Source organism: Eumetopias jubatus, unplaced genomic scaffold, assembly GCF_037043125.1.
Source record: "Eumetopias jubatus isolate StellerSeaLion01/CBP00866 unplaced genomic scaffold, mEumJub1_p1.0 scaffold_8, whole genome shotgun sequence".
NCBI classification, from domain to species: domain Eukaryota; kingdom Metazoa; phylum Chordata; class Mammalia; order Carnivora; family Otariidae; genus Eumetopias; species Eumetopias jubatus.
The window spans coordinates 21,269,376-21,408,317 of record NW_028274814.1 but is presented as its reverse complement, the minus strand read 5'-3'; the positions used below and the strand labels follow the sequence as shown (position 1 = coordinate 21,408,317).

The window sequence follows — 138,942 nt, the reverse complement described above, 5'->3', positions numbered from 1 at the left end:
GGAAGACGAGGCAGAGTGGGAGCGGTATAGACATCATAATCTTTAGAGCATTCTGCCAGTATACTATTGCCAGCGGCTTTGATTTGGTATAAGATGGTTTGTCTTAGAATAAAGGAGGGCTAAGCTGTCTATACCCAACAACAAATTCTGCAGCGAGACTGGGATCTGGAGAATCTGGTGTGTCTACCTCTGACAAGATTTGGAACTCCTGGCAGGGCAGGTCAAGGTAATATTCATATGCTTATCCACCCACTTATTTATCCTCTCTTCTTTCCACAACGGATACAGTATGACAGAGTAAAGAGAAATAGGGTTAGGGATAAAAGGTCAGAAAACGGCGAAGACGGGCAAGCACAGCCCACAGACGTGCACACGCTGTTGAAAGACGTGAGCCAGTTATCTGGCTTTTCTAGAGGAAGCCACAATCCCTTACTAGCCTTACGCATCCAAAAGACACAAATAGACCAGATTTTCAGGAGAAGTCAAATTTTCTGGATACTGAATCCCAAGAGAAATTGCTCCTGTGGCTGCTAATAAAGAAAACGGAAATGTAGTCAACAACATCAGCTACGATCTGCTTCCTCATCGCGTACTTGGGAATCTTTCTGCAATTCTAAGCTCTTCGGACTTGCTAAGTCCCTGATGTGTTCAGTCTCAAAGGCACTGAAAACTGCTACCAAGTGTATGTTAAATACCAAAAAATTCGTTACTGAGGTAGGTATAAGTCTGCTGGGAAATCACTACAGGATATATTTTTCTTCACTTATAAACTGTTGTCAATCTAAATTATGTTATAAATTTACTATATTCTATGCTATTCCTTCAGAATAATGGACATAAAATGTCACACGAGGAAATATACAAGGAGATAACATACGTTTTTTAAAAAGCGTATTGTGTGCAGCACAGACTGGGTGACTTACACAACAGAAATTTAATTGTCTCGGAGTTCTGGAAGCTGGAAGTCTGAGATCATATTGTATGATTCCACTTATATAAAATTATGGAAAGTGTGGGGCGCCTGGGTGGCTCAGTCGTTAAGCGTCTGCCTTCGGGTCAGGTCATGATCCCAGGGTCCTGGGATCGAGTCCCACATCGGGCTCCCTGCTCAGTGGGGAGTCTGCTTCTCCCTCTCCCACTCCCCCTGCTTGTGTTCCCTCTCTCACTGTGTCTCTCTCTGTCAAAGAAATAAATAAAAATTAAAAAAAAATTATGGAAAGTGGGAACTGATCCAAAGTGACAGAAAGCAAGTCAGTAGTTGGTTGGGGAAACAGGAAACGAGTTCATTAACTTGATTGTGGTGATGATTTCACAGGTATATGCATATGTCAAAACTTATCAACTTATAGGCTGTTGGGGCGGCTGGGTGGCTCAGCCGTTAACTTTATGCCGTCGGCTCAGGTTATGATCCCAGGGTCCTGGGATCAAGCCCCGCATCGGGCTCCCTGCTGGGCGGGAAGCCTGCTACTCCCTCTCCCACTCCCCCTGCTTGTGTTCCTGCTCTTGCTCTCTCTCTGTCAAATAAATAAATAAATAAAATCTTCAAAAAAAATTATAGGCTGTTAAGTATGTGCTAGTTATTGCATTTCAATTATCGCTCAATGGATTTGTTTTCAAAATGTTTGGAGAGGGTATGGGAGAATGTGGACAAAGTGAACAAGATTGGCAAGGATATCCCTTCTCTAGAGGAGTGAAGAAGACACTGCATGGCTAACTCACATAACAGAAGCTGGCTTTGAAAAATCAAAATGTATGTTTATTTTGCGTTAGTTTCATATACATCTCCATCACCAATATCTCTTCTTCACACCTCCTACCCTCAACCCTCTGATGGATTAAAGTGTTATTATTCAACTAAGAAAAACTAAAGTCTACCCAAAGTCCCAGAAAACGGTAAGTGTTCAATACATATTAGCTTTTATTATTATTTACTGGGCATCCACTAAGTGCCAGACCCTGTGCTTGAACTCAGATATACATAAAGGAATCAGCCTTGGCACAAGACCTACAGTCTGGCAGAAGTAGAAACTCGTGCAAATAAATGCAAGATGTTTTACAGTGCTTTATTGGAAGCCTGCTCAGAATGCAGTGTGGAGACCAAGAAGAAGAGCTCAATTCTGCAAGGAGAAAGAAAAACTTAGCAGAGAAGGTAAACTCAAGTTCAGCTTCTGGGCCCAGGAACAGCTGCCGTCCCAGGAATGAGCTTTTATTCAGTCTGCACACTGCAAATAGTTCCTTTTAACCAAAGCACTGCGATCAAAAGGAATGAAATAATAGGGACTTACCAGGGGGAGTCAAGGCTAAACCAGCTAAGGGACCAGACCACGAGGGCCTTACACACCAAGCCAAATAGTTCAAACGTTAACTTGAGTGACAGCAAGAAGCCTGGGTGGTTTGAAACAAAAGAGTGACAAGTGAGATCAGAACAGTGTTTCTCAATGTGTGGGCCCTGGAAGAGCATCACTAACAGTATTTGGGAACCTGTTAGAAATGCAAAATCTCTCCTGCAGCCCAGACTTACTAAATCAGAACTCTCCAGCAATCTGTTTTAACACACTCTCCAGGGGACTCTGATTGATGCTTAAGTTTGCAAGCCCCTGGATTGAAGTTTGAAAGAGCACTTAGGCAGTTCTGAGGCAGGACGTCTGGATAGGAAGCTGCCAGAATATTCCAAAAAATGTGATGGTGTGGATTCATTTATTCACTCAACAAATAGTCCCTGACCATCCACTATGTGCTGCACACTGTTCTAGACATTAAAGATACATCAGCGAGCAAAGCAGAGAAAAACCTATGTGGCAATGGAGTGTACATTCTAGTGGAAATCATGTCTATCATTTATACAGTTCTAGGTGCTCTCCTATATGGTTTCTATTTGTTATTTCATCCTCACAACTACCCCAACAGATAGGTACACTTTTTGTCTTTACAGTTAAGGAAAGTGAGGTTCAGTAATTTGCACGAAGTCATGTGACAACTAAGTAGTAGAAACCAGATCCAAATGCAAGGTCATGCTTTAGACGCGATGCTATACTGCTTCCTAGTGGCCATGGTGGCGAAAGATATTCATTCGAAATACATTGCTTTGGCACCTACTGTGTGCTAGGTACTGTTCTAGAAATTTGGTCAACAAAACCTGTCTTTATGGAAATTATGTTCTTGCAGAAGAGAAACAATAAAATTAAGAAGGAAGCTATTTAAGTAGTATAATAGGTGATGATAAGGGCTGTGGACAGAAAACACTAGAACGTAGTAAGGGGGATAGAGAGCATGATGCAGTAGCCAGAACGAAGGCCTCCATGTGGAAGCTGGGCCAGGAACAGCCAGGAGATCAGTGTGGCTGGAGCAGAGTGATCCAGGGCACCAGAGCAAGGGAAGAAGAATTGTATGCAACCCTTGTAAGGTTTTGTTGGTTTTTTACTCTGTAAGATGGGGAGCCATTGCAAGACTGTGAGCAGAGAAATGATACAGTCTAAGTTATGTTTTATTTTTTTGAAGATTTATTTATTTGAGAGAGAGAGAATGGGAGATAGCGCGAGAGGGAAGAGGGTCAGAGGGAGAAGCAGACTCCCCGCTAAGCAGGGAGCCCAATGTGGGACTCGATCCCGGGACTCCAGGATCATGACCTGAGCCGAAGGCAGTCGCCCAACCAACTGAGTCACCCAGGCGCCCCAGTCTAAGTTATGTTTTAAACGGATTGCACAGATTGTTGTGTTGAGAATAGACTAGGGGGGAACCAGAGAGACCTGTTGGGGATTATTGCAATAACCAGAGTGGGGTAAAATGATGGTGGCTTGACCTCGCTGGGAACAGAAAAGCCAACAGTGACGGATAAGGAGGGCAAGACAAAGAGTGGACTCTAGGAGCCATTTACTGACGGGGGAAGATTGTGGAAGGGGCAGGCTGGGGAGGGGACGTTTGGAAGGGGGTTGTTTGAGACAACTAGGTGGATGTTGAATATAGGTTGCATATACAAGTCTGGAATTCAGAGAGAGATCTGAGCTGAGGCAATAAATTTGGGAGTTATAAGTAAATCGATAGTATTTTAAATATACGGATAAAGGTAATGATAGAGAAAGGTCATTTAAGTTATGGAGGTTGTTTATTGTAGGTTCACTAATTGTCAGGCACTAAGCTCTAACCTGTGAATTGACCGGTTCATTTAATTTCAACAAAATGAGAAATGGGGTGGGACAGATAGGAGGTACCTTCTCCCAGGAACCAAAATCGCCAACGGAATTCTGTCTGGTACTGAAGAAGCAAATAACACATTCTGCCCGATTCCTCTGCTTAATGGTCAGCCCCTGCGAGCTTCCCATCCCGGCTTCGGCTTTGACGCTCCAAACTGGGCAGGCCGCCCAGCCCAGCCCTCGCACCTGCGCACAAGGGCCCGCTCGCAGGGGGCGGGGCCGGAGCTGGGCGCTCCGCGGCGCCGTGCGTTGCTAGGAGACGCGAGGGTCGCCGAGGCGCGACACTTGGCCTCTCGCTGCCCAGCCCACGGATTCCTGAGTGGAGAACTCGAGCACCGCCGCGCTCTCCTGCGAGCTCCCGGGCGGGGTGCCTCGGCCTCTCCAGATCGGCCATTGAGGGTAACCACGGAGAGCTGGACCGAGGCGGGGGCGGTGGGTGGACACGTCCCGAAGGGCCTTGAACGGTCGGTCCGCCCCCTCCCCTGAGCCTGCCCGGGCCGGCCCCGGAAGCCTCGGCTCCGCCCTTTCCGCTCCGGCATGCCTTTGTGATTTCTGAGATTTGATTTTTTCTTTTTTTTTTTTTAAGATTTTATTTATTTGAGAGAGAGAGAATGAGAGATAGCATGAGAGCAGGGAGGGTCAGAGGGAGAAGCAGACTCCCTGCTGAGCAGGGAGCCCGATGTGGGACTCGATCCCGGGACTCCAGGATCATGACCTGAGCCGAAGGCAGTCGCTTAACCAACTGAGCCACCCAGGCGCCCGATTTGATTTTCTTGCTTATTTATTTTCTGGATTAGCTACGGTCTTTATTTGCTACCCCCTGAGTTTCAGAATCTGATTTTCCAGTAGCTTCCAGGCTGAGCCCCGCCCCCTGAGGCTTGATGTATTTTGGGGTCTCCTTTCAGAGTTCTCCTGCGGACCAGTCATTTGACCCCCAGTTTTCAAAATGCTTTCTCCGGCTCAGCCTTATGTGGCAGATTTTACCTCACATACAGAATTGGTGATTTCTGTAAGAAGAAAGGCTTGAGGGACTGGAGAAGGCATGGAGTGGCTTTACGCTGCACAGATGCAGATTAGCACACCCAGACCATGGACTACAAAGGCATATTTGGGAAACCAGTTTTGTTTTTCAGCTGACCCCCCAAAAACTTTGGGAAGGGAAGTGTGCGGACGAAAAAGACCTTATAATGAGACCTTTTCACTGCTCGGGAAACAAGCCCAGGGATGTTAACTGATTGGCTCCTTTGCCATATCCTGATGCGTCTAGGAACAGTAAAATAGGTACAGAAATGGAAGGAATACTAATGCTCTTGGGGTTTTAATACGACTAAAGGTACAAAGCACTTTTCAGAGCGAACAAGGAAGTGAAAAGGACCTTTGCATAGAAGGGAGTTTGAGATGACTGGTACATCAAAGGCTTCTACTGTCAGATTAAAACCTTAGATCGTCAAGGGTTTGATACTGCTGGGTTTAAAATACCTATATAAACCTAATACTGTTTAATAAAATTAGATTTTCACAAAACTAGAAAGTCAGGCCATTGCCATTTCCTGTTTCTGTAGCTATAACTTAGTATTATAAAAATCAGACGTGTTTTATAGTACTTATTTTTTGCCACAACTCTCAGCAAAGTAAACCACTAAATTTCAAAGTGCTGAATGTTACTAGCGGGATTAATATTGCCACCGAATTTCCCAGGATTACTGAAATATTTAATAGAAAAATTGTAAGTTGATCTTTCCCAATTTTAGTCTCATTCTGTTTTTAATAAGTAGAAAGTAAGTTAAAAGAGAGACAAAAAAGTTGGGGTGGGATTTGCACCACTGCTATATAGTGTAGTTACAGTAACCACAGGGCTTTCTATTATGATGAAAATGCATTTATGTTCCCTTTAGCTATTGTGGGAAAACAAAGTTTTGAAATGCGTAATATGTCTAGAGGATACATATTTCTACTGAGTAAAAAAATATTTTTTTCTCCAATAGTTTAACTCGTCTGTTGAACAGTTCTTCTGTTGAAAGCATTTTTAAATTTTTTTAAAAGATTTTATTTATTTGAGAGAGAGAGAGAGCACGAGGCAGGGAGGGACAAAGGGAGAGGGAGAGGCAGACTCCCCCCTTAGCGGGGAGCCCGACACAGGACTCAGTCCCAGGACCCATGAGATCATGACCTGAGCTGAAGGCAGATGCTTAACCAACTGAGCCTCCTAGGCACCCTTGTTGAAAGCATTTTTATATTTATAGTTGACATGATTGTTTTGTTTAAAAGTGGCAAAAGGTTACATAGACGACCTTCAGGAAAGTACTTTTTGAATGAATACGAGTATATAAAAGTATTCTGTTATGTATCAAAAAGCAAAAATGGGTAAAACAAAAAGTATGATTGTGCCACTACTTTTAGAAAATGTGCTTCATCTATAAAAGCAATATAATACAGCCAAAATTCATATAACAAGCATAACTAATTCTGAAAGTCTTTTTATACAGCAAATTTGCACCTTTTTTCCTCTCATGTTTCTTAGTGTCATTTTTCTATGAAAAAATAGGTTATATATAGTTGTATATGTTAATGGATTGTCAGGCTTTACCACATATGTCCAACTCACTGTTGGTCCTATCTAGTGTGCAGCAACAAAGCAGTGAACCTCCCATTGAAATGAATGGAAATGAAATAGAAACCAAAAGAATATAGAATAAATCAATAAAACTAGGAGCTCGTTCTTTGAAAGAATTAATAAGATCAATAAACCCCTGGCCAGACTTATCAAAAAGAAGAGAAAGGACCCAAATAAATGAAATCATGAATGAAAGAGGAGAGCTCACAACCAACTCCAAAGAAATACAAACAATTATAAGAACATACTATTAGCAACTATATGCCAACAAATTAGGCAATCTGGAAGAAATGGTTGCATTCCTAGAGATGCATAAACTACCAAAACTGAAACAGGAAGAAATAAAAAACTTGGAACAGACCCATAACCAGCAAGGAAATTGAATTAGTAATCAAAAGTCTCCCAACAAACAAGAGTCCAAGGCTGGATGGCTTCCCAGGGGAACTCTACCAAACGTTTAAAGAATTAATACCTCTTCCTCTGAAGCTGTTTCAAAAAATAGAAACGGAAGGAAAACTTCCAAACTCTTTCTATGAGGCCAGCATTACCTTGATCCTAAAACCAGACAAAGACTCCACCAAAAAGAATTACAGATGAATATCCCTGATGAACATGGATGCCAAAATTCTCATCAAGATACTAGCCAATAGGATCCAACAGTACATTAAAAGGATTATTCACCATGACCAAGTGGGATTTATTCCTGGGCTGTATGGGTGATTCAACATCCACAAATCAAGCAATGTGATACACTACATCAATAAAAGAAAGGACAAGAACCATATGATCCTCTCAACAGATGCAGAAAAAGCATTTGACAAACTACATTATCCTTTCTTGATTAAAACTCTTCACAGTGTAGGGAAACAGGGAACGTACCTCACTATCATAAGAGTCATATTCACAAAGCCCACAGGGAATATCATTCTCAATGGGGAAAAACTGAGAGCTTTTCCCCTGAGGTCAAGAACACAACAGGGATGTCCACTCTCACCACTGTTGTTCAACATAGTACTGCATGCAAGCCCTAGCCTCAGCAATCAGACATCAAAAAGAAAGAAAAGGCAAAGAAGTTGAATTGGCAAAGAAGTCAAACTCTCACTCTTTACAGATATTATACTCTATGTTGAAAACCCAAAAGAATCCACCCCAAATTGCTAGAACTCATACAGGAATTCAGCACCGTGGCAGATTATAAAATCAATGCACAGAAATCAGTTGCATTTCTATACACTAAGGAGACAGAAGAAAGAGAAATTAAGGAGTCAATCCTATTTACAATTGCACCCAAAATCATAAGACACCTAAGAATAAACCTAACCAAAGAGGCAAAGGATCTGTTCTCAGAAAACTATAGAACATTCATGAAAGAAATTGAGGACAACATAAAGAAATGGAAAAATGTTCCATGCTCATGGATTGGAAAAAAAAAATGTTGTTAAAACGTCTATGCTACCTAGAGCAATCTACACATTCAAAATATCATCAACTTTTTTCACAGAGCTGGAACAAATCATCCTAAAATTTGTATGGAACCAGAAAAGACCTTGAATAGCCAAAGGAATATTGAAAAAGAAAACCAAAGTTGATGGCATCACAATTCTGGACTTCAAGCTATATTACAAAGCTGTAATCATCAAGACAGTATGGTACTGGCACAAAAACAGACACATAGATCAATGGAACAGAATAGAGAACCCAGAAATGGACCCTCAACTCTATGGTCAACTAATCTTCGACAAAGCAGGAAAGCTATCTAATGGAAAAAAGCAAATGATGTTGGGAAAATTGGACAGCCAACATGCAGAAGAATGAAACTGGACCATTTTCTTACACCACACACAAAAATAGACTCAAAATGGTTGAAAGACCTAAACGTGAGACAGGAATCCATCAAAATCCTAGAGAGAACATAGGCAGCAATCTCTTCAACCTAGGCCACAGCAACTTCTTGCTAGACACATCTCGAAAGGCAATGGAAACAAAGGCAAAAATGAACTATTGGGACTTCATCAAGATAAAAAGTTTTGGGGGTGCCTGGGTGGCCCAGGGTCCTGGGATCGAGCCCCACATCGGGCTCCCCCCTCAGTGGGAAGCCTGCTTCTCCCTCTCCCACTCCCCCTGCTTGTGTTCCCTCTCTCGCTGTGTTTCTCTCTGTCAAATAAATAAATAAATAAGATCTTAAAAAAAAGGTAAAAAGTTTTTGCACAGCAAAGGAAACAGTTGACAAAACCAAAAGACAACCTACAGAATGGGAGAAGATATTTGTAAATGTCTTATCAGATAAAGGGCTAGTATCCAAAATCTATAAAGAATTTATCAAACTCAACACTCAAAGAACAAATAATCCAGTCAAGAAATGGGCAGAAGACATGAATAGACATTTTTCCAAAGAAGACATCCCAATGACCAACAGACACATGGAAAAATGCTCAACATCACTTGGCATCAGGGAAATACAAATTAAAACCACAATGAGATACCACCTCACATGGGTCAGAATGGCTAAAATTAACAAGTCAGGAAATGACAGATGTTGGCAAGGATGTAGAGAAAGGGAAGCCCTCCTACACTGTTGGTGGGAATGCAAGCTGGTGCAGCCACTCTGGAAAACAGTATGGAGGTTCCTCAAAAAGTTGAAAATAGGGGCGCCTGGGTGGCTCAGATGGTTAAGCATCTGCCTTTGGCTCAGGTCATGGTCCCAGGGTCCTGGGATCAAGCCCCACATCAGGCTCCCTGCTCCACGGGACGCCTGCTTCTCCCCCTCCCTCTGCCACTCCCCTTGCTTGTGTTTCCTCTCTCGCTGTGTCTCTGTCAAATAAATAAAATAAAATCTTTAAAAAAAAAAAAAGTTGAAAATAGAGCTACCCTATGACCCAGCAATTGCACTACTAGGGATTTACCCCAAAGATACAAATGTAGTGACCCAAGGGACACCCGCACCCCAATGTTTAGAGCAGCAATGTCTACAATAGCCAAACTATGGAAAGAACCCACGTGTTCATCAACAGATGAACAGATAAAGAAAATGTGGTGTGTGTATATACAATGGAATATTACTCAGCCATCTAAAAAAAAAGAAATCTTGCCATTTGCCATGACATGGATGGAACTAGAGGGTATAATGCCAAGTGAAATAAGTCAATCGGAGAAAGACAATTACCATATGATTTCATCATATGTGAAATTTATGAAACAAAACAAAGGATCATAGGGGAAGGGAGGGAAAAATAAAACAAGACGAAATCAGAGAGGGAGACAAACCACAAGAAACTCTTAATCATGGGAAACAAACTGAGGGGTGCTGGGAAGGAGTGTGGGGGAACGGGGTAGCTGGGTGACAGACATTAAGGAGTGTACATGATGTAATGAGCACTGGATGTTATATAAGACTGATGAATCACTGAACTCTACCTCTGAAACTAATTATACACTATATGTTAATTCATTGTATTTAAAACTAAAAAAAAGAAACCATAAATAAATAAATATTTTAAAATAACAAAAAATAAAAATAAATAAAATGAATGGAAATGAAGGGCAAGCGTTTCACTGAAATATGGCTCACTTATTGTTTTGTCGGGTAATCCAAATTTTACATAAATTCGTACAATAACATAACAACATATTGCCTTAAAATACAACATGAGTCTAAACCTAAATTAATAAATAAAGGTCAAAAGTTTTTAAAAAGTCAAATATTAACAATGCCTTAATTTTCTTTGGTCTAGTCAATATACATATTGGTATGCACGATGAAAAAAATGCAAACAATAGTAATGATATATCCATTTGGGTAGCTGCTACTTTCATCAGAGTGAACTGTGTAACTCAAATGGCTTCATTTTAATTCCTTTAAATCTGGAGCTAAACCCAAACAACTGTGAGAATTTTGGTTTCAGGACGGAATGTAAATACCACAACCTTTAGAATGTTAAGTAAGAATGTGACAAAAATATACAGGAGGTAGGGGGAAGCACAGAACCAATTCCCTTATTTTTCATAGAAGAGCCGATTGGTACTTGTACATGACTGATAACATAAAATTCAAACAAATGACTCTTAGCCTCCCAACAGTCTCCATTAATCTATTTTTATTAAGTATGAGGGAAATTTTAGGCCACATCTTTCACATTGAAGAAATATTTATCTGAAATTTAGCAATTCCATCAATTTTATTTCCATTTCCTACTTCCCACCCTGTTAAATCCAGGCTGAGATAAATTTGTTATACTCGTGAAAGCATTTATTGTAAGATTCCTTTTTATAAAACTTTTAAAGTCTGTCCTTCTAACTCATCTTATGTTTAGGATGATATTCACCTGATGTTAAGGATTGATACTTCTAATTGGTGTGATGATTATTTTGACTTTTCTTTTTTTGTACTTTAATGTATTTCTTGACCTTTTCGACACACATTAACTCCCCCTTATCCATGGGGGATACATTCCAAGACCCCCCCCACTGGATGCCTCAAACCACGGATAGTACCAAACCCTATATATTCTATGTTTTTTTCCTATATACATGTCTATGATAAAGTTTAAAACAATAATAAAATAGAACAATTATAACAATATATTTTGAAGTTATGTGAATGTGGCCTGTCCAAATATATTTTCCTGCACTATTTTTGTGATAATGTAGGATAAAATGCCTGTATGAGGAGATGAAGTGAGGTGAACGACATAGGCATTGTGATGTAGCGTTAGGCTACCACTGACCTTCTGAGAATAGGTCAGAATGAGGAACATCTGCTTCCAGACTGCAGCAGAGGTAGAAAGTGAAAGTGCAGGTAAGGGGGTGGTACTGTAATGAGTATTTGTCATTGTAATTGAAAAAAATTTAAAAACAAGAAATCATTTATAAGTCCTACTCATGAGCTCTGTATTTAATGTATTTCAGCCAATAGAAACATATTTTAAAAGAAGAATGGATGCAAGGGGGCACCTGGGTGGCTCAGTCGTTAAGCATCTGCCTTCAGCTCAGATCATGATCCCAGGGTCCTGGGATCAAGCCCCGCATCGGGCTCCCTGCTCCGCGGGAAGCCTGCTTCTCCCTCTCCCTCTGCCCCTGCTTGTGTTCCCTCTCTCGCTGTGTTTCTCTCTCTGTCAAATAAATAAATAAAAATCTTAAAAAAAAAAAAAAGAATGGATTCAAGGAATCATGGTGAAAATTCTGGGCGTGTTATTTCAGTTAACTGATATATATTTTGGTAATAAAATGACTCTGAGAAAACAACTGTAAGATATGTCTTTGAAAAACTGACTCTAGAAGTCTGGTGAATAGACAATTACGTGTACTTCAGTTGAATATTTGAACTTCGAAAGCTACTGGTGACTGCTTACATTGTTTTAAAATCAATGATCTCAGTGTCATACAGTCTTACAGCTTTCATGGACTTTGTGTTCGTCTGTCTTTTCACATGGGGCTGTCACAGGAGCAGGGTCCCAGTGACCTCCTGAGTGAATGAACTGCAGTGATTGGATGCCTCCAAGTAGTTAAGATATGGAAAGAGAGGAAACATTGCTCCTCAGCAAGAAGAATAAGAAGACAGTGAGAAGACTGATCTTACATTCCCTTTTTAGGAAAAAAAAAAGTGGGGGATGCAGTTTTGAATATAATCAAATGGAATGGTGGTGAGCTATTTTGACAATCTACCGAGTAGTTAAAAATAAGAGTGTGACTTCAGAAATGTGTATACTATTGCCTAGGACACCAGAATTAGGACATCACTCTCTGAATACAATTTTATTTGATGAAGAAATAAACAGTTCCCTATGTATCTTTCAGGTTTTATTTTATTTTATTTCCAAAGTAGAGCATGAATCCTTCTCAATCTTGAAATTGAATGTTTAAAATTTAATATACGTAACAGGATTCTCAACTCTCTAAGTTTTTAAAAATTCCACTTGTGTTCATTTTTAAAGGGACTTTCAAAATTGTCACTATTATGCTATCTATTAATGTTGTTTTAACATCTTTCAGAAATATTTGGCAATAAGACCTCTGTAGCCATGGCTAGTTCTGAGGTGAAACCAAAATCAATAAGTCGTGCCAAAAAATGGTCAGAAGAGATAGAAAATCTGTACAGATTTCAGCAAGCAGGATATCGGGATGAAATTGAATATAAACAAGTGAAACAAGTTGCTATGGTAAGATGTCTCTACAAACCTGAACTCAAAATATTCAGTGAAAAGTATCAAAATCAAACAAAGAACCAGAGAATAACTAAAAGGAAGCTCTACTCCAATTCTCTTATTTTACTGATGAGGAGACTGAGGCCCAGAGGAGTGGTTTTCAGGTAGACTGGAGGGAGAGGTGGTCCCTCAGCATGGAAAGGTTAAGAACTTTCTAGCTTTTATTGAACAACCATGCTCTGCCAGATAAAGCTTTGATGATAACCACAAAAGCAGAGTCTTTTTCCCTTACCCGGGTAATTCTATTGCCAGATATTCAGTTTATTGTGTAACTATTACTTCTTTCCAGTTTCTTTTTTTTTATCCCGAATTATCAAGGGGTTAGATTCTGTTTATTATGGAGATTATAAGTGACAGAAAACTATTAGAGAGCAACTCCTGACTTTATTTGTGCATTACACTCCCATGCCCAATAATGTGATTGAGATAAAATCAGATTTAAGAGAACACAAAGATCCTCCTTGAAGGGGAAGTCCCACAAAGTGAGAGGAGTGTGTGTGTGTGTGATGTAGGGAAGAACAAGCCTATTCACTGTATGACTTGGCAATTTTGAAGAGGTCTTGCATTTCACTTCAGTATAACTAACTGGATATAAACTGTTGGGAAGGAGAAAATTTCCCCTGTTCTTTTGGCTGGTCTAATAATGAAATTGACCCACGACAGATTAACAGGAGAAAAGACAAATTTCATCTAATTTCATATATACAGGTGCCCCAAAGATATGAGACCCAAGAAGTGACCAAAGCAGGCCATTTATATACCTTTTAGACAAAGAAATGATAAATGTATGAAGAACTGACAAGACAAAGTAACTTGGGCTTGAGTACTAATTAGTGGGGGCAAATGAAGCAGAATTTATTTACACAGTCCACTTGGCTCTGAATTCTCTGTCTGTGGTTATAAGGATGTCTGTCTACCTCCAGGTGCAGGGAGGGTGCCTTTCACATGGGAGAAAGGAGGGTCAGTGTCCTTCATGTAACGGTTTCTCAAGTAACTCTAACTTGAAACCATCAGTATGCCAAAATGGCGTATTCTGGGGCAGCATGCCCTCAACCCTGTCACTAACATATGCAAATTTCTGTGCCAAGTGCTTCAGGAGATAAAAATATGAGTACCTGACCTCAAGAAATTGATTGGGTCAGTAGGAAGAGAACCATATTTGGAATCTATCCAGGGTCTGCATCCTGGCTCCTCTCTCTCATTTTTTTTTTTTAAAGGGATGGTGAGAAGTGACACCCTCACCTTGTTCTTTTTTTTTTTTTAAGATTTATTTATTTATTTTGAGGGCAGGGAGGAGAGCGAGCAAGCAGGGGGCGGGACATAGGGAGAGAGGGAGAGAATCTTTTTTTTTTTTAATTAAGATTTTTTATTTTATTTATTTTTTAACAGAGAGAGAGACAGCAAGAGAGGGAACACAAGCAGGGAGCGTGGGAGAGGGAGAAGCAGGCTTCCCGCCGAGCAGGGAGCCCGATGTGGGACTCGATCCCAGGACCCTGGGATCATGACCTGAGCCGAAGGCAGATGCTTAATGACTGAGCCACCCAGGCTGAGTAATCCTGAACAGCGCTCTTAACTTGGCTGAGCTCAACAGTTGAATTGTGATGGCAGTGTCTGCTTTAGAAAATAGTTACAGGAATTAAATGAAATCACGTGTTTGAAGTGCCTGACATTGTAGTGCTTAATGATTTGTTGAGTGAATGAAAGATAAGTGTTTAATCATTGATAGCTTTTATTATTCTTATTATCTTGGAGTAGAAGATTAATAATGACATGAACAGTACAAATTTATGCAAGTCAAAATATGTGTGCCTTTAAAAAAGATGCAGGAATTTAGAGGAAGACAAAATCGCTTCCTTTGGGGGACAATCCTCCAAAAGGGCTTCATGCCCGCAGAGACATTTGCAGAGGGCCTTGAAGGTTGGCCAGGATGGTAACCGAATGCTTGCCTTGATTGGTATGTCTCTACCAGTGTACAGAGGTGGGGAGGGTTTGAGCAAACTTCTCTTTCCTCACCTGAAGCATATGTCCCTTTGGGACACATAAACTATTAGAACTTACTGACCTCACTAGTTGCTCTTAACAACCATACAACTCCACTCTGTTCTACTCAAAGGAGTGAAGCTTTCTTCCATCGACTGGGAGTCCTCAAGTGAAAGGCCAAGAAGAAAAAATTATAAAATACAAGGGATATTTAAAATGACTAAGGGTTGATGAGCACAGAACAAATACAGCTGCTTGGAGGCTCATCCCATATACAGAGGCTATTTCTTCACTGGATGAGATGCTTTTTAGGACCCTAGTAAATGAAAGAGAGCCTGCTCCTGGCCCCAAGAGGAAGAGAGTTATAATGGTGTCTTGAGAACACCCTCCTTTCTCTGCTGGGGGCAATGGAAGCTATGAAAGGCAAGCTTGACCTAAGTGATAGGAAGCATTGATTTTTTGCCTATACTGTAAATGTCAGAAAGCCTGCCAAGGTTCATCCAATATGTTGCTACCTATTTTCATTAATTCTTAAATAAAGGAGACAACACAAGAAAAAGAAAATGTGCTGTTAGAAAACAAAGGCCATGCATTCCTTTGTATTCATGATGTATTCCTATCCCAGTGGAAAGTTATGATTTATGGATGGTGCATATGAGAAGTGACAAGGTGCCTGGAGAGATGGTGGTGAAGAGCGTTCGATTATCTAGACCATGACACCTGAGTGATCAGGTTTTGACAATGATAGAGTAAATCTTAAAAAATCCAGAAGAAATATACCAAACAACAAGAGAAATGTATTGACCTGATCATGATCCAGAAAGTAGAACATGAATTTGGAGAGGACGGGGAGAAAAATGTCCAAACTAGGTCAAGCCAAATAATAGAGTAAGCAAACCAATATGACATATGAGAAAGAATAGTGGGGAGAAGGTAAGAAAAGATAGTGGAGGATTAAATTCATGACCTCAAATTTCTATTAAAAATTGGGTTTCAAGGGGCACCTGGCTGGCTCAGTTGGTGGATCATGAGGCTCTTGATCTCAGGGTTATAAGGTGCAGCTCCACACTGGGTGTGGAGATTTTTAAAAAAAAATAAAATAAAATCTTGGGGCGCCTAGGTGGCTCAGTCGTTAAGCGTCTGCCTTTGGCTCAGGTCATGATCCCAGGGTCCTGGGATCGAGCCCCGCATCGGGCTCCTTGTTCAGCAGGGAGCCTGCTTCTCACTCTCCCTCTGCCTGATGCTCCCCCTGCTTGTGCTCTCTCTTCCTCTCAAATATAAATAAATAAATAAATAAATAAATAAATAAATAAATAAAATCCTTTAAAAAATTGGTTTTTCAAGCTGAACTTGTGATATGGATTTGAGGAATGCATATGCACCTTTAGGTGTCTTGAGTCTAGCTGGTTCCATTTGTCACTGGTGTGACATCAACGTTCAGCAGCCAAGTGCTTTCAGAGTGGGGCCTGAGCCTAATTTCCTCCTCGGGCATTACTTTTAGAAATTAAGAAGTAATAATGTTTGAAATAATTTGTAAACGTAAAAAAAGTTTTGAGTGTTTTGAATGTTTCCCCTATCTTGGCCACTGAGTAGAAATTTAAATCTAGAAATTGGGATCTAGAGACAAGCACCAAATTAGCTATTTTGCAGTATAAGGATACAACTTAGGATGTGTTTGAGGTGTGTATAATACTCTCTTGAGAGCTCAAGTATTTTTAGATTTAATTTTATGCTTCAATTTTTGGATGTGAGATATACTGTTAACTATTTGTTAGTAAATTATTATATAAAAATAAAACCAGCATCATAGTATTCGTATTCTGGTTTCTGATGTGCAGGTAGATCGTTGGCCAGAGACGGGATACGTGAAGAAACTCCAGAGAAGGGACAATACTTTCTATTACTACAACAAACAGAGGGAGTGTGATGACAAGGAAGTCCACAAAGTAAAAATTTATGCTTACTAGCCTTTGTTCTTTGTGTTATTTGTCATTACTTAGGACTTCATTGCTTCATTCTACATCATGTAAATGTCATTTTACAAAATAATTCAAAATGCAGACTTCAGCTGAATGCTATGAAACACAAAAGCCATGAAACCATGAAACCATCCTGTTCTGTTCTAAAATATAATTGCAGAAGCATTAAATTGTATCCATCTTGGTCCTGTTCTTCTGATTATTTTAAATGAGGTAGACTAACCATGATGCACAGAAAGAGACAGCCCCATCTGAAACCATTCCAGTGGTGAGGCTAGTTATGTATAGGCTAGTGCTCCATACTCCCTACCCCCACCCCCAGACTTTACCACTTTCTAAGACCACCATTCTGAACTGTCAGATCTGCCTCTTGTGGCCTGAGGGCTTTCTCTTGTCTCTGGAGTCCTTTGCCTCTTGCTGGGTAGATTGGAAATGCCAAGGGCTTCTGGCCCTTGGGAGCAGCCCTCAACGAATAACTGATGGGGAGGAGGTGTTCAAAAGCTCCAGCTGCCCGGTACCTCAGAGGAATCCATCAGAGGTGTGTGCTTTACACTGGCACCCAGTTTCCCAGCAGAATGAAGCTTCAGTCCCCTGCAGCGGTGTCTGGCTGGATCACAGAGTCTATTGGCTGTCTCCCTCCATTGCCACTCCCCCCACTCCCTGCCAGGGATTCCCTTCATCCTGAATCGGCTCCTTGTATGTGGAGCCTTGTCCCAGGATTGGCTTCTGGGTTCCCAATCCAGACAATTCCTGTTCCAGTCCTGCTTGGAGTCACTGCAGAAACAGCCCGAGTGCTAATGAGCTAGGCAATAATTAACCTGTAAGACATAGGAGGTCCCCAAAATTCATAAGTCTTGAGTGCTTTGAGGTTAAATGATGAAAGACACCCTTTCTATTTTAACTATGTTTTCACTAGATTTTTTTGCCACCATTCGTAAGCCCTGACCTTTAAATAGATTTTTGGATATGGGGATCATAACCATCAATTCATCCAACCTCAGCTCCCGTTTTCCAGAACTATCTGTACCCGTGAAGCTCCATTAGTTTTCCTAAATCAATGTTGTGCTTCTTCAGCATTTTTTCTTTTTGAGCAAAAACATCACAGGAAGGAAAGATTGGCAAACTTTTTTTATGCCTTTCCCAGCGTTGCTTGAGATCATCTCACCACTTTGAAGCCATTTATCTGTACCCCTCTGCTCATGCTTTTTATCATCCTCTTTCAGGTTTGGCAAACGCCTCAGTACTGATCATAAGGGATCTTCTGAATCTGATAATGCTTTTTTTTTTTTTAACCTACTGTGATAGAAGACATCCCCTGACATCCGCATTGCCTCCAAATACACCCTTATCCCTGAAACCTGTGCATATGGTACCTTACACAGCAAAAGACAGTTTGCAGATGTGATTAAGTTAAAGATCTTGAGATGGGAAATTATCCTAGAATATCTGGGTGGGCCCAAAGTATCACTCGGGCCCTTAGGGCAGCAGGCTGGTCAGAGTTAGGGAAAGAGGTGTGACAATGGAAGCAGAGGTCTGAAAGGGATGCAAGGAAGGAACCAAAGTCCAATGAATGCAGAAAGCCTCTAGAAGCTGGAAAAAGCCAGTAAATGGCTAGTCTCCAGAAGAAACACAATCTTGCCAACACCTTGGTTTTTTTTTTTTAAGATTTTATTTATTTATTTGAGAGAGAGAGAATGAGAGATAGAGAGCACGAGAGGGAAGAGGGTCAGAGGGAGAAGCAGACTCCCCGCTGAGCAGGGAGCCCGATGTGGGACTCGATCCCGGGACTCCAGGATCATGACCTGAGCCGAAGGCAGTCACTTAACCAACTGAGCCACCCAGGCGCCCCAACACCTTGGTTTTACCAAATAAGACTTATTTCAGACTTCTGGCCTCCAAAACTGTAAGAAAATAAACTAGTATTGTTTTACCCCACTCCGTTTGTGGTAATTTTTACAGCAGCAAGAGGAAACATACCCCTACATAGAACGGATGAAGGAAATACCCATCCATAGCCATGGAGTCCACATGAGCTTCAATCATGGGCTGCCATTTTTGATGAGGGAGCACAGATAATGTTACAGATAATATCCATTCCAAGGAAGTTGGCCAGGGCCTTTTTGCCTGGAACCTTCTCAGTAATTAGCGCAAATGGTCTAAATGCCACTTTATCCTCCTGCAGCAAGACCCTCTTAAGATATATGGCCCTTGGGGAAATACAAATCCAAACCTCAATGGGATACCACCTCACACCTGTCAGAATGGCTAAAATTAACAAGTCAGGAAATGACAGATGTTGGCGAGGATGCGGAGAGAGGGGAACCCTTCTGCGTTGGTGGGAATGCAAGCTGGTGCAGCCACTCTGGAAAACAGTATGGAGGCTTCTCAAAAAAGTTAAAAATAGAGCTACCCTATGACCCATTAAGTGCACTACTGGGTATTTACCCAAAAGATACAGGAAGTGATTTCTTAAGTGGTTTTCAGAACACACGAAAGTCAACACGTTCTTAAGTTCAGAGAAGTGGGAACCAAATCTAGCCCTGCATTCTTCTCTCTCAGGAGAAATGGCTTCCCTCATTCCAATACTTATCAAGGCAGGAACACATTGAACTCATTTAGCAATTTCACAGACTATGGATTTTATATTCCGCAGGGATAATGGCTAGAAATCACTGGTTCTCTAATTTTATGGTTCAGGAATTAGGATTTCTGAACATATGTCATCAAGATAATGGGTGACGGAGAAGATCAAATCCTTCTATGATTTAAAATAGGCATCTAAGCATGACTGACCCCTTTCTTTACCATGATTAGTGTGCATATAGTAAGAAAGAGGGGGGCGCCTGGGTGGCTCAGTCAGTGAGCTGTACTTCTTGATTTCGGCTCAGGTCCTGGGATCAAGCCTCGAGTTGGGCTCCGCACTCAGCACAGAGTCTGCTTTAATTTCTCTCTCTCCCTCTCCCTCTGCCCCAACCCCCTTGCTCTCTCTCTCTCAAATAAATAAATACATCTTTAAAAAAAAAAGAGGGAGGGAGGGAGGGGGAAGAAGAGAAGGAGGAAGAAAAGTGGGAGAGAGAAGGAAAAGGGGAGGGGGAGGGGTAGATAGGAAAGGAGACAGAGACAGAGACCCAGGTATGATGGGACCCTAGGAAAAGCTGCTGGGGATGGGAGTCTGTTGGCTGTTGAGGAAGAACATAATGGCCTCTCCCTCTTAGGTAAGTCCATCAGAGGCAGATAGACACCCTTGGTCATAAGAAGAGTATAGACCTTTTATAACCCAAGGAAGGCTACCACTCCCAATAATCTTTAGCATGTAAAACTACTAGTTTTAGAGAAAGAGGTAGAGAAATTTCTATAGGATCCAAGGACCCTCCCAGGAGGAAAGAGAAGACTCCATCCTTTTTGAAGTTCAACAGTATTAGAACTTCTCTGATGGGCAAGAAAGGACACCAAGAAACCTCAAAAGGAAATATAGTGATGAGGGAAGGGAGAGTCTGTACTGGAGTCTACTGGTGGTGAAGCAAGATGAGCCATGGCGGAGTGTGCGGGGGCAGGAAGGAGCCTGTGGCCCTGCCATCTTGGTCCTGCAGGTGTGCTCCATGAGGGACTAATGAGTTAACCATCTTGGGAGCCCATGCTGGGCACCATTAAAATCATAGTGTGTCTCAGATTGTAGGGTCAGTTTTCCAAAGTGAAGCACTGAGAGTTGAAAAGCTGGGGTCATTCATTGAACTTCTCGAAGTAGGAGTCAAGTGGGAGCTGGGAGAGAATGCAGTGGGGGAGGGCCCTTCCAGGAATGTGGAGAAGCAAAACCAGAAAAGGAAGCTACAGACCAGAGAGGGGATGGCCTGTTGGAGCAGTGACGGTCCAAATCCTGGGAATGGTGCAAACACCACCGCCTTCTGCGTCCCAGTTCTTCTTCCCAGTCAAAAGCATCTCATACTTTCTTTTTGCCATACTGCATGGGGACCCTACGAGAAGGTATGGAGTAGAACTGACCCCATGGTGGGGAAAGGGGAGAAAGGCACTGAGCATACCATTTTCCAACGCGGAAAGTCAAAAAATCAAAATGTGTTGGACCTAAAACAAGCCTCAGAGGACCGGTGGCCCAACAGTTGAGGAAATCCAGGCCCACAGAGGGGTGAGGTATGCCCGAGGCTTCACTGTGGCTGAGATTCTAGGCTTAGCCCAGACCCCTTCTGCATACCACCTGTCTACGTGTAACAAGTCTGCTCGGGAACAAGGGCAGAGGAACCTCTCAAAAGGCCCTGGTCCAGAGAGTCATAACTGTACATTCAAGTCATGTTACTGTCCTTCTGTTTACTTATGGCTATAGCTCCTTCTTGTCAAATCCCCCAAGAATAATTGAGAGTGAGAGCTATACATTACTAGCTATCAATGGAACAGTTTGGGCAGGGCCTATACATGGCCCGAACTGATACCCTGATGACCTCTGAGACAACACACAACCTGTTTCCTCTGAGGCGTCCACAGGCCAGGGTGTGTCTGAGCAGGGCAAAGGGGTGGTATGGGAAATCCTACATCTTCCTTACTCCTTGGTCCGGATTCTCTGCATTTGGGGTGCATTCCACTTAGGTGGCCTCATCATTATAAGCACGGTTCCCCGTTCTGTGTGTTTGGCAGCAACTTTGGCCAAGAGCAAGGCTTCTGAGTGCTGTCTTCTGCACCACCAAGGCAATAAGCCAAAGGCCAGAAACACAGCCAGGATGGACCAGGAGAGGTTACGCCCCAGCCCTTGGGCCAGCTGCAGGCCCGTGGGAGTCACGGGCACCTCGAGTGGTGTTAGGGAGATGTCAGGAGAAAGGATGGGATGTGAGAGAATTCTCTGGGAGGGTAGGAAGAGGGAGTGATGGGGTGCAGGTCCTCGGAGCATTTGCCAATCATCCCAGGCCTCCGTAGCATTACCGCTCAACTCTTGTAAAAACTGTCGGCGCCTTGATTAAAGAATAGCAGCTTCCAGAAAAGCTGGAGTTTACAAAATCTCCCTAGAAAGGTATGTTTGGAGGTGACTTTTGAGACACCCATTCAACGCCCTCCTACCGCACTTATGTTTGTATTTGGTATCCAGTATTTTGGGGCAGCCCCCCCCCAAAAATGTGCCACTTTGCCATGTGGATTAATTTAAGCCAAAGGCACTTGAGACCCTGTGGGCTCACAAGAAACTTCTGCCCCTCCCTTAATCACACAGAAGAGTCTAGACCCAGGGTCTTTCCCAGAATAAGGGTTAGTAGCAGAGAGAAATTTTATCTGCGTGACCCATCTATAGGGTAGAGCAAACATCTGCTTACCAAACATCTGCTCCTCTTATCACCCTGGGAAGTGCATCCTCTCCTCTGAAGTCCAGACCCCCGCCTCTTTCTCCCTAGTTCAGAATGACACACACTTCATTTTGTGTGACTGTCTTTGGAATTCCCGTGTCTGTGTGGATTCCCCATACACACACCTCTTAAATTCCATTCTCTCCTGTTACTCTGTCTCATGTCAATCTGAGGCTTCGCCCAGCTGGAAGGACCTTTGAGGGGACAGGAGTTCTTGCCCCTGACACTGGCATGCGGGCGCGTGCTGCTGCCAAGGACCCCGTCCCATGGGGCCCACGTGCCTGCCCACCTACCTTCATGGCCTCCACATCCCCGTCGTCTCTGCAGCTTCTCTTTGCCTGCCTGCCATTTAAATATGAGTGATCTCGGGGCTTTGTCCTAGCCCACTTTCTTCTCCCCTTGAACTTGAAATCCACTGACTCTCAGTGAGTCCGTGTGTAGGCTTAGGGGAGAAGGCCCACAACCCCCATTAAAACAGCATTGGGTGCCAACATAACGAACAGTCATGGGCATGCTTCTAGAAAGAAGGGCCACAGTACATGTCCGATTCTGGTGGAGGCCCTGGGCCCCTACTCTGCCTCCATCCCAGGGAGAACGCTGCTCTCTGCTCTCCGCAAGGCCTTCTCGCTCCATCCTTTGGTTTCAACCACCCCACAACACAGACAACCCCCAACTACTCCCAGACACTCTCCTGAAACCCAGATCCCGATGGCCAAAGACCTGCTGGGAATCTCTGCTGGGAAGCCACACAGGTACCCCAAACCTAACAATCCAGAACTCAACACATCACCATTCCCCCCAATCCACTCCCCCTCTTGTGTTTTCTATTTCAGTGAAGGACACCACCCTTCACCCCACCCCATTGCCCCAGCCAGAAAGCCGGGAGTCATCCTGATTCCTGCCCCCCATGCTCCCCAGATCCGGTACATGGCCAACCCCAGCCCCTTCTCTTCAGCCCCTCACACAGTGGAGGGCTGCACGGGGGCCAGAGAGCTCAGCTTCTGGAGCCGCACTGCGTGTCTTTTTGTCATGACACGTTTAACTTCTCTGTGCCTTATTTTTTCATCTCCAAAATGCAGAGAGTAATAGCAATGTTTTCCTCGTTTTCGTGAACCATGCGCCCATAACTGAAAATGTGAAGACTCTCGATACATCTTAAAAGCTTAGAGCAATGCCCAGCCCTCAGTGGGCCAGCTCCCCACCCTCTCTCTCTCTCTCTCTCTCTCCTAGCTCAGCCTCCTAGCTTGCTCCGCCCCGACCCTGACCTCGTAGGCTGGGCCCTCATTCCAGAAGGCCATTCTGGTCAGCGTACCTCGCCACAGAGTCTTGTCATTTCTGAAGATCAAGTTCTAGATGCTTTCAACCGCTTGCTGACCAGGTCGCCCACGACCCATCTCCTACTTCCGTCGTTGCTTCCCCTCAGTACCTGCCGGCCCTGCTCCGCCCCCCAGCCATACAGGGCCTTTTCTTTTCTCCTTTGACCAGCACCACCCCTCCGCTGGGCCGTGGTGCAGTCTGCTCTCTCTGCCTGTCCTCGGGCCCCTGCACGCTCCATGCCCTTCTTTGCTCTGGCCTGCCCCTGGCTGAGCCAGGGAAGCTGAAGCGACCCTGTGCAGAAACAAAATGGTTTGGGGTTTTTGTTTGTTTTGTTGTTTTCTTTTCTGTCTCTTTTTCCTGCTTCTATTCTTTTTTTTTTTTTTAAGATTTTTATTTATTTATTTGACACAGAGAGAGAGCGCAAGCAGGGGGAGCATCAGAAAGAGGCAGGGGGAGAAGCAGACTCCCCGTTGAGCAGGGAGCCCGACGCGGGGCTCGATCCCAGGACCCTGGGATCATGACCTGAGCCCGAGGCAGACGCTTAACTGACTGAGCTACCCAGGCACTCCCTTGCTTCTGTTCTTGCTAGGACCTGTGCCCCTACCCTATGCATGCAATGAATGTCCTCCTTGTAAGGGACAAGGAGTTAATGATTTCTGTGGAGTCTTCCAGCTCAGCAGACAACAGCTAAGGAACGACCGGCTGAGGCCATCACGTGTGAATTCCAGACCGTCAGTGCTAGACGTCTTAACGCCGAGATCCCCGGCTCCAGGGAATAAATGACTTAGGATGGACACCTGGCCCCTGTCCTTGTTCTGACCAGTTGCCGGAAGCCTGAGAGGACACATGCACCACACCACAATCGTCAGTAAAAAACCCCAGACCCGGAGCAAAGACGAGACTGTCTCTCCTTTCCTTCCTCTGGGTCCTGGAACCCCACCCGTCTGCATCACGGCTCGTCATCCTTCAGCGATGTTTCCTCTGTGCCAGCCCCAGAGCCCGGCGAGTGAGTATTGGACCTGTGAAATTATTCCAAGATCATAAGAACGGTATCTTCTTAGGTACGTCTTGTATACACAGCACAGAGTTGGATTTTTTTTTAAATCCAATCTGACTAGTTTGCTGTCGCACTAGAGAATTAAGTCTATTAATATATAAAATACAATCACTGATATTTGGGGTTTACACTTGCCATCTTGCGTTGTCTCTTCAAATTATTTCCCCTGTTCCACGTTTCTTTGTGAGACAGGGAAACTTGAAGGACTCCATAAATGTTTCCTTTTGCTCCTTTTCCTGCCCCTTTCCTGTTCTTGCTCCGACCTGCACCCCCACTTTATGCATGCCTCGTAGTACAAATAACGTCTGCCCTCCTTCTAAGGAGGAATGAATGATTTCTCTAGAATAGATAGCATCTATGGCAGGACCAGGTGAGAATGACCGACAGAGCCATCATATGTATGTTCCAGACCACTGGCGCTAGACAGCTCAACGCCAAGACCCCCTGGCTCCAAGGAGTAACACCTGAGCCCTTGTCTTTGTTCTAGCCAGTTCCCGGATGCCTGAGAGGACACATACACCAGACACAATCCTCAATAAAAACCCCAGACCCAGAGCAAAGACGAGACTCCGTCCTTTCCTGACACTCGCCTGTACCTTCACTCTCTCTACACCTTCAGTAAATTCTGCTTTCACCTCCTGCTGACTCCTGTTTGATTTCCACCCTACTCTCTTGGCTGGTCCTGCCGGGCCCCCTCTGGGTCCTTGGACCCTGCCTCTGGAAAAGGGGGGGAGGTCCAAGGACTATATTTGTCTTTACTTTTTGCTTTGTGATTGACCAAGCATTCTTCTCTTCCCATTTGTTTGACTTATGGTGTGCTTCTGTTCTTTTAAGGACTTGCCTTACAAATTAGAACATGCATAATTATTAAAGTCTAAATTTAATCAAACCTCTAAGAGACTATAAGGACCTTCCTTTACTTGCTCCCAACTTACATGTTATTTTTGTCTGGTATTTTACTTCCATATATATTTTAAGGCCCACCGGATATTATAATTCCTATGTCATGCAATCGCTGTTCATTTGCCGACGTATTTTTCATCCTTTCTTGCATCTCAGGTCTTCCATCTGGGATCATTTGCTTTTGGCCCAAAGGATTTCCTTGAAGATTTCATCTAATGAGTCTCTTCCTGGTGACTAACTTAGTTTTGACTTATCTGAAAATGTCTTTATTTTGCCCTGTTTCTTAAAACCTGCCTTGAGGGGCACCTGGCTGGCTCAGTTGGTAGAGCATTTGACTCTTGATCTTGGGGTTGTGGGTTCAAGCCCCACCCTGGGCCTAGAGCTTTATTAAAAACTAAAAAAAAAAAAAAAAAAAAAAAAAAAAAAAAAAACCCAAAAAACAAAAAGATCTGCCTTGAGATTTCTAACCTGGCAGTGTTTTCTTTTGGCACTTGAAGAGATCGTTACACCCCCTCTGGCTTTCTTCAGTATGACTACTGTTCCCTCCAGGACAATAGTCCACACCCACTTCCTCACCTTCCTGGCTGCTCTTAATATTTGTCCTTTGTCTTTACTGCTTTGCAATTTCATTACAGTACATCTATATGTGGATTTCTCTTTCATTTATTCCACTTGGAATTTGCACTAGTGTGATACATCAGTTCTGGAAAACTCCAAACCATTACCTCTTGAATACTTCCTCTACCAAATTCTCTCTCTTTTCTCCTCTGGGACTCCAATCAGTTAGATGCCTCTAGTGGTTTCTTTCTTGAGGGTAGCGTCACTACCGTTCCTACCTGATGATAGTGTTGAGAAGTGACCCAGGACCTGGATCACGGGCCCTCAGCAAATGTCTGTTGAATAAATCTGAGCATTGGGTAAATGTTTAATCTTCCCACGTACCACAAGGTGTGCCAAGTCAAAAGAAATGACATCAAAAAGAAGAGTTTTACCTACTTCCCCGAGGAAGAGCCGGAGGAATTTAGCCTAATTTTTTTGAAGCTTTGTAGGTCTACCCCTGACGGCCGATTTCCCTTGCTAAAAGTTCCCATCCTTGCCTGCATTTTATATCATTATCTTCCACACACAGTCAGTGAGTTCCCAGTGAGTCATCCAGGGGGTTTCTCTGAGGGTGCGTGATGGCTCTGGACCATTATTAGTGAGACTTGGAGATACAAATGGCATCCCCGCCCTGGGTGAACTTTGTTCCTCTGTTTAAGCAAGTGGCTCTGTCCCTCCAGCAGCATCACATTCTGGACGGGGAATGGGGCGGGGGGCAGGCTGAGGGAGCAGCCTGGACTCCCAGGGACAGATATGAGATTCACAACTGAGTAAACCAGGGCCCTGATATGATTACTTCTTGGGATTCAAGTTGCTCCTAGAAAACAAGGGGATAAAAGCCTTTACAAATGACAGATCTTTGGAAGTTTGGGGGGTATTATTTTTCCTCTCTTTTCTGAATATTTGCAACATACAGAATTAGAAAGTTGGCACTGTACTGAGTCTTAGACTTCCTACCTCTTCAAGTTTTAAGAGAGAAGTTTATAAATATTTAGAAAACCAAGATATTTCTATTTTGAAAACAAATACCCATTCTTACCCCAATTTTCTAGTGGGTATTGAGTGTTCTCTGCTTTATTTGCCAGCAGGGTTGTTTAGGTGCTAGAGTTTAGACATGTTGCATCTTTGTCTTTCTGGAAATTAGCTGGAGGTTTGGTTAATGGAAGAACTTACTGGCAGTCAGAGAGGAACTGAGGCACAAACTCTTTACTCCTGGATTACATCAGTCATGTTGCTTCTAATTCTTTTCTTCTTTCTCTTCTTTTTCTTTTAAATAGGGCTTGGAGCAGTAAATATAGTCAACAGATTCAAAAAGAAATCTGGGGGCGCCTGGGTGGCTCAGGTCGGTTGACCAGCCAACCCTTGATTTCAGTTCAGGTCATGATCTCAAGTCCTGCGATGGGCTCCATGCTCTGTGCGGAGTCTCCTTGAGATTCTCTCTCTCTCTCTCTGTCTTGCCCTCTGCCCTCCCCATAAATAAATAAGTCTTAACGAAAAAAGCAGAAATCTGGTCTCTCTTTGTGCACAAGGCTGATCAGAGGTTTTACCTACAAAGAGGTGCTGAATTCGTCATTGGCCTACTGGTTGCTGAGCCCAGCAATTTTGTAGCATCTCGTCACAGCATGGAGAGGAGAGAAAAAACAAAGATGACCACCCCTCCATGGGCAACCTGGCTCTTCCTCCACCCCAGGTGCTCTATCACTCTGCCTTTGCAAGGTCCCCTTGTTAGACTGAAAGGGACTTGGCACAGAAGCCCCATTTGGTGGCCATTGCCCCTAGTGCAAGGTTTTACAAATGGAACTGACTTCTCACTATGTAAAATGGTATTGACTTGGTGGTGACTTTAAAATAAAATTGTAAATCCATGACTTGGCTCAAGTACTCATGTGGGTTAGGAGAGGTGAAAGCAAGGTTCAAGTTACCCACCCAAGTGGAGAAGAGGTTCTGTCCCCGGCACTCTGACCCAAAGCTTCCCAGATGTGTTTCCCACTTCCTGCAACTTCCTGGTCCACTTGTTCGTCGATGCTGAGAGTATGGGAAAAGGGTAAGTGGAGAAGTACTTGTAGGATTAATAGGATTTGTGTTCTAATTCTTGATTTGTCACTAACTGCTGGGTGACCTTGGGCAAGTGACTTAATGTCTGTCTCAGTTTCTTCAACAGTCAAATAATAATAAGCAACATTCATTTTATTTAGTGTGTGCCTAAAACCATCCTCAGCATGCTTGATACATTTAATCCAGGTATAGGGAAGACGTTCTTCTTATCCCCATTTTACAGATGAAGACATGGAGACTTTAGAGCAGTCGTTTGTGTGATGTCACATCCACAGGGGTATAGCCAGGAGTTGAACCCAGGTCTCTTTGTTACTTCTGCCTTAGTCACTAAGTTGTTAGAGTGGAAATTAAAATATTTCTCTGATCAATCTCAACTCTAAAGTTTTAGAATTCTATTATTTAACCCAAAAATGAAGAGGGAGGAGAGAAACAGAAGAAAAGTCCAGGTAGAAAGGTTCTACCTGGAGGATTGGCTGCCCTAGGCAAGGTCAGTTTTTATTGGTCTTTGATTCTGTCTCTAGGTGGAGAGAAGAGTTGGATGGATGGGTAGGCAGTCAAGAACCCAAGAATGAGAGCAGTTCTGCTAACCGCCCAGGCTCAGCAGCAATGGGCACCACATCCTCAGCCTCAACCTTCTCACGAGATCTTGGCCATGGGTTCGCTGTGCGCTGTAGGTGTCCCATCAGCATGGGTTCTGAGGACCCACTAAGACTGACATCACTCAAAATAAGCGCGAGGCAACTCCTACCCCCACTCCCTACCCAAGGGAAGATGGCTTTTACCTTGAAAATAATTATCAAAGGTCCTGCACCTAATTTTGTATTCATAAATTTGTATTCTTTTTCTTAAAGAACTCCCCAACACCTGCAAACTACATGGGCTTCAGGTACTGCAAAACTTGTACCCACTCTTATGCTAACACATTACTGTTAGAATGCAGATAATTTAAATGGATTGAAGTAGGGCTTTCTCACTTTAAAAATATGGAATTGCTTTAAAGAAATGTTGAATTCTGGTAATTTTTCTAACCCTTTAATGGCCAAAAAAAGAAAAAAATGATGTTCAGATAAGTCATTCATTTGCTGTGTAGTTTATACCAAACTGTGGTTTACTCTACTAAAGTTTCTTGCGCTCCTTAAAAGATGACAGTGGTGTTTTTCTACCAAGAAAATGGTAGATCTTCATGAAACTCTCATGTAAGGCTGATCCATGGTCAATGAATTTGTTGACAATGGGGTTCCTTAGTGGGAACATTCTTTCAGTACAAATATTCTTCAAAAGACAAATTAAAATTGGTCCTTTTGTTGTTAATTTTTAAATGAGCAATTATTAACATAAGTACCCAAATATAAGGCAAGGAGTTTTTCTTCAAAAATTTTCTTTCCCCCCAAAAGATCTTTTTATTTTAAAGATTTTATTTATTTATTTGAGAGAGATAGAATGAGAGATAGAGAGGACAAGAGGGAAGATGGTCAGAGGGAGAAGCAGACTCCCCGCTGAGCAGGGAGCCCGATGTGGGACTCGATCCCCGGACTCCAGGATCATGACCTGAGCCGAAGGCAGTCGCTTAACCAACTGAGCCCCCAGGCGCCCCCCCAAAAAGATCTTAACTTGTGCTTACATTCATATGAAGTCTTGCATATTATGAGTGTCCTCTCAATTATTTTATCATGAAAAACAAAGTCCTTTTTAGAGAATATGTTACCCTAAAAGGCTCTCAATCAGTGATAGTTTGGTTGGTTATAGAGATCTGTTGACAAAACTAACACCGAAAAAAAGCAAAAAAAGGGGCAAATAATCATGACTCTAGGGTTGATGACCTCACATTGGCAAAGACTATATGTCTTTGTAAACAACTTCATGATCAATTTGAAAACCTCATAGGAAGAGTTTAAATTGTGGAGAATACAAATCCAAATATAGAAGTTGAACTTTTTAAAAAAGAAATGATCCTCATACTCAGTGGATGGATATTAGAAGTGGAGGAGGGACCGTAAAGTATCTCCCAAACTGAGAAGGCACTTTGAGACCAAAAACCGAGGTAGCCCCCTCCATACAGTTTACACAGAATTGTATGCAAGGTAACTTGCTGACAGGGCATCAGCTGGGTGACAATCCATGGTAGCCGCACAGCTATTCTTTGCAAAATCCAGACCTTAGTCCAGCGATTTTTATAGAATGAGGAGATGTGCAGTAGGGCACTGTCATGAGATCAAAGGGTTCATATGCACTTCCAAGGGCTTGCACGCCCCTAATTGGCAGTAAACCTTTAATTAGCTCTTGGTCATCAACCGTGCATCAGGAAGGAGAAAGACTGTTACCTCTAACAGATTCCTGGCCAAAAGAAGCCTCCCCTAATCCCAGCCGTGGTGGGCATTTCTAAGGTATGTATCAGTCTCTAAGGGGCCTAGAACACACAGCCCTAAGAGAGGTCACTGAGCAAACATGAACACGATGGAGGGCCAAAGATGGAGTCGGTATTGTCTGCAAGCCTACAATGGATGCTTGGATATTGGGGGAAATTTTCCAATGACAACATTATATGCAAATGAAAAGCTGTATTTAAGACTCAGAAGGAGTGAAAACTGTGTGCTCTAGAAAACTTGCAAATGACGTCAACAGTGGCTCTAGTAATCATGAAGACACTGAGACAGAAGCTGCCGTAAACTATTGTTTGAAGATTTTATTTATTTGAGAGAGTGTGTGAGAGTGTGTGTGTGTGTATGTGAGAGTGTGTGCGTGTGTGTGTGTTTGTGTGTGTGTGTGGAGTTGGGGGGAGGAGCAGAGGGAGAGGGACAAGCCGACTCTGCACTGAGCACAGAGTCCAACATGGGACTTGATCCCATGACTCTGAGATCATAACTAGAGCCGAAATCAGGAGTCAGGTGCTCAACCGACTAAGCCACCCAGGTGCCCCCATAAACTGTTTAGATAAAAATATTCCCTGAATTGTGAAAAAGGTGATTTCTAAATTAACATTTATATCACTTTAAATGTGCCTATGATTTAAATGTACTTACTAAATGTTATAGATTATTTCATCTACGTCCCTAAAATTTTATATATTCAAATTGTCAAAATCAAGCCCATGAAAACCTTTTTTGGCCTTTCTTTTTGGAAAAATTGCCACTCACTTTACTTTTTTTTAAAGATTTTTATTTATTTACTTGATCCCAGGACCCTGGGACCATGACCTGAGCCGAAGGCAGATGCTTAACAACTGAGCCACCCAGGCATCCTGCCACTCACTTTATACTTGAACATATTTTCCATATAATTAATGAAGATTTCCATTAAAACATACTTAATTCAGGGGCGCCTGGGTGGCTCAGTTGGTTAAGCGACTGCCTTCAGCTCAGGTCATGACCCTGGAGTCCCGGGATTGAGTCCCACATCGGGCTCCCTGCTCAGCGGGGAGTCTGCTTCTCCCTCTGACCCTCACCCCTCTCATGCTCTCTGTCATTCTCTCTCTCTCAAAAATAAATAAAATTTTTTTAAAAAGTACTTACTTCAGTTCAGACAGGTTAATTGATTTATGTAATGTTAAATACATTTGAATTTTCTCCCTAGTAATGAAAAAGTTGTGAACTACTTATACCAGAACCCTGATGCAATTTTTATACTGATTTGTTTTCCCTGGGCTGCAGGTAGCTCCCTTTGTTTTACCAAATGGGGCCAAAAGAGTCATGATTTACTGGAAGGTATTCCAATAAAGTGCTTAGGAATTTTCATCACCATCTAAGTGATTTATAAGATCAAATGTCATGGGACACCTGGGTGGCTCAGTTGTGAAGCGTCTGCCTTCGGCTCAGGTCACGATCCCAGGGTCCTGGGATCGAGCCCCGCATCGGGCTCCCTGCTCGGCGGGAAGCCTGCTTCTCCCTCTCCCACTCCCCCTGCTTCTGTTTCCTCTCTCGCTGTGTCTCTCTCTGTCAAATAAATAAATAAAATCTTAAAAAAAAATACCAAATGTCATACGTGTACAGGAATCTGAAGCATGTAAAGAATTTCCTTACTGATAGATAATTAATAATAGGCATTCAAGATTGCTCAATAAGTGATTTTTATATTTCTAAAGTAAGAAATTCTGTTACCTTTCTTTTGTTATTTTCACTAGAGCTAGAAGGACTTTTCAGAAGTTGACATTCTAACCCCTCCACCACTTGTTTTTAATGTAATGGTTGATGTCCTTAAATTGAATCTGCCATCTTGCAATTGTTTCAGTTTGTCCCATCTGTGGTTTGTTCCATTTTGCCTGTTTTCTCCCTTTTGAATTAATAGACTATGTTAAAAAATATCCTGTGTATTGGGTGCCTGGGTGGCTCATTCGTTAAGCATCTGCCTTTGACTCAGGTCGTGATCCCAGGGTCCTGGGATCAAGTCCCACATCAGTCTCCCTCTTTGGGGGGAAGCCTGCTTCTCCCTCTCCCACTCCCGCTGCTTGTGTTCCCTCTCTCACTGTCTCTGTCAAATAAATAAAATCTTTAAAAAAAAAATCCTGTGTATCTCCACTATTGCCTTATTAGCCAAATGTGGGTTTTTTGTTTTGTTTTTAGAGAGGGAGGGGAGGGGCAGAGGGAGAGAGAGAATCTTAAGCAGGCTCCATGCCCAGCACAGAGCCCGATGTGGGGCTTGATCCCACAACCCTGAGATCATGACCTGAGCTGACATCAAGAGTCAGATGCTTAACTGACTGAGCCCCCCAGGCGCCCCCAGCCATATGTCTTTGTTTTATTGTTTTAGTGGATGCTTTAGAATTTACGATATGCATTTTTAACTTATTACAGTCTATCTTCAAATATTATTCTTGGTTAAGTTTATTCCTAAGCAATTTATTGTTTCTGATTCTATTGTAAATGGGTTTTTTTTTTTTTTAGTTTCTTTTTCAGATAGTATGTTGCTAGTATATAGAAACACAACTGATTTTTACATGTTGACTTTGTGTCCTGCAGCTTTTCTGAGTTCATATATTAGTTCCAACAGTTTTTTGGTGGAGTCTTTAGGGTTTTCTGTATATAAGATCATGTCATCTGAAAACAGAGACACTTTTACTTCCTCCTTTCCAATTTAAATGTCTTTTATCTCTTTTCCCTGCCTAGCAGCTCTGGCTAGGACCCTAGAACTATGCTGAATAGAGTTACAGGAGTGGGCATTCTTGTCTTGTTCGACCTTAGAGGAAAATCTTTCAGCTTTTCACCGTTAAGTATGATGTTAGCTGTGGGCTTGTCATATACAGCCTTTATTTTTTTTTAAGATTTTATTTATTTATTTGAGAGAGAGCATGAGAGTGGGGTGAGGCGCAAAGGGAGAGGAAGGAACAGACTTCCCGCTGAGCATGGAGCCCGATACGGGGCTCGATCCCAGGACTCCAGGATCATGACCCAAGCAGAAGACAGACGACCAACCGACTGAGCCACCCAGATGCCCATATATAGATTTTATTATGTTGAGATATGCTCCCTTCTATACCTAATATGTTCAGAGTCTTTATTATGAAAGGTGTCAAATGCTTTTTACGCATCTATTGAAACGATCACTTGATTTGTCCTTCATTCTGTTAATGTGGTATATCACACTGACTGATCTCCATACACTGGACCACCACTGTATCCCAGGGATAAATCCCCCTTGATCATACTATACAATCCTTTTAATGTGCTGTTCAATTCTAGGTAAAATTTAAGAACCTTACAGTAGCATACTTCCATTTCCTCCTTCCGACTTTTGCTACTGTCTCTTGTATACAGCATAGAGTTTCGTTTTGATTTGCACAGCAATCTAAAGATCTTTTTCTTTGAATGGGAGAATTAAGCCCATTTACATTTATTGTTAAGACAATATGTTTGGTCTCTGCTCGGTCATATTTATGACCTATATATAGAAGCAGACTTCTATGTCATATTTATCGTGCGTCTTTCACTATGTGGTAGAATCGTTTTCTCTCTTTAAATTTTTTACACTTTTTGTTATTTAAGAATATTTGTAATTTTGTTTGGTGGTAATATTTGTAATTTTGCAGTTACCTTCATACTTTATGTAATTTCCTCGGCCTTCTTATTCCTTCATTAGGCTTCTACTCTTTGCTTTGTCAAGTTTAATATCCTTAGACATACACCTATTATCTGTATGAAATCAATGAACTTAATTCTATTTTCCCTTTTCTTCCTTCTCCCATTTAAAAACAAGTTGTATTATTTCTACTTTATCAGAAATTCATTTAGATATCGATCTTCCACCCTCCCCCCTCCCTTTTTGTAGTCTTAGAACCACAATTAAAAATATTCTAAGCTCCCTACCAGTCTGCCAAATTTTCCCCAATCATCTCTTGATTGGATGAACTTCAGCTTCTAGGACAGGAACTGGAAACCTGTGAAGGGCCAGAAAGTAAATATTTGCAGTTTTGTGGGCCATACATCCTTGTAACAATTCAACTTTGCTGCTCTTGCACACACGCAGCCAGACACCACACATGCAAGCTGAGTATGGCTGTGTTCCAATAAAACCCGATTTACAAAAACAAGTGGCAGTGGTTTGACCAGTGGGCTACTGTTTGTTGGCTCCTGATTAATAAATTCCTTAGGCAAGGCTCATGATTACCGTATTTTGTCAGTTCTTGCCTCTGAAGGACTGCTTTGATACAGGAGATAAATTTTTGTTGTATCTGGGGCGCCTGGGTGGCTTGGTCCTTAAGCGTCTGCCTTTGGCTCAGGTCATGGTCCCAGGGTCCTGGGATCGAGCCCCGCATCGGGCTCCCTGCTCGGCGGGAAGCCTCCTTCTCCTCTCCCTCTCCCCCTGCTTGTGTTCCCTCTCTCATTGTCTCTCTCTGTCAAATAAATAAAATCTCTAAAAAAAAAAGTCTAATATCATGCTGATTTATTTTCCCAATCAGATGACTTGTTAATTTGTCTGCAGGTCCAGAGGGTTTAAAATATTTTTTAATCTTCAAATTCTAATAGTATGGGTCATATGATAGATTCTTTCGATAGTTTCGTATTTTATTTCAGTGAAATTTGCATAGATAATAATTTCAAGTCATAGTTCTTTTTGAGTGTTTTGTTTAGCTTTCTTGAAGGTCTCCATTTATCCTTGTGTTGGAGCGTTCTCTGCCTTTTACAATGATTATTTTCCTTGGGGGTCTTTTCCCTCTTTGTGTTCCTTTTCTTAGCTCTTGCATTCCTGTTCTTTCTATCCATTTAAATACTTTGTATTTATTATATCAGAGACAACTTTCTTTTAGTCGTTTTTGAAATAATTCTTGTCTTTTGATTCAATTTCTTTCCAGTATTCTGCCAGCTCTTTTTGCAACTGTCTATTCCTGTTCAGAATTTTACATTTGTGAGGTACAGTGTTCTTGCATTTCTAGAATTTGTTGGATTAAACTTAATTCGTGTTGGACTGTTATATTAAGTCACCTTCTGCTTTGTGAGTTTAAATAATATTTTCATTAGCTGAAAAGTTTGATTTATAGGGGCGCCTGGGTGGCTCAGTTGTTAAGCATCTGCCTTTGGCTCAGGTCATGATCCCAGGGTCCTGGGATCGAGCCCCGCTTCGGGCTCCCTGCTCGGCGGGAAGCCTGCTTCTCCCTCTGCCTGATGCTCCTCCTGCTTGTGCTCTCTCTCTGACCAAGAAATAAAATCTTTAAAAAAAGTTTGATTTATACTTTCTGTATTGTTATGTTTATTCCTGTTTATGATACAGTGTGTTGGCTTTTCCTGACCAGCAATAACAGATGCAGATCATCCTATCCAAACCAACGTGTTTAGTTGCTTACTCTGTTTCTTGGTTCAAGAGTGCCCTTTTCTGGGCAGTTTTCAAAAAAATGGCACTTTGTTTGAATGGCTGGGGATTCTGTATTCTTCTGCTTCTTTGCTATTACCATGTTGCTTATCTTCAGCCCCTTCCTTCTTATTTTTATCATCAGACTTCCAAGAGACCCTTCCCCTTTCCCAGGTGCCTTTCCCTCCCCTGGAAACACTGCCTTCCCAACATTAAAACTCTCTGTTCCCTCACATCTTCCAAGACCATTTCTTTTACTCACCAGCCATGACTCTGATACAAAAAAACAACAAAATCCATTAACTGGAAGAGAGCCCTGTTATTAATGTATATTTTTTAATTATTGAAAGTATTTTCGTATGAGGTTTTTCATCAACAGCTGATGGTTCAGTACAGACAATTAAAAGCTGCTCTTTTAAACACATTCTAAATAGGTAATATACACAAATGAATAAAAAATAATACCACAAACTTAACCACGCCCACTGGCCCCCTTAAAGAGTAAGATACTATAAGTGCAGTCTGCAGGTACTCCCTCTCCAATTGCATCTATTCTCTCCCTGCTTTTGGCCTCTTCAAATACTGACCTAAGCAAGATGCCGTATCATTTCACATATTTCTAACTTTATATATGTGTATCACATTGTAAACATTTCTCTAAAACTGGTTTTTCTCAATTTACTTTTTTGAGATTCATCATGTCGTTATATGTATCTCTACTTCATTGGTTTTTAACTCCTGTATAGTATTCCATCATGTGACTCTAACACAATTTATGTGTTATAGTTCTTCTTTTTATAGGCATTAAGGTCATTTTCATTGTTTGCTATTGTTAATAATGTCTCTATGAGCAGTCTTATATATGTCTTCTCACATATGTGTATAAGAAGGTCTATGTCTAGGAGTGGAACTTCTGGATGGTAGGGTGTGAATGTCTTCTACTATATAAAATATTGCCAAATTGTTCTCCAAAGGAATAGTAAGGATTTACACTGCCAAAGCAGTATATGAAAATTCTTACTGCTCTATATCTTTGACAATATTTTCAAATTTTTATGGTTTTTTTGCCAGTCTGCATGAAATTATTCTGATTTTATTTTTTTCTAGTTTTACTGAGATGTAATTGACATGCAACATTGTGTAAGTTTAAGGTGAACAATATAATGGTTTATGTATATGTGCAAAATGATTACACGTTTAGTTAACATCCATCACCTCACATAATTAAAATTTTTTTCTGTGACAATTTTTAAGATCTACTCTCTTAGCAACTTTCAAGTATACATAAAGTATTCTTAACTGTAGTCACCTTGCTTTACCTTACAGCCCCAGAAATTTATAGTAATCAAAACAGTATGGTATTGTCATAAAAACAGACACACAGGGACACCTGCGTGGCTCAGTCAGTTAAGCACCTGCCTTCAGCTCAGGTCATGATCCCAGGGTCCTGGGATGGAGTCACGCATCGCGTTCCTTGCTTGGTGGGGAGCCTGCTTCTCCCTCTGCCACTCCCCCTGCTTGTGTGCTCTCTCTCTCTGTGTCAAATAAATAAAATCTTTTTTTTTAAAAAAAGACATATAAAACAACAGAACATAATCAAGAGCCAGAAATAAGCCTGTGTATATGTGGTCAACTAATATTTGACAAGGGATCCAGAACACTCAATGGAGAAAAGACAGTCTCTTAAATGCTGCTGGGAAAATTGGATATCCATATGCAAAAGAATCAAAGTAGATCCCTATCTTACAGCACTCATAAAAATTAACTCAAAATAGATTGAAGAGTTAAATATAGGACCTGCAATCATAAATATCCTACAAGAAAAGAGAGAAAAAACTTCTTGACATTGGTCTTGGTGATGATTTTTTTTTTATATGACACCTAAAGCAAAGCACAAACAACAGAAGCAAAATAAAACAAACTTTGTTTGACTTCATCAAACAAAAAAGCTTCTGCCCAACAAAGGAAAAAAAATCAACAAAATGAAAAGGCAACCTACTGAACAGGATAAAATATTTGCAAACCACACATCCAATAGGGGTTAATATCCAAACTATATAAGGAACTCATACAACTAAATAGCAAAAAAGTAAAACAAAGAACATTAAAAAAATCCGATTTCAAAAAATAGGCAAAAGCAAAAACAAACAAAACCAATTTAAACTTGGGTGGAGGACCTAAAATGACATTTTTTCAAAGCAGACATCCAAATGCCCAAAAGACACATGGAAAGATGCTCAACATCACTCATCATCAAAGAAATACAAATCAAAACCACAATAAGATATCACTTTACATCTGTTGGAATGGTTATTCTCAAAAGACAAGAAATAACAAGTGTTGGTGAGGATGTGGAGAAAAGGGGACCCTTTGTATTCAATCTTTTCCCGGTATTCTGTCGGCTCTTTTTACAGCTGTTTATTTCTATTTAGAATTTTAAATTTGTAAGTTACAGCGTTCTTGCATTTCTATAATTTATTTGACTAAATTCATGTTTGAGTGTTATATTAAGTTTTCCTCTGCTTTGTAGTTTGTTTTGCTTTTTTTTACATTTTATTTTTTCCCCTAAATAAATTTTTTTATTTCCAAGTTTTTATTTAAATTCCAGTTAATACACAGTGTAGTATTAGTTTCAGGTGTAGAATTTAAATACTCAACACCTAGTTTTCATTACAAGTGCCCTCATTAATGCCCATCACCTATTTCACCCATCCCCCCACTGACCACCCCCTGGTAACCTGCAATTTGTTCTCTATAATTAAGAGCCTGTTTCTTGGTTTGCCTCTCTTTCCCCCCACGCCATGTACATTTGTTTTGTTTCTTAAATTCCACATATGAGTGAAATCATATGGTATTTGTCTTTTTCTGACTGACTTATTTCACTTAGCATAATACTCTAGTTCCATCCACGTTGTTGCAAATGGCAAGATTTCATTCTTTTTTTATGTCTGAGTAATATTCCATTATATATATATATATATACCACAACTTCTTTATCTATTCATCAGTTAATGGACATTTGGGTTCTTTCCATAATTTAGCTATTGTTGATAACGCTGCTATACATATCTCAGTGCTTCTATCCCTTCGAGTTAGTATTTTTATATCTCCTTGGGTAAATACCTTCAGCGTAACCACTGGGTTATAGGGTGGTTCTATTTTTAACTTTCTGAGGAAGCTCCATAGTGTTTTCCAGAGTGGCTGCACCAGTTTGTATTCCCACCAACAGTGCAAGAGGATTCGCCTTTCTCCGCATCCTCACCAACAACTGTTGTTTCCTGTCTTGTTAACTTTAGCCATTTTGACTTGTGTGAGGTGGTATCTCATTGCGGTTTTGATTTGTATCTCCATGCTGAGCAACGTTGAGCATCTTGTTATGTGTCTGTTAGCGATCTGTACGTTTCCTTTTGGAAAATGTCTATTCATGTCTTCTGCCCACTTTTTAACTGGATTATTTGTCTTAGGGATGTTGAATTTTATAAGTTCTTTATATATTTTGGACACTAACCCTTTTTTTATTATTTTTAAGTAGTCTCCATCAATGTGGGACCCGAACTCATGACCCTGAGATCAAGACCTGAGCTGAGATCGAGTTGGATGCTTAACCAACTGAGCCACACTGGCACCCTGGATACTATCCCTTTTTCATGATTTATTTTTTTGTAAGATTTTATTTATTTGACAGAGAGAGACACAGCTAGAGAGGGAACACAAGCATTGGGAGTGGGAGAGGGAGAAGCAGACTTCCCGCTGAGCAGGGAGCCCAATGCAGGGCTCGATCCCAGGACCCTGGGATCATGACCTGAGCTGAAGGCAGACACTTAACGACTGAGCCACCCAGGCGCCCCTATCCCTTTTTCAGATAAGTCATTGAAAATATCTTCTCCCATTCTGTAGGTTGCCTTTTAGTTTTGTGGATTGTTTCCTTCACTGTGCAGAGCCTTTTTATTTTGATGTAGTCCCAGTAGTTTATTTTTGCTTTTGGGAAATTTCCTTTGCCTCAGGAGACATATCTAGAAAAATATAGCTATGGCTGATGTCAAAGAGGTTACTGCCTGTGTCCGCCTTTGGAATTTGAATGGTTTCCTGTCTCACATTTAGGTCTTTCATCTATTTTGAATTTATTTCTGAGTATGGTGTAAGAAAGTGGTCCAGTTTTTCCCAACACCATTTGTTGCAGAGACTGTCTTTTTTTCTATTGGATATTCTTTCCTGTTTGTCAAAGATTAATTGACCATATAGTTGTGGGTTCATTTCTGGGTTTTCTATTCTTTTCTATTGATCTGTGTCTATTTTGTACCAATAGTATACTGTCCTGATCACTACAGCTTTGTAATATAACTTGAAGTCTGGAATTGTGACACCTCCAATTTTGCTTTTCTTTTTCAAGATTACTTTGGCTAGTTGAGGTCTTTTGTGGTTCTATACAAATTTTAGGATTATTTATTCTAGCTCTGTGAAAAATGCTGGTAGTATTTTGGTAAGGATTGCATTGAATGTGTAGATTGCTTTGGGTAGTATAGACATTTTAACAATATTTGTTCTTCCATTCCATGAGTATGGAATGTCTTTCCATTTCTTTGTGACATCTTCAATTTCTTTCATCAGTGTTCTATAGTTTTCAGAGTACAGATCTTTTACCTCCTTGGTTAGGTTTATTCCTAGGTATCTTGTGGGTTTTGGTGCAATTGTAAATGGGATCAATTCCTTGATTTCTCTTTCTGCTGCTTCTTTATTGGTGTATAGAAATGCAACAGATTTCTGTATGTTGATTTTGTATCCTGTGACTTTACTGGATTCATGTATCAGTTCTAGCAGTTTAGTGAAGTCTTTGGGTTTTCTATATAGAGTATCATGTCATCTGCAAATAGTGAACGTTTGATTTCTTCCTTGCTGATTTGGATGCCTTTTATTTCTTTTTGTTGTTTGACTGCTGAGACTAGGACTTCCAGTGCTCTGTTGAACAACAGTGATGAGAATGGACATCCCTGTCTTGTTCCTGACTTTAGGGGAAAGCTCTCAGTTTTTCCCCATTGAGAATGATATTTGCTGTGGGTTTTTTGTATATGGCCTTTATGATGTTGAGGTATGTTCCCTCTAACCCAGATAAAGTGTCCACTAAAAGAGAGAACTACAGGGCAGTATCTCTGATGAACATGAATGCAAAAATTCTAAATAAAATACTAGCAAATTGAATCCAACAGTACATTAAAAAAAATCATTCACCACAATCAAGTGGGACTTATTCCTGGACTGCAAGGGATTCAATATTCACAAATCGATTAACGTGATACTATACCACATTAATAAAAGAACCATATGATCCTTTCAATAGTTGCAGAAAAAGCAATCTGACAAAGTACAACATCCATTCATGCTTTGTGTTTTTTACAAAGCATTTTCATCAGCTCAAAAAGTTAGATTTAGGGGCGCCTGGGTGGCTCAATCATCAAGTGTCTGCCTTCAGCTCAAGTCATGATGCCAGGGTCCTGGGATCGAGCCCCACATGGAGCTCCCTCCTCAGCGGGAAGCCTGCTTCTCCCTCTCCCACTCCCCCTGCTTGTGTTCCCTCTCTTGCTGTCTCTCTCTCTGTCAAATAAATAAATAAAATCTTTTTTAAAAAACTTAAGATTTATACTTTTTGGTGTTCTTTTTAAGATTTTATTTACGTATTTGTCAGAGAGAGAGAGAGAGTGAGTGAGCACAAACGGGGGAGTGGCAGGCAGAGGGAGAGGGAGAAGCAGACCCCCCACTAAGCAGGGAGCCCGATGCGGGGCTTGATCCCAGGACCCTGGGATCATGACCTGAACCAAAGGCAGATGCTCAACTGACTGAGCCACCCAAGTGTCCTAATTTATACTCTCTGTATCCCATTTCTAATATTTCTGTTTATGATGAGGTGTGTTGGCTTTTCCTGACCAGCAGCAACAGACTCAAGAAACTGTACAAGAGGGACCATAACCATGTTATCGTCTGCCAGGTGGTATGATTAACTGAAATCTTTAAGGAGTGTATCGATCCAGGCCTCCTCTGGGCATTTTCTCTTTAGAAAATAGCTTTAATACTTGTAAAAAGCATTGAGGAACTCAAAGAGCTTTTGTTCACACGTGATTTATCTGTCAATATAGAAATTAAAATGAAGACATTTTAAAGATATTTAACCTCTGGTAACATGAATACACCCATTATGTGTCGACATACGTAGTATCTTTTTATGTAAAAGACTATATTTCCCCCCCAAAAAAGTAGTGAGAAGAGCGGCATTGTTTTACAGTTTTATAAATCTGTTTCATGTCTGTCTTCATAGGAGACAGCTAGATTCTCATTTCTGCTGTCTTCAAACTGTCACAGTGCCCCAGGTCACGTAGCCTCTGGAAAACTCAACTATGCACACATGGGCGAATGAGAGTTAAAAAGGCAAATGATATTTTAGTATTTTCCCGAAAATGGCTTTAACCACCTGAAAAGGTCTCAGGAATTCCCGGGGATTCCCCAGATCATACTTTGAGAACTGCTTTTCCTGCTGTCCCCATACTGCCCAGAGATCCATCCGGAACTGGGAGTGCCATTTTGGTGGCAGGATGACACTGGAATTACTAGTCAACTTTCTTCTCCCCACTTTTATAAAGAGATATGTCTCCCTGAAACTTGTAGAGGAAGAAATCCACTGCCAAGCCTTGATCTAAAGACTTTTCCCCTGCAGGTGCAGTTTTCAGTTTCTGAACTCGTGTGTCAGAGGAAGTATCAGGCCTACACTGTTCATGTTTCAAGTCAAAGGCCCAGCCTTAGATTCCTCAGATAAAGAATTGTTGGAAGAACAAACAGGCTGTCTCCTTGTGGATTTTGGAGGCTCTCCCAAGGATTTTGCTGACAACAAATTTTGCAAGAATGTATTCCCAAACCGATGGCAGATATACCCACTGTTAGTAATTACATGTGAGACAAGTGGTTTTTTTAAAAATATATATAATTATCTATAAAGAAAACTGTAGGTTGGCAGTTCTCAAGGCTGCTGATACAGGAAGACGACATTCTAAGAGTTTGATTTCATCTCCTTTGGGGCCACCTGCGATCTTTTTTATTGGCTTGCAGTGGAGCCTGGGCCCAGAAATTGTATCTATAAAATATTTTTTAAATAAAAATAGGCTCTATTCAAGCTTTTATAGATACAATTTCTGTGCCCAGGAGCCACTGTAAGCCAGTAAAATATACAAATAGTTCAATATGCATGTTTCATCACTTCACAATTACGTGTTGAATAAATTAATGCTGGATCATTCTCATCTTCCTTAGACAGGTCAGCAGAAGCAGGTCCCTGCTTATGAAGTGTGGAGGTGTTCCAGGAGACAGAAGTAGTTTGCCTTCTTGTGAATTTTGTTCCAGAGCTCATTCAGCTCCAAGGCCCAGGTCCATGCCTTTGTCTCTGGAGACGTGTATACAGACGCTTGATTCTTCCAAGAGGACTGAGTGTGAACATTCTGCAAAACCTTCCCCAATAATCCAAGCCTACAAATGGCCTTCCTGTTCTAACTTTCCAGGGCAGTGACTGAGGGGCCAGCATCTGGCCCATTGTTACCATTGTACTCTGTCATGCTTTTCTCCTATCTCGCCTGGGTTTCCTTCCTTCAGTGAAGTTTCTAGAAGGCAGATGCTTGACAGATGCTTCTTTTATTTTCTCCACAAAGCCTGGAGCTGGGTGTAGGATCACTGTGGCCAGTGCTGGGGACTAGAAGTTTAAGCAAGTAGCTACGGGAAGTGGCCCAGACTTGCCGCACCTTGAGAATAGGGACAATTCTGCCCATTCTCATGTCCCCGCATTCATTGCCCACCTCCGATCGGCGGGAAAGACCACCACCCGCCTTCTTGGGGGCTCCCTGGGTGGACCCATCTCTCTCCATTTCCGCCCACCGCCTCCTCCCAAGTGGGATCCTCCCAGGGGCAGGGGTTTGTGTGGCTCACTTAGCACAGAGTCAGAATCAAACAACCCCCAGTCTGACACCACCCCCTAGAAATGGAAAAGTAATCCAAATCACTGTGCACACTCAATGCAATAATGTATGCAGAGCTGGGCTTTAATACTCAAGCCCTGCACAAATGTCGACGGCGTCATCGGCAGACCCCACTTAGCAGGATGGAAACCCTCCGCCTAGGGCCTTTGGACTGTGAGACTCAAGCTGGGGCTCACCTGTCAGGGGAAGGGAGCAGAGTAACCCCAGGTGTTGTGGGGAGAATTAAACGAGGCCAAGCTTAGCTGACAGTTCGGCACAAAACCACAAGCAAGTTTTAAAAACAAAACACACACACACAGAATTCACTACCAAAGGCTCTTGTGAGTTTTGTTAAATTAACATTTCTCAAGGAGAGCCCCAGCTGTGGTGTAGTGAGCTGGGGTTCCACAACAGACACCAGAGAAATTGGAACGGAGAAGTTTACTACTTGAGGGTCCTGGAGGAGGTCCACAGCACGCCTGGGGTTGCCACGCGGGGGTCAAGGCCAGGTGCAGAGCGAGCCGCAGGACCGATAGCACAGGCCTCCGTTAGGGCGAGCAGGTGGAGGGAGTTGGCCGTCCCAGGCTAAGGCCTGATTGGTCAATTCAAACAACGAAAAAGTGGGGTTTGGGTGAGGTTCACGGGGGTCTCAGCTAAGGGGCGCACAAGGGGGAAGCCTCCGGAAGGCTGGTGGGGGCTCGTATGGAACTTACCCTCACCTGTGACATCCAGGGCACGAGCTCATGCTCACGGGGAGGCTGGTGTCTGTTCAAGGGCTGCAGGCTGCTGACCCCACAGTGTGGCTGCCGAGGCACTATTATAGAGGGGCTTAGCTAAATCCTCCCCAGCTCTCAAAAAGAAACCTCCCCAAAGCCAAAAACAAAAGATAATCCACTCTCTGGGATATTCCACCCATAGAGTACAAAAAACCTTCCTAACATTCTCACCCTCCCTCCAGTGAATCCAATCACCATAGCTATGCACCTGTCTGCAAATCACTAACACGCCCCAGACCCTGCTCCCCGGATTCTGCTTCTCCCTCCACTCCTTCTCCGTCCCCAGCAGGCTCTCAGCTTTTTCCAAAGCCGCAATCAGGCTGATAAAGCCCCTCCCTGGCCCCCTCCTCCCCACCACCTACCGGCGAGGCGTGAGCCTGGTGGCCAAATGGAAATGTGTCACGGCTGGGAAAGCCAGCCGCCTGCCCCACCCCCCGTCCCTGGCCGCCTGGACAAGTGTGCTGTTCCCACCTCTCCTGGGACCCTCATTACACACATCAGGCCGTGTGACAGTGTCCCCTGGCTCTCGGATGTTCTGTCTTTTTATTATTATTATTATTCTTTTTTTTTTCCCTTTGTGTTTCAGTTGGGATCATTTCTATTGAGCACCTTCAGGTTCACGGAATATGTTCTCAGCCTTGCCGGGTCTCCTGATGTTAAGGGGATTTCTCATTGTCAGTGCCCCTTGTGTCTAGAATTTTCATTTGACCCTTCAGCTCTCATCCGAGTCTGATGCTGTTTATTGCTTTGCTCTCGACAATGGAGTTATTTCCTGCTTTCCCGTGGGTCTGACAATTTTTTATTTTGAAAGCCAGGTATCACTCATAAAAAAACAGAGATGGAAGTAAATAATTTTACCCCTGGGTTTGCGCGCATCTCTTCTGCTGGGCCCTGGGCGGGGCTGAGCCCATCTAGACTGGACAGGGCGGTCACTGAGAGTGCTCCAGGGCCACACCAGCAACCAAGTCCCTGGTGTCACTGTGCGCCCAGCAGGGAGTCCAGGCTGCTAGAGCATTTTCTCAATTTTCCAGTCTTTCTAGTGCCTCACGGAACAGGCCCCACTGCCAGGCCGCTATTGCTGGTCACCGATGTCCGTGTTAGCCTCTGGGGTACCATGGGGAGTTCTTGGATGTCCCAGACAGGGGTGAGCTTTGATCCTGGGCACGCCCTTCGCGCCTGGGCCTTCTCATTTCTGGGGTTGGTCTCGGGCGGAAGTTCCCTGCCCCTTCCCAGAAGTAGTGTTGGTATCCTTGGGGATCCAAGCCCTCTCTCCACTCCTTCCTCGAGGGTAGAAGGTTAATGCTTTGCCCCTCTGCAGCCGTGTGTCTTTGCCTGCACCTAGGGAGAAAGGACTGGGTGCCTCTCCTCCAGCAAGTTGTGGCTTTTGCCTGTGGGAGGGAAGGGCCTGGGCCGGGGCGGGGTCAGCACCCATCTCAAGGTCACAGCCCATTTCCTGCTGCCGGCCTTCACAGACCACACGGGGCTCCTTCTGGCCCCCTGCCTTGCTCCCAGTCTTTCTCGTGAACTCCTCCTGGAGGCTGCAAGTTGCTGTGAGTCCATCTGACACACTGCCCCTCACTTGATCTCCAGCGCTTGAACATTTTAGCTGATTTCTTCTGGAATGTATAGCACACGGCCCTTCCTCCTGTGCTTTGCCTCCATGAGCCAGCATACACATTCCACTTCTCCCTTTAGGGGCCTGCCCCTCCTTGGCATTTGGTTTCTAGTTTGCCTTGCAAACTCAGCTAAGTTCAAGGAAAGTTAGGATTTTGTGGTTTGTCGGGCTTTTTTTCCCCTCATTGGTAGGGACGGAGTAGCATTCCTCCATCCCAGGCAGAAGCAGGAATCCCCTCTTAGACGCTCTGTCCCCCTCCACTCCAACCCCCACACTACCCGGAGGGATAAAAGTCAAGTCTGGTCATGACACTTCTCGCCTTCAATCCTTTTGGTGGCTTCCTGTCCCTCTTAGGACGGCCAAAATCCCTTAGGAGGCCTACACGTGACCCCTGCCTACCCCCTCCACTTGAATTTGTCCCAATTCCCTCTTCGCTCTCTGAACAGTAGCTGTTAGCCTGTGCTCGTTCTATTCCCCCTTCCCCTGCTGCCTCTCTCCCTTTGCCAGCCTTGTCCCTATTCATTTGGATCTCAGAGCCCACTCCATTTCCCCAGGGAGACCTTGCTTGCCCCCTGACCCCCGCCATCATGCTCACAGATCACCCTGACCCTGGCAGCACTTGGCGTCTCTAGTCGCCTCCCAGCCAAATGCCTAAGTTACAGAAGTAATGAGATTATTTATCCGCATGTCCCCAGTGTTGAACCCAACACCCAGCACCCAGTTCAGTGAATGCTAAATTCTGTTGCTGTGACCACTGAGAACCGGGCGGAACCAACCCAGGGCCCTGCTTGCGAGAACCTGCTTTTGCTCTGCCCCTGACAACCGTCTGCTGACCGTGGAGAGCTGGGAAATAGGTCGTTTCTGGGGAATGACAGTGCAAGGTACCGGCCTCACCCTGAGTTGCAATTGGGTACCCAGGCGCCATTGTGCTGCCACCTGCATTGTTCTAGAAGTCAGATGACCTCGGAAAATGACCTGGCCCACAGCGAGTCTCAGACAGGTACTGACAGGTGCAGGTACCACTAGTAAAAAAAAAAAAAAAAGGTCTGTATTGCTGGAAATAGCAAAAGGGAAAGCAGTGGGGATGCACCACATTTCCTTTAAGTGAAGTTATTAACCGGGAGAGGCTCCGAGATGTTGCATATGGAAAGTTACTCACCGGCTCTTTTCAGTTTACTGCTTTGATATGCCATCTGAGGCTGTTCCTTCTTGCGATTCAACATGTTTTGTTGGATCTAAAAATGTAGCAAAGGTGAAATTGTTTTGATGGTTTGGGGTATTTTGAGAGATTTGTTTGATGATTTTCAGCTAATATCGACTAGCCGTTACTGTAACAAGTGGAAATTTGGCCCAGGTTTTAGTGTAAATGGAGAGAGGTCAGTCGTGTGGGAAGTGAGAGAATGCACCTAAGACCGTTGTGTCCTGATGGGTCTTGGAGAAATTAAAAATACAGGACGTACAGAACATGAGACCTTAGAAGTAATTCTACCACCAGTGTCAGCTTTAGAAAAGCAGTATCTGGAAGTAAATCTTTTTGTTGGCGGTGGTAAGCATCATTTGTTCTTAAATGTAATTTTATTTTTAGCCTGGAAAGATGTAACTGGTGGAAGTTTTGATGTTCATGCACTCCCAGGAAATCACTTTTATCTTATGGAAATTTCTGATGAGACCTTCATCAAGAACTACATAACCATGTGTCTAGAACTATTGATACTTGCCTATTTTTAGAGATTTTTCCTTTCAGTTTGAGGAGGGTCCAAAGTGATTATATCATACTCTTTTTAATTTTTTAGTAGTTCATTAGGTTTTTTTTTTTTTTTAGAGGTTGGGAAATTATTCATTTGCTACTACCAGGCTGATGTGTGACACATAAATGTATTTCTTCACAGAGCGCTTATGGATCCAGAGAGAGAAGACGACAAAGGGGTAAAGAATACTTCCGGCAGGGTCCTTTATCTTCCTATCAGAATCTCATTTGAGTCTTATCTGTGGGAAGTTTGTCAACAAAACTTCTGCTTAGTAAATTACCCATTTTTTCCCTTATTTTAACCGTGGAAATGAGAGACAGGGAAAATGCTAGAAAACAAAGTGCTCCATCAGCACACGGTGGTTCAAAGCTTGATCCAATCTTTTGAAATTAGGTTCATCCCATTTAATGAGAAAATATAACCTACTGCTTTATTAAAATAAGATAGTCCTGAGCCATCATTGGTGCCTTGACTGAGTGGGCAAGTCCTCACAATGCCCGTAAGCCCGGGGCCCTCCTCACGGGCTTCTCCAACACTGAGTTCCCGCTGGCTCTGTGGGTGCTGTTCCCTGTCCCCTGACCCTGGCAGTGACTGACTAGGGCCAACGAGAGTCCTCCCATGGACAGCCAGTCTGGTGTCTGGCCCCAGGTGTGTGGAGCGGCCCAGCACAAATGCCATGCCCGACAGGATGCCTCAGCCTTGCTCTGTGACAGTTTGGGGTTGACATAAGGAGAAAGCAGAACAGTTGGGAAAAACAGGAGCTAAAAGGGGAAAAAGCAGAAGTTGGGAAAATTCGCTGAGCCCAAATAAGGCAGAACACTACAAATGGGATTCACAGTCGCGGGTTGATAGGAATGAAGGGGCACCGCCCCCTTGGAGCTGCAAGGCTCCTGCAATCTCTGGTGAGTCCCAAACTGTGTCTCTTGGAATCCTGGCGCTGATTTCCTATGTCCCGTGGGATCTTCACAATAAACTCCACTACTTGGTGTCACTGATGTATCTTCCTTAAGGCTTAAAGTACTTAACACAGCAATATATATTAAGGTTAAATTTTAAAGCATCTATTTGTTTATGATCACATAAGATAGGTTCATGTTTGTGTTAAGATTTTAAAATCCTATACATAGAATCTTAATAAATAAGATTGAGCAAAATGCATACAGGACACATTTTACAGAATTTATCATTCCTTTCTAACAAAGGGCAAATCATATGAAAAATTCATTGTGGGAGGAGTTAGAATTCATGCAATCAACTTGCGCTAAAAATAGGCTGAAGCAAATTATGATACATGTTTAGTACCTGCTGTGCTTTACCCTTTGGTGTGACACCATTTCCAGGGCTCCCTTATGAAAGCATTGGCACAAAAGTAATTTGACTTGTGATTATTCATTTGAAAAGTTTTTAGTTAATATGGTCCACAATGGGAATCACATGGTGTAGCCAATGCCAGACTTTTGGGGTGGGCCTTCTCACCTGCCTCTCCACCTGGTAGAGGTGAAGTCCACGTGGAAAGAGCTCTGAGAGCTTCCAAGCTCTCCATTGGAAGGAGCAGCCCTGTCATTGCTGACGTCTCCCTTTTCTGGCATTTGGCTGTTGACTTCGTCATGGCAGATTCCCGACAATCCTCAGGTAAGACTTAGTAGAGATGAGAACCATCTTTACGTTCTAAAATTTTCCAGAATAGGAATCAAGCTAGATTCGTTTTTCAAGAAACTTTTTATTTGGAGATAACTGTAGATTCACATAATACAGAACTACCCAGTTCCCCCAAATGGTAACATGTGCAAAACTCCAGTGTAATGTTACAAAGCTAGCCGTTCACAGTGATACAGCCAAGGGACAGAACATTCCATCCACACAGGATCCCTCCTGCTGCTCTTTCAAGCCACACCTACCTCCCTCTTCTGTGCTCTGTGGCAGTCACTGTTCTGTTCTCTATGTCTGTAACTTTCCCATTTCAAGAAAGTTACGTAAATGGAATCATACCCTGCGTAACGTTTTGGGACTGGCTTTTTTTCACTCAGAATAATTCCTTGGAAATTCATCTAGTCTATTCAGATTTTTTTTTTTTAAAGTCACATGAAATCAATCTATCCCTCCTTGGTCATAGTATACCAAACCCAAACCCTTATCCAGGGAATAGAAGTACACTGTTTTTTGAGATATTTATCCTATGCAATCTCAAACAGATTTTAGAAGTGCTAAAGCAAGACTATCTTCTTTCAGGGAACCTGTGTGCGGCAAGAAAGACTGAGGATTAAGCCACTATTATATTCCAGACTCTGCATTTTCACTCTGATAAAAATGAATGTAAGAGGCACAGTAGTTGTACATTTTATTATCACTAGATACTACATTTAATTTTTTTGTCTTAAATGTAAAAATTTAAAGAAAAATAATTGAAAGATGGCTTTTTTCTTTCTTTGAATAGTCATGGACTCGTAAGTTTATTTTTAAAAATTTTAATTTATTTGTTAGGCTTTATATAATGTGTGCTTTAAATTGAAGGTAGGATAATTAGAGTTACCTCAATTATCAATTCTCAATTATCTGAAGAATCATTCAATTCTTACAACCCTGTGAGATTGATTTTCCCCCTCTACTCTATAGTTGAGGCTTAGCAAGGTTAAGTAATTTGTCTCAGGTCACCTAGTAAAAAATTACAGAGTATGGACTGGAACCAGGTATGTTTATGATTTCCAAGGTCCCAAGCCAGTGAGAATCCCAAAGTTACATAGTGTAACAAAGGCAGAACCTTGTTATTGGTTCTTAATAAACTGTTTTGATCATATACCAATAATACTAACTCACTGTAGAAAAACAGATAAGCCAAAAAAAAAATTGTTAATGTTTTGTGACATACTACCAGAGCAATACTTTTTTTAAAAATCCCCTGGTTTTAGCAAGTAAAATTTCATTAAATAGTTTCAGCATACCTCTAATTAAGGATTACAATTCATGTTAACAGCAAACATACTCGTGACATGAAAAGAGTTAACAGTGCATTTCTTCCTTAGATGTTAAGAAATGATACCATTATGAAGGCTTCAAAAGAAAAACTTTCTCATAGATGAACTTTAAATTCCATATTTTTCTATCAGCTCTTTTGCTTTAGAAATATAGGCACTCATGGCATCTTCCTTCAATCGCCCTAGAAAGACAGAATCAGAGTATCTCACTGACTGATGTATTGGAAAATTAAGAAAGTTTATTTTACTTATTTAAGAATTAACAACCTTTTTGGAGGTTCCATGCTTCCCATTTAGCCTTGCCTTTTAAATCTAACATTCCTGGACACTCTGCCAAAAGAAGGATAGTTATATTTTCAAGTTTACTTTTTACTCAATGCTTTTATAAACATTGTTCAGATGAAATGTATTTTAAAAAATATATGATTTTAAAAATATTAACATATTAATAATATATATTACATTTTAATATATATACACATACACGCGCGTGCGCGCGCACACACACACACACACAATACCAATATTAATGTCTCCAACTACAGATTGTTTGTAGAGCCCATAGAGTTCTTTCAGTTCTTCATCATCTGGTCTTGTTTTCAGCTTCCTCACATCTTCTGCAATCCTATCAAAATCAGCCTAGAACAAAAGGAAGAAAAGGCAAATGGTGCATTCACTAACTTTCAACAGGCCCATCTAATTTGGGGGTATTTCCCACCAAACAGTGGGAACGCAAAAAGAAAGAGGAAGGTTTCAAACAGAACTATTACTGGACTGATTCTACCAGAGTTATCCTAATTTCTTTTAATTTATGGATACCTCTCCTGGTACTTACCTGATATTCAGACAAGATGTGGAGAACTACATAAAACTGTTATAAGTGAAAATTCCTTTTTTTTTTTTTTAGTAGGCTCCACACCCAGCATGGAGCCCAATGTAGGGCTTAAACCCACGACCCTGAGATCAAGACCTGGGCTGAGATCAAGAGACAGATGCTTAACTGACTGAGCCACCCAGGTGCCCCAATACTGAAATTTCTCAATACTGAAAATCTTAAAACTTTTAAAATTTTTAAAAATTTTAAAAACTGAAAAAGACATAAATGGAAGATATTCTATGCTCATTAATTGGAAGAAATATTATTGTTTAAATGTCCATTCTACCTAAAGCTATCTACAGATTCATTGCAATCAATTCTTATCAATGTTCTAATGGCATATTTTACATAAGTAGAGAAAACAACCTTAAGGTTTGTATAGAACCACAAAAGACCCTGAACAGCCAAAACAATCTTGAGAAAGAATAACAAAGCTGGAGTCATGCTGTGTCCCGATTTCCAACTATATCACAAAGTTATACTAATCAAAACGGTATGTTATTGGCCTAAAAACAAACAGATCAATGAAACAGAATAGAGAGCCCAGAAATAAAAGCATGCATATATGGTCGATTAATTAATGACAAAGGAGCCAAGAATGTAGAATGGGGAAAGGTGAGTCATTAAACAAATGGTGCTGGGACAACCTGACAGCTACAGACAAAAGATTGAAACTGGACCACAAGCTGACACTATGCACAAAAACCAGCTCAAAGGATTTAATGTAAGGTCAAGTAAGACCTTTTGTTTAGATCTTGAATGTAAGACCTAAGACCACAAAACTCCTCGATAGAAAACAGAGGGGATAAGCTCCTGGACACTGGTCTCAGCTCTGACTGTTTGGATCTGACACCAAGTGCAAAGGTAACACAAACAAAAATAAAGAAGTGAGACTCCATTGAACTAGAAAGCTTCTGCACAGTAAAGAAAACCATCAACAAAATGAAAAGGAAACCTATGGAATGGGAGAAAATATTTGTAAATCATATATCTTTAAAGTGGTTAATATCCAAAATATATAAAGAACTTATACCACTCAAGAGCAAAAAGAAAAAAAAAATCAATTAAAAAATGGACAATGGAACTAAATAGACATTCCCAAAGACATACAAATGGAGGCGGTTTGATGCTGCCTGGGCCATGGTGCAGCTCCAGCCTCGTACCTCCCACACCCCTGCATCAGTGATGGTGGAGGAGGGCCAGCATGCCTGGGGGAGGGGAGAAGGAGGAGCTTGGGGAGGGGTAGGCAGAGCACCACCGGGAGGGGGAAGAGTGTCACCTGGGGGGAGGAGGAGGGGGAATGTCTTGCCTAGGTGGGGTTGAGGGGGTGGGGAGGAGAAGGCAGAGCACTGCCTATTGGTCCGGCAGCCCAGCAACGCCTGTCAGGGAGGAGCTGACTGGCCAGCACCCAGGACCAAGCACAAAGGGGAGCAGCTGGTTGGGGATAAAGCACTCTTGAAGAAGACGAGCTGTCCGTCCAACAAGGAAAACTCCTTCCAGATTACATTCCGGAGAAGTTAACTGCAGTTGGACAGACTAATGTAATGACATCATCAAAAAAGTTGAAAGAAGAAGAAAGCAGAAGAAAAATGAAGAATGTGAAAAAGGAAGTGATTCCAAGAAAGCTGAAATAGGTACAAAAAGTAGAGTCTATGGACCAGAATAAAAGCCACTTGACTCTCAGGCTAGAAGACCAAGATCTGAGAGATTCAAGGCACTAAGCACTGAAAGCCTTTAGAGAGAATTCTTTATATGGTTCCAGAATCAATAGAACTACTGTAAATAAGTTCCTATGTCTTGAAAATAAGAGGTTACCAGGGAAAAGGGCAGCCACCCAGTTTCTGAATAATGCTTGGGGAGCTCAGAAAAAAAATGCCAAGAGGTTTAAAAGACAGTGGCTGGTCAGAAACATGAAAACTTCTAAGAAGTAAATCAAAGCTAAATGAAAAATGAGAACTTGTATGTATAGAGTTTATTCAGTTTAAAGAATTAGTTTTTTCTGAAAAAATCCAATAAATCATTTATAAATTAAAATAAATAAAGAGGGCGCCTGGGTGGCTCAGTTGGTTAAGCGACTGCCTTCGGCTCAGGTCATGATCCTGGAGTCCCGGGATTGAGTCCCGCATCGGGCTCCCTGCTCAGCAGGGAGTCTGCTTCTCCCTCTGACCCTCCCTGCTCTCATGTGCGCTCTCTCTCAAATAAATAAATAAAATCTTTAAAAATAAATAAATAAATAAAGACATACAAATGCCATGTGATTCAGCAATCCCACCTGTGGGTATATATCCAAAGGAAGCAAAGTCCCTACCTCACAGTGATGCTGGCACCCCCATATTCACTGCATCATTCTTTACAACAGTTAAGACATGGAAATTACAACCTAAGTGCCCGATGATGGATGGATAAAGAAAATATGGTATATATAGACATGCACACACATAATGGAATATTGTTCAGCCATAAAAAGGAAGGAGATCCTGCCATTTGCAGCAACATGGATGGGACTTGAGAGCATTATGTGAGGTGAAGTAAGTCACACAGAGACAAATACTGTAGGACCTCACTTACATGTGGAATCTAAAATAACTAAACTTAGAAAGGACAGACTGGCAGTTGCCAGAGGGGGGTGAAGGGTGGGGGAAATGGGTGAATGTGGTCAAAAGGTGGGGGGAAAATTTATCAAGAGAAATTTTAATACATATTTCTTTTTTTTTTAAGATTTATTGATTTATTTGAGGGGGGGCAGAGGGGAAGAGAGAGAGGGAGAGAATCCCAAGCAGACTCCCGGCTGAGCGTGGAGCCCGACGAGGGGCTGGAACCCACAAGCTGGAGATCACAACCTGAGCAGAAACCAACAGGCAGATGCTCAACTGACTGAGCCATCCAGGTGCCCCTACACATACAATTTATACAGCATATAAATTCCACAATTTGGAATATTCCACACAAAGGAATGTCTATGTGCTCCCAGTACTATTTTTTAAGATTTTATTTTTTATTTATTTGAGTTATCTCTACCCCCAATGTGGGGTTCAGTCGCAGAATCCTGAGATCAAGAGTTGTATGCTCCACTAAGCCAGCCCCTGTGTGCTCCTAGCTTTATCCCTTCTCTTTTAACCTCTTTGTTTACCTAAAAAGGGCTTTGGTGACTACTTCCTTAATATAATTTTTCTATTCTTTTTTTTAAAAAATACACTGTATTTTACCTTGTGTTATTTAAATCAGGGATAAGCAGGAAATGTCACCAGCCTGGGTATCAAACAAGAGAAGCTCAGGGAGGCATTCTACCCCCACCCTCCATTTTCTTTCTCCAGTGCATAGCTCCCTTTGATCCAAAGATCCAAAGTGTTAGTAGAGAAAGTGGATAGCCCTGCTGTCATGTCAGAACCCCAGAGACTGGATTCTCCAACCTAAATAACCTTGAAAAAGGCCCAGGGGTCTAAGAAGCATGGGTGCATGTGACAAGGGTCACAGACCATGCCTCACCTTTCTGAGTGTCTTTCTAGGAAGTTGTCAACTGCTTCAAACAACGTCAGGGTTAAGAACACAGATTCTAGGGGCACCTGGGTGGCTCAGTCAGTTGAGCATCTGCCTTTGGCTCAGGTCATGATCCCAGGGTCCTGGGATCGAGCCCCGCATCGGGCTCCCTGCTCTGTGGGAAGCCTGCTTCTCCCTCTCCCACTCCCCCTGCTTGTGTTCCCTCTCTCGCTCTCTCTCTGTCAAATAAATAAATAAAATCTTTAAAAAAAAAGAAAAAAGAACACAGGTTCTAGGGGCGCCTGGGTGGCTCAGTCAGTTGAGCATCCCATTCTTGATTTTGCCTCAGGTCATGATCTCAGGGGCGTGAGATGGAGCCCCACATCAGACTCAGGGTGGAGTCTGCTTGAGATTCTCTCTCTCTCTCTCTGCTCGTGCGTGTGCACGCTCTCTCTCTAAATTAAAAAAAAGAGAAAAAAAGAAAAAAACAACACAGGCTCTAGAGCCAGACTGCCTTGGGGCGCCTGGGTGGCTCAGTTGGTTGAGCGACTGCCTTCGGCTCGGGTCATGATCCTGGAGTCCCGGGATCGAGTCCCGCATCGGGCTCCCTGCTCAGTGGGGAGTCTGCTTCTCCCTCTGACCCTCCCTCCTCTCATGTGCTCGCTCTCTCTCTCAAATAAATAAATAAAATCTTTAAAAAAAAATAAAATAGAGCCAGACTGCCTTGATTATAATCTCAGCTTCATCACTTAAGAGCTGTGTATCCTTGGGCAAGTTATTTAACTTGTGTCTGTTTTCTCGGCCAGAATATAGGACAATAATACCACCTATCCGCCAGGTTGTAAAGAAGATTTAAATAGGTTAACACACGTCAAATATTTCAAATAGTGCCTGGGACATGTTTAATAAAGGTTACCATTACTATTTTAGGTCTTTTTGGAAAAAAAAAAAACCAATTCTAGAAAAAACTGGAAGAAAGTACTCATGACACAAAAAACACTTTAACAAATACAAAATTGTTTTTATGCACAGTTTTGTAAGTTACATAGAAAAAATAAAGACTAGCAAGAATTATACTAAAATATGAAAACAATAGTTGCCTCTGATTATTGGTAACTTCTCTGGGTTTTTCACGCTTTCTATACTCTCCAACTGTTCTATAGTGTGCCTGTGATAAGGATAAAATGAAAATGCTCTATACGTGCCCAGGGCTTCCTAAGGGCAGGGCTCTTCAGAGAAGTGTAGGGATCGTCCCCTTCAGATTTACCAGCGTCTCAGGTCATCCACTTGCTGTGAGGTCTTGCACCCTTCTCCGGTGACAGCAACTCAATTCCTCTTGGCAAGCCATGCCTCGAGGAGAACTCTAAGGCTTCTCAATAACCATACTAGGTCCCTGCCTTCCAGAAGGAATTTCTGGGATATTGTTCTTCATATACGGGGTGGGGGTGGAGAGTGGGGGCATGGAACCCTGTGACAACCTAATGAAAGTCTTGGACCCTCTCCACAAGAGGTCAGGCCCTGACAGGGTTTCACACACAACTTCAGGGATCCCTGTTCTTTCTCCCTTCCAGGGTACAGAAGCCTGTTCCAGAGCAGGGGCTAAGATCATTCTTTCCATCCAGCATGCCCTTTTGTAGTGCCACAACTTGATACATTCCTGCTCCATGCTGTGCTTCCAGTGTACCCTCCTCTATGGGGCCTTTCCCAGTTCAACCACGATGAGCTCTAGGGGAAAGAACACTGGCCTCACATCAGGATCTTGGGTTTGAATTCTAGCTTTGAGATACAATACCATGGGATTTTATGCAAGCAACAAAACTCCTTTGAGATTCAGACTCAGGCAAAAAAATGATACTATCAACTTCAGTGAGAAGGTGTTAAGATTAAATCCCACTAAGAACAGATATATTCTTGATTTCGTTCTGTTGACTCTGCCCACCCAGAGCTCATCACTTGACTCACACTACTTAACAGATGTATTGAACACCTGTGGTGCACCAGGCCTTTGCTAGGCAGACAGGGATGAACAGGGCAGCCAGCGCTCAAGGAGCTCAGGCTCTGGGGGGAGATGAGCAGGTCAACAATGATCATGTGATACTGGCTGTGGGCCCTCTGGGGATGCAGAGGCAGGAGTGTCAGCAGGTGGGGAAGAAGCTTTCCCAGCAGAGATGGCACTTAGCTAAGCCCGAGGGGACAGCACCTGTTGGATGGACAGGAGCATGGAAGGGTGTTCCAGGTGGCATGGACAGCATGTATGAGGGCTCAACAGGAAAGCTGAGTGGGACTGGATTTTTTTCCCCCATATATGCATAACAGAGGACAGGCGTAAGTATTCATGCCTTACAGAGAGCACTGGTAGGCAGTACCAGCCCCTCTGAGTCCTTGGTGAATAAATCAATGAGTGAGTGGATATTAGGTGGGTCTGAAAACTATCAGAGTTGAGAAACAGCTTGAAATGTACAGTTGTTTACACTTAATTCCAAAGCATTCTGGGTCAAAGGGGGAGTTCAGTAATGTCCCTGTGCCACTGTGGAGCTGGGCTCATTGCTTTTGGTGAGGAATTTCAGCCTTTGCTGAGCTCATTCTTCTAGTGCTGGGGCCTCGGTGTCCCGCTTGAATGCATGTGTACATCATTTCCCTCAGAAGGCCTCTCCCCAGACTCTCTCCTGTTCATGTTTTCATAAGGCCCTCTGACCACACCTGGTGTAGTAGTGACCCCAGTGTCCCCACCAGCACTCACAGGGGGTGCATCCTTTCCCGGAGCTGGAACCCTCTACCCTCTTACCACCTAGGAGTATTGACCACCCTGGCCTCTGGGTAAGTTTCCTTTCCAATTTCATCACAGCTGAAAATAGCCTCTGAAGGTGACTCTCACCTAATCTAGTTCTACTTTCTGCAGCCAAAGAACATGGTCATCCCACAATACGAGGTTGACAAAACCTTTTTTTTTTTTAAGATTTATTTATTTATTTTAGAGAGAGAGTGTGTGAGTGGGGTGAGGGGTTGAAGGAGAGAGGGAGAGAGAATCTCAAGCCGACTCTGCGGTGAGTGCAGAGCCCAATGTGAGGCTTGATCTCACAATTCTGAGATCATGACCGGAGCTGAAACCAAGAGTCGGATGCTCAACCAACTGAGCCAACCCAGGCACCCTGACAACCTTTTTGAGCAATCATTTCCCATTGAGGAGCTGAATTAGGAAGATCATAAATTCTCACACTGCATGGTTCTTAAGTCATACAAACATGCATGGAGGGAAAGGGGTTAATGATTTGCCCATTGTAAAATCGTGAACCCCCAAGACTCAAAAAGATGTAGCTTCTTGAAGAAGCAGTCCGCCTTTGAGCATCATCTTCTAAAAAAGAAATACATCCAGTTTACCTGGCTCTCAGCTTTGCTAAAAGTTTTGCTACTGAAGTAAACCTACTGTAAGTTTAAAATAAAGTTTGGAGATTATAGCTGAATTAGAAATCCCATTTGTTTGCCAAACAAAACAAAATACTAAGCTAAAAAGGAATACAGTTTTGATATTGAAAGGTTTGATTATTTTGAGGAAAGCTCAATATGAATTATTTGTCCTACATAAGTGAAAAATATCTAAGTGTTCAAGGACACACTTTCCTTATTGGGTACTTACCACACGCCAGGCACTGTTTTACTTGCTCTATACATGTAGCTCATTTAATCTTGACAGTCTCTCTCCTCCATTTTTGGATGAGGAAATCGGCACAGAGAGGTTAAGCAACTACATCACAGACTAAGAAGGGGTGAGGTTTGGATTTGAACCTGGCCGACTCTGGAGTATGTGCCTTTAGTCACCATAACATACTGCTTAAAGAATCCTTAAGGGGGGGCATCTGGGGGGCTCAGTGGGTTAAGACGCCCAACTCGTGATTTTGGCTCAGGTAGTGATCTCAGGGTCCTGGGATCGAGCCCCCACGTGGGGCTCTGCGCTGGGCGTAGAGCCTGCTTGAGGATTCCCTCTCTGCCCCGCCCTCCCTCCCTCCAAAATTAAAATAAATCTAAAAACAAAAAAAAGGAATCCTTAAAGAAGTGAGCCATGCTCATTCTGTGAAATTGTATGCAGGTATTTTTTCAAATTTTATTTTAGAAGAATATTTAATGATGAAAAATGCTCCTAATATAGTGATAGGTACAGGAACAAAACTGTATATACTTAAGAGTCTAATCGAATCAGTGTGTGTATATACACACATGCACGTGCATGTACATATGCATGCACGTGCATGTGCAAGCACACACAGGCACAAATATACACACACATTTTTCACACATACAAGAATGTAATCCCTCATGTTAGCAGTGGTTATCACCTGGGTGAAGGAATTCCTAATGGTTTTTACTTACTTTATATTTGTTCTCTTTCCCCAAAGTTCCCACCCTGAACATAAATTTTTTCGCATACCAGCAAAACTATTTTGTAGTTTTACAGATCTCTGCTGTTCAGAAAAACACTTGCCTTACCAAGGAGCGAGGGGGCGCGGGTGGCACCCCAGCCGCCGTCGCCTCCCTCTCCCGGATGGAAAGAGCGGGCGGAGCAGGGCCGCCCGGTGTCCGCCCTCCCCGGGGCCAGCGCTTACTTCGCGAGTAACCAATCCCCGGGGCTCACAAGTGTTGCCATAGGGAGCCCCGGCTCGCCGTCAACAGATGGCACCGGTGCGGTCCCCACTGCAATAAGCGGGCGCTCGCGATGGGGGTGGGCGTGTCCGCGGGGTCACTCCGGACAATTCCGGGTGGGGGGGAAGCCAGGGAGCGAGGACTGCGGGACTCGAGTTCCGAGTCGCCCGCCACCCGGGGGCGTCACGCCTGCCCCACGCCTCACCTCACCAAGCCCTCTTGGGCTGCCTCCGCACCCTTCGACTCACCTGCAAAGAAGACATGGTGACAAGCACTCAGCTACCGCCGCACTCCTGAGGCGCAGGTCCCTGGAGCCCGTGCGGCGGGCCGCCTTAAATGGAGGCGCGCCTCCGCCCGCCGGCTCCCATTGGCTGTGCTATGGACCCAGCCGGTTCCCATTGGCGCCCAGTACTAGGGGGCGGGGCTGAACAGTGAGTGGCATCTGCCCTGACCTCGGCGCCCGCCCGCGTCCCAAGCGGCGCGCCAGGGTTCTGAGCAGCCAGCGCGACTGCAACTGGAAAGGCGAGGAGCAGGGAATTTAAATGAGTTTCTCTCCGCTCTTGGCTCGCTCCCCAATTCTTTCTCAAGAGGTTGTTTGCCGGAAATCCAGAGAAATCCCCACGGACCTCAGTGGGGATTCCTTTTGGTATATGTCTCCCTCTGTCCTCTCGTAATTCCTAGAAACCTGGATGGCAGTTTTTTGAGATCTCTCAAGCCTCCTCTCATATCTCTAGGAACAATTCATCAGGAATGAAAAAGGCGTCTTTAAAAAGCAAAAACACATTCTGAACACGGGCTGCAACCACCCTAACTAGCTCTCGGTTATTGTAAAGGCACAGAAGCACGCATCTATTCAGTTTGACCCCATTCTCCAGGGCAACAAATCCAATGTCGCTGCAAGTCTGCAGACACACAGAATGGGGTTGTGATTCACATTTGATTAAGTTTTCAAAGAACTGGAACAGCATTTCCTGGTCATAGGAGGAGTTCATTTCCGACTCTTTTAAGAAGAAACCTTCTGGAGCGAAGTGACTGGAAGAACTGACAAATTCAGGGTTCAGAGAGTTATCGATCTGAAACGTCTAACATAACAATGCAAGTGGTGGAGACGAAAGGCCCCAAAACATTTTAGCTTGTTTTTGCATAAAACTACATTTAAAAAATATTGCTTGGGGCGCCTGGGTCCCTCAGTGGGCTAAGGTCGGCTCAGGTCATGATCCCAGGGTCCTGGGATGGAGCCCCACGTAGGGGAGGGGGGGGGGAAATCCTTGCTCAGCAGGGAGTCTGTTTCTCCCTCTCCCTCTCTCCCCCTGCTTGTGTTCTCTCTGTCTCTCTCTCTCTCAAGTAAATAAATAAAATCTTTTAAAAAATTTGCTTTACCTTTTCATGTAAATCCCTTGGTTTTTAAATCTCCTCAAAAATACTTTCACAGTATAATCAATGAATTTTTAAGTAAAAGATAAAAAGCAAATGTTAGCAAAATCTACCGCCAGGATTTTTTAGTTTTCAAATTTGCAGGTGATGGGAGATACACTGTGGGGTACAAAGGCAAATAGCAACTTCAGAACAGTGAGTGCTTTCTCTGCTGAGGAAGCCCTAACAGTGTTTCAGTAGGCCAGATACAGATAGTTTCAGTTGCCAGATACTGGCAAACGCCAGTATCGAGGTGTATTTAGAGCTGAGACATTTGGGCATTACAGTCATTATAAGAAATCAGGAAAGGGGGGAGGGGAAGGTACACTGTGCTCTGTTTTATCCTCTAAGTCTAGAATGTTCTTCTAAGAACTCTTTTCAAAGCATGTTCTTCTCTTGAGTTGCCCTCCCATAAACAGAGGCTAGAGCCATGGTGTCTCGTTCTGCAGAACGAGAGAGAAAAGACAATGGAAATATTGATGTCTTCTGCCCAGTGATAATAATATACTAGGTACAGTAAAAACTCAGCTTTCCTTCGGGAGTGAGTCAATTTGGACAATCAAGTTCCTTTTTTTTTTTTTTACTATTTATTAAATATTGATTACAAACCAATATACATACATCGATATATATGTAAAATTCTAAAAATAAAGGGCACATTTATGAACCTACCACCAGTTTAAGAAATAGAACATTACCTTTACCTTTGTGACTCTCCTGATTCCATTCCATCCTGTCTTCCTTATTCATTCTTTCATTCATTCAAATAGTTATTGAGTGCCTAATATGAGCAAGGCACTGCTCTAGGTTCTTGAAAAACATTAGTCAACAGAACAAACAAGATCCTTATCCTTGCATTACATTCTGCTAGGGGGTTACAGACAATCACACATATAATAAGCAGATTATATAGTCTATCAAAAGATAGGAGGTAATAAGTGTTTTTTTTTTTTTTAAAGATTGTATTTATTTATTTGACAGAGAGAGACACAGCGAGAGAGGGAACACAAGCAGGGGGAGTGGGAGAGGGAGAAGCAGGCTTCCCACTGAGCAGGGAAGCCCCATGCGGGGCTCGATCCCAGGACCCCGGGACCATGACCTGAGCCAAAGGCAGACGCTCAACGACTGAGCCACCCAGGCGCCCCATGTGGATTTATTTCTAAGTAACTTTATAATTTTTTATTATGTTAGATTAAATGTTTTTTAAAATTTCATTGTTAGTCCTTTTGTAACTGCTACAGAGAAAGGGAATTGATTTTTGTATGCTGACTCTTTATCCAGCAGTCTTGATAAATCTTTTAATTATTTTTCAGTAAATTATTTTGGGCTTCCTATTTAGCAAACAATAGCCTATGAATGATGACAGTTTCATTTTGTCCTTTCCAATCCTCAGATCTTTCTTTTCTTTGCTTTTCTGCAGTAGCCAGGAACTGAGTATAATAATGAATAGGACAAGTAGTATATAATTCCTTAAAGGTAATGCTTCCAGAGTTTCACCATCAAATGTGGTATGTTCACTGCAGCTGGCTTATTTCAGTGGATATATATGTTTAGTATGTTTCTTCCTATTTGTAGTTTGGCAAAATTTGTTTTCACGAATGGATGTAGAATTTCACCGAAAACTTTTTTTAAACATCTATTGGGATGATCATATGTGTCTTTAATCTTGTATTTTAATTTTTTTAGATTTTATTTATTTGAGAGAGAGAGAGCACGAGCAAGCCAGAGAAAGCACGAGCAGGGGAGAGGGATAGAGGTAGAGGGAGAAGCAGACTTCTCTGCTTCTCTGCTTCCCTGCTGAGCAGGGAGCCTGACACGGGGTTCGATCCCAGGATCCTAGGACTACAACCTGAGCTGAGGGCAGACACCCAACTGATGAGCCACCCAGGTACCCCTTGAATTGTTTTTTTTTTTTTAAGATTGATTGATTTACTTTGGAGAGGGAGAGCAAGCACACAAGCAGGAGGGGCAGAGGGAGAGAGAAAATCTTAAGCAGATTCTGTGCTGAGCACAGAGGCTGATGCAGGGCTTGATCTCGCAACCCTGAGATAATGACCCTGAGATCACGACTTAAGCCAAAACTGAGAGTTGGATGCTTAACTGACTGCCACCCAGGTGCCCCACTTTGAGTTAATTTTTGTATGGGATATAAGTAAGGGTTCAACTTCATTCATATGCATGTGGATATCCAGTTTTCCCAGCACCATTTGTTGGGGAAAAAACCTCCTTCCCCATTAAATTGTCTTGGTCCCCTTGTCAAAAATTAATTGACCATATATGTGAGAGTTTATTTCTGGGCTCTCTACTCCACTGTCTTTATGCCAATACCACACTGTTTTGATTATTATAGATTTGTAGTAAGTTTTTAATATCAGAAAGTGTGAGTCCTCCAATTTTGTTCTTCATTTCCAAGATTGTTTTGGCTATTCAGGGGGTTCCTTGAGATACAGTATGAATTTTAGGGTGGGTCTTTCTAATTCAACAAAAACACCCATTGGGATTTTAATAGGGATTGCATTGAATCTTTTTTCCCACAGTGCTTTTCATCACCTAATATACTATATATTTTACTTTCTTTGTTTTATTGTCTGTCTCCTCCATTAGAACTTTGGTTCACTGCTTTATCCCTAACTTCGAATTCAATAAATACTGTTAATCTGTTGACAAAAGGAAGGGAGGAAACATTCTTAGGTATATAGCATCTGGCACATTGCCTGACATAAAAGATGCTCAATAAAAACCGGTGAATAAAGTAAAATGCTATTTATATTTTTCACCTAATACATACTTATAGACATACATACATATTTCTACATTAAAAGTGCTTCTCAATCATTTGTTCTCATATTGCTTCAGAAAGAATTCTGTGATAATTTAATATAAATTTCTATACTTTAATTCTAAAATTATAGGGTTATGTTTATGTATATGTATGGCATATTTTGAATAGTTACTTGCAGCTAACTTTATATCATATAGACACTTTATTTCCAAAATTACTGTTGCTGGCTCTTCAGGACCTATGGAAAATCTAAAAGCTAGCATCATACCACATTAGGCTTTTGCCTGTAAAAATAAAACAAAACTCTAATAAATAATCTACTTTAAAAAAAAGGAGGGGAGACGCCTGTGTGGCTCAGATGGTTAAGCGTCTGCCTTCGGCTCAGGTCATGATCTCAGGGTCCTGGGATCGAGTCTCACGTCGGGCTCCCTGCTCAGTGAGGAGTCTACTTCTCCCTCTGCCTCTGCCTCTTGCCCTGCTTGTGCTCTCTGTCTCAAATGAATAAATAAAATCTTAAAAAAAAAAATCCCAGCTTTGTGACCATTTGATGTAAGGTCTTTCAAATCTCTCCTTTATAATAGAAGGCTCTCTGCCAAGGCCCCTGACAACCTTGCATGTAGCCATGTAGGCAAGGCCTGACTGCAGTCTGAGTCTTGGCAGAATGCCTGGGATTCTTCCTGGAGCAAGGTCGCAATCTTTTTTGTTTGTTTTAGAGAGAGAGAGAGGGAGTGGTGCCGGGGCGGGGGGGGGGGGGGGGGGCGGGGAGGGAGAGAGAGAATCTCATGACCCTGAGATCACAACCTGAGCCAAAATCAAGAGTTGGATGCTTAACCGACGGAGCCACCCAAGCGCCCCTAGGTCCCTATCTTGTGGGAAACTCCCACAAGGATGTTTCTCTTCCATTTCTCTAGTTTTAGTGGAGACTAACGCTTTTCATGTTGCCCTCCCCTTCCCCCCATCACCTTGCCACCTTAGGGTACAGCTGTGGGCTTCTGTGTAAGTCTATGAAACTGCTCAGCTGAAGTGTAAAGTTGATTTGTTAATGCAGAGTGACGCATCACTCATGACACCTATGGTTATTGATCTCTGGGACTAGGGATATTGTCCCATGGGCGTTAAGATCCTGCTGATCTTGCTTTTGCTGTCTTCTAAGTATAATAAATGGTCTAAATCCAATTAGAATCTTTTTCTCCTTACTGACTTTATCTACAGATGTGTGGCACTGCCACCAGCTGTTACTTAGAGATCCCTTAACTGCTTGAAACACCTCACATTTACATTGCCTCTAATGACATGATTTATCACCAGGTCCCTTAAGCCACTCTTACATCATGACAAGCATATAAATCTAACAATAGTCCAATTCTAGAGTTAATATAAAAAGAAAACTTTATTACTCAAAAACAAAATTGAGGTTTTACAGGGTAAAATAATTGAAACATCTGTCATTAAATGTTATATATATGTATATATACACATACAACACATATATGAATTAAAGTGATAACTTGAAGACTGGGAAACATCCAAAAGTGTTATATGGGAAGAGAATCAGAACACAAATTTTAATCTTGTGTTATTATTTCACAATTTAATTGCATGTATAAGTGTGAAACAAATTACAAGGGAACACAGAAAGGAAATATGTTTCGAGGCAATTGGGTCATGGGAGGATTGTTTACTTTTTCTCTTGCAAAGTTTGTACGATCCAAATGAGAGAAGTTACCTTTAAAATGTAGTCATGTTAGCAAAATTCTTGGGGAAACTACATTGGTGGTCTCAAAATAAAACACAAGCACTCAAGTCATAGAGGCCACTGTTAATTTTTATTAACTCCTCATTCAGGTTGTCGCTGGATTCATCACAGAATTATCAAGCACTTTCTGCATGCCCGGGACTGTGCTAATCATCTTACATAGATTATTTCTTCTAATAAGCACAACAGGTACTATTTTTATCACCTCAAGGGTTAATTAGCTTGCTTTAGGGGTCACATGCCTCGCCAGAGATGAAGTTAGGATTTCCGGTAGGCAAACTGGCTCCGGAGCTGTGGGATGTAATGGTAGGTAATCTTCATAGAGCGAATGTAAACTTAGATGGATGCTATAAATCTAACTCTACACTCTGGAACCTTAGGGGGACAAACACTTGTGCACAATTCCTTCCCATTATTCTAGCATTTCAAGTAGATATGTGTGTCAGCGTTTCTCTTACAGCTTGAAAGCTAGATCTAAGACTACTTAAGCTAGATCTAAGACTGGATGTTTGCAGTTTATCATAATGACTCAGTAAGATTCATTTTACGAAACAAAAGCTTCAAACTCGTTGTAACTTCATTCTTTTTGTGATTTAAAAAAAAAATCACATTGTACTTTAACCCTGTGTAACCTGCAGAAATCTTTGACCAAAAGGAACACGGTTTTTTGTTTTGTTTTCTGTTATGGCCATTTGGATACTACGCAGGTGATAAGAACTGAAAATGGAGAAAACAGATTAAAAAATGTAAAACCAAACGAGTAGTGAAGAGATTGAGAAGGGAAAAGTTCTGAGAAATATGGAGAGAGGAAAAGTAAGGGGCGCTAAGTTAGGCTAGAAAAGAGAAAGGACTGGGGTGGTGACGGAGGAGGCTCTTTAGGTCAGAAGCAACCTACTTTCTTTTAAGTTCCCGCCACGGGTAAAACAAGATTCAGATGCTCGACCTTGCAAATGTCCTTCAGCTGATTTATTACAGTTGTCCATAACTTCCCAGCGACTCCATTCGTACCTTTAGTTCCCACCGGTCGGAGGAGCTACAGCAGACATTTGGAGTTTTCAGAGCTGCTGTCGCAGAACGCAAAGAAGCCTTTACTCTCCTCTTTCAGGGGGCTCAAGAGGGCCTCCACTGTTGCCTGTAGACACGTTTTTTTTAATCTCAAACCACCCCTGATCCCCCCGTTTATCTTCCTGGTGCCGGAGAGTCGACGGAGATGGGGACACTGGACGGGAACTAGGGTTTTGCGTCCCCTTAGGCAAGCCAAATACAGAAAAGAGAGACGAGAGAGCCAAGACTGTCAGGCGCCGAGAGGGAGAAACTAGAAGGGAGAGAGCGACACAGGAGACAACCAGCCTTCCCGCGGCTGCCGGCGTTCGCACAGCGCCCAGACCAAGCTGTGCAGCCTGTGAGCCGCGGGTTACCACGGCAACCGTGAGGTCTCGCGAGACCGGCGTTGCGCCTGCGCATTGCCGCTGTAGGGCTGCGCCCTGAGCCTCCCAGCCACATTCCCAAACTCACGGCTTTTATAGCTGGGGCCTCGCGAAGCTGTGGGCCGTCTCTCTCCTTTGTGAGTGACGAGGTGAGATGATGGGGTGCGAAGCTCTCTGAGCATTTGGAAGGCGGGGCCAGGGAGGGCGAGGGCTCTGCGCACGCGCGTCGCACGTGGAGGTGGTGCGGTTGCCATCGTGAGTGGGAACGGGGTGCGGAGGACGTAAGGGGACCGGAGGGTCGCGCCCCGGGTGGGATCCGGCCTGGGAGGCGGCATAGTGCGGAGGGCGGCGGGCACGCGAGGTCCCGAGGTCTTCCCCGAGACCCCTGTCTCTCGGGCCGCCCCCGCGTGAACGGGCGTCCTTTCCTAGGCCTTGGTTTACTCTCCTCTTTCTGGAGTTGAGCATCTGTAGGGTACGGGAAATAGTAAGATAAAGCCCACCCTGGTCCTTCAGTGCTCCACAGACTAGAACCGGGGACGGACCACAAAATAACTAGAGTTTGCGAATCTAAATAGTGAAGAATGAGGGCACTAGACACAGGGCAGCATGCACAGGGAGAGGGACTCTGAGACAGGAATGTAGCCAGCGGGGACTGGGGCTGTCCTCCCCTCCGCTACCGGGTCTAGAGACCGGAGTCCTTCCTCTGCTTTACTCCCGGGTGATAGCACCAAGCCTGGTAGATTCTCCCTCTCAACTATTTCAACTTTGTGTGTTTCTGTCCCATCCCCTCTGCGGCGACTCTAGAGCAGGCCACCGTCCTGCCTACTCTGGGAACCTCTTTGCTCCTTCCACTCTTGGCAAAGGACGCTTCCAGGCCCGGAATCCGCAAAGATCTTTTTGCAGGGCCTTTCAAATCACGGCACTCTTGTTTTAAACGTTACAGTTGCTCCCCATTTATAAGGTTTGCAAGGACCTTCACCCTCTCGTCCTTCCTTCCTTTCCCTAATTACCTCACCCTCTTTAGCATCTCTGCCCCAGCGATGTTGAACTTAATTCGTGTCCTTAATGTTGTTCCCTGGGATACTCTGTTTCATACTCCCTTTGGTAGGCATTCTTCAGATGTAGGTTAAAAGGTCACTTTCTCCAGGACCTCTTTTCCGACTCCTTAAGCTAAGTTAGCTTCTGCTGTTTCCTTAGTATTCTGTAGTTCCCGGACTTGAATGTGCACATCTTATTATGTTATTACCTGCTGATAGGTCTTCTTCAGGGATTCTAAGCACGGTGAGGCTAGTAACTTTTTACTTTAATACTTTATGGCTTGGTGCATTGTGGATAATCCAGAAATACTTGCTGAAGAAAGGTGGTTGTGGGAGCTGAAGGTGGAAGGGAAGAATGTGTATGAGGATGTGGAGGTCAGAAACTGGTGGCCTCGTTCAACAGTAAGTGGTTCAGTGGCGGGGTGTAATTGTGCATGGTGGAAGAGGCTGGTGGAAGATGAGGGCCAGAGTGTGGAGGGCCTTGTAGGTCACCTTAAAGGGTTTGCCCTTGATCCTGTATGTAGTGAATGCCTCAAAGACCTAGCTCAAAAGGCACCTCAGCAAAGCCTTCCTGTTTTTCTCCTCCAAAACCATTACTTCTTCTCATCAATCAGTACTTTGTCTTTGGATTATATGGTGTAAGAGTCTGCATATCTGAACTACTTGGCCCTTGTCTCCCCTCGCTAGATTCTGAAGATGGGAGTTTGTGCCTAGCTGACTCTCCCTCCAGAGCATACAGCTCTTTGAAGTATTTACTTAAGGATTTCCGCATTCTGTGCTGTTTGAATGCTGAGGCCCATGAGCTGACTTGCAGTTTGGCAAGAGCTCTGTTACATCGTATTTGTCTTGTCTTCCTGACCACCTTCAACCTGATGCCAGTCCTCTACCAAGGATTTGGCTGAGCTACTTCCTGACTCCCCGAGCTGGAGGGGAACATGAAGAAAATGGGGGACGAGGAGGGCTGTGCAGAGGGGCAGGTATGGAGGAAGCGGCTCGTGCAGCAGGTACCAAGGCTCCGGCAGCACTGGTATGACCGAAGTCTGACCCTGCCCGGAGGAGCTGAATTTTAGATTTCTGTTAGAAGGTGACTTAGGAGGTGCACTGGAGACCAGTGGAGGTCAGGAAGCCATTTCTCACGGCTGTTCAGGGTCAAGAGGCAGCCTGTCCTGCTCCAGCTGTTCTAACTCTGTTCTGGATCGGACTCACCTGGACAGTTTTTTTGTTTTTTGTTTTTTTTTACAAATACAGGTGCCCTGGGTCCTATCCCCAGGGGCTCCAATTCAGTACATCCAGGGTAAGGACCAACCATGTGTATGTTTTAGAAGGCAACAGGTTATTTTTGAGGTGCAGCCAGGATTGAAAGAGCATAAAGTTTGGGTTTGGAAAACCAGTTGTGACTTTGGGCAAGGCATTTAACCCGACTGTTTCTTCACCCACACGTTGGGCAATTCTATAGGAATTTTGTGAGCATCAAGTAATACATGGAGAAAATGCCTTCTAAGTTCTGACACACTCCACAAAGACACCTGCTCTTTACCATCAGTAGCCAGCCCGGTGAGTGGAAGTTCAGTTGGAGAGGACTTAATTCTTAATTGTGCATGGGGCATTTCGGGGAAGGCAAGCCTCAGTGGGATAAATGGCTACCTGGAATGAGGGACTGTCTGGAGGGAGAAAATCTGGTCATCTGAAAATAGGGACAGTTCCAGATGCCAGACTTCTCGTGGGCTGGCTCATGTAACTTCCTTCAGTTTTGCCATGTAGGTCACTATGGTTCTTAGCACCAGGAAGAAGCGAGGGAAGACAAATGCACTTGCTCTGGGAAGGAGAGCCAAGATATGCTCCCTACATCAGTGGTTTATAACATTTTCCCAGGAAGGATCCTTCTTATTTTTCTTTAACGGATTAGTATTTTTAAGTTTCATCACAAAATTTCCCTAGTTTTCATCAAGTTGCCAGCTGCAGAAGCAGTCAGCTTGGAATAACTGTCCAGAAGGGGGAATGTATACCTGTGTATGTGGGAGATGTTTAAGGAAGGATATACAAGAAGCCTAGAGTCCAGGGAGGGAGGGAGACTTACAAAAGGGCATAGAATGAAAGTATCATTTGAATTTGTAAGCGTGTACATAGATTATTCTTCTGGTTCTTAAAAACCCACACCTGGTTGATTATGAACAGCAGAGGCTTCTGGGCCCACACAGCTTGGGGGCTCCATGCAGGTGGACTTGTTCGCTGCCTGCACACGGGGGGTGCTCAGGGAGTCTTTGTGGGATGGAGGCCTAATTGGAGAGCAACTCAGAAAATGGTAACAGATTTGTAAGATTAATACCACACGGTCATTAAAAAAGATAATCATGAACAGGTAAGAAACATGGAACATTTTTAATAAACGAAATAGGATATCACTGTGATTGCAGTAATGCAAAACATTTATATATTACCTGTATAAGAATAAAGACAAAGTCATGAAAAAATGGGGAACATAAATTCCTTAATCTTAAAAGAGGTTTAGTGTATGGTCATGTCATTGGTTCTGTGTAGTCAGGCTTGCTGTAGCCTGTCAGGAATCAGAAAGAGTGCAAACAAGATATTCTTCTGACATGCACTGCTCGTAACACTAATTTACTTTGTCGTCTGCTTCTTAGGAAAGATTTTCAGAATGGCTGCAGCCCCTCAAGCACCGGGGAGGGGCTCTGTTCGGAAGACAAGACCTTTAACGGTAAAGACAGCGCTGAACAACCCATACGCTATCTGCTGGAGTGCACTAGAGAGAGAAGACATGCACTTTATATTACACACCCTTGAAAACAGATTTAAATCGCTTGGGCTTCAGAAGACTGAGGATAAGAAGAAAAAGAAAAAACAGTTTTTAAAAAAACAAAGCCCAGACAAATGTAGCACAGAAGTTGATACGAGTGAGGGTCATAAGGAGACACCACCAGGAGATAATGGGCAAGGGTCAGGGTGGTCTCCTGTCCACATCAGGAAGCAGCTGACCATTGGCGTTAATGAGGTTACCAGAGCTCTGGAAAGGAACGGGCTAGTGCTGGTCCTGGTGTGTAAGTCAGCCAAGCCCGCGCTCATCACCTCACACCTGATTCAGTTAAGTTTGAGCAGATCCGTTCCGGCTTGTCAGGTTCCCCGTCTCAGTGAGACACTCGCACCTGTCGTTGGCTTAAAATGTGTCCTGGCCTTGGGGTTCAGAAAGGACAGCACTGCCTTTGTTGATGAAGTCAAGGCCATAATTCCCAGAGTACCGCGTTTACACGTGCCATGGCTTCAAGGCAGGCCGGAAGACTCCAGGGAAAAATTAGACACTGAATCTTTGGAAAGCCAAGACAAAGAGATTTTGGAAACTTCCTTTGAAGACCTCTCTAAACATAAAAGGAAGCTTGTTGAAGGTCAGCCGGCTGTTGTGTTACAGCCCCTTAAAATAAAAAAAGTGATTCCAAACCCCAATAAGATAAGGAAACCACCCAAAGGTAAAAAAACGACTTCAAAGTAATCTTCTATAAACTTGTCATTTCGCACAGCTGTAAAACACTTCGTAAAGAAGCCTTGAAACTAATAAAATGTGTTATTTTTACATATATTCTTGGGATGCTTTTAGTAACATTCCTTTCATAGGTGTAAGACTTTGTATAAATAGGCTGACACTTAAAAACACTTAAGTGCAGAAAATATTCAAAAGTATGAATATCAAAACAAAAGTTTATTGAAACTAATGTCCATGCTTGTATAAATTCATTTTTTAAAAGGCTGGTACAGTGCTTGTAAGCAAGAAATTCTGTATCCTACAACACTTGACATCTTTCTAATCAAACTTGGAAAATGTGCCACAGTAAACAGGTTCTCGTTAGTAATGCAGATGAAAACTGGATTGGAGATCAATCAGTTTTAAAAGAAAGATACTAAACACCAAGCAATACATTGTCTTCAGAAACCTATCAGGAGAAAAAAAATTTTTTTACCTCCTGTTGATTTGACTTTCTTTGTAGTAGGCATATGCATGAGCTAATAGGAAAAAGCCAGATGCGGTATTTTGAATGGTTGAAATTCACCTCTTTACATGGTTAACTTATTTCCTTGGAAAATTAACATGGGTAAAAAGTATGCTCGTAATTAGGTCAAATGAGGCAGGAAGAGAAATGAAGTGAGGAGCTTGAGGTCTCAGAGATGGGTTTGCACAATTACTGGGGTTCTTCATGTTAGAAAATGGAGCATAATCAGTCCTCCATGTCTGTGTTCAAGTGTCTGCCATTTGCAATATGTGTTTGGAAAAGGTCCTTTTGTAATTTAGGGGGAAGGTACTGGATTGCTAAAGTATATTTTCAGCCTAAATTCTGGTTGACTCTTGGATTATGCCACCGCTGTTCTTTTAAATTTTACTAAATGCCATCTTGGCAAAAAAAAGGGGGGGATGGGGAGGGAAAGACACCTCATGGCATAGAGCATTTCCATTGTTGTCAAAGATGAAGGACAAGGTTTTTTTTGAATCTTTAAGACACTGTATAATGCAGTGAAATTTAATTCTAGTAACTACTTTATAAACACAAGTAGTTTTATCAATTTTCAATTTTGAAATGTTCATTGGTAATCTAAATTATAAGGAGGAAAATATGCTATTAATTACTGTATTAAAAGCATCTGAATTCTATAACAACTGGAATTATGTAAACAAAGGAAAAGTGCCAGTTTTATCATGACGTGAGCTTGTGATAGAATTACTGACTGGCAATTCTGCAATCTGAAAACCTGTATCATATAAGGCTGTGCCTTAAAAATGAATGGAACACAGTTCCCAACTAGAGACTTGACTCCAGATTAAAACCCCACTTACTTAATTCTTGGTGTTTTGGTGGACTGGTTCAGTTTTGCTTCCGAAGCCACCCTCCTGTGAATGGTAATGCAGTGGAGTCGGAATCGTCCTATATGCGAAGTCGTCTCTAAGGCTTCAAAAAGGTAAACCCCGCCGGCCCGACTGCACTACTGTGCGGTCCCCGAGCGCCCTCTAGTGGTAGTCACAGCTGCGGGTTTGTCTTTAGGATGATGGTAGGAAGGTGTAGAGTGGCTTTCAGCTCTAGTGTGAGTCGGGGACGACAATTTTTTTTTTTTCTCCCGTTAAGGGCCAGAGAGTAAATATTTTAGGCCTTTTGGGCCATACAGTTCTGTCAGAATAACTCAACTCTGCCTTTGTAGCGTGAAGCAGCCACAGGCGATACATAAGCAAATGAGTGTGGCTGTGTTCCAGTAAAACTTTATGGATGCCGAGATTTGAGTGTCCTATTATTTTCACATGTCACAAAATGTTATTCCTTTGATTCTCCCCTCCCCGTATTCCACCCCCCCCCCCGCCCGCCGCCCCATCCCAGCAACCATTCAAAAATGTGAAAACCATTCTTAGCTCATAGGCTCTACAAAAACAAGGGACAGGCTGGATCTAGCTCATGGGCCAGAGTTTGCTGGCTCCTACCTGATCTAAGAGATGACTGCTTTCATTTGACCACTTAGAACATAAAGGAAAGGCTGTCATGTTGTCTAAAATTAAATTTTTCTGGACTGAAGAGCCTAGGCACTGGCCCAGTAAAGGCAGGAAGAAGGATCTACTCTGTCTGAGTCAAAGCCCGTGCTTTGTGGCCTCGTTCGGCATATTCCTCCCCCGCCTTGGACTACTGGCGATGTATACATGTATATGTACACTGCGAAAACTGGGTTTTCAAATTCTAGATAAAAACACCATCAGTAACAAAATTATGAATACTTATTTACATAATAAGATATTTTCCATTAGCATGACAGCTTTCATGATAAATTAAAGTCAGCGTAAAGGAATATGTGCAATTTTGCATAAGTAATAAAAAACATTCAAACTATCTATGTCCTGATAGCACTAATAAATTCCACTGAGCATTTCTTGTGACTTCAGAGCTTTTATTTTCTTTGCCTGACATCTCTTGCTGCCGCTGAGAAGACACGAGTTTGTGCGGCAGCAGCGAAGTCTAGTCACTCATGGGTGTAGACTCTCAGCACGTGTTTGCACAAAACTTTGCTTTTGAACCAATCCACTGACTGCTGGAGATCAAAGTACACATCTGTGTGTTTATTTGGCAACTCTGCTTCTGGAGAAATGAATGTACTTCCCAGTCCCCAGTACATTTTTATCTCCCTCTATACTTGAACACCCACCTACTCCGTAACCGAGTTACAGAAGGTGCTGATTCCCTAAATGCTCCCAGCGATACTGTGTAAGGTGACGGGAGCACACATTTTCCACATGGATCCTTTGTTCTGTTACACGGACAGACAGACGAACACTTAATAAAGAGAAATGCAGCAGTTTTATCTCCACACAATAGCAAAGATTTTCTTACACAGTTCTGTGATTCCCTTCAGTCCATAGAAAACCAGTCCCTTTTCTACAGAGTGGAAAAATACCTTCTCTTCATCAAGAGACAGCCCAAAGTCTGAAGGTTAGAGGAATGTGCTCTCTGTACCCTTTCACCCCTCCTACAAATGGGTAAACAGTGAGAAAAAAGAATGTTAACATTCTAGCTAGAAATATGTACTATTGGTCACATATGGGTGTTTTTTTTTTCCATCTTTTCTGATTGTTACTGACTACATCGATTTCAGTTAAGTTGTGCTTTTATTCTTCTTTGGAATGGCAGTTCCAGGAATCATTAAATAGAATATTAACAAATGATGATGTCAGAGCTCTAGAAATAGAAATATCCATCTATTGTAATACTAGTCCAACCTAAAGGGAGGGAAGAAACAGAATGGTAAGAACAGGTAAGCGAGAAAAAATAAATTATAGTACAATAGCTCTGTATTTTTTAAAAGCTACTAAAAAAATGCCTTAATCCTAAGGGCAGCGAGTATGGGACTTCCTAAGGACATTTATTAGGTTTATAAAGGGTGTAGCTACTGCACTTACCTTTTCAGAATCTGTTCCTGGACATCTCCAGTTATACAAGTAATACTGCAAATTGCCATCTCCTATGCCAAATTTGAGTTTTTCCAAGAAGGTCTTATTTTCCATCAAATCTAGTGCATTGAATACATCAAATCCTTTCTGCCAATGTAAAAAGGATTTCAGATTTTAAACATCAAAGGACTAGAGTGTTTTCTATTATGTACTGCAGTGTACATAATAAAGTAATAAAGTCTAATAGCTCGAATATGCATTTATAACAAGGTTTAATGTCTACGTTCTATGTATAGATTAAGAACTCAGTTCAAAACTGTCTTAGGATATTTTTAGAAGGAACATTTGCCCAGGGGGCTCCATCTCCAGAGCTGTTAGTTATGGGCCTTTTGAAGTTCTGACTGAGCGAAAGCTTTAAAGACTTTAAATGTGTACTTGGTCTTGGGCTGATGCTGGGAAATAAATTTAGTAAAATTTTAGTAGTAAAAATTGTATTTCTTGAAAATGTTAGGTAAAAATATGCAAAATGTGGTATAGATTTCTATTTCTCAGGGGTTTTACCTTAATTTATTATTGGCCTTTTTGGGGGGGAAGTAGTTGCAAAAAAGCAATAGGATCAAAGAATCATAGGGTAATGTTGATTTGGAGATGCAGGAGTACTATGTTAAAAAAATGTTTTCAGTTTATCAAAGAAGACGCTTTATCAAAGAAGACACTTTTGACATGTTCTCAGTTTTTCATGAATAATATTTTCTCATGTCCAGTAATTACACTGAAATAACCGTCAGCTAATTTTAACTTTTTAAAAAAAATGTTTATTTGTAGCAAGAATTTAACAATTATCCTAACTACCACACTAAGGAAATAGAAAAATATTGCAAATATAGAGCACATTTTGAATTTAATTCCTTTCATTTTAAATGCCTTTCTTTTCAATACTAAACTCCTTAATTTTAAAAATAAAGTTCCTTTAATTTTAAAATTCAGACTATTTAGTTGAGTTCAGAAAAGTTTCCTGTTGCTAATTATGCACTGCAACACGAACATGTATATTCCTTTTATCAAGATACCATGTATTTTTCCCATATTCCTTGTATTACGGGTTTTATGCGTTCTTCTATAAGGGTTAAGAGTTTCTAATTTGCACAAAATACCTTTTTGGCTAAGCTGCAATAGAATCAACGATACAAACAGCCTCTGAAGTTTTAAAAGAAAACTCTTACCAAAATTCTCCCTTTGACGGATGGTCAACAGTAACAAGTATCTCAAATGAATGGCACCCGTGCAAAAGGAACTCTAGTAAGAGGTTTTACATACTTTGGCACACATAATTGGAGAAACACACAGGACAAAAAGGGAGGGAGCCGCTTACCAATTTGGCTATAATGAGCGCATCACTCATGAGGTCCAGCAGGGGCGTCTCCGTGTGAATGTTGTAGAAGGAGTAGGCGGCCTTGAGGCTCTTGTGCGCAGGGTGGTGCATGACTGTGGAGGGGAGTGTGTAGAAGCTCAGGAAGTCAGTTAGTTTACCACTGGAGTTCTAAAGGACAAAGGTAACGTCAGGTAAATACCTCCTTGAACATGCTGCATCCACACATTTAAGCTCACTTTTTGATTTTTGACGTGTGCCGTAACTTTCTGCTAGAACAAAAAGCAACAACTCCTACTACCTCTCTCTCAGCCGTCTGTTTGGGGGCCCCGAGGGTGGGCTGGGTAGAGCCTGAGAAGAACACGGTGTTGCACCTTTCTTAGCCTACTGGTAGCTGGCTGTCTGCATAATGTTCTTAAGAAGCAGAATGTTCTTTTATTTATTTTTTAAAAGATTTTATTTATTTATGTGACAGAGAGAGACAGAGAGAGAGAACACAAGCAGGGCGTGCGGGAGAGGGAGAAGCAGGCTTCCCGCGGAGCAAGGAGCCCGATGTGGGGCTCGATCCTAGGACCCTGGGATCATGACCTGAGCCGAAGGCAGACACAACGACTGAGCCACCCAGGCGCCCCAGAAGGAGAATGTTCTAAAAGGAAAGTTTCCTCTAGCTCAACTCCTGAGTCTCCCTAGACCTAGGGAACAGGGATGAAAGTAGATTCACTGTTTTTGTAGAAACAAAAGCTCCAGGGATTGGAAGGCTGCCTTTTCCAACTCAAAGATACCGTATCATACTAACATCTTCTTGGCGCAAAGCAAGAATTGTATCAGCATAAGGTGAAGGTGGAGAGAGTCTGGAAGCTGTTTTGAGAAACTTGTGAAAGGCATTAGTACCACACCCGAACATGCACCCGTGAATCTGAAGCCACCAAAAATCAAAAGGGATGCAAACGATGGTCTTGGTTTCATCATCACTGGGATACCTGTTAATACAAGAAATGAGCCAGTACTGTTCGCGTTGCTTTAATTAGCTGTGGTGGCCTAGACAGTTGGCATTCAACTCAAACTATGCTATGCCTGAATTACACAGCTGAACAGGCTACACCACATGTATGCTCTTGCCAGTATTTCTTTCACCTGGAAAGAAAATTCTATATGGATGCATTATCTGGCTTTTGAATGCTTCTGATTTATGAAACCATTTTTCAGACACTAAGAAATTAAAGACATCTCGCTAAAGTGATTCTCTACTGCTCTGTATTAGCAGCTCAGTATTCGTGATGAATTGAAGACCTAAACTTTCAGCTTCAATAAGGATTTTCAGCTCAAAACATTGAAACTGAAAACCAAAACTTACTGGATGGGCTCGGTAGTGGAGTAGAGATGGCAGAGGACAGAACTTGAAGAATTCAGTAGAATTTACCCACTGTGAACAAGAGAGAGAAAACAGACTGAAAAAAAAAATGAATTAAGTCTCGGGCATCTGTGGGACAGTAACAAAAGATCCGACATTCCTATCACTGGAGTCCCAGAAGAGAAAGAAAAATGTGGGGGCTGTGGAAAAAAATGGGTGAAAGCTTCCCAGATTTGGCAAAACACACACAACAGAATCAAGAAGCTGAGTGAACCTTAACAGGAAAGACCCAAAGAAATCTACTCCAGGATGCATCCTAATTAAATTTCTGAAAACTAAAGACAAAAGCCTTGAAAGTAGTCACAGAGAAAAGGCATTACCTACAAGAGAATACCACTTTATATGACAGCAGATTGCTCATCTGAAACCACAGAGGCCAGAAGGAAGTGGAACATTTTTTGTTTGTTTTTTTAAGTAGGCTGCATGCCCAGTGTGGAGCCCTGTGCTGGGCTTGAACTCAGGATCCTGAGATCAAGACCCCAGCTGAGATCGAATTGGACACTTAAACTGACTGAGCCACCCAGGCACCCCAGTGGCACATTTTAAAAAAATTTATTTGAGAGAGAGTGTGTGCAAGCACACACGAGTCAGTGGAGGAAGAGAGGGAGAGAGAGAGAGAGAATCTTGAGCACACTCTGCACTGAGTGTGGAGCCCCATGTGCGGCTCAATCTCACGACCCTGAGATCATGACCTGAACTGAACCTTGACTGACTATGCCCCCTAGGGGCCCCCAGTGGCACAACATTTTTAAGGGCTGAAAGAAAAGAATGATCAGCCATGAATTCTGCATCTGGTGAAACTATTCTTCAGGAATGAAGGAGAAATAAGGACATTCTCAGACAAATGAAAACTAAAAGACTTTGTTGCTAGCAGACATACTTTTAAGACTGGCCAAAGGACATTCTCCAAACAGAAATGCAATAATAACAGAAGAAATCTTAGAGTGTCAGGAAGAAGGAACAACAGAGCAGAACTCATTACATGCTGTAAACTATGCTTCTCCTCATGAGTTTTCTAAATCTACTTGACGACTGAAACACAAGTTGTAACACCATCTGATACTCAAGACAATAAAAAGTCAAGAAGATAAAGGGATCTGGTGGAAGTAAGGTCACCTGACATGATAAAATGTTGACACCTGTCCACTGTGATAAGTCACATGTTCCTATATATAGGAATACTCAGAGTAACCATCATACAAACCACACGAATACACTCAAACGCACCATAAAGACATCAAGACAGAATCCTAAAAAAATATTCAAGTGACCCCCAGGAAGGCAAGGAAAAAGAAACAAGAGGAAAAAGAACCAGAGGAAACAAATAGAAAACAAATAATAAAATGGCAGACTTAAGCTCTAGCCTATCAGTAATTATCAAATATAAAGGGCCTAAATACAACAATCAAAAGAAAGACTGGCAGAGTGGATAAAGAAATACGGTTCAACTACAAGCTGTTTATAAGAAACTTTCAGTTTAAAGACGTAGATAAGCTGAAAGTAAAAGGGCTGTAAGAGATATACCGTGCACTACTTTAATCTTAAAGTAGTAGGAATGATGGGGGCGCCTGGGTGGTGCAGCTGGTTAAGCATCTCCAACTCTTGATTTTGGCTCAGGTTGTGACCTCAGGGTTGTGAGACAGCCCCATGTTGGGCACCACGCTCAGGGCCGAGTCTGCTTAAGTTTCATTCTCCCTCTCCCTCTGCCCCTCCCCACCGTGCATGCTCTCTCTCTCAAATAAATCTTTAAAACAGTAGGAGTGACTATATTTATATCCAACAAAGTAGAGTTCACAGCAAAGAAAATTACTAGAGACAAAGAGGGGTATTACATGCTGATAAAAAAACTGATCCCCTGAGAAGACATAAAGGTCCTATATGTATTAAGTACTAAATAGGACCCTCAAAATACATCAAAAAAAAAAAAAACCTGATAGATGTGGAAGGAGAAATAGACAAGTCCAAAGTTATAGCTGGGGACTTGCACACCCTCTCACCAACTGACAGAGCTGCTAGAAAGAAAATCATCGAGGTAGAAAATCTGAATAATATAATAGGATCTAAATGACATACATAGAACACTCCACCTAAAAAGAGCAGAATACACACTTCACACACATTCACCAAGATAGGCCATTTGGGCCTAAAATAAGCCTCAAGAACCTTAACAGAGCCGAAATCATACAGTGTCTTCTCCAACATAATGGAATGAAACTAGAAATCAAGAGGAAATCTCTCAGAAGTCAAAGTTGAACAACAGAATTCTAAATAATCCAAGGCTCAAAGAGGAAGTTTCAAAATAAATTAAAAAAAATACAGGGCCACCTGGGTGGCCCGTTTGGTTAAGCATCTGCTTTCGGCTCAGGTCATGATCTCAGCGTCCTGGGATGGAGCCCTGCATTGGGCTCCCTGCTCCGCGGGAAGCCTGCTTCTCCTTCTCTCTCTGCACCTCCCCCCCGCTCGTGTGCACTCTCTGTCTCTCAAATAAATAAAATCTTTAAAAATAAACAAATACATATATACATAGAACCAAATGAAAATGAAAATATGACATACCAAAATATGTAGGATGAAGCTAGAGCAGTGCAGGGAGGGACATTTAGAGAACTACATGCTTACACTACAACAGGGAAAGGTCTCAATGATCTAAATCCCTCCCTCAAGGGACAAGAAAAGGAAGAGCAAAAGAAGCCCAAGGCAAGAAGAAGGAAGGAAATAATAAACATAAGATCAGAAATCAATGACACTGAAAACAGGAAAACAGAGAAAATCAATAAAACAAAAGCCTCGTTCTTTGGGGGGGAATCAATTAAAATTGATTGGATACAACACTAACAAGACTGACAAACATAAAAAGAGAAAAAATACAAATCATCAATATCAGGAATGAAATAAACATTATCACCATAAATCCTTTGGCCAAACAGACACATGAAGAAGTGCTCAACATCGCTCGGCATCAGGGAGATCCAAATCAAAACCTCAATGAGATACCACCTCACACTAGTCAGAATGGCTAAAATTAACAAGTCAGGAAACGACAGATGTTGGCGGGGATGCGGAGAAAGGGGAACCCTCCTACACTGTTGGTGGGAATGCAAGCTGGTGCAGCCACTCTCGAAAACAGTATGGAGGTTCCTCAAAAAGTTGAAGATAGAGCTATCCTACAACCCAGCTATTGCACTACTGCGTATTTACCCCAAAGATACAAATGTAGTAATCCAAAGGGGCACCTGCACTCCAATGTTTATAGCAGCAATGTCCAGAATAGCCAAACTATGGAAAGAGCCCAGATATCCATCAACAGATGAGTGGATAAAGAAGATGTGGTATATATTTACAATGGAATATTATGCAGCCATCAAAAAAAATGAAATCTTGCCATTTGCAACAATGTGGAACTAGAGGGTATTATGCTAAGTGAAATAAGTCAACCAGAGAAAGGTAAGTATCATATGATCTCACTGATATGAGGATTTTGAGAAACAAGATAGAGGATCATAGGTGAAGGGAGGGAAAAATGAAACAAGACCAAACCAGAGAGGGAGACAAACCATAAGAGACTCTTCATCTCAAGAAACAAACTGAGGGTTGCTGGAGTGGGGGGGGGGGGTGGGAGGGATGGGGTGGCTGGGTGATGGACATTGGGGAGGGTATGTGCTATGGTGAGCGCTCTGAATTGTGTAAGACTGTTGATTCACAGACCTGTACCCCTGAAACAAATAATACATTACATGTTAATAAAAAAATTTAAAAAAATCCTTTGGCCAGTAAAAGGACAAAAGAATAATTAAGCAACTTTACTCTTATAAATTTGACAATCTAGAAGAAATGGACCAATTCCCCAAGAACCACAGTCTATTAAAATGCAATCAAGATGAAATAGATCACTTGAATAGTCCTATCCCATTAAAGAACTGGAACTTACTTTAACAAAAAAGAATTCTCTAAGGTCAGACGGTGTCAAGTGGAGAATTCTAGCAAATATTTAAAGTATTATCACCAATTCTATACAATCTCTTCTAGAAGAAAGGGGAGGGGACACTTCCCAACTCATCTTATGAGGCCGGAATTATCCTGATACCAAAACCAGACAAAAGCAGTATAAAAAAAAGGAGAAACTGCAGACCAGTATCTGTGTTGAACTCAACAAATACTCAAAATAGCAATCCAAATTCAACAATGTATAAAAAAATTTATACACCATAACCAAATGGGTTTTTTCTAGGAATGCCAAGAGTAGTCAAACATTTGAAAATCAACCAATGTAGTATATACCGTATCAACAGACTAAAGAAGAAAAATCACACGATCATATCAATTGAAGCAGAAATAGCAATGGACAAAATCCAACACCTATTCATGATAAGAACTCAGCAAGTTAGGAATCAGGGAAATTCTCTCAAATTGATAAGAAGCATCTACAAAAATCCTCCAGCTAATACCATGCCTCATGGCAGAAGACTGAATGCTTTTCCACTAATACCAGTAACAAGGATGTCGACCTTTACCACTCTTATTCAACAAAGTCCTAGAAGATCTAGCCCCTGCAATAAGGCAAGAAGAAGAAATAAAAGGAATGCAGATGGGAAGGGAAGAAATGTAATTGTCCCTATCTGCAGGTGACGGGACTGTCTATGTAGAAATCCCAAGAAATCTACACATAAACTCCTGGACTGTTAAGTGATTTCAGCAAGGATGCAAGACACAAGATCAACACAGAAAAAGCAACTGTACTTCTAAGCACTCACAATGAACATGCAGAAACCAAAATTAAAGACATAATACTATTTATAATTGCTCTAAGGAAAATCACATATGTAAGGTATACACTTAAGAAAACATGTACAGGATCTGGATGCTGAAAATTATTAAATGCTGATAAAACTCAAAAGTTCTAAATAAACAGAGACATATCGTGTTCATGGACTGGAAGACTCATGAATTCTCCCCAAATTAATCTATAGATTTAATGTCATTCTTATCAAAATCCCAGCAAGGTACTTCATAGACAAAAACAAGCTTATTCTGAAATTTATATGGAAGGGTGAAAGAAATAGATTAAAACAATCTTAACAGAAAGAATGAAGTGGGATGAATCACTCTACCTATGAAGACTTATATAGAACTATAGTAATCAAGACAGTGTGGTGTTGGTGGGGGGACAGACACCAGAGATCAGTGGAACAGAAGAGAGAACCCAGAAACAGAGCCCAATACAAATATTAGCATTCAACATATTGAAAAACCTTTAGAAACCAAGAAGATTATATGTAAAAAGAGGCAAAGTATATGACCGGCATAAAAATGGCTAGCACATTTATGAGATGATGTTCAAATTCATTAGTAATAAGAACATGCAAATTAAAAACAAGATATCCCTTGATACCCGTCAGATGGCCTAAATTTAAAGTCTGGTAATAACCAAATGTGCGTGAGGATCTGTGGAAACAAGACCTCTCCAACACTGCCAGGAGATACTCTGGTGAGCTGTATGACAATATAGCTCGGCCTCTGAGTATATACCCGAGGGCAGCAGTTCTCAAAATGTGGTCTGTGAACCCCTGTGGGTATCCGAGACCCTTCCAGAAGTCCGAGGAATCAAAACGATTTTCCTAACAGCACTACGAAGTTATCTGCCTCGTTCACTGTGTGGACATCTGCACCAAGAATGCTGGAGTGATGGTGCCACCACCATCCGGGCCTCGGCACCAAACCGTGCCGGTGGTCTTTTTACTCTTCACCACCACACCCTCACGGTTAAAAAAAAAAAAAAAAAAAAAGGTTTCACTGAAGCATGTCCTCGAATAAGAATTCTTAACTGTATTAACTCCCGATGCTTAACAACTCATCCTTTCCCATCCTGTGTGATGGCACGGGACGAAGCACACAAGGCAGTTCTGTTGCCTACTGAAAGGGCAGTCTTTTTATTTTTCTAGGAAAACTCTCATTTTCCATGAGTTTACTGTCTCAAAGAGAAGCCCGTAGGCGACGGAGCTGTGAGCTGATCTAGCCACTTTTTTCATGGAACACCACTCAAAAAGAGGACTAACAAAATCAATGATGCGATCCTATCACTTCAAGGAAAATATTGGTGGGTTTTGTTGCCAGTGATAAAATTTGAGCTTTCAGGGTACAACTTTATGTCTGGAAAAACCTGTATCCTCCACCATGAACTATATTATATACTTTTCTGATGACAATGGTGGGGATATCAATGAATGAGGCTTTTTGATATTATATAATGAACTGTTAGTATCTACAAGATCTTTTTAACTCAGTGAGTCGGTATTTTCCAAATGATCAATATATGGCGTTACAAACTCATACACTGGTAAAGGACAACGGACAAGGCAGACCAATGGATTTTAATCAGAGTATGCAAAGTTCATTAATATGCTTTCAGGTAGAGAATATTCAAAACGATCGGAATAGGCTACTAAAATATTCATTCTTTTCCATATCGTCAATACTTCATGTGAAGGATTTTTTTTCACACACGTCAGCCAAAATAATTTATCACAATAGATAGAATGCAGAAGTAGATATGAGAGCCCAGCTGTCTTCTAGTAAATCAGACATTAAAGAGATATGCAAAAATATAAAACATACCATTCTTAATTTTGTCGCTTTGGGAAACAGTTATTTTTCATAAAAAATATGTTATTTAGGTAACATGTTTATTATTGTTATTAAATGAAATAATATATATTTTTTCAATTATTTCTTCTTTTTTTTTTAAAGATTTTATTTATTTATTTGACAGAGAGAGACACAGCGAGAGAGGGAACACAAGCAGGGGGAGTGGGAGAGGGAGAAGCAGGCTTCCCGCTGAGCAGGGAGCCCGATGCAGGGCTCGATGCGGGGCTCAATCCCAGGACCCCGGGATCATGACCTGAGCTGAAGGCAGCCGCTTAACGACTGAGCCACCCAGGCGCCCCTAAAACCTCAATGAGATACCCCCTCACACCAGTCAGAATGGCTAAAATTAACAAGTCAGGAAACGACAGATGTTGGCGGGGATGCGGAGAAAGGGGAACCCTCCTAGGCTGTTGGTGGGAATGCAAGCTGGTGCAGCCATTCTGGAAAACAGTATGGAGGTTCCTCAAAAAGTTGAAAATAGAGCTACCCTATGACCCAGCAATTGCACTACTGGGTATTTACCCCAAAGATACAAATGTAGTGATCCGAAGGGGCACCTGCACCCCAATGTTTATAGCAGCAATGTCCACAATAGCCAAACCGTGGAAGGAGCCCAGATGTCCATCAACAGATGAATGGATAAAGAAGGCGTGGTTCATATATACAAGGGAATATTACTCAACCATCAAAAAATTGAAATGTTGCCATTTGCAATGACATGGATGGAACTAGAGGGTATTATGCTAAGTGAAATAAGTCAGTCAGAGAAAGACAAGTACCATATGATCTCACTCATATGTGGAATTTAAGAAACAAAACAGGATCACAGGGTGAAGGGAGGGAAAAATAAAACAAGACGAAATCAGAGAGGGAGACAAACCATAAGAGACTCTGAATCATAAGAAACAAACTGAGGGTTGCTGGAGGGGAGGTGGGTGGGGGGATGGGGTAACTGGATGATGGGCATTAAAATGGAGGGCACATGATGTATTGAACAATGGGTGTTATACGCAACTGATGAATCACTGAACCTCTGAAACTGATAACACGCTCTATGTTAATTAACTGAATTTAAATTAAAAGAGATTTGTGCTTAAAAATGTGCACTCTAGCATTGTTCTAGAAATAAGAGCTTAAAAACAAAAGACTGCTCGGTTGTTCTCCAGGATTGTCCTTTGAATTCACCCTGTTTCTACCATTTCTGCTCTCTCTTGGCTGTCATCCTACAGCCAGATGGATGCCTGACAATGTTGAAAAGACAATTCCAGCTCAGTGCTCACACCTGAATGGTGAATGGACTATTGTCGGAACTTCTACCTGGCCTCCTTAGTCTTTCCCTCCTCCAGGTACTTACCAGCTTAAATCTCAACTTTTGAACCCAATCCCACTTCAAGCGAAAGAGCTTCTATGCAAAACATCATCTGAACAACAAATTCCAAGCTTTTTTTTTTCTTTTTTCTAAAAAAAGGTTTAAAAAGCACTATGTTAAATTCATCCAATCAATAATCAGAAAATCTAGATTGTTACTTTTCCTTCCTTCCCTTGAACAAGAGTTAAGTGGCTGAGTTATGCCACCTCAACTGAAAGCAGTTCAGGTCAAACCAGGTTCGCAAAACCCAAAGACATTAAACTTTGGAAAGTACCTCAGATAAGGCCATCCAAATTGACTTTTTCAAGACTGAATTAAGCAATTAATCACACAGGTATCAAAAGAAACGTATCCTGACTTCCCATTAATCACTAGCAAAAATGTGCTCTTCTCTAGGAACGGAAACTGTAAGAATAAATTCTGGTTCTATCGGGGGGAGAAAAATCTGGTTTGGAAGCAGTGAGTCCCGGAGAAAGAGGAGAGAGAGGGGCACTCTTCGATCCCTCCAGAAAACAGACTCCGCTGTGTGGTGTTTTCATACTTGTCTGTAGTGTCTTAACCCCCTTATGTTTACCTCCACTACAAACGTATCAATAATGTGCTCCTGGGGGAGGAACCAGTGAGCTACTTCCTCTTCATCCATCACCGGGGCGAGATGAAACTGCTTCAGGTAAGTGTTGGTCAAGTCTCGAACGGCCCGGATATCTCTCGGTTCCATCGGTCTCAGGCCTGACGTCTTGGTAGCCTTGTTGCAGTGAACACAAAACAAAGTGGGAAGTTGAACTGTAAGAGGAACGGAAGGCCGGGTACGTCAGCGTCACCTGGGAGCCTGTCAGAGCTGCCGAATCGTGGCTCCCCCTCAGCCCTACAAAATCTGCCATTTACCGAGACTCCCCAGTGATCAGTCTACACACAAAAGCTTGAAAAGCACCGAGTTAGGATATACGTTAGACAATGTGCTGTACCTTCTATCTGTGGGCCCGGTCTGCCAGTGCTGCCCCAACGAAGCCAGAGGGGACACCAATCTATGTGCCAAAGCCAAGCATGTTAACGGCCTCCACCCCAGGGCAGAGCAATCTGAGCATGTGTTCTGGAAGGATGTGCTTTAGAGACTGCCCTGTCTGACATGTTGAGGTGAAGACAGCTCAGAAACTGATTTTATTGAATGGCCCATGAAGAAGCTGTAGCTCTTTTGTTCTTGTGAGCAACAAAAATGAAATAAAAGTAGATCAGAAGGGGAAGGGCAAGCATTTGAACAGCCAAGTATTTTCTAAAGGTGCATGGCTAGCTGCCAAGTACCAGGCCTGGCTTCCCCTGCTCTCTTTTGATTAAAAAAGGTGATTAGAACAGGCATTTGGATTCATCATTCCAGAGCATCACGATTTATACGGTATTCTACTAGGAACAGAATTAACCTAACGGTCAGGACAGGTCCCCATTTGGATTTTGTTCCACTGTAACCTCAGAAGAGCTCCAGACATCACTTAGCTCCCTGGGAACTGCCCAAACACCAGAACACTTGAGCCAAGAAGTGAGAAAACCTACCACAAGTGCTTGTTTGTACAAAATACTAAAAACTTAGCAAGACAATTTCAGTTTGTGAACTGAACAAGTTCAGTTCTAACTTTCCAGTTAGCTTGATTTTTTTCCTTTTTCCTAGAAACAGTGGATACATTTTGAGCAATAAGTAACCTGTATATAAATACTTCTATTCTACCTTTCTAAGTTATTTTTAAATGCTTTAAAATTAAATACTGCCTTTAAAAATAGATCATAACAACTCCCGCGTGCCCCCAGACTCAAAGCATAGCAGAGAAGCCTAAGGTGGAAAATAGGTCTCATGCTGAGTGCTGGCTCTGATCCATCTTAGCGGCTGTGCCGAGGTCTCTTGGGGTCCGTGACAATGCTGACTGATCGCTGACCGGTGGGGGCTAGCAGGGGGGCTGAGAGATCTGTTCTTTGTATTTACAGACCCAAATGTCCTTTCTGTTATGACTTATGTAATCTATAAAGATGTAGTAATGCAGCTAAAATACAGTTTACTAGCCCACATCGAGAGAAGATAAGCCCTGAACATTTAATAGAGAACTCGTTACTTCTAGCCTTTCTGTGGATCACAAAGCCAAAGCACGAGAAATCTCCAGGCCCTGGCTTCCATCCAAGGCCTAACCCTTCAAGCAAGCAAGAAGGGTAATAACAGCCCGAATATGTGCCGAATGAATGAAATGAATGAATGAATGAATGAATGAATGCCTATGTTTCGAACCACATTTACACAGTAAGGTAGGGTGAAGGCTGCAGACAGGGAAAAGAGTCACTGTCAGTTCTTCGAAGATGATACTTCTTGGGCCTGGCACTTTTATGTAAGCCAGGCAAAAATTCTTTTTTTCCTTTCCCCCGAGCCAAGTTTAGTGTTTGGTAGCATTTCTATACTGCAAATTCATGGCAAGATGGAACCTAGGTGATTTCCAAATACTGGAAAAGGTAACAAACATACATTTCTAAATGCTAACAGGAAAAACCAAACTACATATACAGAAAGAATGTATTTAAAAAGTCATTTACAAAGATGGTTTTCTGCTACGCAGATGACCTCGATAAAGTCTTAAGTAGCCTTGCTCAATAGTAAACTGTTTTTTCTTTTGTCACTAGTTCAGGAACAATGATATCGAGCAATTAGATTCATTAGTGCAAGCAACAGGATACTGCATATGTTAGGCGGACATTCAGAAAGGAAGAACAAGCCTGCCAACTTCTTTCTAGACCAAAACACTCCTCTGCAGCAATATTCTCCCTCAGTGAGTATTTATCCTGCAAAATCACTAAAATCAACATCTTTTGCCCAGCAGACACCCTTAAGGCAGCGGTTCCTGAATATTTTTGTCTAAGACACCTTTCCCCTCTTAAATACGGAGTATTCCCAGCGAGTTCTGCGAAGGTGGGTTATATCCACCCGCACGTATCATATTAGAAATTAAAACCGAGAAAACCTTAAAACAAAAAAAATGCAGGAGCACACATTCCAGAAGGCCTCTCGTAGATGTCACAGTTCATCTGTAAGGTAATTAAAGCGAAAAATGCATTTTATGTCTCACTGTTATAAAAATAGTGTTGATGTCACAGACCCCACTCCCCTGGAATGGACTTGACTCCAGGACTTCTCAGGGGTCCCAGGACCAACTTTGAGAACTGCTGTGTCAGGTCTCCGAAAGTCAGAATAACGGGTAGTCGAAGTGGGAGACGGAAAACTCCGTGAAACAGTACGTTTGGGTGAACAGGCAGAAAGTATATGCACTGGGCAATTTATAAGCCCTAGAAGTGCTTTTTTACAGAAGCTTTTTTTTTTTTTTAAAGAGAACATAAGACTGTATCAGCTATAAAAAAAATGCAAGATCCCAGAAAACAGGAGAAGAATGTTTACTTTTGCTGACTCACAATGTGTCTCAGGGCCTAAATGTGCTTCTTTCTAATATCATGAAGTCTCATACTCTCCAAAAAAAAAAAAAAAAAAAAAATTAACAGAAGCACAAGATACATTTTAAAATATAAAATACACCCTCCAATTACAACTGTGGTCTTCAGAAAGAGGTGGAGAAATGTTAAGCCTAGATTTAAAAAATGGTAAGTTTTGGCATAACCCAAAAAAGAAAGGTGGCTTCCAGAGAATTCCAAAAACACAAGAAGACATTTCCAGTGACTGAGACAGCCTTACATTTCATATGCAAACTCTTATTATCTCAGCCAGACTCACTTTCCCAGGGTCCAGCTAGCAGGCGTGACTCGTTGGGACTCTCTGTACATTGAAATATGTGTAAAATCTGCTTATCAGTGCAGATGGGGAAAAGGCTCAGAGGTCTATTAAAAAACAGAAGCCGTTTTGTTCTGTCAAACTATGTGGTGTAAACTGTCTTAGAGCGAAGATTCCAGAGTAGAGACGTAAGCAATGATTATGGGGATTTGATTTAAAAAGCAGCCGTAGGAAGCTAATCACTAAAAAAAGCATCTACTGCAACTAAATGTTGCACGTCTTCACAAGCACGTCCTTCCTGCAACACCATGGAAGGACCCCAGGAGATGAACCTGACTCTGTTTTTTGCCGACTTTAAATTCCTTCACCTTTAAGAGCACTGACAAAAAAAAAAAAAAATTCCAACTTTGAAAATGCTCAAAAGTGGGGCGCCTGGGTGGCTCAGGCGGTTAAGGGTCTGCCTTCGGCTCAGGTCATGATCTCAAGGTCCTGGGATCCACGGGGGCCCCGCGTGGGGCTCTCTGCTCAGCGGGGAGTGTGCTTCTCCCTCTGCCTCTGCCCTCCCCTCCCTGTTCATTCTCTCTCTCTCTCTCTCTCTCTCTCTCTCGAATAAAATCTTAAAAAGAAAAAAAACAAGAAGAAAATGCTCAACAGCAAGCTAAAACAAACCAATGTTTACAAGGTAGGGGAGGGCACGACTCTCGGGGAGACCTGAGCATTGCAGAGAGCAGAGGCAGGGGGTGTGGGCCCTGGGTGGTTCTCTCCTAACAAGAAGATGACGATTCTGGGCACAGCAATTTCACTGCTCTCCTCCATAAAATGGGGAGAATGCCCTGCCCTCCTAGGACTGTTCTGAATAATAGCTGAGATTATGGATGTTCAGTGTCTAGCACAATGCTGTTCATAATAATGTTAACGCTTTAGATTCAGAAGTCCACAAACAAGACCTAAAGCAGGCACAGTATGCAGAAACACTAATGATGGATCAGATGAGACTGATCCAGAGAGCAAAAGTTGTATGCACTAAGATTCTTTACGCTTAAGGGTACAAAATGTTCTTAAATCACATGACTGGGCCCCTATACAGGCAGGCCATTGTTTAGTACATGCTACGTCGTCCAGCTTTTTTTTTTTTTTAAGATTTTATTTTTAAGTAATCTCTACACCCACCACGAGGCTCAAACTCACAACCCTGAGATCAAGGGTCGCACGAAGAGTTGCACACTCTACTGACTGAGCCGGCCAGGCGCCCCTGCACCGGCCAGCTTCAAACTCAAACGGCACACCCCCAGGCGGCTCGGTGGGTGCCTTCTGGATTTTCTAATACCTGTACTCTCATCTCTTCTACCCTCTCTTTTTCCTCATTGTTTTGCTCTTCATTTTGCTCTCCTTCCCCAGGACTTAAAGGCAGGGAGGCAGACTGGAACACGCCAACGAACGCTATTTGGCCCCTGATGATCATGCTTTCCTGCGTTCACCTCCGCTCTAGTGACCGTGTGGCGAGACATCTGGTGGGACCGGGCCACGCTGCCCCCTGGGGGTGTGCGAGAGGTGACAGCAGGAGCAAAGGGATCTAACAGGCAGAACGTGGATGTTCGGGGCGTGCATCCCGAGTCCCCCACTTATTAGTGACAGGCCCGTGTCTAAGTGTCAAACTGCGTAAGCCCCGATCTCTTCATCTGCAAAATGCAGACAGCCACACCAGCTTCGAAAGGTTGTCGTGAGAGCAACATGAATATATACACACATGTGAGAGCACTTTGTAAACTTCACTTTATTGGGGGGAAAAAACTCCCAACGCCGGACCAGTGATTTATTACCAACTTGTTAACATTGTTACCTGAGTTGATCGATTTTTGTGTAAAAACATAAAGGATGAGGGACAAAAGTCAAAAATACTCTTAGCTCAAAATCTGATCACCCTGAATAAACCCATGACAGATACTAAAACTCCTCCTTCATCCCATTTTAGGAAACCTACGTGGAAGTGGGCGCCTTCCTTACACACAAGCTGGATGGTTTCAGGCTCAAGAAACTGAAATTCGGGGAGACCACAGAAGAGCGTTAGCCCCTAGTGAAAAAAGTGGGCACGCCTGAAGTTTTTTAATTTCCGCTCCTGGATGGCCAAGTCTCCAACCGCAAGGAGGCCGCTGAGAACGGACAGGCCTGCAGGGGGCACGTTTCGCCGTAGCCGTGTCCTGTGCCTCTATGTGCCTGTCCCTCTCGGGTCACTCTGGGTCTTGGCCCCTAGCGTCACAAAAGCCCTGGCCAGTCAGTATTCAGTGTCACATTGCTAGTGTGACTTCTCTGAACGTCTTCTGTGCACACATCTCCACACGCCTACCTTCCCTTCTGCGCTCCAGCATGAGGGGCCGGCACCCCCTCCCCAGGTCCTGTGGACCCTCCTCTGTCATGCTGTCTGCGGTGTTTATTTTCTTCTCTCCTGGTCTACATTTCCCCTCCCTCCTTGGCCTCAGAGGCGGTGGGTTCATTAGTCTGAGCCCCACCGTCTGCAACAAGGGAAGATGAGGCCTTCCGATCCTTCTGCCAGGTGACAAAGCTCCAGAATGATGGTCCTGATCTCTCCCACATCTGGTTTCCCTCGCCTCCACTTTTCTCCTCATGAAATTCTGCCTAAGGTCAGAAATCAGTTGATTCCTGTCTGCCACTGGAAAAAAATACATCCGTTCAGGTAGCTACTCACATGTACTTGGTAAACACACAACTGGCCGAAAGACGAAAGGAGGTAGTGGAGGCCACCGCGCCAAGAAAGGCCACTGCAGGTGAAGCCCTCCCCGTGTTCGAGAGGAACATGGTGACATTCCACGGGAATCCCTCAGTCAAGTTAAAATAGTCATGAAACTACTTTCTAACAACCCAAGAGAAAGAATAGCTCTGGCGAAATCAAAACTTCAAATGAAAGATCCCATCTGAGGCAGACGGATTCTAAGATGGCCCCTGGTAATGCCACCTCCTGGTGCTCACAGCCTTGCGCTCCTCCTGAGTGTGGAACCTGGGACTTGCTTCTAACCAGTGACATACACAGCAATGGTGACTGGATGTCACTTGCAAGCACTGATTACATAAGGTTCTTAACCTCCACCTTGCTAGCCGGCTCTCTCTGTAGACTCACTCCCTCACTGGCTTTGATGAGGCAAGCCGCCATGTTGTCACAGCTGCTGCCCTATGGGGAATCTCACCTGGCGAAGACCTGAGGTAGGCCTCAGGCCGATGGCCAGCAAGGAATTAAAACTCTCGGTCCAACTGCCAGCAAAAACTCCGGCCTGCTAACAGCCATGTGAGTTGGAGGTGGACCCACCCCCAGTCAAGTGTTCAGATGAGACCCAGCCCCAGTGGATACCTTGATGGCAACTTCATGAGAGACCCTGGGGCAGAGGCCCCAGGCAAGCTGGGCTTTGACTCCTGACCCACAGAACCTGGGAGAAAACAAATGTGTGTTTTAAACTGCTAAATTTGTGGGAATCTATCACAACAGCAAGAGATAACTAACACACCATCCAAGCCTCAAATAAAGGCAACACTGGTAAGCACATGTAACTTTTCCTCTATTAAGAGACAACTTGTCATGTTGGGAATTTGCTAGCTTAAAAAGATATTTTTTTGAGGGGGCGCCTGGGTAGCTCAGTCAGTTAAGTGTCTGCCTTCAGCTCTGGTCATGATCTCAGGGTCCTGGGATGGAGCCCTGCGTTGGGGGCGGCGGGGTCCTGCTCAGCAGGGAGGCTGCTTTGCTCTCTCTCTCTGCCCCTCCCCTCTGCTCATGCTTTCTCTCCCAATCTCTCTAATAAATAAATAAAATCTTTCAAAAATATATATATTTTTAAGATTTTATTTATTTATTTAAGAGAGGGCGTGGGGAGGCTTAGGGAGAATCTTTCAAGCACACTCCCCACTAAGCACAGAGCCCAACGCAGGGCTTGATCCCACAACGCTGCGATCATGACCTGAGCTGAAACCAAGAGTCAGATGTTTAACCAACTGAGCCACCCAGGTGACCCTAAAAAGATGGTAATTTAATGAAACATTATTTCCTCTCCTCGGTCTCTCCTCTAAGCCTTATTCCTTAGGTCCTTTGTGTTAAAATATCATCAGAAGCCCCAAGTTTTCTTCCTTCTTATGTAACAAACGGTAAATACTCGAAATTTCAAAACTTACATATCTTGAGTTCAATCCCATCCAACCATAAAGACTTAAAAAGTCTTAAAAAACAAAAAACAAAAAAAACTGCTGTTTCCAAATGAGCTCCCCTATTTTTCCTAGCCTAGAGTTCCAAAAAGCTACACATTCACATTCTCAAACACATGAGCTGGTTTTTTAAGACTCTTGCAAATAATTCTTTTCTACACTAAAAGCTTTAGTTAAGGTCACAGCTTTGAAAAACTGCAGAAAATTCTTACTTACATCCGGAAGTCTGTAGAGCTTCATTGTTCTCTGCAAAGTCATATTTCTACTCAAGTGAGAAAATTTCACTTCTACCAGTTTTCTGGGGTTTAGTGATCGATGCCAGTATCTGGAATACAATAAAGGTTTTAAAACCTGATTGGTTTCTAACCCTACCAGTTTTTACTCTTTGTCCCAGCTCAGACGTTCTAGAAGCATTTAATGAGCACTAGTGATGCCCCCGGTGCAATGCTGGATGCTAGCCCTCTTCTTGCATAATTATTTTATCAGCTGGTTTTTACATCTAAAATACATCCTTGCTTTCCTTGTTATGTTCCTTTGTAGTCTGTAACCTTTCATCTCTTTCAGTAAAGAGCAATCATAAAATTGTAAATAAAGTTAAAAAATGCCCAGTCTGCAAGTATTTAATGACCACTGCTGATTCTACAGAAAGCAGACCAAAAAGTTTAAAAACATGAAAACATCCTCCCCTAAATTAGTAGGTGCCGCTTTATATAATGCCCACCAAAGAAAACAACTTTTTGAGAAACTACCTTGAATTTCTTCAGTGATTCCAGTCTAGGTACTAGGATGATTTGTATTAAAACATACCTGCGAAGTCTTATTTGTTCAGGTTATTTATGAATAATTTAATCGGAGAGAGTCGTTTTACAGTTTACCTTTCATACTACATTTAGCGAAAGTTTCGTCTTATTTGAGGCAAAAATAGTCAAGAGAGATAAACCCTGAGGCTTTACAACAGATTAGTCCAGGTACAAATCTGCCCTGGATTAACCTTTGAAAGCTTGGTAAGAACAGATGAAGTCATAAAAAACAGAGCTTAAGCCTTTTCTTACTCTAAGCAAACAGGTTTGTTTGGGCTTCTCAATTGGTGTTTATCAGGCATTTGGGACAGTTCCCTGACAGCCAGGGCAGAGCCTGGTATAAACCTGAGTGTTTGGAAGGAAAGAAAATGCTAGCAGGCTGGATGTTTCAAGATCTCAATGCCCCCCGAGTGCCCCAAGGGAGAGGCAGTGCTGGTCTCTCCAAAGGAAGGCACACAGGAATACAGAACCAGCATCATTAGCAGGAAAATGTTAAAAAGTAGAGTCCCCCCAACCCCCTGGCTTTTTTTTTTTTTACTCTCGAAGTGGTTCTATGGCAAAATGGAAAGAACAATGGACACAGTGGTTCTTGGGTCTGGTCTCCCCCGCTCTGCCACCAAACTATGTAATAACAGGTAAGCCCAAATCCCTGAGTTACACGTGAGAATAACTGGGAGCAACAGAGCAAGGGGGCAAGAGGTGAGCGTGTGGTGTTGTTACCTGCAAGTGGCTACCGGCTTAGGAAGAACCACTCCAGCGGTGTAGACAGCCTGAAAAATCCCTTCCAGGTTCACTCTTCTGGTTATTTCTCGAATTAACACTGGAGCTACCCGTTTTGATCTCAATTTCTTATGAACACAAAGAAAGTTGATTTCTACCATCTTTTTCACACTAAGAAAGAGAAAGATGTCAAAAATCGGAGGGAACGTAAGACGAAAACATTTAGAAGAATAAGACAACACCCATGACATTTCAAAGAATAGGAAACCGAAAGATTCCCCCTCCTTCAACACAATATTTAAGTATTCAGATGGGATCGAGCCCCGTGTCGGGCTCCCTGCTCAGCGGGGAGTCTGCCTCTCCCTCTCCTCCCCACTCATGCTCTCTCTCAATATCTCTGTCTCTGTCTCTCTCTCTCTCTCAAATAAAATAGATAAAATCCTTAAAAAAAAATAAAAGAAATAAAATGGGTAAGATGTGCCTCGAAGTTCCTACAACTGTTTTTTTCTGTCATGTACGCAATTAGGACAATAACCGGGTCACGCAGCTGCACAATCTGGTAAGATGTTGCTTTGGAGTATAATGCAATTCCTAGGATCCTGAAAGGTGCCTTGACCAGACGAGAGCTGGTGTTTTTCTGAGCCACAGTAAACCTTCCAGAGCTTCAAAGTTTGTTCCCCACTCTGGTTCTATATATGCTGCCATTCCATGTGGCACAGACTCCTTGACATCAAATGCCTTTTAGTAGCAAAGAAACTAACCAATACACTGAAAAGTACCCGGTCCTACTCTGCACAAGACCTCTGACTTTCTGGGCTAGAGACCTGGAGCAAAAATGCAACATAGTTATCCTATGGATAAAAAGATTTTTTAAAAATCTCTCTCTCCTAAAATCTTTTACGGTAATTTTTTTCTCCAGAAATAAATCTGAAATATCCATTTATAGTTTTTTTATTCCGATACATACAGATAATACAAGAATACGTCCGTATTTGTGTGTGCACTGACGAGACTGAGAGAGCTGTCCTTTTTTTGCTGTTTGCAGGCCAATTTTTTTTTTTTTTTTATTAAATCAACTTTAGTTTTCAACCGGTCCGTGTTTCTGAATCAACTTTATTTTTAAGAGTTTTAGATTTAGCAAAACCGAGCAGAGAGTAGAGTTCCTTCCCGTAGACCCCTGCCCCCGCCCACCCATAACCTACCCTAAGATCAACGACCCACATAAGCGATTTGTCAAAGCCCACTGTAACTGCAGTTCTTGGAAAAATAACACATCAAAGCCAGCATGGACAAGCTTTAATAGGTACCTGTCATAAATCCGAATGTTTGCTGGGATGGCACTTATGAACCCTACTAGCTTTTTGTTCGAAGACACTCGGACCCCACAGTGCCACTGAAGGAGCCAGCCCGGGGGACGCAGCGCCCTGAAGTGGATGTAGGCAAGGAAAACAGGCGCCGGTTAGTGTCCCGGAACCCAGGGAGAGACCGAGGCACGCCGGCCCCACTGCCCACGCCTGGGGCGCCCCCCAGCGGCCGGCCAGACTCACCACAGCAGGAACTCGGGCGAGTAGTCGAAACGGAACACGCTCTCCTCATCTTCCACGTAATTCTCATTTAACAGCGTGTACAGCTCCTTGAGCTACAAGACCAAGCAAGTGTCCTGTCTGGGGTGCTCGCAACCGCCCCCCCCCGCCCCACGCAACGTGTGCGAAGGCAGGTGTTGAACCCAGGAGTGTTACTCACCACATCGGCGTTACCCAAGTCCAGGGTGTCCCACATAAAACCCTGCGGCAGGGAATAGGGCTCCTGACGCACGTTGTCTTTATCTGCTTCAATGGCCCCGTGAGAGGTTATGACTTCATCTGGGGAGGGGCAGAGGAGAAAGAAGACAGACTATTCAAGGACAAAGCATTCTGATGATCCAAAATGGTCTGTCACAGAAAACGAAATCACTGCTAGGGGCCTTGGCTTTCATATCATCTCTGAAAATATGCTATGTCTCAGCTACTTCTGGAGCGAGACAAGGTAGTCAGGTGGTGGAGAAGAGCCGCTTTCTCACCAATTAAATAGAAGGAGCAATCCTTTCTCATGCAATGACAAGGTGTGTATTAGGACGTGACAGTGACTTCTCAGCCTCAACCCCTACGTGACAGATCCACTGCACTAGACCACAGTGGGCAGCTTAGGTCCGATGATGGCCTGGAGACGTCTCTTCTTATTCTGCATTTCAAACACCTGGGCTGGTGGCGGGGGGAGGGCTACGGTGACCTCTGACCCCTCCCGGCAACACCTACAAGTCATTTCCAGACTGCTGACAATGCAGCTGAAGTCATCCACGTCTCCAGGGATCTCCACAAAGGTGCCCTCTTCCCGTTCCTTCTCCACAGCTTCCCAGTGCGACTGGGATAGAACCCAGTCTCCCGCGTGTGGCTGATGCCCACCTGGCCGCCCACCTGGCCTTTCTCTCCAGCTTCATCCACACTGACCGCCCTCAGGCCGGCCCCAGCTCACGGCGTCTGGGGTTTCCCTCTGCTCTCACAGCCCTTCCCCTGCTCTCCGTAGGCGAGCCGCTTGAGTGTTTGCGGATATAAGCTTACGCATCACTTTCCCACAGCATCTCTCCCTGACTAAAGCTGTTTCCTCCCTGGGGGATGCCCTCCCTCCATCCCCACCTGGCCACCATTTTTATCCTACTTTCCCTTCACGGTTTCCCCACCATGTTCCCCAGCGCCTGGCACTGAACAATACACACTCACCATTGATCTGCCATTACTCAGCCATAAAAAAGAATGAAATCCTGCCATTGGTGACCTTGAAGGCATTATGTGAAGTGAGTTATGTCAGAGAGAGAAAGACAAATACTGTAGGATTTCACTTATATGTGGCATCTAAAAAAAACCAAAAATTCTGAATTCCTAGACACAGAGAACTGTCTGGCGGTTGGCAGGGATGGGAGTGTGAAATGGGTGAAGAGGGTCAAAAGGCACAAACTTCCAGTTATAAAGCAAGTAAGTTCGGGGGACATAATACACCACATGGTGATTACAGTTAATAATACTGCATTGCATATTTGCAAGTTGCTAAGACAGCAGATCTTAAAAGTCCTTATTACAAGAAAAAAATTCTGGGGACGCCTGGGTGGCTCAGTCGGTTAAGTGTCTGCCTTCGGCTCAGGTCATGATCTCCAGGTCCTGGGATCGAGTCCCGCATCGGGCTCCCTGCTCAGTGGTGAGTCTGCGTCTCCCTTTCCCTCTGCCTCTCCTCTCCACTTGTGCTCTCTCTCTCTCAAATGAATAATGAATAAATAAAATCTTTAAAAAAGAAAAAATTCTGTAAGTCGGTGAGGTGAGGGATGGTATCTAGACCTACTGTGGGGGTCATCTCGCAAGGTACACAAACATCCTATCGTTATGTTCGACACCTGAAACTAATATAGTGCTGTATGTCAGTTACACCTCAAAGAAGAAATAAATAAATAAAACAGAAGCAGAAGGAAAACAAGCAGAAGGAAAAAAAAGAAATAGGTATCTGCTGAATAAATGACCATCAGGTACAGGTTTTGGCCTCACCTTTTTACAGGTGGAAGCCACAGGGTCTCGACCAGCTCCAAGGGGTCTTGTTTCTCGTTCTTTCTAGCTCCTGACTTTGTCAGTTGCTACTGCTGCACCAGCCCACCCCCCTATAATACCTTAGGCTTCGTCAAGTCAGCCTGGGTGGCCAGATTCTCAGCTGCTCCCTGAGAGTCCCTTCGGGACGACTGCCTAGAGCTTGGCTACCCACCCAACACTGGGACAGCCTCAGGCCGCCTCTGCCCCCCACAACTAACCTTGCTGCTGCCTTAACTCACGTGCAAACTGGGTGTTCAAGGAGCTGGGGGAATCCTGCAGGGATTTAGGGGAGGGGCCCAAATGTGGTGCACCCCGGCTATCTTCCCAAAGATGTGTGCTGGTGTTAGGAGGCGGCCCAAGGCGGCTTGCTTGTCCCCGGGGCTGTGAGCTGAAAGCTACCAACAGCCTGCCAAGCAGCATTCAGCGAAACCCACTATATCCGGATCGACAGACTCACATCCCTTTCTCTAATGGCCACTCAACTCAATGGCATTTAAAATCCTGTAAGTTCATTCTAGAGAGTCTTCCTCCATGACCAAACACATGTATTTCTAGAGCCTGAAGGGAAAAACAAGTGAGGAGAATCGCTTTCCTCGATCTTTCACATTCCCAAGCCCGTGCTTTTTCCAGGTACATGGGGTGGATATGGCGGGGAGAGGAGTGGGAACTTCAAAAACGTTGAAAACCATTATTTGAGGGCACAGACAAGGGCTGTTCCCAGATTTTTATGCGATAAAGCAGATAATTTGTACGTAACTGGACTATTAAGAGATCTGGATGACAATCCTTTATCTTACACAGATTCTGGAACTCGAACAATCAAGAAAGAAGAACAGAGAAAGTAATTATAATCTATCTGCATAGGAGGATAAGAGAAAGCAGCAGGCTTAGCTTTTAATGCAGTCATGATCATTTTTAGTGCATTTATATATCATCACCTTTTCTACTGTGGAAAGGGGAAGAGTTAAATGATGTTTATGGAAACTTATGAGGCGAAAGTCTGAGTGGAATGTGAGGGAGCAGGCCCAGCGCCGAGGGGGGAGGCCTGCTGCCGAGATGCGCATGCACCCCAGGTGTCCCCGGAGCGCTCCCAAGGGCCCCGAGTCCCTTACTGCGCCGCTAGTAACTCACGCGGGCGGTGAGTGTGCAGGATCCTATTGCTAAGCAGCACAAAACCTTCCATTTCAAGAAGATCTAGTAGGGCAAATATCCTGTGTCTTTTGGAGTAAGTGAGATGGGAGACTGCTAAAAATTTACGTAGAGGAAAAACAATTCCATGAAGCTCAGGACCAAAAAAGTGCCTGAGACTGTCTTTTACATCTATTTTTAATACACTAAGGTTTCAAGTGGGAAAAGTTGGATTTTTTTTTATAGGAAGAGGAATTAGACTCTAAAATTGTGTCTACTGAAAAGCCAGTGTCACTACCCAATATTTCTATTTTAAGAAGAAAAACAGGACTTTTGTGTACATTGCTAATCTGTGATAAAAAAAAAAAACAAATTACGGAAATTATGGAAGTTTCTTTTGTTTGTTGTTAACCCAGCTGTTTTTGTGAGTGGGGGCGGGGGGAGAAAGGAAGGCAGAAAAGCTTACTTAATTTGGGCACCGGCTGTGTGTCCCAAAACTGGTATCTGTGTTTGGCAGCCTCATCGATGCTCCTGGCGGGGCCCTGACACACGGACAACAGCTCCATTGCTCTCTGGATATCCTGCAACTTCTGCATTGGAATGGTGGGATTCTAGAACAGCAAAGACACAGACACAAAAATGAGGAAGCTGCCACCGCTCCCAAACCTGGGGCAGACACACAGGCCATCTGCCTTGGAGCCTACACCACCAAAAACTGACCATCTTCCTCTAAGCCTGGTCAGGGATCGGGCTCAAGGATGCTAAGGTATTAAAATAGAAGCAAACACATTATGTTAAAGGTAACGATGGCTCGGTAGTTTTAACGGCGCTTCGATAGTTTTGGGAAATCTGAAGTAAAGCCGACCACCCCTGGCTTCAGGGTCCCCCCTATCTGCAGAGGGTCATCACCCGCACTCATCCGGGCAGAGCGGCAGAAAGGAGGGGCACGCACGAATGCGTTACTACGATGAGACAGCCGGTCAGGCATACCCCTCGGTTTCACTGTTGGCGTTCGCGCCCTGCAGCAGCAATGTGGGGCCAAAGGAAGTAACTGCTAGAATGGAAACCAGGCAGATGAGGGAAATTTTAGTTCATTAAAAAAAAAAGAAGAAGAAGAAAGAGAAAGGAATAGGAAAGGGAAAGGGGAAAGGGAAAGAAAAGAAAAACGAAAAGGAAAAGGAAAGAGAATTGAGTGCTGAGCTGGGAAGGAAGTTAATCAAGAAAGGGAATCTCTAAGTGTGCCTTCCACCGGGACCACACCCGGCCCTCTCCTGGCTCCGATGCTCCTCCAGAGACAAACCTTCCAACGAGAACAGTTTCTTCTGCGAGTTTAGGTCTTTGGCAACCACAGCCTGTTTTCCCCAACCCAAGTGTTGGAAACTAACCTTTTTAAGTAAAACATATTCTCAGTCTGGAAAACTGACACTACCTTTCCAATCTCAAGTTCCTTCCTCGAAGCCAATATTCTCTTATCTCTGAAGACTCCCCAGCTCTTTTTTTGGAAAGTCCCTCAGATAATGTAATCCCACATGGAAAGCGAGCCTATATTTTCCACTTAGGGCTGAACAGGAAAATCACGGGGTTTTTTTCAGTATGTAAAATTATTAATTTTAGAATTCTGATGCCACACAAAGAATGCTCTTCGCTGTAGTTCAGAAGTGGTTAACAAGAAGTTCGGAGCCCTTTGGTCTTCCTGTGTGCCAACAAACCGGGGGCACCAAGGAGAGCTACCATCGACCCTGGCTGGTTTATTAATAGTAGCTCTGGACTTCTGGTCAACCTTGAATCTAACATCTGTGGTCTGGAGCCAATCCTTTAACCTGGGAAGCTTTACCCATGTGACACACTACAGAACAGAGTTTATTTAATATAGGCCTCCCTGTGTTTGCTTAAGACTCTTGCTCTGAACCTCCAACACAGAGTAACTGATTTCCAGCAAAATGAAATTTACATCCATTTGAACCCCTCAACAAGGCAATCTACTAGAAGACCTACAACTTAAACAGAAGTCGGAGCACAGCATATTTCAACTAATAATGCTTGAACACGGACCCATTTATCCTTAAAAAGGCAAATTTGAACCTACAAAGCCTGCACTGAATTTGTCATGGGAATTTTTCTTTCCTAATTCTGGAGTGAAATTCTTGATCACAAATATACCAAACTCTACCTAGTTTGCAGCAAACATGAATCAGCATCTTTGTTCCAAAGGAGCCAAGGATATCCCAACTCCGTGAAGACAGACCTCAGAGTGGTTTCAACCCTACCTAACTAGCCTCATCAGGTTGACTAGCAATCTTTACATAAAATGACCATTCATGAAATATTTATATCTGAATGATCACTATTTTAAGTGCTTTCTTAAAGTGGAGAGAAGCAAGCACTATTTTCAAATCCATGGTGACAAAGCAGCAAGGAAAATTCAGCTATGATACATTCTTAAACCTATCCATTTACTTTCCACAGCAGCACCGCCTGGGGAGAAATGAATTCATGTTAGGGAAGGTGAGAACATGGATCAACCCCACGTTAGCTTCCCACTACCATACCCCTAAGTCAGGCACACCTCTTTTCCTCCGTGGACTACTAAGCTCCAACTGTACGTAACTTCACCCTTTACTTTCTAAATTTAGTATCTTGGAAAGATGTCCAAGTCCTCCACCATTAAGAAGTCTAAAGAATCCAGACAAAGGTCCTCTTATTCTGGTTCTTGAGGGCAGAAGAGAGTATTTTCTACACACAATCCACTGTAATTTACAGTGTTATTTAGAGCTAGCATCTTGTGTAAGGGAAAGAAGCTCCAGTTTAAAAAAATGCAATGGACAAAGGCCCACATTAACACAATTCTTATTTATTCTCAATTAAAAAAGAAAACAACTTCTCTACGCAAATGCTAGCTGTTCCGCCTGCCTTGGCTAGCTCTAGTTTCTCGTAAGTGACCGGAAGTAAGGGAAGGGCTCAACGTCACTGGGGGTGCGGCGAGGGGTACAAGCTGATGGTGGTGGTAGAAGCAATACGGAGGGGCAGAGCTGCATATAAGTGGCCCCGCATTTATCCAATGAAGCGACATTGAGAAATGGGAAAAATGTCTTGCAAGTAGATGGTGTACCTTATATGAGTGACCTCAGGAAGTAGGTACAGTGGATAGAGTATTTATTACCTGAGAAATGAGCTGAAAAGCAAGGGGGGAACATCCCATTTTCTTCTCACCCCACACAGGCAGTCAGGGAAAATTGGGCAAAGTAAGTATCCTCTCAGTGACCCCTGGTCTTACGTATAAAACAGTAACAACAACAACACCTGCCTGCAAGACCCACTTCCCACAATACAGTGTCAACTGTGTGCAAGAAAAAGAATTTCAACCCCGTGAAACTTGCCATATATAACAGTGCTTCAGACTATAAAGACCACTTAACAGACAGGATCTAACACTGTAGCCTCCTAACAGTCCCATGAGCTGGGGCAGAAGGCATCACCCCCACCTCACAGATGAGCAAACAGGCTCGTGGAGCGCGGCACCCACACAGCTCATGAGCTACGGGGCCAGGACCGAGCCCCTCGGCCACACCACGACCCACCGGGACAACTGACGTGGAGCTGCAACCATCAGGATCATCCGGGCTTCGTCATACTTCTAACGCCTCCCCCCCCTTTGCCCTGTGAGTTTCCTGTGTGGAGAGGGCCCTGTGGTCCCCCGTGGCCCGCACACAAGGCCTGTGTTCCCAGCCAGGGTGACCGGGGTCGGCCCCCTGGAAGGCGGGGGGGGGGGGGGGGGGGGGGCGCCTGCCGTCAGCACCACCAGAACCCCGCGCGGCCGGCCATCCGCCCACCACAACTGCTGGCTGGGTCTCGGAGGGGTGTTTCTCCGGCGGGAACATCAGGAGCTATGGCCCACCCTTGGCAATGGGATGTTAAGAATGGCCGAGAAGCCAACTGGTCGGATTCAAAGTCATAAGACTTACCCGTGGCTGCTCCCGTGGGAATCTCCTGCCAGATCGTGTGGTGCTATTCAGGTAATTCGACAGATACCCAGAAAAATTAAAATGTGAATATCTTCTGAACTAAAAGTAATGAAATATTAAGCGTAACTTCAAAACAACAACAACAACAACACACACCTAACAAGCTCACGCAGAGACTGACTTCTATCACTACAATCTACGTACTAATGCGCTCTGTGAGAAAAAGGAAAAATGCGGGTCGTATCCACGTACACACAAAAACGCAGTCTGTACCTCTTGGTTATTTAGGTACGAACATCAGCATCAGGAAGGCTGTAATGCCCGCCGGGGACGAGCGCCTTCCAGCACATGGTCCCGGCAAAACCCTAAGTACACCTCCGCTCCCTCGGGGACGCTGAGCCCTACGATCCGGCTCTCGCATGCAGGAGGAACCACAGAGGCTAAAGTAAAACAGGAGTCTCACTTTGGAAGGCTGCTGGATTTTAATCTCCTGCGAATCAGAGGCCGAGTCTGACTTGGTGCCTCCGGAGTTCGGTTTCTCCTTTTTTCTCTTCTGTTTCTTCTTTTTCTTTTTGGCACCCAAATCCCCTCCAGGACTTCTGTTAGGAAATTCACAGAGGGTAAAACAAGAACAAAAAAAATCATTATATAAAATTAATCACTGAGAAGAACGCAAATTATACCCAGGAAGAAAAAAAAAAAGCGCTAGGTTAGGATGCCTGGTACTGTGATTTGTAAGAAACGTATATATTTGATCATTCAGATGACCTAATATATAGCTCTCATACATATTTCCTAAGTGACAAGAGCTTAAAAATGTCTGTTGTGTTAATGAGGTGACTTCTGGAAAGTGCCTAAGGACGGGGGTTGGTTGCCAGTGGTGCCAACCCTGTGATCAGGGGGTTAGAACTTATATTCCCAGCCCCCAACTTCCAGGGGGGAGGGGAGGGCAGCAAGATGGCCAGTGATTTGATCAGTCGTGCCTATGTAATGAAGACTCTATAAAACCCTCGAAAAACAGGGTTTTCCTTGTAGAGATTCGGGGAGAGTGGAGCATGGATGCTCCGCGCCCTTTCCCAGCACCTGGCCCTGGGCATCTCTTCCACCTGGCCGTTCCCCATTCCTAGCCTTTTATGATAAACCAGTCATACAGTGAAGAAAATGTTTCTAGTACTTCTGTGAGCTGCTCCAGCAAATCAATCGAATCTGAGCAAAGGGTCTTGGGAACCTCTGATACACACCTGGCTGGTCAGTAGTACATGGGACAGCTTGGGTTTGCAACTGGCGTCTGAAGTGGTGGGCAGTGTGGGGTGGGGAGCAGTCCTGTAGGACTGAACCCCTGCCCTGGGCAATCTGATGCTACCTCCGGGAGGACCGTAGCAGAATGGAGTTAAATGAGAATTCTGCTGGTGTCGCGTGGGAAGCCCGCCCTCCACACGCACATGATGAGATTAGATCCAGAAACTAAAAATGCCATGTAAAGCGGGGAAGGAAGTTGAGATGAGAAGTTAACAGGACAAGGAACTCGGAAGACTTATTAGTCTACACGAAGTCACACTGCAGGTGCTTAGATAGCATTCGAGCAGGAAAACTGGAGCTAGAAACCATATTTTATAATGGAAGTCAAGTAGCTTTCACACTTAACCACAGCTCCGCTAACCTACTTTTTAGGCAGCCTTTTAAAGGAGAGATATGTGTTGTAAAAAATTCCATTATAAACATCTCTTGGGTACAACAAACCACAAATCTCAACACAACAGAACCAAAGAAACCGCTTCTCTGCAGAAGGGGAAATTTTCCTTCGTAAATCATTTAACAAGAAGAATTAACAATAAAAAATTCTATGGGAAAAAAATGTTCACTGGTAAAACATTTGTCTGGAACTCTTGTCATCTTATGGCTGTCACGCCCTGTGAAAGAGCGAAAGAGACACCAGGGGATTTGCAATTTCCAGTTACTTGGGTCTACGCTACCACAGTATTCCCAGAAGGGAAGTTAAAATTCAGAGATTGTTACTGCATTACTGCCTGGATATAGGGAAAAGTGATGGGAACAATCAGTTCCATTCTGTTGCCCTCAATGAACTGTATCTGCTGCTACCTACTTTCTCTCTTGACTAGTTATCAGATATGTATGCATCATACGAGACACAAATGTCACTGATATATAACATATATATATATTAACAGCCTCATAACATTGTCCCTCAGAGGCAACCAGTGGTTTTTCTGGTACGTATTCTTCCAAAATTCTCTTTCTTCTCTAAGCATGCCTTCATTTTCACTGTGGGTAAGTTTTAAACAAAAACTGAATCTTAAACATACCATTTACCAACTTGCTTTTTTTCTCCTTCCACTTACTTAATGTGTTTTAGACTTCTTCCCATGTCAGGATATAGTGAGCTACCTCATTTCTTTTTAGCAGCTACAGAGCATTCCACTGTGTAAATATATCATATTTAACCATCCCTATATTAAAAAATGCTACTGCAGGGGCACCTGGGTGCCCTCCGGTTAAGCATCTGCCTTCGGCTCAGGTGATGATCCCGGGGTGCTGGGATCGAGTCTCATGTCCAGCTCCCTGCTCAGTGGGGAGTCTACTTCTCTCCCATCCCACCCCCCACTCATACTCTCTCTCTCAAATAAATCTTTTTTAAAAAAATGCTTACATCTTTATGCATTTATGCCAGTATGTCCAAAGGTTGAAATGCTAGATCAAAGGACACAAACGTTTTTACTTTTAGTAGATAATTAAGATTGCTGCACTAAATACTGTACCAATATCCACTCCACCAACAATAAATCAGTTTCCGGTCAACAATTCCTCTCAGATTCATGGGAAAGGCAAGGAAGGACCCAGGACGAACTAAGACTGGCCCCAAGACTGGCCAGACAAGTGAATACAGGGCATTGCAGCTTCCTGGAGAAAAGCCTCAGGAATGCAAACCTCCACAGCAGCGGTGCTCAGGTAAGAAAACCGGAGTCGTGACTGCCCAATGCTGGGGCCTGTGTGTGGACCAGGGGGATCCAGTCCCAGGGGAATCCCACACTTTTGTGAGTTTTACCTCCAGGAGCAGTCAGGTTCCCAGAACAAACAGCAGACAAAAATCCCCCCATGCGTCCAGCAGTGGGAGGGGAAGAGGGACCCTTCTGAAATGAGCCAGAGCACTCTGTTCTCAACAAGGCCTGCCCCCAGAAGAAATTAGTTGACCAGAGCCTAACTGACATGGGGAAACAGCCAAACCCAGCCCACAGTAGCATCCTGTCCCACATGACGGGGGAAAAGAAAACGGAGGAAACAGGAGCAAGTTCAGAGCCCAGAGGCACAGGCTCACCAAGGGCTGGGAGGGGCCCAAGTGCAGGACGGCAGAACCCCCACGCCCTCACCTCTCACCACCATGCTACTGAAGGCTGGCCTATAGCAGTCCCTCTTACCTGGTACCTCACGTCTGGCTATCCAGAAAAAGTTGTAAGGTGTACTGAGAGGCCAAAAACACAGCTGGAAAAAAGACCAAGCACCAGAATTGGACAGGGCAGGGATGCTGGAATTATCAGACCAAGAATTCAAAACAGCTAAGATTAATATGCTAAGGTCTCAAAGGAACCAAGTAGACAGCATGAAAAGGCAGACAACATTAACAGAGAGACAGAAAACCTAAGAAAGAACCAGAAAGAAATGCCAGAAATAAAAGACACTGTAAGAGAAATGAAGAGTACCTTAGATGGGTTTATTAGAGGACTGGACAGAGCTGAGGAAAGAATCTCTGAGCTTGAAGATGTTGCAACAAAAACCTTAACAGAAACCTCCAGAAGTGGGGCGCCTGGGCAGCTCAGTCAGTTAAGCGTCTGTCTCTTGATTTCAGGTTCAGGTCATGATCTCAGAGTTGTGGGATCAAGCTCCACGCTGGGCTCCCCCCAACCCCACTCTCGTATGCAAGCACACACTCTCTCAAAAACAAAAACAAAAATACAACAACAAAAGAAATCTCCGAAAGTGAAAAGGTAAGAGAACAATGACCGACGAACAGAACAGAATACCCAAAGGCCGTGGGACACCTACAAAAGGTGTAACACATACGTAATGGGAATACCAGAAGGCAAAGGAGGAACCTAACGAATATTTGAAATGATCATGAACGAGAATTTCCCCCAGTGAATGTCAGACACCAAACCACAGATCCAGGAAGCTCAGAGAACACCAAGCAGGATACATCCCAAGAAACACTTCGCCTCAGCACTGGCATATCCTTTTCAAACTACAGAAAATCAAAGATTAAAAAAAAAGAAAATCCTGAAAGAAGCCAGAAGCAAAATATGCTTCTCCTATAAAGGAACAAAGAACAGTAAGTCAATGAGAATGTCAATTTCCCAACTTCTCTGCCAATACTGAAATATTAACATTCTTTTTCATCTTGGACAGTCTTTTTTTAAATTTTTTTATTATTTTTTTAAAGATTTTATTTATTTATTTGACAGAGACACAGCGAGAGAGGGAACACAAGCAGGGGGAGTGGGAGAGGAAGAAACAGGCTTCCTGTGGAGCAGGGAGCCCGATGTGGGGCTCGATCCCAGGACCCTGGGATCATGACCTGAGCCGAAGGCAGATACTTAACAACTGAGCCACCCAGGCGCCCCCCCCCCCTTTTTAAAAGATTTTATCTATTTATTTGAGCGAGAGAGTGACAGAGAGAGCGCATGCACAATCATGGGGCGGGGGAGGGGGAGAGGCAGAAGCAGATTCCCTGCTGAGCAGGGAGCCCAATGCAGGGCTTGACCCCAGGACCCTGAGATCATGACCTGAGACGAAGGCAGACGCTTAACCGCCTGAGCTGGGCCCCCAGGTTCCCGTCATCTTTGACACACTTATAGGTAGAAAAGTCTTATTGGAAATTTAATTATTCTTTATTTAATCAGGAGCAAGGCTATATATCTTTCCATATGTTTACTGACCATTTATATTTTTCTATGAATTGCTCATTCATATCTTTTTCTGTTACCAATCTCTTAAAAAAATTGATTTGTTGGTGGCCTTTATACAAGCATGGATGGAACCTACCAGTTGTTAAGTATTTTCACTTTGGGTACTTGCATTTCATTCAATCCTGGCAACAGCTCTATGACATACTACTCTATGGCTGTAGTACCTTGCCTAGGCTGTTGTGTATTACTTAGATTGCAAATACTTTACCTGGTTTATTTTTTTACGCCATCTTTTCCTATGCAGACATTTAAAATCTTGGTGGAGTCTAATATTTAAGAAACTTCCCTTGTGGCTTCTGGGCTTTTAAATCTTGCTTAGAAAGACCTTCCCTACTGTAAAACTACATTAACACCCTTCTATGTTTCTCCTCTACTGTGTGACTTTTGGAAAATAATATTTCACTTTCTAATTCACTTGGAATAAAAGATGTACAATGTGAAGTGCCCATGCCTCTACTCTTCAAAAATACATACTAAATACAAGAAGTAACATCACTTGTTATTACTGGGGTCACACTGTAGCACTCAAAGACTGATAAGCAAATTTTATAAGAGAGGCAGATCTGCCTACTAATTGGATGCAATCACATAGTGAGGTTCTCTTGCTGCCGGATACTGTTCCAGGTGCAAGCAGTATCAAAACACATCTGAAAATTCTCTCTTTTTTAAAAAGATTTTATTTATTTATTTGACAGAGAGAGAGAGAGAGCACAAGCAAGGGGAACTACAGGCAGAGGGGGAAGCAGGCTCACCCTGAGCAAGGAGCCCGATGTGGGACTCTATCCCAGGATCCTGGGATTATGACCTGAGCTGAAGGCAGATGCTTAATGACTGAGCCACCCAGGCGCCCCCTGAAACTCCTTTGATTCTTCTCTCAACAAGAGGTGAGGTCTATTCCCCTCCGCGTGAATCTGGGCAGGCTTGTCACCTGCTCTTTGTGCAGAAGTGACCCCATGTGATTCGGGAGGCTCGGACACAAAAGGCCATGTAGTTTCCAACCTGGCTTCCTCAGGGCGCTCATTCTGGGGGCAGCCCGGAGCCACGGATGAGGCCTGAGTGCCCTGAGACCTCCGGGCCAGCAGACGGCACACCTAACTCCACAGCAGCACCAGGCAGGGCCGTGGGAGGGTGCCCAGGTGGACGACCAGCCCCGTGGAGCCTGCACCTGCACAAGAGGCCCTAAGGGAGTACCTGCCTTTCCAACTTCCTACCCACACAATCTGCAAGCATTAACAAAGTGACCACTGTTTTAGGTCACCAGCTCTGTGATGACTTGTTACAGAGCAATAAAAACTGGATCAGAAATTGGGTGCCTGAAAATGGAGGGCCAACTCTAATAAAACCCTAAAACACAAGCAACCACTCCAAGTCCAGGCGAAAAGGCCGGTAGGGGTGGTGGGGGCTCCAAGAAAAACAGACACAATGTTTCACATAATGATTATTTCGCTGAGTGCTTCATTTTCAACTAGGAGCCTGAATAAGGAAGGGAGACCCGTGCTACATACTAGAGGAAGAACGTTTATAAAGAGCTGTTGCCAGCAATGATGAGGAAGCCAGAAAATGTACCTAATGAGCTGATGATGCTCTAACTAAAAAGATCGCTGGGCAGAGGGTTGCAGGTGCTGGCTTCACGCCGCTGTCTATAACGAGACGAGAGAGAGATCAACTCAAGAAAAAGCTAGTTAGTTTCTGAGTAGAAATTAGAGAATATAATACAGTCAGCCAATATTTTGCAGGTTAAAAAAATAAGTGTTTCTCATCCCAGCATCTCTAGAAGGCAAAGGGTTTACATATTGAGAAATGGCCTCAGGGGCACCTTCAGCTCGGGCTCAGGTCGTGATCTCACGGGTCGTGGGATCGAGCCTGCATCAGGCTCCTAGCTCAGGGGGGGAGTCTGCTTGAGATTCTCTCTCTCTCTCTCTCTCTCTCTCCCTCTGTCGCCCTCCTCTCTCTTTCTCTCAAATAGCAAATAAAATAAATCTTAAAAGAAAAAAGAAAAAAGAAATGGCCTAAGAACAGAAAGTCAAAGCAAGGGTGGAGCAATAAGACCCTTTGTTAGGATGCTGTGAAGATCTAAGGTGCTGCCTCTGGACCATTCCAAACAGACAAAAGGCCTTCTAAGTTGCTGAAGGATGGGCTTCATCTGTCCTCTGTGAACAACAGAGCTTCTAAGAATCTTTGTCCCACCACATTCTCACCAGGCGCCCGGCAGAGAGAAAAGTTTACTTGACAGAAGAGATTTCAGGGTAGATTTTGTCGAACAGAGTGGATTATAAATGGACACGTAGGAAAGCCCATGACATTTCTAAAGCATCACACCAGCTTGAAGAGGAGCAGAACAAAGTGAACAGAGGCCTTTGGACCCTCAGCCTTTTATAGGCAGGAAACAGACAAAGAAGGTTACTCACTGAGGTGCAAAGTCAGTTTTCTTTTAGAAGGACGACTGGAGGGCCAGAACCAAGAGCCCCAGGTACAGCGCCCAGAGCCGCAGAGGACAGCTCCCAAGGAGAAGGACTGAATGCAAAGCCAGGAGCCGGCAACATGTTTCCGGTTGGATTTCAGAACTGCTATGGACCACTGACTGTGGTTTGCGCTCTACTTCCCCCCCTTTGGGGCTCCCCTACACCTGCCCACCATCCCATGAGGGGTATGGGGGAAGCAGACAAGGTACCTGCTCAGTTCGCGGTATTCATTCAGTTGACCCCGAGAGCCCTCAGTCACACCTAAACTTAGTTTACATGAGATCCCAGACGTCAAGCCTGAGCCTAATATCTAAGCCAAAACACGACATGATTTTGAAGAGTCTTAGGGAGGGTAAATGTATTCTCCACGTGGGAGAATGTAAATAGTTTTTGGCCAGAAGATAGACTGTGGTAGTTTTCAACATATCCTCAACACTTTTTTTTAAAGATTTTATTTATTTATTTGACAGAGAGAGACACAGCGAGAGAGGGAACACAAGCAGGGGCAGAGGGAGAGGGAGAAGCAGGCTTCCCGCCGAGCAGGGAGCCCGATGTGGGGCTCGATCCCAGAACTCTGGGATCGTGACCTGAGCCGAAGGCAGACGTTTAACGACTGAGCCACCCAGGCGCCCCTATCCTCAACATTTTTAAGAAAGATGAAAGATGGTGTGATAGACAGTTCACAAGTGGTTACTACTTACAGTTTTCAATGGAGACTAAGGTTTCTAAAAGTAAAAATTCTGATAAATGTAATTGATGTTTCTAAGAAATGACAAAGAAAGCAACTCTGTATGCAGGGAAAGTAAGATGTGTTTTGTTTGCGAGAGAGAGAGAGAGAGAGCTTGTGTCAGTGGTGGGCAGCAGAGGGAGAGGGAGACAGAATCTTAGGCAGGCTCCAGGAGCTGCCTCTATCAATGTAGAATTACAAGCAGAGGCTTTAGCTAAGCCCACAGCGGCCGTCTTTAATTAAACCCAGCACCCACTCACCCTCCTAAGTGATGAAACCACATACATTTGAAAAGTATTCCTTCAACACTGGATGGCCCTTGAAGATATTTTGACTGCAGCCCAAAGAGGAACCTATCCTCTCAGTTAAACAGAATGTTGTGTCTATATTCCGAATTACTCAAAAAAATGTAGCTGAAGCCACGGAAGATTTAAACAAACACATCACTGCTATAAATGCTCTAGCTCTAGATCCTTTTAGCATGATCTAAATTTGATTCCTTCTAAATAGAAATATGCCCTGCTAAGCACTGCTATATTACTTGTTCTTTTTGGTTGTTGTTTGGTTTTTTTGTATTTGTCAAACGTGAGCCTGTGCTAATTCGCACATGCTCAGAGATGCCTTTACTGTATATTTCAGGAGGGACTAGAGAAACGAAGTTCTCCCTGTCAAAGTCTCCCATTCCCAAATCCCTCCATCATTCCTGGTCAGCCGGAAGTAGCTACAGAAGAAATGGCCACCGTCCCTTCTCCTTGCATAGAAATGGAACGGTGTTTTGACAGCGGGGATTTGTAAGAGGGCTCCAACTACCTCCATCTGGACCTCAGTCTGTACTTTCTAACTGATTAAGTTCTTTCCAGCTTATCTCTTAACTCAGGCAAAAGACCCTCCAGCCAAAGCATCCCATGACAGGAACCAAAACTGCCTCCTCAAGCAATAGGGACCACCTAGACACCAGCAAGACACCCAAGGCAAGGATCGACCTGACCTTTACTGCCCCCTTCCTGTACCCACTGACCTTTGTCCACATTTTCCTTGTATAAACCTGAGAGTATTTTCAGCACTTTGGAAAGAGTTTTTTGAGACACTGGTCCGCTGAATTCCTGGTGTTGGCCTCACGGAAGTAAATTCCTTTCGGTTCCACCACCATTCATCTCTCTACCTTTGGATTTTGTCAGCGATGAGCGGCTGACCCTGGGCTGTTTGGGACCCCCGAAGCCAGGTGCTCTTGCGCCCCTGGGCCCTGGTTACAGTTCCCTCCCCCTGGATGTATGCCCTTATAGTCTGGTGACTCATTACAGCCAACATTCACAACAAATGTGTCCATATGTGACGGCCAAGTCTAGTGAGAAAAGCAAGCAGCCCCCACCCACTTCTTGCGAAACGCTCTCTCCACTGGACAATGCTGAGGCCTGTCCTTCTGGTGAGGCCATGGGTAGGCACCCGAGGGAGAAGCAAGCTGAGCTCCCACCAACGGCCAGCCACATGAGTGAGCCACCTGGGGGTCCAGTCAAGCGGAGCCTTCGGCTTACAGCTGTCCCAGCTGAAATGTGACCGCCCGAGAGACCCCCAGTGAGAAGCTCCTCCAACTGGGCCCTTTCCAAATTCCTAACCCATAGGATCTAGTGAAATGGTTGCTGTTTATTACAGAGTAACAGTTACTAGAATATAAAGATATAACAACAAACAAAGTAAAGTCTTGTTTTATGAGACATATATTTGTAATGTAATGGATAATATACAAATGGGAGACCCACGGGAAATGAAATGAGACGGGGTCCGTAAGTGTGTAGCCTAGTGGCTTGCACAAAGAAAGCCGGTCAATAAATAGTAGGTACTGTTATTCGTATATACTTAAGCATGTTGTTTCCCTTGCTGGGACACCCTTCCCTCCTTCACCGCCCAGCAAATTGCTTGTCACTCAAGATTCAGGCCAAGAATCACCTCCTCTGAGAAAGCTTCTTGCTCCCCCACCCCCCCCCAATCTGAATCAGGTGCCCCTAACTCAAAGACTCCCCTGCCATCTGAGCACTGTTCTATTCAGCACACTTTAACTCGGTGTTCTTATCTACTTTTCTCACTACAGTGTAAGCTCCTTAGGAACAGGATGTCTCTCATTTCTCTATAAAATGTATGAAACAGTAGAAAAATATATATCAGTCTCTAATCATCAGGAAGACCAAGCCATGATTAGAAGTTTGGAATTTTTGGCCCCAACCCCCCATTTTTGAGAGAGGGGAGCGGGGCTGGAAATGGAGTTAATGATCGATCATGATCGATCATGCCTACTCATGAAGGCTTCATAAAAATCCCAAACGTCCAGGATTCAGAGAGCTTCCAGGCTGATGAGTACTCAGGGGTGCTGGGAGAGTGGCGCACCTGGAGAGGGGGGGCATGGGCGCTCTGTGCCTCTTCCCACATACCTTGCTCTATGCATCTCTGCCATCTGAATGTGCATCTGTATCCTTTATCGCATTTTTAAGTAATAAACTGGTAAACAGCAAGTCACCTGTTTTCCTGAGTTTGGGGAATTCAAATTAACTGAACCTAAGGAGGTGGTCATGGTAACCTCCCAATGTACAGGTAGTCAGTCAGAAGCAGGGGCGATTACGTGCGCTCGGGACTGGCATCTGAGGCGGCGGGGGGCGGGGGGGAGGCAGTCACATGCGACTACCTCCAGGAAGCCAGTATGGGAACCAAGTTAATGTGCAGGGCACCCCGCTGGCGTCCCAATGCTGTGATGGGGCAGTAGCATGAAGGAAAAGGAGAAACACAGGAGAGCTGGGTTTTTCCTACTCAGATGTGTGGTAAACATTATCCATGCTCACCAGTATTTCTGAATCTCCTCTCCTGTGGGCGCTAGAAAGTATGACGCCTATACATCCCCCACCCCCTTGAAGTGAGGCGCAGGCAGGCAGTTTGCTTAGCCAGTGGGAGACCAGCACACATAACATGTGTCACTCCCAGGTGGAAACTGGAGAGCTGTATTATACCTTCCTCTTTGCTGCCCTCTCCTTCCAGACAAGCCCTGCAGCCCTGAGTCAAGATGATGGCCATCAAGAGGGGATGGAGCCTCCTGCTTAGCTAGGTCCCCAGGCCCAGGTACCTCTAAGGAGTGGAGGCTCTTGCCTGCACGCGCACAATGTGCATGGGAGACAGATCTTTGGTGACTTACACAACAGAATTGTGAGGCTGTTTGTTTGTTTTCACTGCAGGGTCACTTAAAGTCTATTAGCTGATACAAAGCATTAGCCTCTCACCCAACAGCAAGGTCATAGAGGGACTCCTCTTTCTGTTGGTTAGTATGTACTAAAATCATAAACTTTTCAATTTTAAAATGGATAATTCACTTCTCTGTAAAGTCAAAATATGAAAGGTGTCCTCCATAGTGAGAAAAACTGTTGAAGAACAGCACTTGAGATAGAGATTCATAGTTCCCTATTTCTGGTCCTAAAATAGAAAATAATGTATATTTTTGGAGACACATGAAGACCCTGCCAAATGGTACCCTAGTGGTCTAAAAACAGTAATGCATTCCCACCCCAAAATGACTGGTTTATTTTCATCAAATTTTAGTAGAATCAAATTTGTACTATTGTGATGTTTACATTTAAAATCATCTGGTGGCTAAAGACAACCATAAATATCTGACTAGCAACGGGGCTTAAACAAACACATCAGAGCCACGCAGCAGAGCTGGAAATACGCCGTGGATAAGTATGGTTTTGTAAATTCCCTGATTTGGGAGTCCGAGGATTTCAGGCTTTCCTCCCTCAATGCTCCCATGGCTGGGAGCTCACTGTAAAATAGTGAGCTTGCTGAACTGTGGTGGCGGCAGACAAAAGCTATTCACATTTGTATCCCCAAGGTCTGCAATGCTTTATTGACTGACACTAGTAAATTTTTTATGACAAATGCTTGTTGAATGAATGAGTGAGTAATTCTGGCTCTTGAGATGACTCCAATCACCTATTGCCAGGTGGCAAAATACCTCTGAAAGCTACAATTCTCCCTACCTGCAGGGAAAACTTACTACAGCCTATTATCACGTCTTTATTGTGCATCTACCAAGTGCTCAATAGTGTGCTGGGCGCGGGGGGTGGGTTGGGGGAGGGGAGTGGTGGTAACTAAAGTCATCAAGGACATGCCCTTGGCTTCATAACCCAGGGAATTACCCCTGTCCTGCCTCAGTTCTTTTCCTGCTGCTGGTTATGGCTTCTCTAGAAACCACTGGGAGCCCAGGACCTTACAGCTCTTCCGCCCAATTCATCTAGTTTAAAATATCTCCAAATTTCCAAGATGCTTTCATCTAGAGGGATACAAACTGAGAAGTTATGACTGGCATGGATGCCTACCCAAACGGACAGAAATGAAGAATCAGGACCAACGAAGAATCCAGATATTTTGGTCCTGTGTCTGTCAATCAATTTTTTTCTAAAAAAGATAAATTAAATTCATGGAAACTGGAGTTGATACAGAGACAAAAAATAAATAAAAATACCAGATTATTTCACCAAAATGTCCTTAAATATGTTCACATCACTGATTCTGTAACTTCTAGGATATTTGTACAATGAAGTTTTCCATTAAGTTGTATTTTGGGGTCTGGTATTACACACCCCAACTCCCCCACCTCCCAACACTGTCTTGTTAAAATTATATCATCTTATTTTGTTATGATGGAGAAACTGGAATCATTTTTGTTAACTCTAGTGCTCAAGCTTTTTTTGTTTTTGTTTTTTCCCTCTTTTTTTCTCATGGGCACTAAATTAACCATCCCCTCCTCCAAACTCCCAGACATATCTGATAGTATTTCCACAGTGAAAAGAAGCAGAAACCCCTCACCCGAGTGAGGACAAACTATGTTTCCATTTTCCAGAAGCCTCCAATGGAGTACAATTTGGAAATGAGAATTGGCAGGCATACCACTTCACACTTGGAGGGATAACCGTAATCACAAAAGGCAATAACAAGTGTTGGCAAGCATGTAGAGAAATCAGACCCCTCGGCTACTGCTGGCAGAAACGCAAAACGGTCGAAATGCTAACCATGGAGTTACCACATCACTCAGCAATTCCACTCCGAGCTATGTACCCAAAAGAAGTGAACACATACATCAACCCAGAAGCCTGCACACATAGTTTCCCAGAGGCATCATTTACGATAGCCAAAAGGCAGAGAAGCCACCCAAATGCCCACCAACGGATACACAAATAAAGAAGATGTGTTATATCCATACCACGGCATATGACTCAGCAACAAAAGACGAAGTCCTGACCCACACTACAACATGGATGAACCCTGAAACCATCAGGCTAAATAAAAGAACCCAATCACTAAAGACCACGTATTACAGGATTCCATTTACACAAAATATCCAGAGCAGGCAAATCTATGGAGACAGAAAATAGACTAGTGGTTGTTAGGCGCTGGGAGGATGAAGAGCACTGAGGGGGGAGTGACAGCTAAGGGACCCAGGGTTTCTTTTTGGGGTGATGAAAATGTCCAGAATTGATTGTGGGGATGTTTGTACAACTCCATGAAAATACCATATGCCACAGAATTGTACACTTTAAATGGGTGAATTGTCGGGTGTGTGAACTGTAGGTCAACCAAGCTGTTAAAACACTGGCAGGTACAACTCCTGGCCCTGGACGTGGTAGGATGATGTCAAGGCCTTTGTAGACCAAGAGCTGGGGATGGCGGCCTACCTACAGCTGGCCTCCTGCAGGCCAGGAGGAGCGTGCGACACACAGAAGATGTCACGGCCCCCCGGGTAGGAGAGATGCTGCTGGGGCCTCAGGGTAATAAAGAAAAAGCCCTGCTCATGAAGACTCTTCTTGGAAATCCGGTGAGGAAAAACTGACTCAGACTCTCGGGGCTCAAAACTAAATCCTGAACCACAGTTTAGCCATGGAAATCACGCAGCACTTTTATAAAGATCTCTTGGTTCTTTAAGAACAGAAGTTGCACTTCCTACTTCCCCAAGAATTCATATGAAAGATTCATAGTGGAAAGCCTCTCAGTTTTCCTACCCCAGGAAGGACAGGTACTTCTGTCTGTGCCTACAGAGAATCTTTGGCATATTCGAACCCCATTTATCCTTCAAAGGTTAACCAATAAACTTCTCAGCCATGGAAATGGCAAATATTTAATATGTACATCCGGCAAATCTCTTCAAAGAAATATTCAAGGATTCTATAGACAGGACTTAATGGAATGAACAAAGGAATACAGCCATGCAAACATTTTGCAGATGCTCCAGGATAAACAAGTGGGGCAGAGATTGCTGGCTGACTACAAAATCCATCTTCCCTTTCTTTCCGGCCTCACAACGAGACCACGTTTTCCAGCTTGCTCCCCATCAGGTATGGCCATGTGACCATGTGACCAGGTTCTAGCCAGTGGGATGGGAGTAGGAGTGAGGTCTGCCACTTCCTGCTGGCCCAGAGACCCTCTTGGGTGTTCTCCCCACTCCTTCCCATGTGCTGATGGGATGCAGGCATAGGATGAGACAAAAGAGAATGGGAGAGCCACACATTGGGAGAACGCGAGGCTCTGATTGACAGAATGAAGGAAAAGTCTTCTTGCCACCCATCTGAACGCCTTCCCGCAGGTGTCATATGAAGGAAATTTTCATTGCATTAAGCAAATTACACATGAGAGTCTACCTGATACAGCAGCTTAGCCTATCATAACTTATACATTAATCTTAAGGGTGACATCAAAAGAACTCAATTTAGGGCACGTGAATCCCCAAAATAACAATTTTAGATTTCACAGGATTCCACCAGAGATCATTTAGTTCCTCCCTGCAAAAACCATTAGCAGTTTGATGCTTTAATTGTTTTATAAATTTTTCCCCTTGATTTACTATTTCTGCAAAGAAAACAATGGGATTACAGATAAGCTTTGTTATATTTTCATGCATTTTTGTAAAGTGTCTATAATAATTACGATGCCTAAAATGGTCAAGAACAAAGACTCTGGAAGAGGTTTCAAGATGGCAGCATAAAAAGATACTGAGCTCACCTCCTTCCACAGACACAACACATCTACATCTGTATACAGAAAGGGGCCTAGAAACTGGATGAACACAGCCACCACAACAGGGACGGCACCAGAGTGTACAGAAGAGGGAGAGATATGGTCTCACTGAGGAGAAAAAACCCACCACACCCCAGCCATAGGGTTTCAGCCAGGAGGGGCCCTAGCTATAAGAAAATTTTCCCTAAGGAGCAAGAGATTTGAGCTCCAAACCAGGCATGCCAACTTAGATCCTACATGGGAGAGACGAGCCCCTAAAATACCTGGCTTTGAAAACCAAAAGGGAGTACATTCAGGAAAACTACAGACCTGTAGGGAAAGAAAAACCCACTCTTAAAGGGCTTGCGCACAGACTCACTAAACCAGGAAGTGAGTGCAAAAGCTCCAGATAGAAAAGTACATAGATTATAGGTAAAGGAGACCCATTTACTAATCTGGAGTGCCTCTCAGACAGGCAGGAGGCAGCTGGGCCTCTCCCCAAGGACCGAGACACTGGTGTCAGTCATTTTTGCTGTCTCATTCAGCCATGCTGATCCTGGCACCAGTGGGCACCATTTTGGAATTGTTCCTCTAGACTGCTAAAGCCAGGAGGCATGTTCTGCTAAGAGCCCGGGACAACCCTGTTCCTCCTTGAACCCCACAGCAGACAGGCTGATAACCCTGCCCACCAGCACACCCACAGCAGTCTGGGCAGGGCCTCACAACCACCAGGCTGGGGGCCAGCCCTGCCCAGCAGCAAGCCCCCACCAGTGGAAGCCCAGCCACAGCACAGGGGCGCTGCCCAATGAACTTGAGAGAACAATGGGTGAACACAGTAAGAACTTCAACAAAGAGCTGTAAAACAAGATAAAAAAACAACAGTCAGAGCTGAAGAATACAGTTAACTGAAACGAAAAGCACACTAGAGGGAATCAACGGCAGATGAGAGGATGCAGAACAGATCTGCAAACTGGAAGACAGGGTAGTGGAAGCACCCAAACTGAACAGCAAAAAGAAAAAAGAATTTCAAAAAAGGAAGACAGTTTAAGGGACCTCCAGGACAACATCAGGCATACTAACGTTCACACTACAGAGGTGCCAGAAGAAGGCAGAGGGAAAGGGGCAAAATACTTATTTGAAAAGTAACAGCTGAAAACTTCCCTAGCCTGGCAACGGAAACAGACATCCAGGTCCAGGAAGCACACAGAGTTCCAAAAAAAGATAATCCCAAGGAGATCTACAATAAGACACATTATATTTAACATGTCAAAAATTAAAGAGAGAATCTTAAAAGCAGAAGGAGCAAGTCAACAGTTACATAGAAGGGAGCCCCCATTAAGACCATAAGCTGATTTTTTGACATAAACTTTGCAGGCCAGAGGGAGTGGCACAATATATTCAAAGGGCTGAAAGGAAAAAATTTACAACCAAGAATACTCTACCCAGCAAGATTATCATTCAGAATTAAAGGGAAGATAAAGGGTTTCCCAGGGAAGGAAAAGCTAAAGGAGTTCATCACCACTAAACAGCTTTATAAGAAATATTAAAGGGACTTCTTAAAGTAAAAAAGAAAAAGCCAAAACTAGAAATAGAAAAAATATATCAAAAAAAAAAAAATCTCACTAGTAAAGACATCCATATAGTGGTATATAGAACCCAAAAGGTAGTGGATCAATCACTTACAAAGCTAGTCTGAAGATTAAAAGACAAAAGCAGTAAAATTAAACATATCTACAATGATTAGTTAAGAAATTCACAAAATTAAAAGACGCAAAATATGGCATCAAAAACATAAAATGTGGGTGGCATGGGAGTTAAAAGGTAGAATGCATCTAAACTTAAACACCAACTTAAGACAGACTGCTATGTATATAGGCAGTTATATATGAACCTCACAGTAACCACAAACCAAAAACCTATCTAATAAAAGTGCAAAAAATAAAGAGAAAGGAATCCAACCACAACACTAAAGAAAAATCACAAAGAAGAGAGCAAGAGAAGAAACAAACAAGAACTACAAAAACAACAAAAAAACAGTAAACCAAACAGCAATAAATTCGTACCTATTGATAATTACTTGAGATGTAAATGGACTAAACGCTCCAGGAAAAAAGACACAGGGTGACTGAATGGATAAAAAAATAGACTCGCCTCTATGCTGCCTATGAGAGACTCACTTCAGACCTAAAGGCACACACAGACTGAAAGTGAAGGGATGGGAAAAGATAGTCCATGCAAACAGAAATGAAAATAAAGCTAGCAACACTGGTATCAGACAAAATATACTTTAAATCAAAGTCTGTAACACCAGACAAAGAAGGGCATTACATGATGATCAAAGGATCAAGCCAACAAAAAGATGTAACACTTGTAAATACCTATGCACCCAATATCGGAGCACCTGAATACACAAAGGAAGTATTAACAGACACAAAGGGAGAAACTGCCAGTAATACAGTAATAGTAGGGAACTTTAACATTCTACTTAGATCATCCAGACAGAAAACTAATAAGCACAGTGGCCTTAAACCACACGTTAGACCAGATGGACTTAATGGATATATACAGAACATTCCATCCAAAAACAGCAGAATACACATTCTTCCAGGGGTGTGAAATCTCCAACTTTGTTTTTGCTCAAGATTGCTTTGAATATCTGGGGTCTTTTGTGGTCCATACAAATTTTAGGATTATTTGTTCTAGTTCTGTGAAAAATGCCCCTGGAGGGTAAAAATGCCATTGGTATTTTGATAGGGATTGCGTTTAGATTGCTTTGGGCAGTTATGGACATTTTAACAATATTAAGTCTTCCAATCCATGAGCTCGGTATATCTTTTTATTTATTTGTGTCCTCTCCCATCTTTTTCATTAACGTCTCACAGTTTTCAGAGTACAGATCTTTCACCTTCTTGGTTAAATTTATTCTTGGGTATCTTAAGCTTTCTCAATGGAATATTACTCAGCCATAAAAAAGAATGAAATCTTGCCATTTGTGACAACCTGGATAGCCCTGGAGGGTGTATGTTAAGTGAAATTAATCAGACAGAGAAAGACAAATACTGTAAGCTTTATATGTGGAACCTAAAAAAAACAAAACAAAACAAATAAAACAAAACTGAAACAGACTTATAGATATAGAGAATAAACTGAGGGTTACCAGAGAGGAGGTGGGTGGGGGGGGGGGGATGGACAATCTTCCAGTTATAAATAAGGCACGGGGATATAATGTCTGGCACAGGGAACACAGTCAATAATGTCATAACAATTTTGTACAGCGATAGATGGTAACTAGATTTATCGCAGTGACCATTTTGGGTTTTTTGTTTGGTTGTTGTTGTTTTTAAAAGGTTTTATTTATTTATTTGTGAGAGAGAGAGAGAGCAAGCAAGAGAGCACGAGCACAAGCAGGGGGAATGGCAGGGGGACAGAGAAATAGGCACCCTCCTAAGCAGGGAGCCCGATGCGGGGCTCGATCCCAGGACCCTGGGATCAGGACCTGAGCTGAAGGCAGACGCTCAACCAACTGAGCCACCCAGGCGTCCTGCAGTGACCATCTTGTAATATATTTAAATACTGAATCATTATGTTGCATGTGAACCGTTCTTCAATGAAAAGAAAAAAAAGGAATAGGGGTGATCTCAAAAGCACAAACCACAAATAAAAGGCAATAACCTGACTACCTCAAAGTTAAATATTTTGTGGCAAACCGATTATAAAAATTTTAAGCCACGGAATGAGGCAAGATATTCATAAAACACCTGATAAAATGATAAAATACTATTAATAGCCAGAATACACAAAAAGCTCTTTTCCCCTTTACATTGTGTCTCCAGCACAGCATAGAGAGATAACCTACCACCCTGGCCAGGAATGCAGGCATTAGCCAGGGTCTGGTTTTGAATTCTGGCTCCACTACTTCCTAGCTGTGTGACCTGGAATGTATTACCTTCACCTGTCTGTGCGTCAGTGTCCACAGCTGTGAAAGGACAGAGTTTCCAATAGACACTATTAGAAAAACTGCGAGGACAAAACCAGTTACTACGTGTAAGAACTTGGGACGTAGCTGGCACACAGAAATCACTCAACCCATGTTAGCTATTAATATGACTGCCCTGCATTACCTTTTCTCGTGACCCACTGGTAGCTAAGTTATATATTCATTTCTCTTCCTCTAGCCAGGGCCTCAGGTCCATGCAACAGCATTTTCCTCTGTGTTCTTAGCATTTCAAACAGTGTCTGCCATACCAAAGGTCCTCAATAAATATTTGCTGGGTGAATGTGAAATCAATAAAAAAAAAAAATCAATGAGAAAAAGACAAAAGACTGACAGAAGAATGGGCCGCGAATGAGCGCGGCTTGAAGCGGAATCTCTAACAGCCAAAAGAGTCGTGACAAGCAAGATGCGCCGCCTCACTGGCAGTAAGGGATATGAAAAGAAAACCACCTCAGAGTCTACCCTTTGTCAGCTGGTTTGTCCAACATCTGTAAGTCTGATGACATCAGAAGAATGTGAGGGAAAGGAACCCTTACATGGATAACAATCTGGCAGGAGCTGCCATCACGGCCAATGAGGCAGTGGCCTGACCCCGCCAGGCGCTGCGCTAAGCCCCTCACAGACGTCAGCCTTGTACGCAGTCACAGCTTGTAAGGCAGGTGCTATCGTGACTGTTCTTGTCGATTTACGGACGAGGAAACGGAAATACAGAGCAGTTCCGTCCCTTGCTGAGAGTCACGGGGCAAGGAGTGGCCGAGCCAGGAGCCGAGTGCGGCCGGACTGGCTCCAGAGCACGAGCAGTTGCTACACCAGCCTGCCTCCCGTCTGCACCTCACCACGGGCTGGGCGTCTTTTGAGACAGATGTTGGCAACATTTAGCTCTTCTTTGGTCAACTGCCCATTCATGATCTCTGGGCACTTTTTAGCAGCCTATTTGAGTCATAACAGATGTTTAGTGCTGCGTGTGTTACGGCTGGGACGCCACATCCCTTTACGAGATGGAAAGGCACTACAAGGGACAAAGTCTGCGCCCAGGTTTTGATACAGTTTATGAACAACAGTAAAGGTGATGCAAAGGTGCTTCACAGTGCCCTGTGGACAGGCAGCTGTAGGAAGTCGGACACGGCAGAGGCAAGTGCTCCCGGGGCGTGGGCCACACACTCTCCTTGTGCTGGATCCGGGCACCCATCGCTCATAAGCTGATCACGTGGCCACCCAGTTCAATAATGGACTTGACCTACAGTTCAGGTTCGCAAGGCAGCCTGTTGCCAGTGGCTCATCGGTACAATTCCAGTAATGACTTCTTCGCCCTTTTTCTCCCCAGGGGGAACCCAGAGTCCAGAGTAGGAAGCCACCCTTCCCAGGTGTCACCATCTGGCTTTGTGATGGCCTGACCTAAAGTAAGATTTCTGCCACCTCTTCGGTTCGGTGGCTTCATCCCTTCCCCAGCACATCCCTCTCCTCATGGGGCTGACGCAGGAAATCTAGGTCAGGGGTTCTCCAAAGCCACATGTTCTCTGACCAAAGCAGTTAAGTCATGGACAAGCCTTTGAAAGGCTTGAAGCCCAAAGATGCCCCCAAGTTTATCGCCAGTGAAGGTCAGAGATTATTATAAAGGCCAGCCAAGGAGGCTGGTAGCTACAGCGACTAAGACCATAATGTTCGGTAGAGGTCATGGTGGGACCAGCCAACAATTTCAATATTTACACAGGTGTCAGAAGCAGAGGGTGGCTAGCTCTGGGCAGTGGCTTCCACAAGCCCTAGATTCAACCCAGGCCTAGCTGAGCAGAAGAACCTGGATGACTCCCTTTGCTATCTTCTGATCAACAGTTTGCTAACCAATCCCCCTTTTTTGGATACTTGGTTGCTTGTAAGTTTTCAGTTGTTTCAACTCTTACCGTAAAGTCAATGTGGGAAAACGTGTCTTACCTCTTTAGTCTTCTCTTTCCACAATCACTTCAGTATTATCAAACAATTTTGGTGCCTACTTGCCATTAAACCCACTTCTAATAAGAGTTGATGTTAATTATAATAAGATTTTATCAATATGCATTGGATAGAAACTAGCCTAGTGTGAATTAGTTTGTGAAGTTAAGACTTGTCTTGGCAGATAGTCCAAGATCAGAATAAAGGAGAAAATATTTAAAATGTAAATGAAAATTTTTAATGCATCAAGTTCATTATATACAATTAAAAGACTAAGTGCAAACTGTTCAACTATATAACAAACAAATTTCTTAGAGGCTTACTTCTTTGCTTCTTAGGCAAAAGTGTTCCTAAGGATGAAATGATGAACACAACAAGTGGGAAAAACATTTTTTAAAGGCTTAAGGGAGCTGGCAGAGTATACCTTTCAAGATAGTCCAAATTAGTGAAAAATCACCTATTTCCTATAGTCTTCTCTCACCCATTCCCATGATGTTTTTCTGACAGAACTGATATACACTAGCTCCTACTTACACGATTTTTCTCATTTCTGACGTTTCAGAGGCAAATAGTTAACAAATCAAAAATAAGTATTTTCCCTGGCTGAGATTCATTTCAATAATGGATTAGCATTATTATATTTAATATTAATGCATCCGCAAAGCATCGACATGCTTTTCGAATGATATTCCTATTTCTAAATGCGCTTACATATCAAAGTTTCGTTTTCTACTTCCTCTTTTCTATATCCCAATGCTGATCACGGACCGATCTCATTACAGGAACATTCCATACGTACAGGAAATCCTTGTGGTTACAGAGTGTGGCAAAATAGTATGCTTTTCCGCCTGAGAAAAATCCCGTGAAGAGGTGAGGGGCAACATCTGTATGGTGTGGGAGGAATGACGCCAGTATAGGAGGAGTGACGGGGCCGCCGTAGCCACAGGTTATCAGTCATCACCTGGAATCCCAAAAGTGAACTTGGAAGCTCTCAAACACAGATGGATATGACCTCCCCAGCCCAGAAGGCAGCTAAACACAGTCCACTTTGGGATGGTAGAGGAAAGAAATAAGGAAATTTTTTATTTTTTTTATTTATTTTTTTTTTAAATTTTTTTATTTTTTTTTTAAGATTTTATTTATTTGACAGAGAGAGATAGCGAGAGCAGGAACACAAGCAGGGGGAGTGGGAGAGGGAGAAGCAGGCTTCCAGCGGAGCAGGGAGCCCGATGTGGGACTCGATCCCAGGAACCTGGGATCATGACCTGAGCCGAAGGCAGACGCTTAACGACTGAGCCACCCAGGCGCCCAGGAAATTTTTTAAAAAGCACAGAGACACCCCAGAGCTCAGAGAAATTAAACTGAGGGTTAGTGACAGAAGTTTCTCGATCCCTGGTTTAATACTAATTTCAATACACCGCATGGCGTCCCTAAAACTTTAGCAGAAAAAGATTCTAAAATATTTGTTAAGAAATATTTTGGAGAAGTGACATACATCCAAGGATACTAATTTCAGCGCTGTTTACTAGCACAAAGACAGGACACCACCTGAGGATCTATTCACAGGGGACAAGTGAAAGAAATACTGGTACCCCCAGTCAGTGACATAACGCACAGTCTTTTATTTTTTTTATTATGTTATGTTAATCACCATACATGACATCATTAGTTTTTGATGTAGGGTTCCATGATTCATTGTTTGTGCATAACACCCAGGGCTCCATGCAGAACGACGCACAGCCTTTTAAAAAATGAAGTTGGTCTGGGACGCCGGGGTGGCTCAGTCGGTGAAGCGTCTGCCTTCGGCTCAGGTCATGATCCCAGGGTCCTGGAATCGAGTCCCGCATCGGGCTCCCTGCTCCACAGGGAACCTGCTTCTCCCTCTGCCTGCCTTTCATGCTCTTTCACTCTCTCTCTCTCTCAAATAAAAAAATCTTTAAAAAAAAATGAGGTTGCTCTATGTGGTCTGATATACATACTGATTTCAGTACCAGCGCAAGGACACACAAGCGTGCGCGCAAACGCACGCACACCATGTCCTTCACCACGGGAAGGACGGGCCACGACCCGTCAACAGCGGCTGCTCCTGAAGAGGGATACTCTGTGCTGGGAGAATAAGAGTCACTTCTCCCTGGATACCCCCTGGTGCCTTGTGAATTTTGTAACCATATGCTCATTCTACGTATTCAAAATATTTTTTATTTTTTAAAGATTTTATTTATCTTTTGACAGAGAGAGACACAGCGAGAGAGGGAACACAAGCAGGGGGAGAGGGAGAAGCAGGCTTCCCGCCGAGCAGGGAGCCCGATGCGGGGCTCGATCCCAGGACCCTGGGATCATGACCTGAGCCGAAGGCAGACGCTTAACGACTGAGCCACCCAGGCGCCCCTATTCAAAATATTTTTTAATCTAAAAAACTAAGGCGGATAAAAAAGCCAAAGCTAATATACAAATGTTATATTAGTTAGCATATAGGTCGGGCTGCTGGGGGGTAACGTCCCAAGTAACAGAGCGTCTGACACAAGAGCTCCCTTCACTCTCATGAATCTCAGCTTGCCCCATAGGTAAGTTCTAGAAGACGGGCCAGGCTTCCTCTACTTTGTTCGCTGCCATCCCCAGGACGTCTGCCGGGTTCAGCTGGTCCAAGGCAACTTCGTACCATGTGCACATCCCGGCCGCTGGGAGGGGAGGGAAACACCCCAGGTGGCCAGAAAAGAGGCATTGCTTTGGAAGAAGGGGCCCACCTGCAGCCTCGGCACGAGAGCCCAACAGCAGACTGAGTAGATGAGGAGGCTCCACAGAGCCGTAGGATGGACTCGGAGCGGGCCAGGATGTGCACGGCACATCAAACGACAGGAATTTCCAGGACAATGGGAAGAGTATATTTGCATTTTTGTAAATATACATGCATAGGAAAATGTACACATGTACATATGAATTATATATATGAACTACATATATATATGAAAATGTATATATAAATACACCAAGGCATTGCTTGTTGCTACATTCTGACATCCTACATTAAAAATGATGTGCTTTTGCAAAAAAGAATTTTTTTAAAAAAAAACTTCATTTGGAAAAACAAAAAAGAACGCTGCTTTCATTGGTTCTTTCTTCAGTTTCTATAAAATGTTAATAAACACCCAAAAGACAGTAAAGAACAAGTATCCCTACATCCCCCACCCCACCCCCCAATAAACAACAAACAAATGAAGAGACTATGGAAAATTATATTAAGTGAATCACCATCTTTCTCGGGAACGTACTACATGAACTTGAACACTGAATGAACTCAGCCCATGGGAATAAAGGAGCCCATATTTCGTGTGTGTGTGTGTGTGTGCGCGCGTTGTGTGTGCGTGTGTGTGTTGAAGCCAGTAACAGAAAAGAGAAACTGTAAAGTTTAAATCCCAGCTCCGCTCGGGACCCCCACCGGGTGATCTGTGCCCTGGATTTTCTCCTGCGGCTTGGGGAGCGAGTTACAGGAACTCAAAACACCCACAAAAGCACGACCCGCTCAAGGGCCAAACAGGCCGGGCGGTGGAGCTGGGGAACCAGCGGGCTCACGTGGACTCCTCCCGCAGGGCTACCCTCCCGAAATGCTCGACACCCGATTCCCGAGCCCGTTTTGCTTCCTATAGGAAAGTCGCTGTGGAGACTTGACCGAAGGCAGTGCTGGGAGGTGGATGGCACCAGGGGAAGGAGGCCACAGTGGGGCTGCTCCAGAGCTTGGTCTAGAACGGAGACGAGACTACCATGAAACAGGCATGGAAGAAAAAAGATGTCACTGCAAAATACTGATGCTCTCATTAAAATTAGTCCTTGAACAGACCTGAAGAGAAATTCAAGAGTGCTCTCTCTAATCAAGTTGCACTATTTTTTTAAACAAGGAAATGTATTCATTTATTTTCAAATCAATTGACGTTTCCTGTACTCATTACACTGGTGAATTCTGACTCTAGAGGTGCTCGAGTTGGCCATTAAAGGGCGAGAAGCTTGAAACACTATCAAATTACTCTTTATTGATTTACGGTTCATGCAGTTTAGTGTGGGGGTGAGAGTTTACAGTCAGGTGGCAAGAGGCCCAGGACCTAAGTGTGAATCTGAGATGCGGCCTGAACAGGTTCTTTAAACTTGGAAAAAACCCCGTCTCCTCCTTTGTGGCTGCAAAGGTTCAACAGGAAAAATGTATACACAAAGCAGGAAGAGCCTACCAGAAGTTCAGAAAATTAGCCACTATTTTACCACGTTGGGGTCTAGACAGCATAGAAACCAAGTGCGAATCTACGGCCCACGTCCTTTCAGTTAGAATTAGGAAAAAAAAAATGCTTCACGTATTCCTCATGCACATAGGGGGAAACTTTCTAAATCAGAAATTAATTTGTCAGGGGAGATTCAGAGGCACTGGCATCCATTCAACAAACCTTTGTTAAGCCACTACCGTGTTCCACGCACCAGATATGGCAAAGGTCAGAGCCTGCAAGCAGACGGGGGACACACATTGGTGCCCTGCTGACATGTTGTGAGGTACCAGTCTTGGGGGTACAGGACCACAGCTCCCCCTGTGGTGGCCAGGGCTATAGGGCCTTTCACAGGGGTGATCACCTTGGGTGGAAGTCTTCATGAAAAAACGGACACTGGGGCCCGACCTTGAATTTGGAGGAGGGGCGGGGGTGGGTAGATTAGAGAACACCCTGGGAGGGAGAGTGGACTCCCAAGAACATGCGGGAAGCCGTGGCCTATGAAGGGGCACAGACACGAACTAAATCCCTTCGGTGAGCAGTGATGTCTGACGTTGAGTTGGAAGTTGCAATAACCAAGCCTCTCCCCTCACCATCCACAAAACCCTCTGTCAGTGGTGTGCACGGGAGCCGGACATTAGTGACTCTCGGGGGCCAGGGGATGACAGACAACTAACCGACTCAGTGTCTAAGGTCTGAGGAGAAAGGATAAAGGAGTTGAAAGCGTTCGGAGCTAGTGATGGGGAAGATGGAGGGAACACGGGCAGCGGGGGGACCGTGAAAGCCTCAGTCCCCAAAAAATCTCCAACCCTCTGTCTCAGCTTGAGCCACTCTGGTTAGATAGTAAAGAAAAGTGTGATTGTAGAATGCAAAAGGATGCAGAAGCCCTCGGGTTATAGAGAGACAGAGAGAAACTTCTAGACTAAAAACAAGTCAAAACACAGAAAAGAGTGAGGTTTCCTATATAACAAAGAAGCAGACTGGCAGAGCATCTGTGCCACTAAATGCTAGATGATAATAAATCGTTTGCGGAGTTTGGAGAAAAATGATTATTATAGAATTACCCGCATGCCCAGACTATGGTTTATGCATGAGGACAAAAGAAAGGCATCTTCAGACATACAAGAATTCAGAAAACAGATCACCTGCATATGCTAATAAAAAAAAATTAATCAAGGGGCACCTGGGTGGCTCAGTCGTTAAGCGTCTGCCTTCGGCTCAGGTCATGATCCCGGGGTCCTGGGATCGAGCCCCGCATCGGGCTCCCTGCTCTGCGGAAAGCCTGCTTCTCCCTCTCCCACTCCCCCTGCTTGTGTTCCCTCTCTCGCTGTGTCTCCCTCTGTCAAATAAATAAATAAAATCTTAAAAAAAATTTAAGCAAGAAAGTACTCAAAAAAGAAGGCATGGTTTACAAGGAACAGTGATAAGCAACAAAAACAGGGGAGTCTAAGAAGTTTTTGACAATATGGCTGTGAATATAATGTAACAGTTAAGAAGAAAGTTTTAATGGGATACAAGGGCAAAAATAAAAGAAGCCACATAGAATTAAAATTCCAGACTATTCCAACAAAACCCAGTACACGTAAAGGAAGAAGTTAAAATATCCTACATGTTTTGTTTTGTTCAATGGTAGAATATTTTGAATAATGGTTAATTTTTAACATTGATAGAAGTACAGATAAAAACATGCTTGTTCGAAATTTAAAGATGATTCCCGGGGGGGTGGGGGGTGGAAATAGGGTATAGAACTTCTAAACCGCTAGAGGGAAGAAATGAAAAATATTTTGCGAAGACAAGAGAAGAACAAAGAAGTATTTGGAGGACCACAAAAACTTCTAAAAGTCAAAAGCAGGATATGATCTGAGCTGTCCAATCTGATGCACACTACCCAGAAAGGGCTTGTTACATTTAAATTAATTAAAATGAAATAAGACTTAAAATTCAGTTCCTTAGTGACACTGACCACCTTTCATGTAGCTAGTGACCTCTGTATTGGACATTTCCATCACGGCAGAAAGTTCTAGCAGACAAAACTAATAGTGAAAAATACAAGATAACAAATAAGTCCATGTAAAGTTTGATCTTATTAATATTAAATATGCAGTTTTTAATATATATTAAAATATTAGTTGATTAAACTGTCAGTAGTGGTTTCTCTAGCAAATAATAGGACCAGGGGCCTTCCACTCCTTACACACTTTATTGTTTGAATTTTTAATAAAGCATATTTTACTCTTAAAACGCATAAAAGTCAGAAACATATTTTCAAATACAGTAACAAAAAAAACCAATTGACCAACCTTTTTCTTGAACTTACTCGGTACAGAATTTGGTTCTAATCCCTGAGTTAACTGAGCAACTGACTTTAACTCATATATATTTACTGTGGGCACTTGTGTTAATAAACAATTTCAACACAACATAGAGTGTGTCCCACACCTAGAAATTTTCCAGAGTTTAGCTAAGTTTCTGGAAAAAGTCTGTTTTGGGGCCTGGCCCAAGGGTGATACCACATTTCAGATGCAAGTCTGAGCAGACATTTGATGATTTCAAACTGTATTTCTTGAATTGAGGGAGTTCCTTGGGCATAAGCTGTTAACACACCTTTCCATTTAGATTTACACAGTTGATAAACATCAAATTTCAGAAAGGGCAGCTCTGAACGATCCTCTGGAAAAATTCCCACAGTCGGTCTCAACAATACACAGATAAAGCCAGAAAGAACAAGACACTATATGGAGAGTAACTTCAATCCGCGCCCCCATACTGGGTGTGGGAGAAGAGAGGTTATGTTCTTTGTTAAAAGAATTCCAAAATTTTAATCCTTACCAAATACCAGATCTTTAATTTTTCTAAGAAAAAAAATGTTTTTTTAATGTCTCACAATAACCCTTAAATACTAAAACTATTTCATATCTACCCCAGGGAATAATTTGGTCATTTATCTGCCCACAACAGCATATTCATATATGCTTATTTTACCCCCTATGTAAATATTCTTGGTAGCTGCCTTCTATATTCCACCACAGTGAATACTGAGGAAAAAGCTCTTAGTAGGAAAGAGATGAAAAACAACAATCTGCCTAGGATATTTTTTTTTCTTGCTTTCTTTCTTTCTTTCTTTCTTTCTTTTTTTTGCATTCTGAAAGTCAGTGTTGGTAAAGCCAGGAAAGAGATTTGGTTTTGTGCCAACCTGAACACTAATTTTATTTGGGGCCAAAAGTGTGACCCTGCTTCCAACACTGGACGGTAAGTATGCTTCATGTGGGTGGTAGGCCGAATACGAGGTAATTACCACTATCCAATGTATTTTACAAATGGAGAAAAGATGTCAGCTTAGCATATCCTTCAACAATCTGCCCCATCCTCCTTGTTTCCCCAAATCCCTTTCGAAGAAAGAAACCCACCGTCAAACTGAGGTAAGTATTAAAGATCCTTGTGTATTTCCCTAACCTCAAACCCACCTGGGAAAATTCCAGGGGAAGTCACCCTATAGGTAACCTCTTTAGTACCAGAGCCACCCCCAACGGAACAGAAATCTTCAGCAATCTGGACTATTTCTAATAATTCACACAGAAAGCTGGATTGAGGTTCATTTTTATCCACGTAGAAAGTCTTGCTAAGAAACTAATAGTATAAACGTGATTACCTTAAAACTTTGAATTTGCTTGAAAGTTTTCAAGTTCCCTCCAAACTCTTTACAAGGACCGAGTTACTTGCCCTAATTGTAAATCCTGTGTTTAAGGGAGTTGTTTAAACAACCTTTCTAGGTAATTGTCTATTAGTCTTTTCACTGAGCATAAAACATATTTCATTCATGGGCTTGAAGCATTATCCACAAAAATGAATTAGTCCATAAGGAAAATTCTATGAAAATGAAAGAAAAGCATACTATGCAATAATCTTTACATATTGGTGGCAAAATGATCTAATTTGGTAACTTCCTCTTATCCAAGTTTCTAGTTGCAACTTAGTATGTCTAAAATGAGTGGTAAATACATGACAGTTAACCCTTGAACAGCGTGGGTGTTAGGGGCTCGGACAGCCCATGGAGTCAGAAATCTTTGTATAACTTTTGATTTCCCCAAAGCTTAACTACTAATAGCATAGTGTTGACCAGAAGCCTTACCAATAACATAGAGTCGATTAACAAATATTGTGTATGTTATACATATTATATACTGTATTCTTATGATAAAGTAACATAGAGAAAGGAAAATATTAAGAAAATCATAAGGAAAATACATTTATAGTACTGTGCTGCATTATTTATGGGGGAAAAAATCACATATAATTGGACCCATGCAGTTCAAGCCAGTGTTGCTCAAGGGTCATCTGCATACTCAATCGTGGGGTAAATTAATTCCTTCAGGCCACAAGGGTACTTAGTAAATTATTGCTTTGTGCACTGACCCATACCTAGCAGCCTCAAAGCAGTAATTCATCATTAAAAGGTAAAGTGTTTACCTACTCACTCCTCCAAAGGCTCTTTATTCGTCACTTAATTTAAACCAGTAGAGAATGAAAAGGCCGTGCATAGAAAAGAGGAGTCTTTCACATTTTAACATCTACAAACCGGAGCCACGCAAGAAAAAAAATCTAGGTTTCAACTGGGCCACATCATCAGTACACAAGCCAAAACAAAACACAATTACCCACAAACTTGGCACATGCCATCTAAATTCAAATCCAAAAAAGCAGCAACTCGAAGTTTTACTGATCTCCTCCTAACAGACTACAAAGAAATCCATTCTATCACTCTCTTCCCACTAGAAGTTGTTATATTATCTGCTCTTGGTTAAAACACTTCAGTCCACTGGGCACCTCTAAATGGTGAGTAACCGTGCTCACATACAATATGTGGATGTCTAACACTGAAAATCTCTGCAGAGGACACAGAGATGCCTCTGGGTGCTGATCTGGAAACTTCAAGCAGCCTATGTGCGGCAAGGCTTCCTGGGCCAGCCCCCAGATCAGTGCAAACACAAATGAGTACTTCTCTGTAGCATGAATGTTCTGGACTGTGTAAGCAAGGAGGTACGAACCAAGCCTTCAAAAGAATGAATAATAAACAGAGATTACAGTGGAGGAGACAGAAGTCCAGGGTCTCGCCATAAAGATCATGGACAGTTATCTGGGAAGTTATTTGGGTAATCCATCACATTTCATGTGGGCCCTGGGCCCATTCTAGCAAAAATGTGATTGTCTCAAAAGCATATTTATATGTAGCTGGCTATGACAGGCAAATTTCTATCCCTGCATAGACAGAACTCAGGCTCAGATTTCTGTCGAATTTCCTTTCCTCTTAAAAAAAAATATTCTAGACTTGAATTGTAACATTCGGTACTTGCAGCTGCCACCAAAGTATTATTCACTGCAAAAATATAAAAAGCAACTTGCAAATGGGAGAAACATTTAGTCAGCTTTTCCTTTTCTTGATCTCTTTTAATATTTTATAACACATGAAAGCTCAGTAAAAGTTCCTTTCTTAAACAAATCTTCAAGCAGACGTTAAATAGAATGTAAATGCTTTACACTTTAAATCATCAATCATTTAAAGAATCCTCTCCATGAAGTGAATAAATAAGCCATCTGTGACGAAGGCCTCCCTATCATGTTTTCAAGCTGACCCACTTCTTCATCAGTCACCATGGTTTGCAAAAATCTCACATCTAAGGGGCAGCAATAAGTGCTCGGGACCAGCGAAATAGTTTGAATCCAACGGGGTAAAAGGGGAGTGCAAACACCACCTTTAAGGACACCAGTCTTATTTTAAATGACCGGCCCCCTCCCAGACTCTAAAAACAGAACTTCAATACCCTTAACCGGAAGCAATCTTTTCTCCAAAGGGAGAGCAAATCAAGTCTCCGGGGGAGAAAAGGGAGCCAGTGAAAAGGAGTAAGAAGAAACCTGATCAGGTGCTAAAACGCTCGGTGCAGCTGGCTTTGGAGATCAAACACCCGTTTTGCAAGCAAGATCTGTTCAGATCTCCAAAGCCTGAGCCCAAATCAGCAGACCCGTCCTGCTTCAGAGAGCCCTGCAGGCACGCGGGGCAGTGGCAAATTCGCGCGTCCCCAGGAGCGGCGGGGTCCGGGACCCCCGGCGCCCCCAGCTCCGCTCCGCGCGGGGCGGGCCGGGGGCCGCGGCCGGCAAGCACAACTTTCCGCAGTTCCCCGCCACCCGCGCGCAAACGACCCCGCGCAAATCTAAAACCACTCCCCCCATCAGCTTTTTTTTTTTTTTTTCTGGAGGCGGTGGCGGCTGGGGGAGGGGTGGGAGGGGTGGGAGGGTCTGGAAGGACTTAAGGAGAGGATGACAAGGAGCCGAGGAGGACGACTTCCCACAAACGCGGCCGCCACAAAGGGACGGGGGCTGCGCCTCCCCTCGGTCCCGCCGAGTCGCACGCGGGCCAGGACGGCGCGTCGCACCCTCGGGCCGGGGCCGGGCGCAGGCGGAGGCGGAGGCGGAGGCGGGGACGAGCAGGGGCCGGCCGGCCGCGCGGCAGGTGACAGCGGCGTCGCCCCGCACCGGGGCCCCGCACCGGGGCCCCGCGCCTCCCCGCCCACCCGGGGCCTCGCCTCCGCCGCGCCGCGCAGGAGCCGCGGGAGCCGGACCTCCGCAGGTCTGGGGGCCGCCCGCCCCCTCCGAGCGGCCCCGGCCCCGCCCGCGCCCCCGGCCCCGGCGTCCGAGCGCAACCCGCGCCGCGCGCTGTCCCCGCGCCCCGTGCCGCCCGCGCGCCTACCCTTTGGCGTGCTCCGTCTCCTCCTCATTGTCCCCGTCTATCCCGCACGTGTCCTGGTCGTCCAGCTCCAGGCTCTGCTGGCTGGCCGCAGACTCGCTGTCCTCCGCCATCGCGGCGGCGCGGGCTGGGGAGGCGGCGCTCGGGGCCGCGGGCGTGGGGGACCAGCGCGGCGGCGGCGCGAGCAGCTCCCCCTAGTGCCGCCCGCCGTCTCCTCCGAGCCAGGAGCGCGGGCGCGGTGCCCGCCAGCCCCGCCCGGCCTGGGCCCTCCCACCGCGGCTGGGGCGGGGAAGGGTCGGCGCGCCTCGCGGCGCCTGGGAGCTGGGAGGAGGGGCCGTGCCAGGGAGGGGAGCGGAGCGGCGGGGAGCGGAGGGGAGGGCGAGGGACGGGGCGGGGTGGTCGCGAGCCGGTGGGGCGGGCGGTGGGGTCGAGCCCTGCCACCCGAGCCTGCACCGAGCCTCGGCCCGTGCTGGTCTCTGAATGCGGCCACAGTCTCCAAATCCTCGAGTCTTCATTTTGGAACACAGGCCAGGCGATTTTACACCTCTACAGGTTACGAAGCGCTTTTAACCATTGCAGGGATCTTTTACTCAAGAGGAGGCGTGCCAAGGCCCATGATTTCTAGAAGCCTCCCACACATACACATACACTCCTTTAAAAATTCCATTTCTTGTATCTGTCTATAAAATCAAAGGCAAAGTCAAAACAGAGGGCTTCCCACCTCCCCACCTCCCCATTCCAAATAGACTGGCAGCCCGAAAACTTAACAGAAAAATTTTGAGCTGTCCTGTTTTCCGTGGACATCACAGGCAGCCGGCTCAGAGCAGAACCATCTTAGGGGAATTGGGGTAATGTTGTCCATGACGCTGGGGGATCGGACAGTGTCAAGTACGACACTTTGGCTTTGCTCCGTCAAAGTCATAGCCTACACCTCCAAGCAGAACTATAGGGTCTTCTGGCCGAAACCCTCTGTGTCGCCCCGAGGAGGGAAAGGACCCGCTGCATGGATTGCCAAATAAAAGGCAGGTCAAGTTCAGGCTCTTATTTGCTGTTGCATTCTGTACACAGCAGCCCTGCCTTTGCTTTCCTGTTAACTGTTGGTGTTCAAAAGTCCTGCCGGACCACGGGAAGGTTTACAAAGTCAGTGGAAAGATAGTTACAAGGAACTGCTCAACGAGCAAAATGAGACTTTAAAAAGCCACCTGAAATGTTTGGTATGGGTTCGTTTTTTGCAGAAGTATTGGGAGCATTTTGTGCCTCCCCCCCCCCCATAAGGGAAGACTATGCCCTTAAAATGCAATGAGGTAGAGTATATAAAGACAAAAATTGCAGAGCCATTTCAAAGCGCATCAGCCTTTTATGACTGAGGGTGTTGAGCCTGCTAAGGCTCTGTAAGAAGTGCAAAATGGGGCCAAAACATGAAGGAAATACAATACTATCTTTCACAATTGCAACTATTTCTGAGGCAGAAAGTCACTTGTGGCCTCTGGCTTCAAACTTTAGAATAAAGGCAAATATAGATCACAGAGCTTCCTGCAGCTCTTGTCCGTGAACATGAACAGTCGATGACTGTAACCTAGTTGGGTAACCAGCAGGATCATGACCAGGAGCAAGTTTATCTGCTCAGTCACTCACCGATCAGAAGCGTTCTTGAACAGATTTTAAAAATACAAAGCAAAGGAAACTTACTTATTTGAATTTGCAAGAAGCTTTGACTAAAAACCTCTCAAAAAAGAATAAGAAAATAAATAATCCTGGAGAAATAAAATGAGGGCATCAAAAATCAGTTTAACACTGGAAAACAATGACAAACAGGGAACATCTGTTCCCCAGAATGGAAAGAAGTTGGCCCAGACGTCTGTTCAGTACAGGATTGAGGTTTTATTTATGTAATACAGGGTTTGTCATTGTTAATCATTTGAAGGAGGGCAAAGTTTGCAGATGACCCTGGAGATTCCTAAACCATATTGTCATGTACAGAAACTCCCTATCTCTAAAAATGTTTGCTTCTTTCCCTGATTTAATCCTAGAGTCTGGGGAATTGGAATCAAGTGGCATCTTCTAGGATCTCAGATCCAAGACTGATGTGGAGAAAGAGAGTACTATAGAGTATCTACCAGTAGGTTAAAGAGGCCCTGGAGAATTTTCTATCCTGCTAACTCATCTCCTATTATAGGTATAAGACCATAATTGTATAATTGGTTTTATTTTATTTGAACTATTATAACTTTTTGGTTTTTAAAAATTGTGGTAAAATACACATAATAAAAAATAGACCATTTTTGCCATTTCTAAGTTTATAGTTCCATAGTGCTAAGTATAAGCATATTGTTCTGCAACCAATCTCCAGAGCTCTCTCAACCTACAGAACTGAAACTGTACCCATTAAAAAACTCCCCATTTCTGGGGCACCAGGGTGGCTCAGTGGGTGAAGCACCCGACTCTTG

General features: G+C 43.4%; 4 protein-coding genes and 1 pseudogene across 7 annotated transcripts; 3 read left to right on the top strand and 2 right to left on the bottom strand.

The window, feature by feature from the left end:
• The first annotated feature begins 12,812 nt into the window (after positions 1–12,812).
• MEIG1 (meiosis/spermiogenesis associated 1) lies at positions 12,813–16,951 on the top strand. The gene is made up of 2 exons (XM_028114086.2): positions 12,813–12,959; positions 16,823–16,951. Exons 1-2 carry the CDS (start codon positions 12,822–12,824, stop codon positions 16,949–16,951), a joined length of 267 nt encoding a protein of 88 aa, XP_027969887.1. The 5' UTR covers positions 12,813–12,821.
• A 34,266-nt stretch (positions 16,952–51,217) lies between these two features.
• On the bottom strand, positions 51,218–60,397 carry ACBD7 (acyl-CoA binding domain containing 7). 2 transcript variants are annotated; one of them, XM_028114186.1, is made up of 4 exons: positions 60,347–60,397; positions 51,631–51,748; positions 51,377–51,439; positions 51,218–51,291 (listed from the first exon to the last, which is right to left on the bottom strand). In XM_028114186.1, exons 1-4 carry the CDS (start codon positions 60,359–60,361, stop codon positions 51,218–51,220), a joined length of 270 nt encoding a protein of 89 aa, XP_027969987.1. In that variant the 5' UTR covers positions 60,362–60,397. The 2 variants fall into 2 exon arrangements, with proteins under 2 accessions (XP_027969987.1, XP_087881658.1); XM_088025532.1 differs by lacking the exon at positions 60,347–60,397 and adding an exon at positions 54,154–54,168.
• Positions 53,127–53,917, top strand: LOC148163667 (U3 small nucleolar RNA-associated protein NOL7-like; annotated as a pseudogene).
• Positions 60,398–67,524: 7,127 nt separating the features above from the next.
• On the top strand, positions 67,525–72,102 carry RPP38 (ribonuclease P/MRP subunit p38). 3 transcript variants are annotated; one of them, XM_028114064.1, is made up of 2 exons: positions 67,525–67,625; positions 71,156–72,102. In XM_028114064.1, exon 2 carries the CDS (start codon positions 71,170–71,172, stop codon positions 72,013–72,015), a length of 846 nt encoding a protein of 281 aa, XP_027969865.1. In that variant the 5' UTR covers positions 67,525–67,625; positions 71,156–71,169; the 3' UTR covers positions 72,016–72,102. The 3 variants fall into 3 exon arrangements, with proteins under 3 accessions (XP_027969865.1, XP_027969869.1, XP_027969866.1); XM_028114068.1 differs by lacking the exon at positions 67,525–67,625 and adding an exon at positions 67,715–67,731; XM_028114065.2 differs by lacking the exon at positions 67,525–67,625 and adding an exon at positions 69,802–70,067.
• Positions 72,103–75,246: 3,144 nt separating this feature from the next.
• NMT2 (N-myristoyltransferase 2) lies at positions 75,247–136,608 on the bottom strand. The gene is made up of 12 exons (XM_028114179.2): positions 136,499–136,608; positions 104,862–104,997; positions 100,903–101,047; positions 97,444–97,562; positions 97,248–97,339; positions 97,008–97,124; positions 95,701–95,871; positions 94,397–94,505; positions 86,804–86,974; positions 76,811–76,978; positions 75,448–75,585; positions 75,247–75,267 (listed from the first exon to the last, which is right to left on the bottom strand). The coding sequence occupies exons 1-12, from the start codon at positions 136,606–136,608 to the stop codon at positions 75,247–75,249; spliced, it is 1,497 nt and encodes a 498-aa protein (XP_027969980.1).
• Positions 136,609–138,942: the final 2,334 nt, after the last annotated feature.

What these genes read in the sequence shown, in the direction of transcription:
- MEIG1 (XM_028114086.2), top strand. Translation starts at nt 12,822, where the DNA reads ATGGCTAGTTCTGAGGTGAAACCAAAATCAATAAGTCGTGCCAAAAAA. An exon ending in AAGTGAAACAAGTTGCTATG is followed by an intron (nt 12,960 to 16,822) that starts GTAAGATGTCTC and finishes TCTGATGTGCAG; the next exon opens with GTAGATCGTTGGCCAGAGAC.
- ACBD7 (XM_028114186.1), bottom strand. An exon ending in AGTTGGAGACATTAATATTG is followed by an intron (nt 51,440 to 51,630) that starts GTATTGTGTGTG and finishes TTCTTTTGGCAG; the next exon opens with AGTGTCCAGGAATGTTAGAT. An exon ending in AGCATGGAACCTCCAAAAAG is followed by an intron (nt 51,292 to 51,376) that starts GTTGTTAATTCT and finishes CTGTCTTTCTAG; the next exon opens with GGCGATTGAAGGAAGATGCC.
- RPP38 (XM_028114064.1), top strand. Translation starts at nt 71,170, where the DNA reads ATGGCTGCAGCCCCTCAAGCACCGGGGAGGGGCTCTGTTCGGAAGACA.
- NMT2 (XM_028114179.2), bottom strand. Translation starts at nt 136,608, where the DNA reads ATGGCGGAGGACAGCGAGTCTGCGGCCAGCCAGCAGAGCCTGGAGCTG. An exon ending in TCGCCCGAGTTCCTGCTGTG is followed by an intron (nt 97,125 to 97,247) that starts GTGAGTCTGGCC and finishes CATCCACTTCAG; the next exon opens with GGCGCTGCGTCCCCCGGGCT. An exon ending in AGCTCTACAGACTTCCGGAT is followed by an intron (nt 86,975 to 94,396) that starts GTAAGTAAGAAT and finishes CACTGCAACAAG; the next exon opens with GCTACCAAGACGTCAGGCCT.